This window comes from Emys orbicularis, chromosome 14 (assembly GCF_028017835.1).
Source record: "Emys orbicularis isolate rEmyOrb1 chromosome 14, rEmyOrb1.hap1, whole genome shotgun sequence".
In the NCBI taxonomy this organism is placed as follows: domain Eukaryota; kingdom Metazoa; phylum Chordata; order Testudines; family Emydidae; genus Emys; species Emys orbicularis.
This window is the reverse complement of record NC_088696.1, coordinates 32,505,439-32,649,617: the sequence shown is the minus strand read 5'-3', so window position 1 is coordinate 32,649,617 and position 144,179 is coordinate 32,505,439. Positions and strand designations below refer to the sequence as shown.

General features: G+C 43.8%; 2 protein-coding genes across 2 annotated transcripts; both read right to left on the bottom strand.

Annotated features, from left to right (window-relative positions):
• Positions 1 to 38,866: 38,866 nt before the first annotated feature.
• LPCAT2 (lysophosphatidylcholine acyltransferase 2) lies at positions 38,867 to 94,828 on the bottom strand. The gene is made up of 14 exons (XM_065416709.1): positions 94,721 to 94,828; positions 83,209 to 83,348; positions 81,922 to 82,139; positions 79,333 to 79,445; positions 75,431 to 75,491; positions 73,904 to 73,962; positions 65,447 to 65,481; positions 57,890 to 57,944; positions 53,141 to 53,223; positions 52,386 to 52,511; positions 50,144 to 50,297; positions 41,625 to 41,723; positions 39,900 to 40,041; positions 38,867 to 39,105 (listed from the first exon to the last, which is right to left on the bottom strand). The coding sequence occupies exons 1-14, from the start codon at positions 94,826 to 94,828 to the stop codon at positions 38,867 to 38,869; spliced, it is 1,632 nt and encodes a 543-aa protein (XP_065272781.1).
• On the bottom strand, positions 47,344 to 48,087 carry CAPNS2 (calpain small subunit 2). The gene has a single exon (XM_065416716.1). The coding sequence runs from the start codon at positions 48,085 to 48,087 to the stop codon at positions 47,344 to 47,346; it is 744 nt and encodes a 247-aa protein (XP_065272788.1).
• Positions 94,829 to 144,179: the final 49,351 nt, after the last annotated feature.

The window sequence follows — 144,179 nt, the reverse complement described above, 5'->3', positions numbered from 1 at the left end:
GGCACCCAGATATTCGTATTTCCTGCCTTCAGCCTGGCTGAACAAATCACACACACACAACTCCTTCCCCCCTCCTGGCACAACCCCCCAGACATATTGCTCATGCTTCCGATATACACACTGCCCCATGCAGTACCTTACTGCACAGGCGCCCTCTGGAAAGACTCCATCATCTGCACACACACACACACACACACTACAGAACTAGCCTTATAGAGCCTACATACACTCACACTGCCCTCTACGCACACACACTAGCTAGACAGACGGGGCATACTCACTCCATGCCAGTACAGCCTAGCCCCACACACCTCTCCATAGCCCGCACCCTGTGAATGCTCCATCCCGGGTGCACATACCACACACAAATTCCTGGGAACACACACACACACACACACACACACACACACACACACACACACACACACACACACACACACACACACACACACACACACACACAGAGCTAGAACCTATCCACACATGCTGCTGTAGAAACAATCTCCTCCTCTAGACATACATTCTCCAAAAACACTCAGAGCACGTGCACAACCCCTTCCCCCCTCAATTAGGAGCATCTGCATCTCGGGATTAAAAACAAACCCTGTTTCTAATCTAGCCATAAAGAAACTGCACTCCCAACCCCACCTTGCAGCGCCCTGAAGCAAATATGCGGGCAAACTCACCAGATGGCCCTGAGAAGGGCTCTGTCCCATGTCCTGGCAGCCGGGGGGCAGGGGGCAGTAATGAAGGAGGGATCTCTCTCTCTGGGGTCTACCACACTAGTCCTTCTTTCCTTTGGGACTGGAAATGCCTCGTGGAGCAGAAGCTGCGGGCAATCCACCAAGGAGCTTTTTAACCCCCTCTCTCCACGTGATTGAATTACTGTCCCTCTGGCTGGTCCCTTCCGGACAAACAAGATAAAATCTTGCTCGGAGCAGATGGGAACACCTTTTTTCCCCACAAAAGGGAATTGGAAGGGAGGAGGGGGATTGATCTTGGTTCTTATGAGATTGGGGGGGGGGAAGAATCCAGGAAGCCCCCACTTATTTTCAATATATGTGATAATTGTTCTTAGGTGGAAAGTGTGGGCAATCTGGTTAATGTAATATCTGCTGCACCCTCAAGGTAAGAAAGTCTCAATTGGATTTTTAAAAAGTTGCTTAATCTTGAATCTGTCTGCATCCTGTTATGCCTAATGGGGCCTGACAGCTGTTTGAGTTACAGGCAGGAGAAGGGAATACTAAGTGTGGTAAGAAACCTCAGTGGGGCAGAGCAAGATGGCAGGCAGTTAGTTGCATGTTACTCTGAGCTAGGGCATATCTTGGGGTGGGTTTTGTTTGTGTCAGGTGGTTGAATGCCTTTGGTTGCTTTTGAGTTGGCCTTAATTGTTCAATTGCCCTGAGATCTCTAATGTTTAAAAGTAGGCTGGGGCACTGGAGAAAACCCTCTTGCGTTGGCATAAAAGTAGTCTAGATTTAGCATTATGCTTCCAAATTTCCACTGAGGCAGCTGGGCTATCTGCTTGTGTGAAGCCCCACAATGTGTATTGTCAACAGGGTCTGAATCCATGGCCTAGCAACAGAGCACAGACGTCTCCCACTGGAGTTAAAGACAGGGCTTTGGAGCTGTGCTCCGGCTTCGCTCCAGCTCCAGGCAAAAACCTGCAGCTCCACTGCTCTGGAGCTGCTCCGCGCTCCAGCTCCAGGCTCCGCTCCAAAGCCCTGGTTAAAGAACTAACTCCATTAGCTGGAAGCAGTAGTAGGCTGTTATCCCTCATGTGGCCCAGCTGCTCGAAAAGAACGTGACAAACACTGTGTAAATGTAATGTTCTTGCCACCTAACAATTTAGGAAAATAAACTGGATACCTCCCAAATGATCATGACTTTGCCAGTAGTCAATGGATAATATCAAAAGGCTGACTGCAGCTAAAATTGTAATGGAGATGAAGCTTGTCTCTTGCACTCTAGAACCAAAACTTTTACAGATAAAAAGTAATTAATGTGAAGGAACGAAAGAAATAAGAATACCTTATGTATACATTGCCTTTCATCCCCAAAGATATTAAATTCCTTTACAAGTTTGATCTTATACAGACTATAAATGGAGCCACCTCTGGGATGGAAGGTGGCAGCTGTTTAAGTTGCACATATCAACCCTAGCCACCAATTTTAGGACAGGAAGGAAGAAGCATATTACATAAATTGAAACTTAATTACTAATAAAAATAGTGTTTAGTGTTCCAGAATAGAGCTAATGGCTGGGGAAAGATCAGTACAGATAGCAAGCTGGAAAGAGATTGAACAGGGGTGGGTGTGGGAAGGTTGAAGTCTTGAAGGGCAAAACCAATGTATTCCTTGAGGGTTCTGCTCAGGGAAGACCGTTTTAACTTAGGACCTAATGGAGGGTCCCCAAGAGATGCTGCATCAGTTTATGTCCTGGATGTCCTGACCACTCTAACCCCTTCCTACCTAGCACTAATTGCCTGTGGGGCTGTATTAGGTGGCTTCAGCCCTTCCTCACCTCAAAAATGAAGCAGGGGCTTTGGGATGTTTTGTGTCACTCTAATTCCCTGTCCAAAGAGACATTTAGATGCTGGGGTCCAATGTATCCCAGGGCTGAATCATTCATTGTCTGGCCATGCTGCAAGAAAGTCAGGAGGCAATAGTTGTGGGTTCATTAGGCCGACTTTATTCACTTAAAATATCTGGTAATATTTGGCAATAAATTGTACAGTGCAGGTCATCATCATTTTCTTAATCATTTCCACATAATCTCCAACCTGCCAGTCATCCTGCTGGTGAGACCCCATCGCCCTCCCCTTTTAAGAGGTTTAAGGGGCTAAAAAAGCAGGAGGAGGATTGGCTCCCTGTTGCATGAGACACAGGAATTGTAGTCCCCCTCTCACTCAGATCCCTTAAGGGATGCTTTCTTTTTACTTCCGTTTCCAATTCATTGTTTTCGATAACCGTATCTCTTCCATACCAAGTTCCTGCACTGGACATCCACCACAAGTTTTGCATCTTAACTTGTGACATTATAAGCTAACCCGCCTACTCCATCCTACCAGGTCCTGGAACTGCTATGGAAAAGGCAAAAAAAACCCCACCCCACCTCTGCCAGTGTGGTGGGGAGGGAACAATTCCTTCCTGCCCCCCCCCCAAGGAAAAAGGCAACTAGCATAATGCTCATAGTGTGTAAACAGGGAGTCCAGCCCTTTTACCCAGTTCATGGGTGGGTGTTGTCTGATCCCAATGAAAGAGGGCCTCTTCAGAGCTGCATGAATTATAAATATCGCCCATTCTCTTCTGGTCACCAAGAAGGGCAGTGCAGTGATCTCCTGACTGGGCCCCAACTGCTCCCGTCTTCCCATGTGTTGTAGGGGAGCCCTTATATGGGCAAAACCCCTCTCTTCCTCACTAGCCAGTCAAAAATCCACTGCTTGGCAGGTTGAGCACAATCTCAATGGCTTTCTGCTGTGGAGAGTTCATGGAACTGGGAAACAAGCGAGACAAGTAATACAGACCAGGATGAAGTCTTGTCTTCTGCTAGATCTAGGCTTCCTTGTATGGGTTGACCATCAGTCTGTCTTTGAGGGCTGTTGCAGTATTTCTCAGTAAGGAGATGATGAGCAACAATAATTGTTTTATAGAACGGTGATGGTGGGGACTAGGGTTGGTCCTATATACATTGACTCACTAGGCAAAAAAAGACATCTTGCACTGACTCTGTAAAGGAAGGATACCATGACAACAGTTTAGAAACCATACAACACTTCAAACCATGAAAAGATTACTTTACTTATGGTTTTGTAAATGGGCTACCAAGCAAACCCACTCCTGAACTGGCCAAGACACTGGAATTAACATTCCTGCTGTTCATTAAAAGGTGGTACTTGCTACAAGTAATCAAGTTGTCCATTACATGCTTCACTAGAAAGCTGACATCCCTAGCATTACAGTGTCCCTGTCATTGGGTTGTAGTGTCACTTCTGACTCAGTATGAAAACTAATGCCTACTTTATCATCAATTCCTACAGCAATTGAGTGTTCTCTGATTTTCTCTTCTCGAAGGATAACCAAGCCTACCCTCATTTGGTCTATGAAATCTGGTTGAAAATGTTTAGTCTTAGTTCTCATTTCAGGATGTCTACACAGCAATTAGACACCCATGGCGGGCCCATGCCAGCTGACTTGGGCTCGCGGGGTTCAGGCCGTGGGGCTGTTTCATTGCTGTGTAGACTTCTGGGCTCAGGCTGGAGCCTCTGCTCTAGGACCCTGTGAGGTGGGAGGTTCCCAAAGGTCAAGCTCCTGTACAAGCCCGAATGTCTACACAGCAATGGAACAGTCCCACAGCCTGAGCCCCGTGAGCCTGAGTCAGCTGGCCGCAGGTTTTTCTTTGTTGTGTAAACATACCCTTCATTGCATTGAGGTAGTTGGTAAGGCTGAGGGCCAGAAGGTGCTCAGAATTGCTCTGGACATACCTAGGCCAGGAGTTATAGAGTGGCTGTAAGCCCCTTCTTTTTCATCCCTCTCCCCTTTTATTTTAGTAGCACGTCTCTCTTGTGACGTGCCTGTTGGAGGAATTCTCGAAGAGTGTTTTAACTTGTTATTGCGTGTAAGAATTGTGGGAAAATATGGGTCTCATGGAGTTATGTGCGTGTCTCCAAATCAAGGTAGTCACAAGATACTTCATTAGTAGTAGTCGTTTACAGTAGTGTCTATATGCCCCAACCAAGATTGTACAGTGCCAAGCAAAATGGGGCCCTAAACACATAGTGAGAGAGCACCCCACAGATCTTACAGTCTAATAAATATGAAGACACTTTGAAATTTGGATGAGCTTGAGATTTAGAGGAAGCTTTTCAACATTAGGTTGCCTTTAGAGGGCTTGGCTGGTAAATGTGAATCTAACATGTTAGGAATTTAGGGGCTGTTACAGCTCCAGTTGAAGAGACTTTAAGCAACAACTAAGACAAGTCTCTCTTTGATACTTACGGTAAGGTGGAGCAAGTGTAAAATGTGGTTCATTTGACTTTCTGTGTAAAGAGTGAGAAAATAATGAGGCCCTAAGTGTATTGTGTACAACACTGAATATTAAACACACTCAAGGTCAGCTTTACCTGTAGAGACACAACGCCCATTGACTTTAACAAGACTCATGTTCAACATCCAAAGGCACAAATGGACCACCAAAGTACTCTCTTCCCAACTGGAAAAACAGCACCTGACTCATTAATTTCACTAAATCCAAAGCAAACAATGAAAACATCTGAATTATTCACTGGGGAGATTGCTATTTGTACTAATATTAATATTTGGGGTCAAATTATGTCCTCTGATGCAAATACAAAGCTCCCTTTATGGCCAGTGGGAATTAGATACCCATATCTGAAGAGAGGGAATAAACAGAAACTCCACTTGTCTAAATCCTACTTGTTGTCATCTTTGGCTTTGCTAAGGAAACCCAGGAATAAGTGATTTGTATTAAATAAACAAGCTGCCTCCTCAGTAAAGAATTCATGAGATCTATAGTTCATGCTATTACCTAGTATTTCTATTGTGGTACCACTTAGCAGCCATCCAGGTCAGGGACTTATGTGCTAGATGCTGTACATGCACAGGCACTGTACAAACAGTTGTAAAAAATTAGGTTCACTTTGGACATCTACAGATGATCTTTCAGTTTGTGTATGGCACATTCAGACCAGGTGTCTTCAGTGGATATATATTTATATCTATAATATAGATATATATAGGCCAGCATATGCTATAAGGGCCTGATCCAAAGCCCATTGACCTCATTGATCTTTGGATTAGGCTTTGTTTCCGGAAGAAAGAGGAAGAAAAGCCAATTAATATTGGAAGATTTTCCCAAGACATTAACCCACTGAGTAGACTCCTTTTTAAACCAAGGTGAAAATGCAGGTAAACTTTTTTTATTTATTTTAATATATATATAATTTGCAGTATTGGCAGAGGAGCTGGGGTAGAGCATCCTACCAGAAAATACTTCACTTCTCAGCATATGAAGGTTCCTTTGCCTTTTTTTATATATATATGTGTGTTTACCTCGTGTGTGTATTGACTCGGTTCCTTGGGCCCAAATTCTCTCTGATCCTACAGCAATTGGTCTATATAGGTACTTAGATTTATAAAATTACTTGGTACTAGGAAAGCTCCAGTTGCCCTGAGTGCAGCATTTACCCAACCACAGCACCAAGTAGCGAATTAGTGAATTAGCTTCCGAGCTAACATTGAGTAGTTTGGACAGTTGTAAGTAAATTGTTTTTGTTGAGCTGATTGTTTTAAAATTAAGCCTGCAAGCCCTGGAAGCATCAACAGCACCCAAGGAGACTCAGAGCCTATCTTCAAAGTTATGACAAGTCAGCCACTTGGCAGCTCTCGCAGTGACCTATATTTTAATATGGGCTATTGGATTATTTCTAAAGAGGCTTCTTAGCCATAAAAGAATTATGCTCATTGGCTGGTCTGTGGCAAAAATACAATTGAATTAAGGATTGAAATAATTTAGGATCCAGCTGGACAAGTTTTCCCTGCGGCTGAGCAGTAACAGATATATTAAGCTTTGGAAATTACACAGGAAAAGGTATAATTGATCCAAGGTAAACTCACTACTTTATATTGAATAAAGTAATGCTGATAAGCTGAAAGGTTGGAAACAAGGAACTGAATTGAAAAAAGAAAATGGAAAGTCTGGGTAAAACAAGTTTACTTTTAAATCCTAAATGCATTGGGTGCTGTACGCTTTCACAGCCAAAAGCAACAAGAGGTGCTGGGTACCTTATTTTTTGGGTGCCCAACTTGATACCCCTCCAAAGGGGCCAGATTTTCAGAGAGTAGGTGGCTCTGTACATTGTGAAAGTCAGTCCCCTTGAAGATGTGTCAAGTTGGGCACTTAGAATCATTAGTCACACTGGAACATCTTGTACACTCTGACAGTCCATTTCCTACATACTACTTTGTTAACCATTGTTGTTGTTAAAGGCAAGTGAACCCAAATATTAATGTCTAAAACAATTGCTAGCAAATAGTACTCGACTATATTAAACTCCATCCTTCAGACACACACAAATAGAACAGGTAATGAATACTGATATATAGAACAGCATCAGAGTGGGAACCTAAAGAACTGGGTCAAGGCAAGAAATAGTTTTTTAATTATTTCTGTTGTTTTAAAAATAAAACAGGACCAAAACTTGACTCAGAAATACCAACTTCAGATAATGCATGCAGACATATTTGACCCCCCTAGAATTATACAAGTGTGGATGAGGGTGGTGTTTGGCCATTAGTTCTCACTTTAAACAGTAATTCTTGATTCACTTTTCCAAAGGCAGCACAAATATTTTTGTGGGCTGTTTCCTTATTTCACAAGGAACCAAAAATGCATCAAGACCATGTTGGTGTTATCGCTATAGAGATAGTGATGGGTGTAGAGCTATCAAGTTGAGGGTTATATGTGCTTAACTTCAGACTGTATCAAAGTCTGGGGGGAGTGGAAGAAGAAGGGGAACAACATAACAAATCCTTAGAGGCACAGTGACCCTTTGTTCAGAATTCTCCTGACAAACATAGTCCTCTAGCTACGTATCTAATGGGGAAGATGAAATGGGCTGCCAGAAAGTGTGGCATTTATCTAGATCGTGTGTATCAATTAAGTGTCTGGAGATGTAATAATTGCAGTACTTCAGCTGCAGTTTTCTGAATTGGCCTGCTTTTTCTGGCAGAAGCATTGTCTTGAATGCCTGGAAGCGGATACACAGTAAATGTAACTTTCAGGTTGATGCTGTGCAAGGATTTGCAAAACTCTTTTGGGTTGCCCTAAAGCTCCACCTGCTGGTTACAGTTCAGTTCAGTTTGAGGGATAAAGAGGGAAGGTTGTAGTGTGAAGATAACAATATGTAGAAGAACTGATGCTACTGACCAAGGGCCCTGCTTGATGGTCCCAAAGGGGAACCTGCTACCTGTGTGTCTGTTCCTGTGTCCTGCTCTTTTATAAAATATTCTGGTCTGCAGTCATCCAAGAGGCTCAGTGATTTTCTATAGAACTTGAAACCACCTGCTTCGAGGTACTGTAGGCACAAGCAGCCATAACAATACTAAAAAAGTTAATTATTTAAACCATAGAGTTAAACAATTTAAAAACAGTGTTAAAAGAATGTTAAGGTTGCAAAGTCAAGCATTCAAAAGTTAGAAAATACCAGATATAAGGCTGTCCATGCACCCTTAGTTCAGCCCCATTGGGTGTTATAATAGTCTTGCTCAGCATCACATTAGAACTCTGTGTCAGAGCCAGGAATAGAATCCAACTCTCCTGGATCCCTGCCTTAAATATAAGAGAACCTCCTTTTTCTTGTTGGAACCTTCTGCCTCATTCACAGTCTGACCTGTCCACTGAATGTGGCAGTGACCCTATAAAACAAATAGTATGTGATCATGGAATTAAAGACATCAGAATGCACCAGGGGCGTGACTAAAGATAGGGTTATGAGGGCTTGTCCAATTGAAAAGAACTGTGAACCGCACCGACCGATTCACACACATCAGTATAAGAGCTGAGACTAGAACTCCTCCCATTCAGAGCTCTAGTTCTGTGCATGCTCAGTACTGCTGGCCATCTCCCATTATGTGCCAAGTACCGAATGATCATTCAGAATGAGTCACTTTCAGGAGATTTTCTGATCCCTTTATGCCATTGATACAGCATGCTCAATACCCCCAACACAGGGGCATTCTTTGCCGGGCTCATGGCAATGATTCTACATCACTTCTCCTTATCTTCTACCATAGAGGTGTCTCAAAGTCAGAGGGAAGGAGTGTGGCCATAGTGCACTGTGCTCTAGCTGTTTTCTGATGCCAATGGCCCATGCAGAACCCAACCTGCGTTGCTGGTCTCCAGCTCAGAGGACTTCTGCGGAAACTGATATGACCTAGTAGTATGAGAGAAGAACCCACTCCCTCCCCCATTAGACCTCCCTTTCCATTGTGTGGCACTACTAAAATGGAACCCAACCCAAACCACTTCTAGTCTTATTTTTACAAAACCAAAAGATGACACGGTTGACTTTGCAAATCCAGAACCAAAAACTGGCCTCCTTGGTCCAACCCTAATTGGTGACATCTTTTAGGGCCATTCCTAATGTGAAGTAGATCCAAACTGTGGATCTATAAGGTTCCATAGCCCAGAAATACTTGTACTGTAATTTCACCTGTTCAGTGCCCATTTCTTAGAAGTACGCTTAAGGAACACATTTTGAGACAGAACTGACCTCTCAGCCTTCAAATGGAATAATTGGTTTATTGACTGCTGGGAAAAATAAAACACACGATTTTCTAAAACTAGCACCAAACTCTCTGACCCCTCTCTGCCATGAGCAAACACACAGCATGTGAACTCAAGGAAATGGGAGTGAAAAAAAAACCACAGTAGGTTTTAAACACAATTTGGATTTTTTAAAAAATGGACTATGCCTTTGTTCATTTCAAACAAAGACTCAGCCAGTAGAGAAACATTCTCCCCTCACCCACCCCTGCTCTGACTGTTAACTTTTCATAGATAATTCTATTCAGGGTGTAGTGATTGCATCCCAGTAAAATATAAACATGTAAACACTGCCAGTAAGCTATGAAAAATCACCCTCTTGTTGCTCAACGAGCGGAGAGAATTTTTGATTGCTGTGTCATTTAGAATGTAGTAACCGTAATAGCCAATAGGTTTTAAACAGCAAATTACTTAATAGAACAGGGAGACTGATGACATTGTATCATCAAAACATAAACTGATTCCGTTGTATTTATTTATGGGATAATGATAATGGCAGAGGGTTAGTCAAGGCAACAAATTCCTGTTGAAGGATTAAACTCTGAAGTGAAGCCAGGGCATTGAATAACAGAAACCATACATCGTTTGGATACTCTATGAATGTATATGACAAAGCAGGGCAGAATCAAGCATCCCCAACATTAAAAATAGGTTTTTCTAGCTCCATGAAGGTTTGCAAGTTGCGCGATTGGCCCCTCGGACTATCCATTGATCTCACTCGTTTGGTGATGCTTAGGTATATTGTTCTTCAAGGCAGGGGTCAAAAATGAACAGCCGTTGAGAATGTTCCGTGAGGAAATAGACTGTGTCGATGAGGAAATAGACTGAGGTGATGACATGTACCATCGCTAAGGATTTCAGTATCATTGGGAGGTGATATCATTGTTTGTATTACAGGAACTCCTAGGATAAGCAGGGTTCCATTGGGCCAGGCACCGTACACACATGGAGGTCCAGCCTTGAAGACTTTACAATTTAGGCAGATAGGTCAGACAAAAGTAGGAGGGGAAACAGAGGTGCAGTGACTTGCTTAAGCTCACGCAGCAGCTCAGTGGTAGAGCCGGCACTAGGACCCCAGTCCTCTGAGTCCCAGGCCAGCACCCTATCCACCAGACTACACTGCCTCTCCAGGGTACCAGTCTGTCTTATTTTCCTGAGCTGTCATTAGCTAAACTCCTTGCCTTGGAATTGCTTAGAACTAATGGGATTGTTTTTGAATATTTGTGAGGAAGAGCAAACCCGCACGAACCACAAAATGTTCAGAAAGAAATGCCATAAGGGAGCCCTTTCAGAGCACTTTCCTTCTTGTCAGTTTCACCATTGTGAAGTGGAGTAAGGGGTGTGATCAGGGCCGGTGCAAGGAAGTTTCGCGCCCTAGGTGAAACTTCCACCTTGCACCCCCCACCCCAGCCCTGCGGCAGCTCCCCCCCCCCCCCCGCGGCAGCTCCCCTCCAGGGAGCCATGTGGCAGCTTCTCACCCCAGCTCACTTCTGCTCCGCCTCCTCCCCAAGCACGCCGCCCCCGCTCTAATTCTCCTCCCCTCCCAGCCTTGCGGCGCCAAACAGCTGATTGGCGCCACAAGCCTGGGAGGCAGGAGAAGTGGAGCAGCGACGGTGTGCTCGGGGAGAAGGCGTAGCAGAGGTGAGCTGGGGTGGGGAGCCCTGCGGCAGCTCCCCCCCCCCCCGCCCCCTGAGGCACCCCTGCGGCAGCTCCCCACCCCCCTGGCCCGAGGAGCCGTGCGGCAGCTCCCCACCCCAGCTCACCTCTGCTCCGTCTCCTCCCCGAGCACGCCACCCCTGCTCTAATTCTCCTCCCCTCCCAGGCTTGTGGCACCAAACAGCTGATTGGCGCCACAAGCCTGGGAGGCAGGAGAAGTGGAGCAGCGACGGTGTGCTCGGGGAGAAGGCGTAGCAGAGGTGAGCTGGGGTGGGGAGCCCTGCGGCAGCTCCCCCCCCCGCCCCCTGAGGCACCCCTGCGGCAGCTCCCCACCCCCCTGGCCCGAGGAGCCGTGCGGCAGCTCCCCACCCCAGCTCACCTCTGCTCCGTCTCCTCCCCGAGCACGCCACCCCTGCTCTAATTCTCCTCCCCTCCCAGGCTTGTGGCACCAAACAGCTGATTGGCGCTGCAAGCCTGGGAGGCGGGAGAAGTGGAGTGGCGCCCCCGCGCGCCCGGGGAGGGGGCGTAGGAACACTGTAAAAAAAATTTGGGGGCACCACTTTTTGGCGCCCCCAAATCTTGGCGCCCTAGGCAACCGCCTAGTTTGCCTAAATGGTAGCACTGGCCCTGGGTGAGATCAAGAACTTGTTACAGAAGCTAAAAAGCCCTCCTTGGTCATGCAGCCAAAGAAACTTACAACAAAAAACGGTCTCACACAGGATTGTATGGACACCCCCCACCATAAAAGCAGAGTGGGGGGAGAAAAACAAGTGGGGGGTGTCAGGCCAGGACAAGGTACTATGTGCCTTGTGCTATCATGGGAAATCACAGTATGTTAGTGCAGGAAAAGTAAGTGAATGCTGCTGAGTGACTTTTCTATTGGCAAGAACCCGCACCTCAGTGAGATATACTGTAAGTGTTTATATGGATATCTAAGCCTTAAGTAGACATCTGAAAATAGGGAAGATAGGTGGGTTTCATCTCCAACTGCAAGAAGCTGGGAATAATTGGCTGTACATTTTCATACGCCCCTTCCTACAGAACCTGCCATATTCAGAGTAGCACAGCACACACCATGTCTCTCCCATCAATAATTCAGATCCCGAGCTCTTCAACAATGACCTCACCTACTGCCAGTTACTGGGAGCAAGTTTCTCTCCAAATGAGATGACAGGGTGTGCTGAGTTAGGCTCCACACCTTAAGAGGGGCTGGACTGCCCTTTCTTGAGAAGGTCAGGAAGAGAGGGATTTTCTGATTGGAAGCCAGGACTAGGAGTCATAGGCGTGCACAGACAATTTCATTAGGGTGTGCACCCAGGGAGCCCTGCCCTAGCCCCGCCCCTGCCCTGCCCTAGTCCCGCCCCCATCCACTCCCTCCTACTTCCCGCCCCCTGACTTCCCCCCTCAGAACCCCCAACCCCCCCTGCTCCTTGTCCCCCCCAACTACTCCCTCCTGGGACCTCTGCCCCTAACTGCCCCCTAGGACTCCACCGCCTACCTAAGCCTCCCTGCTTCTTGTCCCCTGACTGCCCCCCTAGGACCCTACCCTCTACCTGTCCCCTGACTGCCCCGACCCTTATCCACACCCCCGCCCCCAGACAGACCCCCGGGACTCCCACGCCTATTCAACTGCTCCCTGCCTTCTGACAGGATCCCCAGAACTCCCGACCCATACAACCCCCCGCTCCCTGCCTCCCCAAACCCCTCTCCACATCCCTGCCTCTTGACAGCCCCCCCCAGAACTCCTGACTCCTCCAACCCCCCCCCCCCGCAGCTCCTTGTTCCCTGACCACCCCCTCCAGAGACCCCCCCAATAACTGCCCCCCCAGGACCCTCCTTGCTCCCTGTCCTCTGACTGCCCTGACCCCTATCCACCCCCCACCCCCTGAGAGACCCCGGGACTCCCATGCCCCCTCCAATCCCCCCTGCTCCGTGACTGCCCCCTCCAGAGACCCCCCGCCCCTAACCACCACCACCCCCGGGATCCCACCCCCTATCCAACCCACCCCGTCCCCTGACTGCCCCCACCCCTTATCCAACCCCCCTGGCCCCGGACCCCTTACCATGAGATGAGGCTCCGAGCCTCCCCGCAGAGCCAAACACTGCCCCGCGGGAGCATGCAGCCCCGGCCCCCAGAGCGCTGCGCGCGCAGCAACATGGCTCCAGGGGAGGGGGGAGTGTGTCTGACTCCTGGTGGAGCCCCAGCCCCCAGAGCGCTGCACGCGGTGGCATGGCTCCAGGGGAGCGGGGAGCATGTCTGCCTCCCCGCGGAGCCAAACGCTGCCCTGCGGGAGTGCGCAGCCCCGGCCCCCAGAGGAGGGAGGAAGGTGAGAGAGGGGCCAGCGGCTTGCTGCGCTCGGGGTGCTCCGGCCTGGCAGTGCGGACCCCACGGCTTGCCGCGCCGGGGAGTGGAACCATTTGCCCACACCTGCATTAGGGTGTGCCTGAGCACACCCGGCACACCCCGTGCACATGCCTATGCTAGGAGTGCTGGCAACCTAAGAACTGGCATGTTTTTTCTGTTATGGGCTGATGCTATTTGTTTGTAGTTTACACTGGTAAGTTGCTTGAAGTAATGTGGCTAGAGACTTTGCTGGTTTCTGTCCTTTTTGCTTTAACAAGACCCCTCTAATTAAACCTGAAATTATAGTGACATTTTTTGGAGGGGAAGCAGATATGTTTGCTTAACGTGGGCCTCCTGTGAGATGACTTTCTGCAGCTCCTCATTCCCTGGCTCTGACACATTCATGCCAAAATGATTTCTGAATGGCAAATCACCCAAAAGGAATGTTGCATGCTGACCCACATCAACGTATGTGAACTTCATTTAACAATGGGGGGAGGGATAGCTCAGTGGTTTGAGCATTGGCCTGCTAAACTTAAGGTTGTGAGTTCAATCCTTGAGGGGGGTCACTTAGGGATCTGGGGCAAAATCAGTACTTGGTCCTGCTAGTGAAGGCAGGGGGCTGGATTCAATGACCTTTCAGGGTCCCTTCCAGTTCTATGAGATAGGTATATCTCCATATATACATATACATATATATATATAAGTCTAGAAGAGTAAAATACAAGGCAAGCCAGATCAGTGCAGTTTACAACTTTTAAAGGAGAGGGAGCTGTTACATGAAAAAAACTCTACATTTTGCTGTGAAAGTCTCAAGTCTAGGCAAAATTAATGCTTGACCTGTAACTTCCAGCTGTAAAATTGCTGTGTTCTCATTCAGCCTCTGAACATGTAGATGGTAGGCCTTGCAGCATCTACTGCTACTAGTCAATGCCTTCATAGGCACTGATAAGTTGATAAAAATGATATAAGAATTTGATTTTTAATTTTTGTAATATCAACTGATAATAACAATGTTTGTTTTTAAGCATTTGTATCTATTTAAATTTTCACTTGTGCAAAATTATGAGTTTTAGGCTTTCTTTTTTCAATTTTTATCAACTTAAAATTTCACAGTTGTGAGAAATTATGCGGGAGGGATCTGCCAATTATTTAATGACCATAGACACCGAGATTCAAAAAGTTAGAGCTTTATAACCATAAAACACAAATTGTCAACATCACGTTAAAGTATACAAAGTAATCAGCCTTAAATCAAACTCTAATAAGTTCTCGCGAAGCATTCTTCTTTCTTTGTCTGTCTGCAAATTTTGATTATTAGCGATGGAAATATTTTTTCATTGATGTGTGTGTGTGTGTGAATGGTGAAATCGATGTTTACTGACATTTACAATAAAAATATCATTCTTCCAAACCTACATAAGAGGCACTTAATAATGTAACAGCAAAGCACTATTCCTCTATCTTGTGAACTGATTAATACATATTGACAAATATCACTCTAATATCATTCCTCTTCTCCCTTCTTTGCTTCTTTCCCTCCTCTTTTCCTTTTTCCAAATCTTTTACTTTTTCAAATGTGTCTCAGTCAACATCTAGTTGCTTCAGTTCCTTCTAATGATCAGTGCTGCAGACACACACACACAAAGAAGTTTGGGTCAAGTACCTACAGTAGATAGGGTCAGTATTCACAGTGAAAGAACTTATTGTAATGCATATGAGGACAGCAGTAGTTGTGGTTGGTAGGGAAACCCGATTCTATGTTTCTCTGGTGTTATAAAAACTCAACCTTAACATCACATGAATGCAGATTTCTAACTATTAGGCACCATTTTCCCTCATGTTAAAGCTTCCTCAGTTGATTTCCATACAATGTAATTGTCATCTGTTTCTAACCAGTGCACCTTCTCTGGATCTTATTTCTCAGCAAATATACTTGATAACTTAATTTCAAGAGCCTAGGAATTAAAGGGTCAAATTTCTATCCAGGGTAGATTATTATTTATTTGTATTGCAGTGGAGACTAGAGGCCCAAATTGGGGATTGGGGCCCTATTGTGATAGGCATGTAAGAGAAAAAGAGGCTGTGCCCCAAAGAGGTTATAATCTAAGTAACCGGAGATAACAAGTGATGGGGATTGAACCAAAATCCAAATCTTTAGAGGACTTTGGATCCAGATCTGAACTTGGCAGCTCTGGACTGTTTTTAAAATGCCAAATAAAGGCCTGGAAGGAGAGGCTTATAGTGTCAATGCTGATATTAACTTTAAGCTACCTTGCTGCAACTGATGGAGGATTTCTTCTCTCTTGTGTAATACTAGAGTCCCTGTTGGAGAAAAACTATCAGGGGGTAAAACTCAGCAAAAGCCAACAATGAGATTCAAACAAATTAACTTCCTTCTTAAAACACTGTTGCATTGAATATATTCAAAGTTCCTCTGGAACTGGTTACTTAATCAATTTAGTTTGCAGTCCCAGGTAATTAAACAGCATTTATTCTGCTCTCCACTGCAAGTTATGGATCTGTTATTATATCTGTTAAGGCAGATAATCTTTCCTGGTTTCCAGTGAAGAACTGAGCTCGCCCACATGTTTGTCATATTGTTAAATTTGGAGCCCTATATTTTTAAATATTGGTTATTTGTTTTCAAAGCAAGGACCATATTTGCTCACAATGCTCAGAAAACTGCTATTAACCCTGTACTAGTGATTCATCACTTCGTTAATCAAAGTATTGATGTTTGGGATATTTGGCATTTATATCCAACAATTCCGAAGTGTCATGCAATCAGAAGTCACTTTCTACTTTTGCTTAAATTTATATATAGTTTCTTATCCTACCCCATCTCTGTAATATCTGAGTGCCTTCCAGTACTGCATTAAGTGACATGACTACCATCTTTGTCTTTCATATTCTCCCCAAGGGGAGAACTGTGTGTGCAGTGTAGTGTTTTTGTTTTGGTAAGATTTTTTTTTTTACATGTGCACCCTACTATGTGTGTGTTAGAGGAGGCAGGTCAAAGAAATATGCCTTGCAGTTGGTGCAGAAGGTAATGAGGTTAGTACCTGTGCAAATTTGTTCCTTAAGTTTGCTTGAGCCCTTTGTCCTTTCTACCTTGGGTGGTACTACACCCAGCATGTGGCATGCTAATGTCTGTCACTTAAAACATCTCCAGACATTGAAACCAACAAAAATGCCTCATGTCTGAAACATTAGCATAGGCACATGTTCTGTATTACATAACTGGAAGACAAGTTAATTTTTTCTTTCACCAACAAAGATTGGATCCAGTTGAGTGGTACTTACCTTTAGCAAAGTGTTTTAATAATTGATCATTTATTTTTATTAAGGAAAAGCTGAACAAAACAAACAGAGGTGCTGAGCAGATATCTTCAGACTAGGAAATGGCCTCTGAGGCACAAAAACTGGATTTCCAAAGCTGCGGTTCAGCTTCAGCATTTTGGATGAGACACATCTTCAGTTCCCATATATTGCTAGTTGCAGCAATAACCCTACAACTCCATTCCATTCCAAAGTAAACACAAAATAAAATGGCACCAAGCAACAAACATACAAATCCTTAAAAGAACATACAGGTAGGATGAGACACGGCAGAATGAACCAACCGTCTTCAAGTGGACACACACCACCCAATCTTGTACTGAACTCCACTCACATACACATACCTTCTCCTAATTCACTCACCAGCATACATAACAGATTACTACTGCTGAGTCAGGACCCAATTGGGGATTGGGTCCTGATCCTGCATGCTTCCGGATTGACTTTAATGAGAATTTTGTGTATGCTAGCAATGAAAAAGCATGCTCTTAAAATAAGACTAAGCAATTATAAACAGTATGTGTAACACTGGAGCTAATAAGGCTGCACCGTCTTTTTTATGCCTTATTTTGGCAAGGTTTAGCCTATGACCAAATTCCTTTTTCAAGCCCTACTCTCCATCTCAGTTTGCCACTAGGACCAGCTGTCTCCTGCAGTGCAAGACAGAGATGCAGGAGGAAAATAGAGATTAGAATTGGGGGATGCAACTTATCCTTTATCATTTGGTGATGCTACTCTCAGTATAGTATTTGCATAACCAGCAAAGAGCTGTGACAAATGATGCATGACATGCCCTTCAAACAGTGATGGAAGTACCCTACAAACATAATCACTGACAGATCATGGGGGCCATAGAAGCAGCAGCTGAATTATTCCCTGCCAACCAGCCGCAGGTGGGTTCCTCTGAAATGTATCTGTTCCACTACTTGTAATTTATCACAATTAACATGCCAATACTGCCACAAACCAAATCTGTGTTTCCCCATTACACTGTACTCGGGCTAGCTGTGATTGGGTTCCAGGCAGAGCTCTCATAGAATCCTTGTAAACAAGCATGCCCTGTTTTCCCAGGATGTGTTTCATTAGGGCTTGGGATTAATATATGGAGATATACCTATCTCATAGAGCTGGAAGAGACCCTGAAAGGTCATCGAGTCCAGCCCCTTGCCTTCACTAGTGGGACCAAGTACTGATTTTGCCCCAGATCCCTAGGTGGCCCCCTCTAGGATTGAACTCATAACCCTGGGTTTAGCAGGCCAATGCTCAAACCACTGAGCTATCCCTCCCCCTTGAGCTCTTGGAGAGGGGTACAATCCCCTTTTTCCTACTGTTGGGAGGATGAATGGTTCCCACATCTAAAGGCAACAGACTAGGGCAGGTTCCAATATAGGTGTGCTCTCTTATGTAAAAAAAAAAAAAAAGGGGGTGGGGTGGGGGGGGGGAGTGTCTGGCTCATGGAGCTAGTAGAGTAGCTATTCAGAAGAGTGTTTGAAGTGGTAAGCCACTTAGCTACTCTATCAGTCAGAGTGGGGGCAGGGAAAGGCCTGCAAGAGGGTCTTATCCTGCATCAAACTACTGAATGTGCTGGGGAAAGGGGAGCAGACTGGGGCTCTTACATACTCCCCTCACTCCTGTGGAGAAAATAGGGAAGAGAGCACAGAGGAAGAAGATGATTGGGTCACTGGTGTGTGGCGTTTTGTGGTGTTTTAATATTTTTTTTTAAAACCTCCAATTTCCTGGCTTTCCTATAACACTCTAATCCTGTGGTGGGCAGGGGCATTCTGTTATCCCATTGCTATGGCAGTCTGGCACACCCTGACAGGGCTCTATAACCCCAGAAACCAATTTGGAGTGAGGCTGTAGTGTATTGGGTAGTATCTCTTTAAAGAGTTTGTGGCCGCCTTTTCTTCTAGTGTAGAGGCCACCAGAATAGCCATGTATATATCCGTTATGTTTGTATATAATTAGTAAACAGTTAGTTGGAATCCAACCCTGTCTGTATATTTCCTCATTGATTTAATGTTGTGTAAAGAGCAAAGACATGACAGAGAAAGTGGAAAGCGAACCCAAATGTTCTAAAATATATTTCAATACGGGACCTATGGCATGTCAAATATGGCAGGGAAACAAACTGTGATTGAGGAGTATTTTTGAGTTTAAAAGTACAAAGTTCAGTGAGCTATGATTTGTGGGGTACTTGTATACCTTAGTGAAGAGAACTCAGAGATATCACAAATGTTTATGATGCCAAAAGTTTCACTAATTTTAGCAAACGTTATTTGTCTGGAAACTTGTCCCTAAAGCCTGGTGTTTGTAATTCACAACTTGATATCCGTTCTCCTATTTTAAAAATAACTTCATCCAATCTGGGAGTGGAAACAACATCATGTGATTTAGATAGCCAACCCTGCAAAAGGAATAGTGAATGGAGAAAAGGTGCAGTGGACAGTTTGTGGGTATCTCATAGGCTGAATGTGTTTAGTTCAAAGTAGTCAGGAAAGTAGTCACATTCATGGATAATGAAAATCAGAACTGGCTGTTCAATGATTTACTGACTAAAATGGGGCCAAAATTGTAATTAATAGTTTGACTCGCTGTAGCAGGAGCACATAAGCAAGAAGCTGCCAGGGCAATATATGGCTTTATAGTAAAATAACATTAGCATCCCCCCACCCAAGGTTGAACACAGAGGGAACTGAATAGAATCTGTGTTGTTTGAAAGAATGCCTACCTATACTTACATGCCTTGCTAGCATGCAAGCTACAGTGCTGATAGCTAAGTCAACATTACTGTGCTATAAACAAGCTGCATTTCCTCTTGCACAAGTGAGACATTCAGTGCAGAGCGTACACACATCTTGTACTGGATGGCAAACTCCCCCTCCTCCCTCCGCCCCAGTAGTGATACTGACTGGACACCAGTTGGCACTAAGCAAGTGCAAATATCCATAAGCTGGAGATGTCTGTGGTATGTGGGCTCAGCTGCGTGATTACTGGGACATCGGCTTTGCTCCTCCACCAATGGTGTGAACACTGCTTGACTGTCCTTGCTCTCTTGGCTTGGCGAGTCTCGAGAGCAAATAGAAAGGAACACTTTAGAGCAGCGCTAGGCAACATCTTTTCTGTGTGATGGGGGGAGAACATATGGCTCTGTCCTCTCTCCTGTGGCACACAGCCTTTATTTGGCACACTTTAAATTTCAATTCCTGTGTCGCTTTTTCTGTGAGGCTCCAAAAAGGCGAGAGGGGGAATTGTGCCTGGTTTTTTTCAGGAGATCTATTCATAACTAATATCGGCCAACCCCTCAGGTTTTCCAGAAGGCTTGCTGCTGCTACCAAGGGCTGGGCCGGTATGGATTCTGTCTCCCCTTCCTCCTATGTTGCATTATTTTTGTACCACCCTCCCCCACCATGGTGATTACTCTTGAGAATGTGGGGGGAGGACCCTGGGTAAAACTGACTTTCAATGGGACCTAAGTGTCTAAAGTGGACCTATATGCCTAAGTAACTTAGATGCTTTAGAAAACTTTACCTCTTGTTTCTGTCTTGCCTGGAGCTAAGTTGGCTCTTTTGTTTAGGCCTGGTCTACACTACACCTTTAATTCGGATTTAGTGGCTTTAATTCGAATTAACTCTGGAACCGTCCACACAACGAAGCCATTTAATTCGAATTAAAGGGCCCTTTAATTCGATTTCTGTACTCCACCCCGACGAGCGGAGTAGCGCCAAAATCGAATTTGTCAATTCGAATTAGCGTTAGTGTGGCCGCAATTCGATGTTATTGGCCTCCAGGAGCTATCCCACAGTGCACCATTGTGACCGCTCTGGCCAGCAATCTGAACTCGCATGCACTGGCCAGGTGGACAGGAAAAGCCCCGGGAACATTTGAATTTCATTTCCTGTTTGCACAGCGTGGAGAGCACAGGTGACCACAGAGAGCTCATCAGCACAGGTAACCATGCAGGCTGATAATCGAAAAAGAGCACCAGCATGGACCGTACAGGAGGTACTGGATTTGATCTCTATATGGGGAGAGGATTCAGTGCTAGCTGAACTGCGTTCGAAAAGACGAAATGCCAAAACTTATGAAAAAATTTCCAAGGGCATGATGGAGAGAGGCCACAATAGGGACACAGATCAGTGCCGCGTGAAAGTCAAGGAGCTCAGACAAGCCTATCAAAAAGCAAAGGAGGCAAACGGTCGCTCCGGGTCAGAGCCGCGGACATGCCGCTTCTACGCTGAGCTAAATGCATTTCTAGGGGGGGCCGCCACCACTACCCCACCTCTGACTGTGGATTCCGAGCTGGGGATAATCTCATCAGGGACACCTGATGATTCCGCGGAAGGGGAAGAGGAGGAGGAGGAGGACGAGCTGGCAGAGAGCACCCAGCTCTCCGTTCTCCCCAACAGCCAGGAACTGTTTCTCACCCTGACTGAAGTACCCTCCCAAGCCTCCCAAGCCAGCACCCAAGACCATGACCCCATGGAAGGGACCTCAGGTGAGTTTACCTTTTAAAATATAAAACATGGTTTAAAAGCAAGCATTTTTAATGATTAATTTGCCCTGAGCACTTGGGATGCATTCGCAGCCAGTACAGCTACTGGAAAAGTCTGTTAACATGTCTGGGGATGGAGCGGAAATCCTCCAGGGACATCTCCATGAAGCTCTCCTGGAGGTACTCCAAAAGCCTTGCCACAAGGTTTCTGGGCAGTGCAGCCTTATTCCGTCCTCCATGGTAGGACACTTGACCACGCCATGCTAGTAGCAAGTAATCTGGTATCATTGCCTGACAGAGCCTGGCAGCATATGGTCCCGGTGTTTGCTGGCATTCAAGCAACATCCGTTCTTTATCTTGCTGTGTAATCCTCAGGAGAGTGATATCGCTTAGGGTAACCTGGTTGAAATAAGGGAATTTAATTAAGGGGACTGAGGTGGCCGTTCCTACTGGGCTGTTTGCCTGTGGCTGAAAAGAAATCCTTCCCTGCATTTAGCCAAGTGCAAGGGGGGGGGGGGGAGGATTGGCCCAGAGCTTTTCGCGTTTTGCTAGCAGGGATCTTCCCTGATACCAGCCAGGCGGTGGGGGGAGGGATAAAGCACTCATCCCAGAGAATTCATGGCGGGTGGGGGGGGGGGGGGTGTTAGTTTGGTTCCTGCAGGGATCTTCCCTGATACCAGCCACGCGGTGGGGGGAGGGATAAAGCACTCATCCCAGAGAATTCATGGCGGGTGGGGGGGGGGTGTTAGTTTGGTTCCTGCAGGGATCTTTCCTGATACCAGCCACGCGGTGGGGGGAGGGATAAAGCACTCATCCCAGAGAATTCATGGCGGGTGGGGGGGGGGGGGTGTTAGTTTGGTTCCTGCAGGGATCTTCCCTGATACCAGCCACGCGGTGGGGGGAGGGATAAAGCACTCATCCCAGAGAATTCATGGCGGGGGGGGGGGGGTGTTAGTTTGGTTCCTGCAGGGATCTTCCCTGATACCAGCCACGCGGTGGGGGGAGGGATAAAGCACTCATCCCAGAGAATTGGATGGGGGGGGGGGTGTTAACCTTCAGCAGCAGAAAACAAGCTAACAGGAAAACTGCAGCACAACGGGCTTTGCTTGGTATGTGGGAAAGCAGGGCGCAGAAGCCTAAAGACAGTGGCTTACCATGGCAGCATGCAAGGTGAATTCTGTTGCCCCGACCTGCGTCTGTGATCTCTAGCAGCAAAGCCACAGGCACTCAATATTAAGAGGCAAAATGCGACCTTGCACAGAAATCACATGTGCTATGTAATGTGAATAGTATACACCGTGAAAGAGTATAAGCATTGTTCTGAAAAATGTATCTTTTAAAAAAATTCTCTCCTTTTTTCACTCCCTCCAGCAGGTGCAAATGTTTCAAGCCTCCCTCCTCCTTCCCGAAGGCTATCCCAGATAAGGCGTCGTAAAAAAAAAACGAGAGAAGAGATGTTTTCCGAAATCATGCAATCCACCAGGAATGAAAGAGCTCATCTGAATGAGTGGAAGGAGACGGTTTGCAAGTATAGGAAAGAAGCCAGTGACCGTGAGGACAGGAGGGACCAACGTGAGGACATGAGGGACCAACGTGAGGACAGAAGGGACCAACGTGAGGAGAGGAGAGACGCTCGAGATGAGAGGTGGCGGCAGGAAGATCAGAGGAGTCGGGAAGCAACGCTGGGGCTGCTGCGTGAGCAAACAGACATGCTCCGGCGTCTGGTGGAGCTTCAGGAACGGCTGCTGGAGAACCGAGTGCCGCTACAGCCCCTGTATAACCCCCCTACCTCCTCACCATGTTCCATAGCCTCCACACCCAGACGTGTAAGAACACGGGGGGGGAGGCTCCGTACACCCTCCCATTCCACCCCAGTGGACAGCCCAAGCAAAAGGCTGCCATTTTTTTAACCTTTTTTTACTGGGCTTTTCCTTCCCGCAGATCCTCCTCCCAAACCCCACTCAGGTTCTGTGCCGCTACAGCCCCTGTATAACCCCCCTACCTCCTCACCATTTTCCATAGCCTCCACACCCAGATGTGTAAGAACACGGGGGGGGAGGCTCCGTACACCCTCCCATTCCACCCCAGTGGACAGCCCAAGCAAAAGGCTGCCATTTTCTTAACCTTTTTTTACTGGGCTTTTCCTTCCCGCTGATCCTCCTCCCAAACCCCACTCAGGTTCTCTCCCTCTTTTTATAATCAATTCATAAAGAATAAATGATTTTTAAACAATGGTGACTTTATTTCCTTTGAAAGCAAGCTGGGGGAAGGGGGAGGGTGGGTTCCTTACAGAGAATGAGTCAATAAAGGGGGCGGGTTTTCAGGAAGGATAAACAAACATAAATTTCACACTGTAGCCTGGCCAGTCATGAAACTGGTTTTCAAAGCTTCCCTAATGCGCAGCGCTTCATCGTGTGCTCTTCTAATCGCCCTGGTGTCTGGCTGCGAGTAATCAGCAGCCAGGCGATTTGCCTCAGCCTCCCACCCTGCCATAAAGGTCTCCCCCTTGCTCTCACAGAGATTGTGAAGCACACAGCAAGCAGTAATAACAATGGGGATATTGGTTTGGCTGAGGTCTGAGCGAGTCAATAAGGATCGCCAGCGACCTTTTAAACGGCCAAATGCACATTCTACCACCATTCTGCACTTGCTCAGCCTGTAGTTGAACAACTCCTGACTCCTGTCCAGGCTGCCTGTGTATGGCTTCATGAGCCATGGCATTAAGGGGTAGGCTGGGTCCCCAAGAATAACAATTGGCATTTCAACATCCCCCACGGTTATTTTCTGGTCCGGAAAGTAAGTCCCTTGCTGCAGCCGTTTAAACAGATTGGTGTTCCTGAAGACGCGAGCGTCATGAACCCTTCCCGGCCAGCCCACATGGATGTTGGTGAAACGTCCCTTGTGATCCACAAGTGCTTGCAGCACCATTGAGAAGTACCCCTTGCGGTTTATGTACTGGGTACCCTGGTGCTCCGGTGCCAAGATAGGAATATGGGTTCCATCTATTGCCCCACCACAGTTAGGGAATCCCATTGCAGCAAAGCCATCCACTATGACCTGCACATTTCCCAGAGTCACTACCTTTCGTAGCAGCACCTCCGTGATTGCTTTGGCTACTTGCATCACAGCAGCCCCCACAGTAGATTTGCCCACTCCAAATTGATTCCCGACTGACCGGTAGCTGTCTGGCGTTGCAAGCTTCCACAGGGCTATCGCCACTCGCTTCTCAACTGTGAGGGCTGCTCTCATCTTGGTATTCTGGCGCTTCAGGGCAGGGGAAAGCAAGTCACAAAGTTCCATGAAAGTGCCCTTACGCATGCGAAAGTTTCTCAGCCACTGGGAATCGTCCCACACCTGCAACACTATGCGGTCCCACCAGTCTGTGCTTGTTTCCCGGGCCCAGAATCGGCGTTCAAAGCCTATAACCTGGCCCATTAACATCATAATCTCCAAAGCACCGGGGCCCGCGGTCTCAGAGAATTCTGTGTCCGTGTCCATGTCCTCATCACGCTGGTCGCTGCGCTGCAATCGCCGCCTTCTCCTCCTCCTCGCCTCTTTTTTCTGGTCCTGTGTAAGCATAAACTCCACGAGAAAGCGCGAGGTGTTTATAATGTTCAAGACTGCGTTCTGGAGCACAACGGGATCCATGCTTGATGCAGAATGGAGTCTGCAGAGTTCACTCAGGAAAAAAGGCGCGAAATGGTTGTCTGCCGTTGCTTTCAGTGAGGGAGGGGGAGGCTGTACCCAGAACTACCTGCGACAATGTTTTTTGCCCCATCATGCACTGGGGTCTCAACCCAGAATTCCAAGGGGGGTGGAGACTGCGGGAACTATGGGATAGCTATGTAAAAGCTACCCACAATGCAACGCTCTGGAAATCGATGCTACTATGGTAGCTTGGACGCACACCACCGAATTAATGGTGCCTAGTGTGGCCGAATACATTCGAATTTACAAAATCGGTTTCCTAAATTCGAATTATATAAATTCGAATTAATCCTGTAGTGTAGACATACCCTTAGTGGCTGCATTACCTCAGCAGCATGCTGGCTTAGCAGCAGGTGGTTGCCCAGGAGAAAGTCCAAGGCAGTTCTTGCTTTGTTGGTGGCTCACCCCCACATGTAAATTGGTCCAGCAAAATTGGGGGACTGCAGAGCGACTGTGGCAGAGACTGCGAATAACTATATTTAAAAGAGAAATCACCCGGACAAACATCTAACCTTATGATTTAGCTTTGAAGGTTAGCTTCACCATAAAAGAGCCTAGAAGCTTTTGTCAAATGAAATCTGGAGTCCCTTGGCCATATGTTTTGCAGGCCCAAAGTCTGGATCTGGAGAGCCTGACCAACTTACATCATTAAACAACATGTATTATAACTCTATTGCCCTGCCTGTATTATATTTTGGGTAATTACATTCTGATTATCTAAACCGAAATCCCTTTTGTGGTTTCTTTCCTGCCTTTTTATTAAAATAAATCCAACAGCTTTACTTACCACATGCAGCCTGCTTTATACAAAGTGGAGTGGACCAAGGTCAGGTCAGTCATGCGTTCTTCCCAAATGAGTGGCCAATAAATAGCTCTCAGAGTAAATCAAATTCCTCAGTCTTTCCTCCTGTTTATATAAAACTTTCTGGAGAAAAAGTCCTTGAAAATCTTGAGCTGTTGTTGGACTACACCTAGATAGTTGTTTGATTTTTCTAATTCTGGAAGGTACTTAGCTACTATGGTAAGAATCCGAATAGAAGTAGATTAATAGATTCATAGATTCTAGGACTGGAAGGGACCTCGAGAGGTCATCGAGTCCAGTCCCCTGCCCGCATGGCAGGACCAAATACTGTCTAGACCATCCCTGATAGACATTTATCTAACCTACTCTTAAATATCTCCAGAGATGGAGATTCCACAACCTCCCTAGGCAATTTATTCCAGTGTTTAACCACCCTGACAGTTAGGAACTTTTTCCTAATGTCCAACCTAGACCTCCCTTGCTGCAGTTTAAGCCCATTGCTTCTTGTTCTATCCTTAGAGGCTAAGGTGAACAAGTTTTCTCCCTCCTCCTTATGACACCCTTTTAGATACCTGAAAACTGCTATCATGTCCCCTCTCAGTCTTCTCTTTTCCAAACTAAACAAACCCAATTCTTTCAGCCTTCCTTCATAGGTCATGTTCTCAAGACCTTTAATCATTCTTGTTGCTCTTCTCTGGACCCTTTCCAATTTCTCCACATCTTTCTTGAAATGCGGTGCCCAGAACTGGACACAATACTCCAGCTGAGGCCTAACCAAAGCAGAGTAGAGCGGAAGAATGACTTCTCGTGTCTTGCTCACAACACACCTGTTAATACATCCCAGAATCATGTTTGCTTTTTTTGCAACAGCATCACACTGTTGACTCATATTTAGCTTGTGGTCCACTATAACCCCTAGATCCCTTTCTGCCGTACTCCTTCCTAGACAGTCTCTTCCCATTCTGTATGTGTGAAACTGATTTTAGAATAGCTTCTAATCCAGGAATTAAATGGCAGTTTCAGTATCCTTAAAAAATGGTGTGGAACTGGGCAGCTAAATATCTCCCTTCAAAGATTATCTTCAGTGGAGCAGCCAGAGACATAACTGGGCTGGTCCTGATGAATGCGATGTACGTTCCACCCTTTAGTCCTGCAAGACCCTTGAGATTTGAAATGAACAAAGCCTTTGCTCCATTTGAGATGCCCTTCAGTGGATTTCTAATGAGCAACACGTAATAAAGTAATAGTAGCCTCATTCAATAATTGGGGCTATTTTCCCTCCTGCATAGCAAAATTAAACATTTCCAGGAAAATGGCATATAAATAGTAAGTGGCAGACCATTGGGCCAGGTGATTCTCAGACCCGCAATGTATTATCACATCCAAAATCTCCTCCTTTGTGCAAGGATGGTCAAGCTTTGTAGATTATTCCCTGGTCAAGTTATGTAAAAGCATTGACTGAAAAAAGATTTTTTCCCCTGAATTATTTATAGTTCTTGACATATATAAGGGGGTACAGAATTTTTCAAAGGTGTGGCTAATGATTTAAGACTCATGAGTAACTACTCCCTATTCTGTTTTTGTACCCTGAATGGCTCTGGATACCTACTAGGTTCTAGTCTTGGCTGATGGCTCAGACACTCTTTGTATGTTCTCAAGTATTACATGAGGTATGTATTTCTAAGGTGTTCATCATTGTAACATGGTATCTGGGCACCAAAAAAATCTGCTGCTCAGTCCTACAAGCCCTCTGGGGGCTATTCAGAAAAGCACTTAAGCATGTGATTATCTTTAAGCACGTGACTCAAGCATGTGTTTAATTGTAAGCATAGGACTAGACCCATTGTCTTAAATTAAGTGTTTTACTGGATCTAGGCCATAGTATTCAGCACCTTGCAGGATCGAGCTGTTAGCATCTATTAAACTGGATTTGTTGTTATGATCTTATGTTTGTCAGCAGTTTCTGTTTTATATATGGTCTGGAACATGCTATGCTGCTTTTCTAAATTGATAATGTAATTCACTAGGTTTTAAATTTTCTAACCAATATCTTTATCTGTAGTTAGTTCCATGGCAAATAGCATGCTTCTTCATGGTAAAGTTAAATGCTTCCCTTTTGATGTTGTGTGAAGTCTCCTCTTAGGTATCACATAACAATCATTGATTCTGGAGGATAAAAGAGTTGGCAGTTTCTCTGACCCAGGAAGGGGAGGGGTGAGTACATCTCGCTCATCCCATGGTCAGAAGAGCATTGGCAGGAAAATGCCTCAGCTAGTGAGGAGCAGTTTAAGGAAATAGTTTCAGAGACATGGAGGAGAACACTGCCTGGGATGGAACCAGAACTGGTTCTGGAATGGGAGGTGTGGCTCAGACCTTTGTGGAATGGAGATGGGACAATGATTGTTGAGGTTGGTAGAGTATTTTTTGCTTTTTAAAATGTCCCGGTTGAACTTTAATTTGGGCCAGGCAGTGAGGAAAAGCTGGTGTTCGGTATGGATAAGATTTGTATGATTTTTAAAGTCATGTTAAAGGTGTGCTTAGAACTTGGGATTGGACCCCTTTTACACATAAGTATAAAATAAGATAAAAGCTGCTATTCTACCTCTGCCTAGGCAAGCAGATCTGAGGCCTCCTCTGGGGCTTACATGAAATATCAACTTATAGGGCCCTTCAGAGAATGGATGGATTTATTTTTCTCCCCTGGGTTGCCACTTTTTGTACCAGCTGCAGTTTCCAGGTAGATTTAAGTTGTAGGCCCATGCAGAGTCCATTGTACAGTCTAGTTTGAGGAGACAAAGACATAGATTATAGTAGCAAAGTCTGCTTCTGAAAGAAATGGCCACACTCCACTGGGCAGATGGAGGGGGAGGCTTTCCTAGAAACCACTGCCATATGATCAATCAATCAATCAGCAGCTGGGAATCCCAAACCATCCCTAGATAGTGAACTTCAGCAACAAATGGCAGGAGCACACACTCAACAGAAAGGAAAGACGTCCTCCTCAGTGTATCTTCCATTTACTACTGCCAGCCAACCAGCATCACCTCAGACTCATCTGCATGGCGCTTCAGCCAGCTAACTCTAGCCTCTATTCTTGTCCATGTCTTGTTCTCACCTGTCCTTTGTGTATGACATTCAATAGCTCTATCTGTATCCAATGAGGATACATGTCATCAGCATAGTAAAAGCATCTCAGCCATTGCTTTCTTATCTCACGCATTGTTCCCTTGTGCTCCCTGTCTGAAGCCACCCTCCACCTGTTGTCTTATACTTGGATTGTAAGCTGTGTGGGGCAGGGGCTATCTATCTGTTACGTGTTTGTTCATTGTCTGGCACAATGGCCACTTTTGGAGATAGGATACAAGATTAGATGGCCCACTTATCTCATATGATACAGTAATGTTTGTGCTCACACCATGCCACTCTGAAAGGGTGCGTTTTGGCTGGCTTAATTTCTTAAATATATTTTAACCATACTATACAAACTAATAGCTTTTCCCCAAGAGGCTGACACACTTTGTAAGGAGAGAATGTGTTGTCCAGTTTACAGCAATAGCCCTTTCCCAGGTACAGTGGCGCACACTTCCACAGGACGTGCTTGTCCCCATGCTGTGGGAGAGATGTGTGCGTAAGAAATGAACCCGCTAGGAATAAACACTGTTTCCCCACTTCATCAATATTTGATCTACTGTTTATTTATCCACCCAAACTGGGACGAATGCATGCCAAGTTCTGCCTGTTGTTTGTTTTCCAGTTGAGATATTTCTCTTGGCAGGTTCTTCTGTGATATGGGCAGGAAAATATTAACAAACTTAGAAAACAATGGACTTAGAGTCCGAGTCTTTGAAGAAAGGTAGATGGATTCTGTATGGGAAAATAGTGAGGAGACCTGAGGAGAAAAGCCAGAAGGGTTTGACTGACATGAAATTATTTGAGTTCGGAAACCCCACCACAGGCTGAGAAATGAACTAACATGAGACTGATTTCACCCCAACCCCCCCCCCCCCCCCCCCAGTAGAAAGTCCACCACTGACTTCAGTGAAAATCAGATTGGACTCTATGGGCATGCGATACATTCCTTAGACACTTGCCTGCCAGAGCATGGAGCCTACATGAACTGTGCAGACTGTGGGGTGCAATATCTCAAAGATACTACAGTCACAGTGGACAGGATCAGTCTCTGATGAACTGGAAATGCCTAGCAGTGGCAAGCAAAGCAGAGACAGTTGCAGGTGAGAAGGGCAGGCATTTAAAAAGAGAAACACTGATCTCAAAGTAGCGTATAAGGCAAAACCATGCACCCTCTTGGCATAAACAATCTAATCTATTTGATCTGCTCTCTCCTTGCGCATTGTGGTTTTGATCTCATGCTGAACTTACCCCACGTTTAGAGGGATCAGAGTTAGATTATTTCTTTGAGTTTCAGAGAGACAACATGGTCTAGTGGGTAGGACACCGAACCAGGAGTCAGGAGATCTGGATTTTAATCCCAGCTCTGCCAATAACCTGCAGTGTGACCTCAGGCAAATATTTAGCCACTCTGTGCCTCTGTTTCTCTTCTCTCTCTTTGCCTTGTTTGTAAACTCCTCAGGGCAGGGAGAGTCTCTCACTGTGTGTTTATACAATGCCAGTCCAATGGCTTTTCAATCTCAGGTGGGGTTTCTAGGTCCTGCTGTAATAAAATTAACAGCATTAATTAAAAGTGTATCATGTTAATAGTTCAATTTCACTTCAGCTCTGTGCCCTGATCATTCCCTTCACAGGTTCATGCCTGGAGGGTCCTTTTAGGTCCACAAGTTAATCTTTCTATTAAGAAATGGTCCACACTGGAAAAGTTTAAGGATCCCTTTCCTACTTTTAAAGTGGAAAAGGCAAAGATGGGAAAAAACTAAGACTGACACTTACTTCTAAGGGGATTCTAGGATTGGATTAGGTTTGAGTTAGAACTAGTTCAAACCTATGTTCCGGTTGTATGGATGTAAGTGCTACAGCATCGCTCTACCCATCGCTATTTATATGTATTAAACATATTCATTTTCCTTTCTCATATATTTTCTGTTACAAAGGATTTAGCTACCAAGTTGTCAAAGAAATTTAATTCAAGAAAATCTTTCAAGATTGGCATGTTTACGTTCAAAGAGAAATGTGCATATCCTCAACACTTAGTCTATTTCTCCTTTGAATAGCTGCTCTATTTCATGGCTAGTTATCTCCAGTTTCAAAAAGGCTTCCTGCGTTGAAGCAAACATCTGCCCTAAAAGCTGTCAGCTGTGCTGAGTGATTCCTTTTAGTCTCCTACACTTTTTCCTGTTCACTTTCTTTTTTACACTTTAAGCAAACAGTTTGAATTTTCCTAAAATCTTTGATATCGGGAAGTATGAGCAGAAACGCAGTCCTACGTGCACTTGGCCTTATCTTTGTCTGCAAGGCTGTTGTTTACCTTTGGAAAGGAAATTGTTCTTCTTGAACAATTATAGTCTCGAAGCCCTTGCTTTAATCAGGGCTTTCTAATTTGCATCACTTTGCTTGTAGCGTATTGTCCGATGCTGAGGAAACATTCGGAGCGGTAATGTTCAGAAACAGCAGGGAAAGTTGTGGGGATTTTTTTTTAAAGAAAGCATTTAAAACAAAACAAAACAAAACTGACCTGATCTAATGTTAAATATTTAGGGCTCTTTTGTGCCACTAGAACACAGCTAATAGTAATAAGCTCTATGGCTTAAACTAATATCTAATTAAGGGTATGTCTGCATTGCACAGTTAACCTGGGCTTTTACCCGAGTTTTAGGCTTAACCTCGCTCCCGTCCACTCACAAAAACCTCTGACCCTAGGTTTGGAGATGCTTTAAGCCTAGGCTAGCTGGTCCAAGCGGTGTAGGTTAAATCAGAGCTTAAGTTTTGGCTGAACCCTGGTGACTTTGCAGTGAGGATATAGGCCAAATGACCTGAGTGCTGATAGTCCTCCAATGCCTTCCCACAGTTCCCCGCAAAGGATAGATAGGTTCTGCAATTGATACAATGCTAGGGTTCAGCACAAAGACCCCTGGATATGCCTCCAAACACATGCAGGTGTGTCTAGAAACAGTGAGGACACACTAATGGGGGTATGGCTTTGTTCACATCAAGGCTAGGCTAGATGAGTGCGAATCACCTGGATTAACTGTGCAATGTAGACACAGCCTTAGGGCAGTGGTTCCCAAACTTGTTCCGCCGCTTGTGCAGGGAAAGCCCCTGGGGGTCCGGGCAGGTTTGTTTACCTGCCACGTCCGCAAGTTTGGCCGATCGCAGCTCCCAGTGGCCGCGGTTCGCCGCTCCAGGCCAATGGGAACTGCTGGAAGCGGCAGCCAGTACATCCCTCATCCCATGCCGCTTCCAGCAGCTCCCATTGGCCTGGAGCGGTGAACCACGGCCACTGGGAGCTGCGATCGGCCAAACCTGTGGACGCGGCAGGTAAACAAACCGGCCCGGCCCGCCAGGGGCTTTCCCTGCCCAAGCGGCGGAACAAGTTTGGGAACCACTGCCTTAGGGTATGTTTCCACTGCATCAGGGAGGTGTGATTCCCAGGGCAGACAGACTCTGGCTAGCTCAGCTTGAGTTCCCATGCTAAAAATAGCAGCTCAGGAGACCCACTTGAGTCAAGCTCACCCAGCCCCCTGCGTTTGAGCTCAGGTAGCTGGTCCAAGCCGCTGCACACATTGCAATGTCCACATTGCTGTGTTTAGCGCACTGGCTGGAGTGGACCTAGTGTGAGCCAGTCTACTCACAGGGGGAATCACACCTCCCAGCTGCAGTGGAGACCAGGCTGAGACCTATGTGAAGGGCTGATTATCCCACATCTGCCCGCTGAGAGGTTCTGACACCTTCCTCTGAAGCATCTGGTATCAGCCACTGTCCGAGACAGGACATTAGACTAGATAGACCTTGGATCTGATCCAGTCTGGCAATTCCTAACAGTAACACGTTGTTGTGTCATACCAGGGACAGACACACAAATCCCTCCCCCTGCACCCCCTAGCCCCCACCCCAGAACAGCTAGTAACATGCTGCTGGCCTATACCATGATTACCAACTGCTTTAGTGCAAGGCTTCTGGATATCTAATGTGTGTGTCTTGAAGCTCCAGCTCCTGTGTCCATGTGATTGTGAAAATAATTAAGTTTCTAACCTCTTGATTGCAGAGAAGCTAGAAACTGTGAGCGCTAAAGGCACCAAGAACAATAAGACAAAGACCCCAAACTAATGTCTTTTCATTTTTAAGCCCATCTCATGACGTAGAGTGGGGTGATGCATGCTGTTTGAATCCTTGGGGTTTAAATACTCCTCTCTCAGCAACATCCCCACACCAGCCCAGACTCTCCCCATTCCTCTCCCTCCTCACTGCCCTGGGATGGGGAGTTTTACACCCACAAACTAGCTTACTTTTGCATATGGTGAATTGCATTTTGTGCTGAATTCTCAGTGAAAGCAGTATAGAATATCACCATTGGAGGGGACCTCATCTAGTCCAACCCCCTGCTCAAAGCAGGACCAATCCCCAACTAAATCCCCAAATGGCCCTTTCAAGGATTGAACTTACAACCCTGGGTTTAGCAGGCCAATGCTCAAACCACTGAGCTATCCCATGGTGCACCAGCTCAGCAACCCTCAGTAAATTACTTGTCTAGATGAACAGTTAGTGCATGGGAAGCTGGGATGATCAAAACCCCAGTGAGACAAACCTATTGACCCCACTTTATGCAAGCATCCTTATTCAGGAAGGTTGCTTAAGTGTGCGTTTAAGAGTTTTCCTGAATCAGGGCCTTCAAGAGAACAGTTAACAGCAGATTTGGGATATAAATAATTTCATTTTCATTTTAGTTCTGTAATGTTTGCATCCTTAAGGACAAATATCATCTGCCTAGAAATGGATAATATCTGTTATGGATAAAAATGGTAATTATAGGGATGTGTTATATGAACATTAGCCTTCAGGACGACTCTGAAATAACAATAATAGTAAAATTGCCACATAGTCATTTCTTCTAAAGCTGAGAAATAGCCTGCCTTGTACTGTAAGGGTTGCAGGATTGGGTCTGATGATGATTAAGGCTAATGATGGCTCAAAAACTTGTGTAAATACTAAAATGGCCAGTGCTTGTATATAAAATTCCAGGACTGGAATGAATAGGGCTGCCTTAACAGGATAACATACTCAAGCTCTGGTTACACAATATGGTGACATGATGATCTACATATGTTTGTTCAGATTAGAACAAAATAGCTCAATAAAAAAACCCTAAAACCTTTAAAAGATAAACCCCTCATTTTAACTTGATTTTACATTTCAAATAGGGGGCAGAGAGAAACATTATACAGATAGCCAAATAATTTAATATTCATTTGATTATCTGAACATTTCAGCCTTAATGTTATTTGAATATAGACTTAATGAGCTGAAAGTAACAGTCTGAAAAATTAAGGTAATAGGTATTTGGGGGTTTACCTTGAACCTTTGGGAAAAAAAACCCTAATACCCACATGAAATAATTTTTTTAAGCATAAAAAAATCCATGTATCACCTAAGTCTTATCAATCATGTTGCAGTGATTATGAAAGATTTAAAGCTAAATGGATGACATTATAAATCAAAATATCCGTGCTATTCACTCATTTGTATTGATTCTGTTTTGTGATACTTTATGATTAGCACTATCAATAATCATTTGCCAGTGCAATTTTTTCATGCTCTGCATTATTATCATGGTCAACAAAACACATGGTTGATGGCAATGGGATTAAATACATGCTTAAGCGCTTTGCTGAATTGGGGCCCTAAATGAGCCTTCTACGCTTTCTGCATTGTGGCGCTGAACGTACCACATCTTGAACTTTATCTGCATACTGTATTTGTATCAGATTAATTTTTTTGTTAGCATTTTGGCTTTATGAAATGTCAGAATCTGTCTTGTACTAATGAAATGGCCAAATTTCAACCAAGCTACGAACATAGCTACTAAGCCTATAAGATGTTTACCTTCCGCCTCTCTATGTATAGTAACCGCGTCTCTGCTATCTTAAGAGCTACTGACAAACTTCACCTCGTTGTTAATCAATCTAATAAATGTTATTTCATTGGAAAGGGTACTCTTACTCCTGGGATTTAAAATTAATTAATTAAATGTCATTAAAACCTGATACATCCTCTGATTACATGTGACTTCATCTTGTATGCTTGCCTGCACAGTTATGAATGCCAATTCCCACCAAGCCCTAGGATTTTAATTTTGAATGTTATGAATTTTCATTTTTACAGTCAAAAGCTGAACTAGTGGGGGGGTGGGGGGGGTTGAATGTGTGTTGGGGGAGAAGGGTTAGTTCCTGCAAGGGCAAAAACTCCACAGTGAAAACAAAACAAAGCACAATCCCGGAAATAGCTCAAGCCAGAAGGCAATAGTGAATCAGGACCTGGTTTGGCATCTGTGATGGATGCTAGGCAGCTGGCTATAGAGAAAGTATTAGATCTAACAGTTGCTTTGTCTGTGTTACTGACCTCACTGATCCTGTCCAGTTCTTTCTGGGTAGGGTTCCATCAGAGGTGTTGGGTAATTTCTGATCAGCCTGGAAGCCCTCTTGTATGGTCAGTCTAATCACCCTTGCTGTTGAATATCTCTGTGAAGAATCCTGGTTAAGGCTTGCTGGCATTCTTTTCTCTCTGTTTCCGTCTAAGCTGGCTTGACATCATCATGTTGCTTGGCTGACAGAGCACAGTGGATGCCTGACAACTGGATGAATCACTCCCCATAAGAAGTGAATAGGGTTCAAAATAATGTCCTTTTTACCACAAGATGAGTGTCTTATGTACCAGGGGTCCACTGCTGTTGAATTCTTACACTCACCCTGCGCTGAAATATAAATGTACCATCCTTCAATGCTAGATTGAGAACGGTTTCTTTTATTTTAGCCTGGCTTCTTAAAACTTTCCTTTCAGCGTCAGTTCCCCTCCGCCACTTAGTTAGACATAGTGCCTGGCTACTCCAAACTGCTCTTAGTTTGTCTTTTAAAATCACCCAGAAGCCCTGAGGATGCCTAGAAATTAATTTATTGGCTTCTTGCACACCAACCAGATGTGCATATATTGAGTTAGTGTCTCTCGTGCTCAATTAATTCTCTCCAGTGGATGGTGGAACCCGTGCTACATTCTGCAACCATTTGTGGCCTTTTCCGTGTAATGTATAGGGCTATCTTCCTTTTGAGCAGTGGTAGCCTCCCATTGTGTAACCCAGTTGTTACAGTGCTCTACAGTGTGGCGTTTCACTTATTGCACCCACTAAATTCAAGGAGTGTGCATAAGCAACTCTTCCCACATAAAGGTTCTGGAGAAAAAACTGTTTTGTCTACTACTAACACTCCCTCTCTTACTTTAGTTACCTGGAACAAAAGCATCCTCCTTCTATCCTGACACAAACCATGAACTACACTTTCAGTCCCGAAGAAGTGGGATGTAGCCCACGAAAGCTTATGCTCAAATAAATTTGTTAGTCTCTAAGGTGCCACAAGTACTCCTGTTCTTTTTGTGGATACAGACTAACACGGCTGCTACTCTGAAACCTGACATTTGATGTGTGAGTAAGGCAAAATCCCCTTTGCTAAGAAATTCATATTCATTTTGCCTCTAAGGGCTTGTTTAAATGAACACTTCCTGCATTGCAAGCTAGGGGGTGAATCTACCCTGCATTAGCCTCCTGAGCAGTAAGTGTCCATGCAGGACCTCCTGATGCATGTTAAAAGTTCCTAGAGCACACACTTGTACTGAGGTTTAAAACAGCAATACTTCAAAGTGCACTAGGGAACTTTTAAAGTACATCAGCAGGGTCCACACGGACACCTAGAGTGCAGCATGCTAGTACAGGGTAGGTTCACACCCAGTGATTGTCCATTTAGACAAGCCCTCAGCGACTGGGGTACTGTATAGCCATGCCAGGCTGAGGCAAAGGGTGGTAGGGAGGTGGCCCCAGCCAATAATCACACACATCAGTAACAAATTTTGAATTTGGTAGTTCCTAACTTTGTGGGGAAATCTGTTCGCTTAGCAAGAGGCGGCAACAAAAAAATCCCATGAATTGGCTGAAGAGGCAAGCCAAAAATCTATCACAGGCTGGGATCTGTATGTACACTTTCATACACAGCTTCTGAAAGTGAGGGATCAACTGACTACATGTATTAAGGTGTCTCAGAAATCATGGTGGTTAGATCCTTCTACTGGTATTTGCTGTTGTGGGGTCAGAGCGCACATTCCTAGAGTTCAACTTACACTCAGACATAATTTCTATTTATAAATTATGGTTCGAATCACTGATTCCTTTTACTTGCCTATGATGTGTCCTCATTTACAGGCTGTGGACAGACAAGCATCTCAGAGGCGCCACAAAAGAGATGACTGCAAAATTCTTTTTCCTTTGCGTGCGGTTCCTTTGTGCCAATGTTCCCTTTTACTAGGGGAGTCAGCAGGGAGAATTCTCTGCCATTGTATCTCCAGGAAAGCAGCGACCATACGATACTTCTCTAGCCTTGCAGTAAATGACAGCACCATCGTTCTCAGGGCTAAGAATGGCAACTTCAACTTACATTGTACCTTACACCATACGAAGACATTGCAAGGGATGACTTGCTGGAAAACCCCAGCAGCCCATGTAGCCAGTATGTCCTTTCTCCAATACTCACACATGTTCTTTAAAAAAAAATATTTATTTAAAGCATCTGGAACATGAGAAAGCCACAATATTACAGAAGATCACACATGAAAGCTAAAACATGTAAATATACCTTGAGACAGTAAAATCATTGATCAAAGGTCAGAAGCCACCATTGCAACTGGACCTCAAATAGCAGAAATAGGTCTCCTGCTGATGCTACACAATGCATTCCAGGCTTTTGAGGTAATATTCCTGAGCCTCTTACCCATCTTTCAGCAGGTATTCTCTAATTAAAACTAACCTGCCACTTCTCCCTTTGATGAATAGGGTATTTTATGCAAGTAACTCCTAGGAATGTTGAAAGCTAAGAATATAAATCCCTTACAGGTTAATGTGGGAAAAAGATGATGGACCAACATTTCAAAACTCTGGTCCAAAATTGCATAGTAGGGGACTGAGGCAAAGAATATTGCAGTCAACAGGAATCTTTCCACTGATCTCAAGTGGCCTTTGGATCATGCTCTCAGGGTGTATTAAGTGCAGATATGGTTTCTGAAAGCGTATTTTACAGTAGATTCTATTAGAACTATGGCTTGACATTATCCAGAACAAGGTCATGATCACTTGATGACTATTACATCAAAATTTTCCTCTAGTTTTCATATGGCATTAAATTAGTAAAAACTGTGTTTGTTTATATGCCTTTTTTTCCAATTAGTGTTCTAACCATTGAGGTCCTGTTTTCTGAGTTTTCCTATTCAAATAATGATCTGCTATCTTTGAACTCCAATTCATTTTTATTGTTACAAATACAACCCATTCCATCTTCAGTGGGCCTTTGTCCAAAGATGTTGCTATTAACATCAGTGAATCAACATGGCTTTGTTGAGAAATTTTGACTGTGGTTGACAACAGATTAAGGAAAGCCTCAAGACAGCCATGCACTAACTAAAATACCAACTTCCTAACACTTGTTCTCCTATGAATTCTAAATTTTCTATACTTTTGAAATTTCAGAAATGTTGAAGGGTGCCCGTAGACTAAAAAAAACGAAGTCTGATATTTAAATGTCCTATAGTGAGGGAGAGCAGCAAATCTTCTCCTCAGCCCCTATTGGGAAATTACTTTTCTTCAGTTGGCTACCCTAACAATGTCTGCTACCTTGTAAACACCTTGCTTGGAAGAGAGTAAACAATATTCACAGTCCTGTGAGACTGACACCAAAAAAAAATTGAGGCTATGGTATTCATTTAACTTAGATTCAGATTGTATTGTGCAATCTACCTAAGAGGGGACATTTTTACTTATAACACCGAGTGGCAGAATGCAATAAATTATTTATCCCTCCTCCCCCACAATTTTGACACACAGAGAAATACAAAAAAAGTAAAAACATTCTTAAAATCTTAACTTTTATCAATATTCAACAAGTACATTTTGATATAAAATAACCTCAATGAAATCTGCACAGTGTAAATGCAAAATTATCAGGCTGTTTATACTTAGTCATCCTTTTTGTCTGAAGTACTTGAGAGGTCTTCTTCATTGCTTTCAGGACCAACTTTATTTCTTGCGATTGGGGTCTTTTCTGAGAGTGATGTCTTACTCTGTGAGTATGTGTCTTCTGGTGTCTGATAATCATCTTCTTCGTCTGTCTGTAGATGGCACCTCTGTAGCTCTAGGTATGTAGTAAATAACTTGGCATATTCTGGATGCTTAAATGCAAAGTCCTTAAACTCATCTGAAATTAAAGACAGTAAAGACAGTGTGTTGAGCAGCAACGATGCAAAATATTCTACTGCATAATAAAACCAGCAATGAAGGAAGAAGAAAAGGGGTGGGGCAGATGGGAAGACAGAAAATCTACCAATTGTTGCGATTGTGTCAGGCGAAGTATGGAAGAAGTTAATCCATTGGCTGCTTGTGGGAATCTCTTGTAAGGCACTCATGGCGATGGAGATGGCATATAAAAACCAACAGAAATGATGTTATAAGATGTCTTACGTTACATCTACACTTAGAGCTGGGAGAGTGATTCCCAGCGTGAGGAGAAATACTTGCACTTGCTCCCACTGAGCTCAGGCACTAAAAATAGAATGTAGCCATGGCAGTGAGAGTGGTAGGACTGGCTAGCAGCCCTCAGTATGTGCCTAGGGTCTCTGGCACGGTAGTGCAAGTATGTCTCCTCGAATGGGAATCATAGAATCATAGAATATCAGGGTTGGAAGGGAGCTCAGGAGGTCATCTAGTCCAACCCCCTGCTCAAAGCAGGACCAATCCCTAAATAAATGACACCCCCAGCTCCAAGTGTAGACATACAATTAAGGAGAAATTAATACATCATCTTTGTCCATGTTCCCCAACCACATATTTTTCTCAACATTAACAATATCTGAGTGGTCTAGGCACCTGTTAGACTTTTTTTTGTGGGGAAAAGAGTTCTGAATCTGTAATAATCGGAGACTGAGATCTTAGAGTAGTAATATCAAAGCTCTGTTTTAGTATAAGTGTATTAGTTCTATGGAATATACTTACTATAGGCGATCTTCCCAGAATTATCTGTGTCTATTTCCTTAAAGAGTTGAGAAACATCAAGGTCAGGGACTCCGAGAGATGACCGGAGAATACAAGCAAACTCGTCTTCTGTTATGCTGCCGTCATCATCAACGTCAAAGAGCTGAAGTAGAAAGATTACAAAACTGTAATGTGAACACCCCTAGTATCAGTTTGCCTATGTGGTAGCACAGCAATTTCAATTCAAATTAACCTTTGAAAGCACCCAATAATGGTCTCTGCCATTCAAGATGTCTCAGCAGTTGCCACTGTGATTTGAAGACTGGAGTCCCAACAACTAATTTTTATTACAAATTAAAAAAAATAATGTTTTTTTCCAGAGAATGAGATGGGACATTTTTCAAGGAACTTTTCAAAAGAAAGACAACACTGAGATCAAAGGATGCATGATGGACAAATGCAATAATTGGATGTAAATATGCTGTACTGGAGAATATGCTCAGAAACTAGTAATGGAAAAATTTCACTAAATTAGCTTTTTCAAAAACACGGCCCATAGTTTGTTATAAACCGTTGTATTTAAAAGGGATGTGATAACCTCTAAAAAGTGTCCCACGTATATGTACTAAAAAGAACACCATCAGGCTTTTGTCTTCTTTTTCTGCAAGTTAAACTTTTATGACATGACTGAACTTGCTACTATTTTGGCTAGGATGAAAATCCATATTGTAATAACATGCATGATTTGTTGCCCACTACATATTTCATCCCATCCTTTCTAGCATGGCAGCGGCAGTGAGCAGCTGCACTAACCACTCACTAGTGTCAGAAATAAAGAGAACAATGGCTCCCATCCTGCAAAGAGCTCCCCAGGGGTGAACCCCTGCAATCGAGCAGAACCCATTGCAAGTGAAACCACGTTTGATAGCAGATAATGGAAGAAAAGTCATAGCTCCATTTCAGAGTAGAACGCTTCCCACTGAGGAGAGTAATGCTGTCCAAATTATCGGCTTCAAAGGAAATGCAACAGTTAATATACCATTGGTGGTGGCTATGGTTTGGAGGCCAGTCTTTCTGAGGATCTTCAGACACAAAACATCTCTGAGAAAGCACTGGAGCAGTGGTTGAACAGGCTGGATTGCTGGAATACTTAGCTATATAGAGCAGCAATAGGACACAATAATTTCCCATAAAAATATAGGCAACCTCTTGAGTAAGCACTGGTCTCTCTTATGAGAGTCCTATTCAGAGTAACTGTCCCTCACATCTCAAGACACTGCACGAGGAATACACAAAAGCAGAGCAGTGGAGGGATCTCAAAGTCTAAGTGTCCATGATTCAAAACAAGCTGGTAACTAATTTTTTATTTTACTAGCCTTGAGATGTCCATTGATGACTTTTTAAAAAAGAACAGCTAGACTAAACACTTGAGCCCCACCAGACTATTCTGATCTACAGATCACTCACAAAACGCCCCCACAGAAGTGTGTAACTGTTGCTGAATCATTTTTGGAGTTATCTTGCCAAGTTACATATTCCTTAGTGCTTTCACATGGCTTTTGAAGAACTTGTCTATGAAGCTGACATCTGCATTTTCTTCACTACAAATGTCAATTGGTTTAAGAGCATTACTCACATTCACATAACAAATTGAATCTATAAATTTGTATTATGATTTGAAAGAGAACAGAATTACAGTCAGCCCAGGTTTGTCAGGTTTACAGTGCTGTACTAAACTGAACTTACCTTAAATGCCATCTGAATAGTCTCTTCTGTGTTGGCAGGATTACAAAGAACAGACAAACCAATCACGTATTCTCGGAAGTCTATGGTGCCATCTCCATTCTGTAACCACAAAGACAGATGGCAAAAGTTAGAGTTAATAGCTTGGATCACTTGAAAGGTTCATCATATGAGAAATATAATCAAGCTATGCAATCTGTACTAATGCTTAATTTACTATTTAAAAAAAAAAATCAGGAAAAAAATCAGTACATTTGTACCATTTAAAAAATGACCAGTGAAAGCATTTCTACGGATGAACAATTGACTTCTGGTTGCAGTTTTGTAAGCACCAGTTCACAAAAGGATTAAAATCTTTACCTGCGTAAGAAGAGAGTTTTGGTTATTAGCTTTTGATCACCCCCAAAAGTACTTTTGGCTAAAAGGAATAGAACACAGAGATATGATGCAGCATACACATAGGCAAGAAGTTACCATGGGCTTTCTGTGGAGCAAGTATTACGTTCACAATACCTGTAAAAATACCTGGGACACTTCATGAGTCAAACTACAAGATACACCTCTACCCCGATATAACGCTGTCCTCGGGAGCCAAAAAATCTTACCGCGTTATAGGTGAAATCGCGTTATATCGAACTTGCTTTGATCCACCAGAGTGTGCAGCCCCGCCCCTCGGAGCACTGCTTTACCGTGTTATATCCGAATTTGTGTTATATCAGGTTGCGTTATATTGGGGTAGAGGTGTATTGCACTTTAATCATAATGGCCTGTATTGGAAGTAGGAAAACCAGATTGGATTAAGTAGAAAGATACTACAGTAAATTCATTCAGACCTAAACTGCAGTTCCTTTGATGGGACTGGCTATCAGGTTGAGGTGAAATTATTGGCGAGTCTATTTGCAGTGAGGGGAAGTGGCAAATACCTGCCGAAATACATGTGCGTATTTGAGTTGATTGTATTTATGTGATGACCTTAAAAGTTCTTTGTGGACTTGGGAGATATTCTGTCATGGGTAAGAAACAGTAACATTTGAAAGTTAGGTGACCAGACACAGAGCATCTACCTTGAGGTTAAGGTGACTGGTGATTCCTGGGCTGAAATATTCCCATGAGACATTCATCAAAAAATTTTGAACAGCGAAAAATTTGTAAAAACTGAATGCTGATGGTGCAGAATTCATGAGGAAAAAAAAAGGGAGGGCTACATTTCTGAATTAAAATATTCTTCCAGGAGGCAAAATAGTAGTGTCAAGATCCTCTCAAGTGGATCAATATGAAACATTTTACAGACAAATGAAGGAACAATAGTCTTGTGGGTAAACACACAGAGCAGAAGGGAGATCTGCATAGCTTTCTGGCTCTGCAACCAGCTTGTGCGGTCCTCTTGAACACAACACACTTAGCGTCTCTGTTCCTCAGTTCCCCCATTTGTATAATGGAATAATAATCTACCTAATGGAACAGTGCCAAGACTAAATTGTAGAGTGCCTTCAGATCCTTGGGATCTGCATACTGTGGATTTCCATTACTGAATGAGTGCTTCTGTACTTTAAATGGTCCTGGATTCAGATAGGTGGGTGAGAAAGTATTTTTACTCTTAAACAAACAAAAATGACCAATATACTTGGCAAGATTTAAAGCAATTGCTACCTAGATGCAAGTTTACTCAGCCTCTAAAGCCAATACACTGCCAGTTTACAGACACCCATGTTTTGTTTTCTATTGATAGGGTAAAGAATCTTTGTAAAAGCATTTAGAATATTGAATATCACCTACTGTTTAGAGACTTGCGGGTTTGCCAACAAGTTTCCTTATAAAATTCTTCACTGCTAATAAAATTACCAGCATCCTGTTAGACAGGTAGCATGGTATAATTTGATGTTTGTTGGCAATTTTCTAGTCAATCTCTGCACTTTAACCTCTGTGATTAACAGTTAGCTGGTACCTCAGTACAATTTTTTTTTTTTGTCCAATGGTTTCTGATGCCAGACATTTTAACACTATGGATCTTGTGACATCCAAATGTTAGCTATACAAGGTATCGTTGCTTTTTATTGTGTAGTTTTACAATCTGAATGCCCGGATTGTTAATTTATCATCAAAGGTCCAGCAAATGCTTGTATTGTACATAATTAGTTGAAGGTTTTTTGCTGATTCCACTAGAACTGTTTTCAGGAATTTACAATTCCATTGTACATGTGGCGTGGCATGAAGTACAGTTTTAGCTTGTGTATGGTTTTTTTTTTTTTTAAATGGTTTAAGATTGTCCTAGTGGTGCATAAAAATATGAATGCAAGAGTTGAGGGTGGGAAAGTAAGCTATGTTAAGTGAATATGGCCTTGGTTTAAAACAAAAACACACAGAATTTGAAAATCAGTTGGTTCATAATGGGGACTAATGCTTTCATTATTAATAAACGGAGCATGACAAAGTTAGAATGGTCAAATTATTTCCATCTAGGTGTCAAAACCAAGAATTAAATACAGTGCAATCAGAAGTACTTCATTCCAGAATTTTGGATATCTGGGTGTGATAACTGCACTTCAAGTTCATACTGTGACTTAATCATACTAACTCCTAGGATGCTGGCTACTTGCCAGATGGTTTGACACTTGATGAAAGGAGAGGTGGGAGGGGCAGGAGCAGAAACGGAGATGTTTGCATGGCTCCTGGCATGAGAGAGGATAGGAGGGAAAGGATGGGCACTGAATTAAAAATGCATCTAGAGAAACACTGACAGTAACAAGCAATGTCACTGCCGGTAAATTTGGCCTAACAGCCTCTCTGTTTTCACAGGAGATTGTGCTTTGCAGCACGATATGCAAGATTTAAACTCTGTAGCCAAAGCTGTTCTGAGAGGTGACTTGTGAACCAAAACCCCAATTCCCCAAATAGCAAAGGTAAGGGGTTTCCACGCGCAGCTACTTTTTCAATTTAAAATTTTGGTTTTCATTTCAGGTCTGTCACATTAACTCATTGCAACGGTCTGGTGAAATGTCCCCCCTTGATTCTCTCACCACCGGCATACACCACGTGGTGAAGCAGAAGCCACTGCCTCTGGTTATTATATAGCCCAAGTCATACACTAGGATAATAACGGCACTTACCAGGCTTCCGTGGGCTATCTACCTGCAATATGCCCAGCAGAGTTCAGGATGGCTATGACAGAGCATGGGATACACGGGCCTGGAAAGCACGAATGAAGCAGTGGCTGGCTAGTGTGACTTTGGGATCCTGCAGTGTGCTGAATGCCTGAATGCTGCTCCCCAGCTATACTTATTATTAATTGGGTATTTGGCATAGCAAATACATGTAGCTCATTTAAATATTTGTATGTTGCTAAACAAAAGCACAAGTTAAATATAACAATTTTACTGTGTATTCTGATTTTAAACCAGACTTCAGCATTGCATTGCCATTTTCAGTATGGGGTACTATATATTTAAGATGTATTTTCTGTTTTTGAGTCAGAGGTATAGGCTCAGTTAAGTACATTTATGGTGGCCTCGGTAGCAGTAAAGCTTGCCATATTGTAGGAAAAACACCCCCCCACACACACAATAAACGGTCTCTTTAGAGCTCCATAGGGAGAAAGACAGGGCATGGACACTGAATTACCTTTTTTCCAACTAGCAAAACCCCTTCCAAGGCCAGGTGGATGCACAGGAGTGATGTGGAAAAAGCCTGAGGTGTCACTGCCCAAGGGGCCCAACTTGCACTGTGCCTATAAAAGGTGTCATAACAGGGATAGTTTTCACGTCGACTTTTACCATTATTTCTAGTTTGATTTAGAAACCATATTTCCTAGAAGAACTGTTCATGCATGTCAAAGAAAATCATCACAATCACTTCTAGGTCTGCAACAGAGAGAGAGGAATTCCTACTGGACACAGCAGTAGGGACATGCTTTTACATGTCTCATTTTCATAATAGGAAACATCATGCAGGAGGTTGTTATTTTAATCCTTCCCTGCCAAACAATTACCTGTACCCACAGGTGAGATCTCACTAGCCTGAAAGACAGAGATTCTAAAGCAAACATTAATATAGCAACATTCACCAAGGTGTCAGTCTCTCTCTTTCACTCTCTCTTCTACTGGGATTATTACCCACCTAGCCAAAATGCTTATGTAGATAAAAGTATGCTTCTGTGATTTATTAATTTGTGGACGATGTGGAGGTGGATGTGGTTCAGGAGTTAGCCTATTTTGTCACAATTTGACTATTCTTTTATTTTTACTAAGTTCCTGTTATTTAGTCTGGTATCGGGCACCATAAGTGATTTAAACGATGGTTCGTACATTGTGGAAAGGTGATCAGATTTCAATGACAATGTGTACAGAGACTCGATGAACGTAGAAATGGAAATGGAAGCCATAATGATTTCAAAATACATCAGCCTATTGTTAATCAAATGCTATCCCCCTATTGTTTAGTTAGTTAGCTGCTGATGACACTTTCTTACCAGCGTGGTGTAGGAGGGGAATAGGCGGCTGGATATTTGTAACTAGACATGACTGCTTGACTCATCTTTTCACATTCCATTCAGCTCACTCACGCTCTCTCTCTCACACACACACACACACACACACACACACACACACACACACACACACACACACACACACACACACACACACACACACACACACGTTAATAGCAACTAGGCCCACGTAAAATAATTTTGCTTTAAAGCAGCCAAGGACACTCTGACCCGCAGGCGCACACCTTCTACAGTTCCTGCTGCTTCTTGCCTTTTAACGCCACGGCAAGCATCTCTGCCCTGACATGAATGGAACTACTGTAGTTGGAGACTGAGTCAAATTCATCCCTGAGGAAACTCCACTTCAATGGAGATAAGCCAAAGCTGAATTTGTCCGTCTGTCTAATAGGTGACCGCAGCAGTTCAGCGGCCCTCTCGATAGGCAATTCTGTATTTTAACACTACTCAGATTATTGCACTTTACAGTAAAAATATTTGTTAGAAGGCTGCAGGAATAAAAAGAGTATATACCAAGCACCAGGTCCCCAGGAAACATTTCAGCTGAAAACAATGAGACAGCAGAAGTAAGAAAGATGAGAGATTTAGTTTGTCTCTCAAAATCCACTGATTATTATAATAATTACAACTCCAATTTATTTTCCCCATTACAAATAATTCCTTACAAATTAGAAATCAATACACCTCTATTTACTAGCAATTTCCCTACAGGCAAGCACAGCTTCTGCCTCCAGCAAAATATGCACTGATAGATAACACATAAAAATCAAAACAGTCATCAAGAACAACCCCAATCTTAAGAAAAAATCAGAAATGTATTCTATATTATATGCACACATCCACCAGCCACCAACATGCTATACGAGACGAAAGCCTTAACAACTACTCTTCCCATCAACGTTCTCTCCTTTTTGAACCCAAATCTAGTTTTCTATTATAGGTACTCATATACATGTGCGTGCGCACACACCCAGAGTCTTGCACGGCTCAAGAAATGTTCCATTTGCTAGCGCCTCAGCAATCCAAACAACTGTAAAACGTACACAGTAGAAAAAACAAACATTTCACAATAAACTAAGGGTTTTTTAAGCATTAACGTATTGCGTGCTCTTTCATAGCAACAAAACAGTTGCTCTTGAACAAGGAGAAAGGCTCCAGTTAGTTAACACCAGTATAAACAAGAGCACACAGTTGGAGTGTATTCCATTCCAGTGTGCTCTCTCAGGAGTACATGGTCAGCTGCAGCCACTCTTGAATGTTCATGTTCACCAGGCCGTCTCCATCTTGGTCCAGGGATTTGAAGGCACGGAACATGCCATCCAGTCGCACCAAGCAGCTGATGAAGTTATTGAAATCCATGCTCCCATTTTCATCGGCGTATCTGCGAATGATCATCTGGTAGAGCTGTTCGTTCAGCTGGAACCCTGCAGCCTTGAAGGCATCTGGCAGCTGAGCACTCCCAAGAGATCCCGACTGGTCGGAGTAGTGTTCTTTGTACACGCACTGCCACTTCTTGATGTTGTTCCATAGGTATTTAAACTCCTCAAAGCCCAGCTTGCCGGTTGTGTCACTGTCCATGACTGACACCATGCTCCGGCATGTGTCCAGGCTGAAGCCCTCTGTCTTCAGGTTTTTATGTCTGGCCACCACCTTGTTCAGAATGTCCATCAACTCGGTGGCGCACACTTCCATGTCATCTCCGGCCAGCTGGACAAAGAGTCGGCGGAACTGACGGATCTCCTCGCTCTCGCCGGCTTCCACATTCATGAAGTGGCTGCGAGGAGTTGGGGGTGGCTCTGGGGTGTACTGAGCTGCTACCTCACTGATAATGTTGACGAGTCCTCCAACGAGTCCTCCAAGATTCCCTCTTCCTTGTCCACCTCCTGCTAAAAGACCTCCCAGGCCTCTTGCAAGGCCCCCTCCACCACTGCTCCCGCCACCAAGTAAGGCTTGAGCGAGAAACATGGTGAATGATTTACAGAGAATTAACCAGATGAGAGCTGAAAATCCTGCAGTCTCTGAGAGCAGTAATGGAGTCTGAGCTGGGTGTCGGCAAAATGCACATTATCTGTCTGAAGTATTAGTATTCCCCATGCCCAGGCATGTCTGATGCAGCCTTTGGTTGCCTGAATTCCATCAGCTCCCTGCAGCCACCCTCTGCTTTTGACAAGTTATAAAGTATTTCTCTCTCCGAACGCTTGCTTTTTATTTTACAGATCAGATTTGTTTTATCTGATTTGAAACCATTTTAGGGTAAAACTGAGGGGTTGAAAACCATACAGCAAAATTTTCAAAATGTCCTTGGTGGTCCTTTGAGCAACGCAACATTAGAAAGGACCACAGCCAAGGTTAGACTTCTAACTTAACTTCCCAAGGAGATCTGCTCAGTTTACCATGGTTGTATCTGTCCCTGCATTGTCCTCTCCAATGTCTTTACCTTTGTTGGAGTTCAGAAATTAAAGTAACTTGTTTGTCCAAATAGGTGCAGCGTGGCTAGCAACAATACAAGATTGCCTAACCAGCCATGCCAATGGGTCTCAACCTCCCACTTACGGTGATGGCCACAGCCTAACGGTCAGGATAGTTTAGTTTCATTTTTTGTCTGTAGCCTCTCTGCTAAGACTGAACAAGAATCAGGTCTGATGGGGTTCTATATCACGGGCCCCTGTCCACTCATTTTACTATCTGAGATTTTGATGGCCTTTTGGTGGCTACAAATTTGGGTGAGGCTCAAGTCAGCGACCTGGAGCTGAGAGTTCCCATAACTCATTTCCCTTCCTTCCCCAAAGAGCTGCGTTCTTGCGTGCAAGTTGAGTATTTTGAAATTAAATTAAAAAAAAAAAAGAAGGCAGGAAGAACAAGGTATTGATGAGACGCTTGAACCAGACTTACAAGAGCATTAGCAGTAAGCTTGCTATCCTGTCAAAGACCTGGGATTTTAAGCGTAACTGATTTCATTTGGGGCAAGTGGATAGAATTTTCAGTGAAAATAAAAATCTCAACTACTCTACTGCTCTGTAGGACCCTGCTACATGGAGCCATACCGTAATCTGGTAATCAGCACCACACTGTAAGCATGGAGAGTGATCCTCAAATGACAACAGTTTACTCAGCATACGGGAAAGTCCCAGCTTGGGGAAAAGTAGGGCCTTAGCCAATAGTTTCCTAGAGAGAGACACTATGGTCATTACTGAACAGTTGGGATTAAATATGGTCTATGGCGATGAAATGTGTAGATCAGGCACTTTCAATACAGTCAGCGTTTTAAACAGAAGAAGAAGAAGAAATTGGACCCTTCATTTTCCGCTGATGAATTCGTTCAGACCTGGAGAATCTCAAAACAAGTTTTGTCAGTGCTATATGGCACAATTCCTTGATAGGGAAGTTTACTAAAAGCAGGACCAGGAAAAACATTCAAAGTTTGTGAAACTCCCAAAATAAAACGTGAACAACAGATGCTTGAGTGCTTGCAGCCAGGGCCGGCTTTAGGATGTGCGGGGCCCGATTCGAAAGACCCACCGCCGAAATGCCGCCGAAGACAGCGGCAGCGACTGAGCTGCCGCCGAAGATAGCAGTGGCAATTTGGCGGCAGCTCAATCTGTTGCCGCTGTTTCCGGCGGCACTTCAGCGGAGGGTCCTTCCTCGGCAGCAGTTGTCTTCCGGGGTCTTACTTGCGGGGCCCCTCTTCCGGATGCTGCGGGGCCTGATTCACAGGAATCGGGGGAATCAGCCTAAAGCCGGCCCTGCTTGCAGCGTACCATGCTGATTGTACATAGCACACAGTGCATAAATGGCAACCTTTCAAAGTACAGCATGTTTCCACAAGCACGAAGTGCACTCGTATTACATGTACTGGGCTCCCTCAGTTACCTGCAGCCTTACAATCCTGTCAATAGGATTTTGGTTGGCAATTTACTCCTTTTGCGAGCTAGATTTATGCTTGCAAATATCTTTAGGGAAAATGATTCTTAAGACAATGTTACTAAGACACCTTATTTCAGTCAGTGCCATAAATCCTTACCCTATCGAAGAGTAGGAACAGCTCTTTGAGAACATCTGAGACAGGCAGCTTCAAGTGCTCGGCAAACTCCTCCATTCCAATTCTTCCCCCTTTGGAGGCATTTGCAATAGCAGCAAATGTATCCAGTTGATCTCGGATAGGATCCCATTTTAGACTATAAAAATCAGAGGAAGACATAATTAACTTCTGTGTAGCAGGGCTCAAGAGAGACGGAGTTTTAGTAGCAAGAGAGTGATTGCAGTTTCCACAGCAGAAAACTGGATAGCGTGGAGTATGTAGTACACTGAAAAGGTTGTGCTTTCAATGTGCGATATTTCATACTGAATCAGCATTTAAAAACCCCTGAAAACTATTTTTTTTTTTTTTAATAAAACTAATTCTGTGCTTAGGTATCTCAGCACTCACTGCACAGAAGATGAAAGTTTTCAGAAGCATAGGCAACATCTGGCAACAGAACTAAAGACAACATTTCACTGCCTTAAATTTGAATCCACCCAGCCGTCACTGTTTCATGTCACAGCATTAGCTCCCACATGGGAGAGGGCACCTTTTAGCTCTGCAACTAAGCCGCAGGCTGAGTAATGATACTGATGCACCCCAGAACGCATCTCATTGTCAGGAGAAGTGACAGCACCCTATCCCCAACACAGAGGAAGCATGGTCCCGTGATTTGGGTAGTAGGCGGCACTTGGGAGTTCAATTTCCGGCTCTGGTACAAATTTCCTGTGTGACTCTGGGGCAGTCACTTGGGCTCTCTGTGCCTCAGCATCCCAACTGTGAAATGGGGATAACAGTACTTCCCTATCTCACAGGGCTGCTGTGAGGATAAATACATTAAAGACTGTGAGGTGCTCAGATACTACTGTAGCAGAGGGCTATAAAACTACAATAGACAGATTCTTACTTCCTCACACAGGCGCATAGTCCAAGCCATAATTTAATCCCTGTGGGCCTTTTCCATCTCTAATTTCTAGAGAGACTATATTACTTTTCAAATCCTAAAATACATTATGCGAGATCAAATAATCAACCAGGCAATTTGTCCTCCGTTCATAGAATCATAGAACTGGAAGGGACCTCGAGAGGTCATCTAGTCCAGTCCTCTGCACTCATGGCAGGACTAAGTAATATCTAGACCAGGGGTCGGCAACGTTTGGCACGCGGCTCGCCAGGGTAAGCACCCTAGCGGTCCGGGCCAGTTTATTTACTTGCTGACGCGGCAGGTTCGACCAATCGCGGCCCCCACTGGCCGGGGTTTGCCATCCCTCGCCCGCGCCGCTTCCCGCCGCCCCCATTGGCCCGGGACGGCGAACCCTGGCCAGTGGGGGCCGCGATCGGTCGAACCTGCCGCGTCAGCAGGTAAATAAACTGGCCCGGCCCGCTAGGGTGCTTACCCTGGCGAGCCGCGTGCCAAACGTTGCTGACCCCTGATCTAGACCATCCCTGACAGGTGTTTGTCTAACCTGCTCTTAAAAATTTCCAATGATGGAGATTCCACAACCTCCCTAGGCAATTTATTCCAATGCTTAACCACCCTGAGAGTTAGGAAGTTTTTCCTAATGTCCAACCTAAACCTCCCTTGCTGCAATTTAAGCCCATTGTTTCTTGTCCTATCCTCAGAGGTTAAGAAGAACAATTCTTCTCCTTCCCCCTTGTAACAACCTTTTATGTACTTGAAAACTGTTATGTCCCCTCTCAGTCTTCTCTTCCCCTGACTAAACAAACCCAATTTTTTTTCAATCTTCCCTCATAGGTCATGTTTTCTAGACCTTTAATCATTTTTTGTTGCTCTTCTCTGGACTTTCTCCAATTTGTCCACATCCTTCCTGAAATGTGGCACCCAGAACTGGACACAGTATTCCAGTTGAAGCCTAATCGGTGCAGAGTAGAGCAGAAGAACTACTTCTCGTGTCTTGCTTACAACACTCCTGCTTATACATCCCAGAATGATGTTCGCTTTTTTGGCAACAGTGTTACATTTTAGCTTATATTAGCTTATTTAGCTTGTGGTCCACTATGACCCCCAGATCCCTTTCCGCAGTACTCCTTCCTAGGTAGTCATTTCCCATTTTGTATGTGTGCAACTGATTGTTCCTTCCTAAGTGGAGTACTTTGCATTTGTCCCTATTGAATTTCATCCTATTTACTTCAGACCAATATTACTGTTTCTGGAGAACACGACACAATGTCTTGTGCAGCTCTAAAGTCATTAAAGAACTCTGAATAGCAAAACCTCTCTCACTTCAGTTTCTTGCTGATTTTGGTAAACTCCACCAGCCCTGCTTCCATGGGCAAGGTCAGCTGTCCTGCTGAAATCATAAGTCTGCAGTCTTCAAAAGTATGGTCTGTAACTGGCACATTCAAAGCCCTGAAATGTAGTAGAAAGACAAACATCTTAACAAAGAGATTTTTGAATCTTACTCCCCCGCCCCCTCCCTCCAACCTTCCTCGGTGCTGGTCTCAAAGGTGATACATAAACAGCCAAGATGAGAATTTATCCTTGCACCACTTAAGCGGTTAGTATAGCTGCTGGGTCAAATTCTGTTCATAGTTATGCCAGTGCAAATCCACAGTCATTACACTGGAGTCAAGCCAATTGTTTGAGATTTACACTGTTGGAACAGAGCAGAATTAGGCCCGTTAACCACAGTAGAGAAAACTGAATCTGTGCACTTATGTCTTGTCAGGCAAATGATTACCCCCGCTTTACACCAATTAAATGCATTATAGTGGAGCACAGAACAATTAACTTATTACTAGTCAGTAATAATTAGCCAATTAGGAACTGTCTAGTTACAGAGGCTTTTACACCTTATACAATTAATTTAGAGATTCAAATACGAAACCTTGGACTCAGGTGAATCATGGCTTTGTCAATCACTCCCTGAAATATTTCAGATCCCTAAAACAGTTCAAAATATATTTGAACCAGTGCCCAGGATATATATAAACAGTTCTTGGTAAGTGCTTGAGAATTTTTTTTATATGGATACATACGTTGCCATGGTATTACGGACTCTGTTGGCAAAAAGAGTAGGATCCTTTTTCTCTTCCTCAGTAGGAACATGGACAGGTAGAAACTGAAAAATATAATTTATTTAGTAAATCTGCATATCCATTAACTTATTACTGATAACACATTTTATTACTGATAGGGTTTTGCATCATAAAGGGGAAAAATTATCAGTCAGGCAATTAAGTAATCAGCCACTAGAGGTCACCATAGCCTTAGAAATAGCTCAGGTTTTTTTTTGTTTTTTTTACACTTACCCGAACAAAACACTACACAGCGGATTATTTGTAGATTTGTTCCACGGCTGCTACACGTTGGTTTGGTCAGATCTGTTGTAGCTGCTTTAATATGAAATCCAAAACTAAAGGGGCAAATAGCCTAAATACACAGTTCTTCATAAAATTAGGGTTGAGCTCCAGTATTTAGGCCTCAGGGACTGTACACACACTTTTAAAACCCAATGCCCTAAATACCTAGGTACCTAGTACTACATTACAACTTAAATTCAGTCTATACTAAGGCTAATCTGTTGAAAACATATTGATGTTACAGCTAAATGGTAGAACTTTGAGGACTGGTATTCTATATCTTGTTGTTGGAAAAGGGCAGATGCCCCAACAATAGTGACATGGAGAAATAAATGATTGGAAATCTTTCCAATGGGAAAAAAACAAACAGATAAATGGTTTTATTTCAGGGTAAAGTCAATTTTATAATATCTGTTTGCTATTTTTGGAATTTGAACAAAATAAATACACAGATAAGATAATAAGAGGCTGACCAAACACAAATGAATCTTGCAAAGATCTTTTTTTTAAATATTTGTGTGGAGAGTTCATATTTGCCAATAATGATAAAACAAAAAGTTAAATTTGTCGAAACATCATTATATAACTATCCATTCTTCTGCTCTTTTTCTGTAACAACTGGAGATCAACAAGAGTTAGATAAAAATTGTGTTCTTTCTTAGGGTCAAGTTTTGTCTTCTGAGCCACAGCACTCAGAAATAGGTAATAAATAGTGAGACTGAGACTTAAGTTATTAGACATATTTGGGTGATAGAAAATTTCCAAAAGATGGGTTCTGGACCCCAAAATGGGAATTACTAGCAAAAGACCTGAAGTCAGTTGTATGCTGCTATTTGAAACAGTTGAGTCTTTATCCACTTTGGGGGCATAAATCCATTAAATTTATGAATATGATTTAACCAATTTGAAGCTGACTGTTTAAAGACTTACAACTAATTCAAAGATCCAAATGCAAAATCTGTTTCTTAGGGAAAACAGGTGGTGTGCAGATATCCCTGAAATAGCTTGTGTCCCCAAAATATTGAGTAGATTTATTATGAAATTATAAGAAGGGTTATTGCATTGGAGTAATTTACTAGAAAAGAAGCATTCTCAATTATATTCAACTTTCTAAATCAATGGGGCATCACCAAAAGCTGAGGACTTGGTAACTTAGTTTACAAAGTACATTTTGAATTATTAGCACATCATAATAAAGGTGCATAATTCTACTACCACAATAAAAGTCAGTCTTTATTCTGAGACATCAAATAAAGAGAAAAAATAACGAGTGAATTTGCATCAGAGTGAAAATAATGTCTTTCTTGTTATTAAAAAAAATCTATGTTTACTGTTAAGGATTTCAATAAATGCGGTGTTCACATCTGTGATTCTTTATAACATGTCGACAAAGGAGCACAATGAAAATGGGCTTGGCTTGTGTAAATATAGATGACTTCCGTATAAAACAAACAGGCAAAAGTTCATTTTCAAAGCAATGTGGTGGGAAAGGGATGCAGAACTCCTGTTTAATTCAGTGTGCTGTTTGCACACAGCCCTGTATATTAATTTAGTAATTTGCCATATAATGGTTTCTGTATCTGTTACTCATTTGTAATATATTGTATGTACTTTCTGTATAAACACAGCCCTAACAGTCACAGTTTTCTTTTGCAGTGTGGCGAGCCGTCTCCTTCCTGGTGCCTGTGTGCAGTATGCACTGGCTTACTGCCTGTCTTTTCAAGTGGCTGTAACAACCAACCACTTACTCCCAACTAAAAGAGTGCTCTCAAACGGCAGGTGGTCAAGTGGCAGAGGTCTGCGTTTCTGGCACTGAAGGTCCTAGAACTGATCCCTGAGGATCACTACGCACTCACTTTGTTCTGAGTCTGATACCCCACCCTGCCCATTATTAAGTTAACTCCTCCTCCTCCACGTGTCCTGAGTGAAACAGTGGTTAACTCTCTTGGGCTAGCGAAGCAAAGCACAGCACTGACATCCTCTGCAGTCAGTTATTCACACTATTCATAATCCCTGGCTGCAGGCACTTGAGTAGGATGAAGTCAAAACACATTTGAACAATCCAAAAATGTGAACCCTAGACATGATTAATCTACGTAAGCCTGCCCGTTTGTGTCTCAGGTCCTGGTATGAAAGAGCAAGCTTACACTTCACCAGCTGAGACTACACCTCTACCTCCTCCAAAGGCAATGGTGATGTTGTTTGAGACTCACTACATGGGACTTGCCCATAACCACACACACTCTGGAGAAGGACTTGATTTAAATTTTCCCATCCTGTGACTGGGGCTAGCACAACTACTTTCCAGCTGACGATGAATAAGTACTCTCTTCTAGTCAGAAATTCCTGAGCATTGCAGAGGGAAATTCCAGCCCTGCAAGATAAAAATCACTCAAGTAATGAAAATATCTCCCTGACCTATTTTTGGCCTGCTCCCTCCCTCCTATGCTATTCACCATGTATATCTTTTGCAATAAGTCTGCCTATCAGATTCTCAGCTTAACTGTTTCACGTCCAATATATACAATTCATTGGGATATGTTCATGATATGTTCTTAAAATACAACTGGTACATTGCTGTGCATCTCTGTACAGAAATATATAGAAGCTCATGGTGATGTCTAATTTATTTTAATTAATTTATTTATTCAATTTATTTCTCTCTGCTGGGGGAGATGTATATTAGTGAAATACTTCATGTCTAATTTTTATAATTTTAGAATTTGAGGGCAGATTTGTTTTATTACAGGTGCACTAGCATTAAATTCTGAGACAGCAAGAGTCCTTTTTTAAAAAAAATACACAGAACAGAACAGTGTTAACTATTTTCTTTCTCTACATGTCTAATAAAGACATTTATTCAAATGAGTTACAGGTATGCTGTATTTTCTTTTGCATTACACAGCAATTCATGCATATTAATACCAACAAGGAAACTTGCTAACACACATCAATTACTTGGAGACCCATGGCTAAGTCTTAAATTTTGAAAATAAATATGATGGCACTGTATTCCACCCAAATCAACTTTGTTCTTCTATTTAACAGGTATAATTTAGCTTATTACTATATCAGGAAGTACTAACAAATATTGTAAGTGCTGTGTAGAATCCTTTGCCAAAGTAATTTAGCTGTAGTGAGAGAGCCCCTCACTACTACACTTGGTTAGTAAGTCTTTGCTGGGAAGTGAGTGATCCATTTTTGTGTTCATCAAGATCTGAGACGTGCATGTATTTTTCTCTCTCTTATCAGATACACCTGTTTGTTTGTACTGTACACATTAATAAAGTTAAGAGTAAGCAATAAGATAACAGGTTCACTAGACAAGACACACTCTTTTTTGAGAATGAAAACACTCAGTTTAATCACTGAATTCCTTAAAAGTATTTAGCTCGGAGCTATAGGGAACTATTACTGTAAACATGTTACACAGATCACATGGCAACTGCCTTGTGATGTAACTCAGTATAGATCAGTGGTTCCCAAACTGGGGTTCCAGCTGAACTGTTCTCAGAAAAAAATTCTGTATTGGCGGACAGAGCCATCCCTAGGGATGTGGGAGCCATCTGTGGGGGCCGGCAGCCCGAGCCCCGTAACCATGACTTCCTGGCACAACAAGTTTAAGCTTTGTTGTAGTTGTACATTGTTTGCCTGGACTGCTCAAGACCCGAATGCTTGTGGGTGGAACTCTTTATTTGAGTTGGCTTCTTAAATACCTTCATGCCGTTTCACGTCTGATACTCCTTGATGAAACATGTAGGAGGCTTAATCGAAGTGATATGAACTACAAAAGTGAAATCTTGGAAGAGTGTTGCCGTTTTCATAATGTAATAAGATTTATAATGTAATGATAAATAATAATGTAATAATAACTAGTGTATAATAAGCGTGTCATAAAAAACCAAGTTATTTCCAAGATCACTGCTTCTATAATTTATGCTCAGGTAAGGGAGAAAATCCATGGAAATATTCATTTTTAGGAGGGGGTTCATGAGATTTGATATTTTAGTGAAAGGGGTTCATGAGCTGTTAAAGTTTGGGAACCACTGGTATAGACAGCATTCTACTGCCCTCCAGGGTGGGCGGTGGTGAGGGAGAACAAGTTACTTTGTAATTCAACCTGTTCAGTCTTTACAAGCACAGTGAGTCAAATGTTTGTGAACAATGGTATTTATTAGTGATTTTATAAGAAATACCCTTTTGACCACTTCCACATATGGGCTCTTGTCAAAAGACATGTCAACACGGGCAGCAGATTAAAAGCTGTATCCACCATGTTTCCCTGTAAGGTGAGCTAATCTATTAAGACACGAACTGCACTTATTGCCAAAAGACATTTCTTTTCTGTTAGATATTGATAAAAAATACAGGAACAGTGTGTTTATCAAAAAAATCCAAACTTAATAACGTTTCTCCAATTCTTACCTCAACTTCTACCCTCGTTAACGGCTGGCAAAAAGTCATCACACAAAGTTCTTTGCTAGGGAGGGGGGAAAAGATTTTTTTTTTTTTAAGTAACAATCTACTTTCAGCTGACTTGCAAATACCATTTGTTAACATTTTTTCAGTCTTTGTTATTTCTGACAATAATCTCTATACCCCCTGAGCTGAACCTTCTTGAGATGCTGCTTTAGGTTTTCTTCTTCATAGGGCTGGTTCCTGCTCCTATTAAAGTTAAAGGCATTTTAGCGGTATTTATGCTGCAAGCTCTTCAGAGCAGAGAACGTGTTACACTTTCTAGTGCCATATGCATTTACAGCACTACATGTGTAGTTATCACACACACATTCATCATGCTTTACATGAAGTCAAGAGAGTTCACATCTTGCTAGCAATTTTTTATTTTTATTTTTTTAAACAAGGCTGAAGATGCATTGGGGGACACGGCGAATGATGACTGGATGCCTTTCTGGAAGATATTCAAACCCAAGCTGTTTGGCTCATTACAGGAGTAACTGGTCTGTGTCATGCAGGAAGTCCGGTTAGATCTAACAGTTCCTTCTGCACTTAATCTATGAATTTATAAGAGGTGAAGTTTAGTGGTTTGGCAAACAGGAAATCCTGCGTTTTAGCCTTGCCTCTGGTTCTTACGCCCTGTATGAACTTAATCTCTGTGTGTTTGTTCTCCCATATGAAAATTGAGGCTAATACCTATTGGCCTCCCTCCCAGGATCAGAGGAAGGATTGGTTAAGCTTTTACAGGTATGTGGATTTTGCACGTTTCCAGTACCATCTAAATGCTAACTATTATTATAACAAGAAACCACCAGTGCTCTTTGGGTCTTGAATGCTTTAAAAGGCAGTATGAAGTTTTAACATGGGGGAAGTTGGGAAATGAGGTACGGTTAACCACTTCCACATTTGACTGCAAAAGTGTTCATTCTGTTAGCACTTTCAAGCTGAAAGAGAGAAGCATTTACTTGTAACCTTAAATAAAGGCAAATCCTACAGACAACTTCATTCTGTTTGGCAAGAATTTTCTGAGAAGGCCGGGGATAGAGAAGAGGTGGTGGAGTGGGAGGGCCAGCTGGACTTTTCCTCATGAATTTTAACAGATGACTTAAAATTATAAAACAGTTTTAGGCATTTGTCCCACAGGTTAAAAGAGTGACACAAAAGGAGTGAGTGAAAACAGAATGGGGGCAGACAGGTTTCAGGGAGGGGCCAAGAAGTGTTCTACCAAATGCATGCCAGTGCTGCAAGATGCAATCGATTAGCTCTTTTATTAGACCTTCCTGCACTATTTCCAGATTGCGAAACAAGGGAGACATTATTCAGGATATCCTGAAATTTCATTCAAGGGCCTACAGAGTCTAAATCACCCCTTCGCCTCTGCTCTCATTTCCTGCTACTCTTCCTCGTTCACCCCCACCCCTGCTTTTCCCCAGTCTTCTTCCCTTCATCCTCTCCTCTCAAAGTCTGCTTCAGCCCTTCAGCCATGTATCCCCCAGGCTTGATTCACCAGTGCTCATATCTACTCTGGCAAATCTTAAGTTCTTAGGTCACATCCTAGTAATCATAAGGGTTTACGCCAGCAAGAGAAGTGAGAGCAACTAACAGAGGAACCCAGTAAGGGAAGCAGAAGAAAGAGTCTAGCTTACATATAGCTAGACATTCTCCCATAGACTCTGGTTTACTAATTGGCCCCCATGGAGGGAGTTATTTTTTTTATGCTATTATCAGTCTAAAGAGGGTTTCCTTTCTAGTTAAAAACTGATGTCATATTTGAGTAAGGAGTGCAGCTTTAAAAGGTTTGATTACATTTTCAGTTATTCAAGTATTAAATCTAGGTTTTCAGTTTTATCTCTGTGCTTACACCCACCTATGCCATTTCACATTGTCCTTTTACACAAGAAAGTGTAATATCCTATTAAAACGAGGAGTCCGGTGGCACCCTAAAGACTAACAGATTTATTTGGGCATAAGCTTTCGTGGGTAAAAAACCCACTTCTTCAGATGCAGGGAGTGGAAATTACAGATGCAGGCATAAATATACTGACACATGAAAAGAAGGGAGTTACCTTACAAGTGGAAAACCAGTGTTAACAAGGCCAATTCAGTAAGGGTGGATGTGGTCCACTCCCAATAACTGATGAGGCCTGCATCTGTGATTTTCACTCCCTGCATCTGAAGAAGTGGGTTTTTTTACCCACGAAAGCTTATGCCCAAATAAATCTGTTAGTCTTTAGGGTGCCCCCGGACTCCTCATTGTTTTTGTGGATACAGACTAACACGGCTACCCCCTGATACTTAATATCCTATTAGTTTATCATCATGTTCCTTTTAAAACTCCCTCTCTCCAATATATTTGTATTAACATTTATACATAGTTCATTTACTTATGCTATTGTTAAATAAGTTCTGGGATCTTCCATGTGTATTGTGTAATTGTGTGCCCAGATATGCAATTCTGGCAGATCCCGTTAGCACACATTTGTTTCCAGCATTTTCTTTTAAATGTATTTAGAAAATTCTTTTCTAGCATCATCCCTTCCTAGGACACGTGAAATAATTGGCTTAAGAAATGGCTTGATGGATATGGTCTAATTACAAGGATCTAGTATAATTTTGTACAGAACAAATGCTCTGGAACAAAGGAAAAGCACACAGTTTACGTCTACGTTAGTCAAACTGAATGGGGAGGAAGATTTTGAGGATTCAGTTCTTGAAGTCCCTTTGCAGACTGCCTGTTTACAATATCCCACTCTTCTCACCTATTTCTCTGATAAATTTGACCCATACTTTTCATTAATCTTAACATTTCTAGTGTGCCCATGTCTGTGATATCCAAGCTGTCACTTTTCAAATGCAACTTCTTTCTTAAGGCAAGAAAAATAGGGCTGAGCCCTAAATCAGGAGCCAGGAAGAGGAAAAGATAACATATGTAGTTGGGAGTCACATGAATGGAAAAGTGGTTCAGAAATTGAGTCTCAAGTGATCTGCATGAAAGTGAAGACCGTTGTTCTTGTAAAATGTCTGTTTTATTGTGCTTGAATATGCTTCTTAAGTTTATGGGCAAGAAAAGGCAGTTTCTTGAGTGACTCAAGACACTTGAGGTAATACACACCCATCCACAGTATTATTATTTTTATTACCATAGCATCTAAGTAATAAACTAAGATACTAAAAAAATAGCTCTATGCAATAATAGCTCATGTAATAATCACACACATTCAAAGCCTATTAAAAAAATCTACATTCCATCCTTCCACCAGCAAATCCAGTATGCGATATATGAACAAAAACAAGGATTTTCCCAGGACCAACTCACACTGTAGGCAGTGGTTGTTTGGGACTACTGAAATTAAAAAAAAAAAAAAAAAAAATCAGGCCACTTGCTTAGGAGTGCTTATAGGCACCTATTTTTGAAAATCTTAGCTGCTATTAAGAAAATTCTACTTTCTCTACTTGACTTTCAAAAAAGAAATCTTTCTTACCATGTATTAATTTCAAAAGGGGGAACTATGCAAAAATGAGGGGGTTAGTTAAACAGAAGTTAAAAGGTACAGTGACTAAAGTGAAATCCCTGCAAGCTGCATGGGTGCTTTTTAAAGACACCATAATAGAGGCCCAACTTCAATGTATACCCCAAATTAAGAAACACAGTAAAAGAACTAAAAAAGAGCCACTGTGGCTTAACAACCATGTAAAAGAAGCAGTGAGAGATAAAAAGACTTCCTTTAAAAAGTGGAAGTCAAATCCTAGTGAGGCAAATAGAAAGGAGCATAAACACTGCCAAATTAAGTGCAAGAATGTAATAAGAAAAGCCAAAGAGGAGTTTGAAGAACAGCTAGCCAAAAACTCCAAAGGTAATAACAAAATGTTTTTTAAGTACATCAGAAGCAGGAAGCCTGCTAAACAACCAGTGGGGCCCCTTGATGATCGAGATACAAAAGGAGCGCTTAAAGACGATAAAGTCATTGCGGAGAAACTAAATGGATTCTTTGCTTCAGTCTTCACGGCTGAGGATGTTAGGGAGATTCCCAAACCTGAGCTGGCTTTTGTAGGTGACAAATCTGAGGAACTGTCACGGATTGAAGTGTCACAAGAGGAGGTTTTGGAATTAATTGATAAACTTAACATTAACAAGTCACTGGGACCAGATGGCATTCACCCAAGAGTTCTGAAAGAACTCAAATGTGAAGTTGCGGAACTGTTAACTAAGGTTTGTAACCTGTCCTTTAAATCAGCTTCTGTACCCAATGACTGGAAGTTAGCTAATGTAACGCCAATATTTAAAAAGGGCTCTAGAGGTGATCCTGGCAATTACAGACCGGTAAGTCTAACGTCTGTACCGGGCAAATTAGTCGAAACAATAGTTAAGAATAAAATTGTCCGACACATAGGAAAACAAACTCTTGAGCAATAGTCAACATGGTTTCTGTAAAGGGAAATTCTAATCTATTAGAATTCTTTGAAGGGGTCAACAAACATGTGGACAAGGGGGATCCAGTGGACATAGTGTACTTAGATTTCCAGAAAGCCTTTGACAAGGTCCCTCACCAAAGGCTCTTACGTAAATTAAGCTGTCATGGGATAAAAGGGAAGGTCCTTTCATGGATTGAGAACTGGTTAAAGGACAGGGAACAAAGGGTAGGAATTAATGGTAAATTCTCAGAATGGAGAGGGGTAACTAGTGGTGTTCCCCAAGGGTCAGTCCTAGGACCAATCCTATTCAATTTATTCATAAATGATCTGGAGAAAGGGGTAAACAGTGAGGTGGCAAAGTTTGCAGATGATACTAAACTACTCAAGATAGTTAAGACCAAAGCAGATTGTGAAGAACTTCAAAAAGATCTCACAAAACTAAGTGATTGGGCAGCAAAATGGCAAATGAAATTTAATGTGGATAAATGTAAAGTAATGCACATTGGAAAAAATAACCCCAACTATACATACAACATGATGGGGGCTAATTTAGCTACAACGAGTCAGGAAAAAGATCTTGGCGTCATCGTGGATAGTTCTCTAAAGATGTCCACGCAGTGTGCAGAGGCGGTCAAAAAAGCAAACAGGATGTTAGGAATCATTAAAAAGGGGATAGAGAATAAGACTGAGAATATATTATTGCCCTTATATAAATCGATGGTACGCCCTCATCTCGAATACTGCGTACAGATGTGGTCTCCTCATCTCAAAAAAGATATATTGGCACTAGAAAAGGTTCAGAAAAGGGCAACTAAAATGATTAAGGGTTTGGAACGGGTCCCATATGAGGAGAGATTAAAGAGGCTAGGACTCTTCAGCTTGGAAAAGAGGAGACTAAGGGGGGATATGATAGAGGTATATAAAATCATGAGTGATGTGGAGAAAGTGGATAAGGAAAAGTTATTTACTTATTCCTATAATACAAGAACTAGGGGTCATCAAATGAAATTAATAGGCAGCAGGTTTAAAACAAATAAAAGGAAGTTCTTCTTCACGCAGCGCACAGTCAACTTGTGGAACTCCTTACCTGAGGAGGTTGTGAAGGCTAGGACTATAACAGAGTTTAAAAGAGAACTGGATAAATTCATGGTGGTTAAGTCCATTAATGGCTATTAGCCAGGACGGGTAAGGAATGGTGTCCCTAGCCTCTGTCTGTCAGAGGGTGGAGATGGATGGCAGGAGAGAGATCACTTGATCATTGCCTGTTAGTTCACTCCCTCTGGGGCACCTGGCATTGGCCACTGTCGGTAGACAGGATACTGGGCTAGGTGGACCTTTGGTCTGACCTGGTACAGCCGTTCTTATGTACAAGTTGTCTGAATAGAATTTTATAGAACAAGTGTCCAGGGTGGACAAAATATTAGAGGAAATTCCTTTATTAGCAACGAGAAGAACTAGACCATCAACTGGTAAGACTACATCAAACATGTAAATACTGGAATCGACCAATGAACTGAGGACATCATGAAAAAAATGCTCCTAAAACATACTTAAGAATAGTTCTCCTTGGTTATTTCATGTAAATATATTTGAACTGAAAAAAAATTCTATACTACATTGGAATTTTTATGCATTTTCATTTCAGTACTACTATAATAAAAATTCTGCAAAACGATACACAATGTTTCTACTGAGGTTTTATAAATAAAATATATGGCGTCAAATATTTAAGCTTTAATATGCTCAGTTGCATGAGCACAATTTGGAATCACTTATTAGAAAGCCACCTTCGTTAAGCTATTGCCCTTTGTTGGTCTCTGAGGGTCTCCCTTGAAGAGTTTTCACTGACTATTAGTATCTGAAATGGAAAATCTCTCTTCATTGGAATCTCCCAAAGCTAAAGGCATTCTTGTTTCATTGTGCAAGATGAAAAGTACTGTAAGAGTCTGTATATAGAAAGACTGTCTCTCTGTATCTGATGAAGGAGAGGAAGAGATGTTTGCTTTGTCCTGGCCTCTTTTTATCTACTGTATCTTGGGCTGAAACTTCAAGTCAGATAGAGAAATGAGTATGCTGGAGGTTAAAATGACACTAAAGAAAGATAAAAATCAAGCAAATTGCTGATGCCTGCGATTTTTCAGTAGTGACAGTCCAAAAGAAAAAGGAAACAAAAACGTTAAGAATTTCACTTCCATGTCTGCTTCACTGTATGTGAAAAAAGCAAAAGCCAGGAGAAGACTAACCAAATCAACTTTTGACAATATGCACAGTTATTTAACTGCAACATTTGCCTCTTCTAGAACAGTTATTATTCTGGTGTTACTAGCAACCAGAAAATCCAGAACTGAACTTTTTTACTATCTGTGGGAACCATCCTGATCTAGCTACAATGCAAAAGTCTGTAAGCAGTCAAGCCTTAGAATATTCCTTGGACACTCTACTGCAGGGGCAGAAGCTTTGCATTTATAAAATTTAATGCTAGAATAACTGGAAAGAATTATTTGGGAATGTTACGAATGCAATGCACCTGCAGCTCCACATACAATAGGGCTCGGTTTTCTTGCACTTTTACCCTTTGCACACCAGTTTAAAACTCTTGACTTCACTGGAGTTACTCTGGATTGATACCAATATAAGCAAGGGGATCCTCAGGGTGATATAACTGGGAAATGACAGATCCTTACAGGACAGAAAAATAAAACAAGTACAAAACTTGCTGCCATAATAATACCTAGCTCTTATATAGTGCTTTTTATCAGTAGATCTCAAAGCTCTTTACAAAGGAAGTTAGTATCATTATCCCCTTTTTAATAGATGGGGAGACTGAGGCATACAGAGATGACATTATTTGCCCAAGGCCATCCAGCAAACCAGTGGCAGGGTCAGGAACAGACCCAGGTGTCTTGAATAGCAGTTTAGTGCTCTATCTACTAAGAGATTAAACATTGGAGCATGTCACATAATGTCAGTATGACCCCCAACTACATTCCATCAGAAGAACAAATCAAGAAATGTGTTCCTATGGATTTAACAGGGCTGGTTTGGTCATTGCCAGTGTATTTATTAATGGGAGAAGTTCCTGTATGTTGTTTTTAATAGGGTTAGAAAACTTACAATGAATAGCCTTGCCATGTCCAGGTCACAGTATCCTAAAGAAAAACAGAAATTTATGACAAGTCAAACAAGAGGGGAGAACAGACATGATACAACAGAAAATTATAAGCATACAATTGGGTGAAGCAGAGGATGTTTTACTGTCCTATAAAAAATGTTAATGTGTCTGGAATCCATAGCCTTATAAATATTTTCACCAGCAGCTGCATTTCCATAGTATGGATAATGAAACAGAGAAAAGATTAAACCCATGCATTAGTTTGCTCGGGCAGTTTTGTACTGACTGATGTTTTACATCACCTAGATTCTTACTGAGTTCCCATTAAAAGACTTCACTGGGAGTGGACACTAGCCCTATAAAAGGCACTAATTATAATCTACTCCTTGTCTTCCAGGAAGAACAGCTTTACAGTGTGGTTTGGTAGTTCTGCTTGAGATTGCAGCACTAGTCGTGCCACAACATCGTGCTAGGGTACACATGGTCTTACCTATTTCCTTCTTTAAAAAGTGATGCCTTCCATTTATGCAAAACCAATCCTTTTTTTTCCTGCTTCACTCCAGTGTTTTAAAGTTAACCTACAAAGGATACCAAAAGGGAGAGGGAGGGAGTTGAGGGGCTTGTGCTACTTTAGGGCCTGAAAGGATGGGTTGGTTTGTTTGGTTTAATTAAGAAACAAATTCTGCTTGTTTTTCCATCACAGAAATGTTAGGAATGTGAAGTCTGATCTTCTGTGGTTTTGTTGGAGGACCAGTGGGAAGCACTAAGCTCTTATCTCCCTGAAGGAAGGGACAAGAATGTGGAATGTTCAACAAATGTTTCATTTATTCAGAAATATTAGTCACTGAGGTCAAATGGTTGTTATTTTAACAGTCTGATGAAGATTATCTTCTCCCACTTAACAGTGCTACTTTTACTCCTTTAGCACGTGTGATCTCATCACTTACACAAAACTCTCCAGTCATCAAAGAGTCTTCCAGCCTAGACTGGAAATTGAAGCTAGACAAATTCAGACTGGACATAAGGCGTAAATTTTTGACAGGGCGGGTAATTAACCATCAGAACAATTTACCAAGGGTTGGGGTGGACTTTCCATCACTGACATTTTTTAAATCAAGATTGGATGTTTTCTAAAAGATCTACTCTAGGAATTATTTGGGGAAGTTCTATGGCCTGCGTTATATAGGAGATCACACTAGATAATCAGTATGGTCCCGTCTGGCCTTGGAATCTATGAATCTAGACAGCATCTGAATTTCTAGTGTAGAAACATATAGAAAATTAAAAAACAAAAACAAAAAACCCCAAAGTATCTTTCAGGCCTTCTTTACACACCACAAAGAAGCTAAAAGAAGGCACGAGCCTGTATTTTTTCCCTTTTCCCAATCATCTTGTATAGAATCACACCGGGGATAATCACAGCTTAGTTGAAATGATTTGTTTAAATTGTTGTTGCAGGCTGTTCCTATCTTCCTACGATCACATCTGTACTGAGCATGATTAGAAAGAAAAGGAGCCCGAAACAGAAACAAAATGTGGTGCACATTTACCCTAGTTCTTATAAACAGAGGATGACTATACCGTAGATTAAAATTTACCAAAACCATGCTCTGAAGTGTCCCTAGCCTTCCCATACATAAGGACACAGATTTACCCTATTAATATTTTATGGACAAGATTGCCAATTTATACCTTATTCTCAACACAGTGAATATACTGACCGCCTCATTAAACTGCTTTTTATACTTTTAGCTTCCTCCTCCAACTTCCGTACAATGACTGTTCTCTTTAAGGTCATTTCCTCTTTATAAATGATCTGGTGGTTTTTTAAGTTTTAAAACTCTCTATCTAGTATTAATCTTTTGATTAGTTACTTCCATCCATAGATGTCAAAGTGCTTTACAAAAGAGTGTAAACATCATTATCCCCATGTTACAGGTGGACAGGCTAAGGCAAGGCAAGATGTAGTTACATTCAGCATACCAGTGGCGAAGGCAGGAATAGAATCCAGGTCTCTGACTTGCTGGCCATTCCCCAACCACTACTAGCCCGTGCTGCCTCCCTTTATTGACATTGACATCAGCACTGTTCTAACTCCAGCTGACCGTACTGCTGTCTCAAATTCTTTAGGAGAAATACAAGTTAATACAATTCTAGCCTGACAGGTTGTATGAGACTAGTCACTCCGTCAAGAACCAAGACAGGTCTCTTTTACCTGCAAGAGGCTTGAAAAGGTTTGCTACAGAAAACGGGGAAGCTGCAGCAAAAGGAACCATCCATGACTCAGATCTCATGATAGTCTCGATCCAAAGAAGGAAGGTCTCTCCCCTCCCCCCCCACCAATACCCTCCTCACTGCCTGCCCCCTCCTGCCTATTGCCCTTAGAATAATCAGACTCAGCCTGGGATGTGAAAAGTCAGGCTGGGTTCTTTTTGCCTCTTCCACCCTCATCAATTAATAAAGATTCTACAACTGGAATGCAGCTGAGTTCCACTGGTGCTGCATGAAGAAGACCAGACCTGCTCAATCTCTTACAGCTGTATTGGCTCCACAGGAATAGAAAGGTGTTTGTTGCCAAAGTTCACTGTTCCAGTATTAAGCAAGGGGCTAACAAAAGTGTCCCACAAGTAAACCGTCAAAGGGAGCATTTATATTATAGATGGAGGCAACATTTTTACATCACTTGATCAAAACCACTTATGTATTTAAAGCATTCTCCAGTAAAATATCCGCAACCATCACCTTATGGTATCACAGAGTTTCATGTACACCTCTACCCCGATATAACGCAGTCCTCGGGAGACAAAAATCCCTACCGTGTTATAGCTGAAACCCCGTTATATCGGGGTAGCGGCGGCAGGGCTCCAGCGGTGATTTAAAGGGCCTGGGGCTCCCCGTAGCAGCCGGAGCCCTAGGCCCTTTAAAGCGCCGCCCGAGCCCCGCTGCCCTAGCCCCAGGATTACTGCGCTATATGCTAACCCGTGTTATATTGGGTCGCGTTATATCAGGGTAGAGGTGTATTTGAAATAAGACTTTGTCTACCTCTGTATGCCAGAGAAGTTACTATAGAAAATACGCTTGTAAGAAGGTACAAACTGATTCAAAATAACAAGGTCTGACTATATGTTCAATTGGGTTATGGCCTTTTTGCCTGTTTTTTCCCTTTTGAAACTGTTTGCCAAAGCTTGTTGTGATAAAATACTGGAATCTTAACAGAAGAGGGGAACACCAGCAGAATTTTTGATGTACTCTGGGGAAATCTGAGATTCAAGAGGCAGACGCCCTGGCTTGGCAGGAAACTTCCAACTTCCGCTATAATCAAACTACTTTTGCTTACTGTTTTACTTCAGCTACATCTAAAACTAAATAGCCCCACTAGCAGGGTTTTCACAGCCAGAGTAGCAGCAGTCCAATTTTGATGCTAAAAAGACCTGGCTTCTTACATTAGCTCTCAAATGCTACATAAGTGATTCCCATTCCTGGGTCTCTGAAGGAGGATTCTGCTTTGAAACACTGTGGGAATGAATTGGGTACCTGATCAATTGTGTATGGAACAATACGACTAGAGGAATCAAGGAACACAAACATATTTGGACAGCCTTGTGAACAGATATGGCAATTTCCTGCAATATCCTGGAGAAACATGATAGGATGAAGTTAAACCTTACTGAATCAAGTTTAAGAATATGAGTATTTCATTGTATTACAAATGCAAACACTGATGTAGTATTTTGGGATTGTATGTAACGTCTCTGGGGGGAGACAGGATTCATGTAAAGCATGGGAAATGTTAGGGGCTTTAAAGGACTATTTGAAACAATTTGAACTTTTAAAGTTAAGTGAGTTTCCAGGAAATCTCTAGGAGGAAATATACATGCAAATGTGCCCCCTTCAGTTATGCAAGAACTCAGCCTTTTGAAGCTTCGCCCTGAGGAGGACACCCATGGACTACAAATTACCTATTCCCAGATCAAAGACCCAAACTGCACACAGCAATTCATGGGGTGCTTGTTTTGAGCTAACAGCGGCTATGAACTTATGACCACAGCAAACCCTTTGGTGAGGTCTGAAAGACTGTTTACCTGCCAGAGCCCTTGCTGGAGCGGAGGTGATCTCTGGTAAGCGTATTAGCAGGGGTGTAGGTTCTTTTATTGTTTTCAAGATACTTTCTCTGTAATACTTTCACCTTAAAGGTGCTTGCTTAGGAAGAGCTGGGTGGTAACTTAACTGTGGGCAATTATGCTGCTTATAGCCTCTGAGGAAGGAAGGCAGTGCAGGCCTGCTGAGGCAATCTGCCTTGCTGGGGAATTCACAGTGTAGGCAGGGATCTGTGCAGCCTGGAAATACCCAGGACAGGAATGAGAGAGATGCGTGTCTCTGCCCAAGAGATGATGGTTGTGGAGCGGGAATCCTGAGAATGGGTGCTCTTGCTGGACCATGAAGGGAGAATACAGATGCAGGTGCCCTGAACTGTGACAAGTCTCACTAAATAGGTAAAGAAAATATAACTTCATATGTCCCAGCTATCAACCCACTCAATGTTGGTCCAACACACTGAGCTGTATTTATAGATGTTTCACACAAAAGCTACTGCAAAGAAAGTTTGGATATGCTGCACGCTACCATAACTGATCAAGATTCTGATGCCTACTGCAATCTACACATCCTTAAATTCAGAACTAAAACCATGCATTGCATATGCTGCATTATCAAAACTATTGCAAGGATAAGCAGATTTTCAAGATTACTGCTGCTTATCATGAAAAATGATAAAAATGCCTTTTAAATGTGTGACAAGACAAAAAAATTCATATGAATAATCAACCATAGTTTTTCTTCATTACTATACCTTGCAACACCTATTTTATCAACCTATTTTCCAGAGACAGATTCTAGACAAACAAACAAAAAGATGTACTCTACAGGTTTTAAACTGTTAAATTATTATTATGATTTTTACTGTGGGCCCCGAATCGTAGCCCAGCAGCCACCTGTGCAAGGTGCTGTACAAACACAAGGGGGGAAAAAGATAGACCCTACCCCGAGGAGTTTACAAGCTAAGTAATAACTTATTGCTAACTTGTGAAAGCAAAAACTTGCCACCTGCTTTATACTATGTTATTTCATTCTTTACATTCATCTAAGTATCCCCCCTATTAAATGCAGGAACTTATAGAAGACACTGCTAATAATGAGTTGACATTATCCAAGAAAAAGTTAGCAATTTTTAAGAAAGACTTTTATGTGATGTCTTATAAGCATTCAATTGACTTTTTTTACTGTCAACTTCCACAACAGAAATGTTGGCATGCTACTTGTGTGGTACTTTCTCTAGTGGGGAAAACAATTTCTGTAATCTTCCCTGTGCGCAGTAACTTCTGTCTCCCACCTGGAATTTCTCCCCCTTCCTGCTGCAACATTTAATTGTGCACCCTTCCTTTCCTCCAAACAAAGCTACCAAAAATGATTTTCCAATCTTATTATTCTTAATAATAAAAAAAAATATTGTGAACTACACTGAGCCTTTTCCCCTTAACTTAATTTGAACCTACACACTATGTTGCAATGGGCATGTAAAGAAACGTTTGCAACTTCCCTGTGGAAGTCAGCTGAAGGACATCTTTCTAAATCCTGTTGCAGTAGTAAAATTACATTCATGTCTAGCATTGTAATCATATGCTTCACTATTTAATTGCATGGGAAGAAGGATTAGAAAGAGAAAGTGCAGGGAAGATAGTTCATCTAATGCTCTCTCCCAATGCAGGTGTGGTTCCCATTGTGGTAAATGGGAGAAACAGCATCAGAGGAGAGTACTGACATCTAAGGGCAAGTCTACACCATAGTGCTAAACTGGCACAGCTACACCGCTGTAGCGTGTCTGGTGAAGATGCGCTATGCCGACAGAAGAGCGCTCTCCCCTCAGAATAATTACTCCACCTCGGCAGGAAGCGGAGGCTATGTCGGCAGGAGAACGTCTCCCGCCAACATAGTGCCAGCATATATAGCGCAAAACTTGTGTCACTCGGGGAGGGGCTTTTTCACGCCCCTGAGCGACGCAAGTTAGATCGACTTAAGCGGTAGTGTAGACCTGCCCTAAAAGAGACAGGACACATGTGATCCCACTCCCCGGCCCCCGCCTCAAAATGTTTGATGCTTCTGGTGGTGGTGGTGGTGGTGAGAGGGGGAGGGGAGGCACACAGGCAGCAGGAAAACAACAAGAATGTACTAGCCTACACCTCTGAAAGTTAGGTGGATTGCAGCAGTCATAAATTAAGCCTCCGGGAAGAAGAGCGCATAACCCACACCACAAATACAAGCACATGAATTGCAGCTTAATTAATTATAATAAAGAGCATTAAATGTCTGCCTTGGGGCCTTTTGAGTTTACTCAGGGAGAAGAATTGCTCTAACAGCTACAAAAACTTGGAAAGATCGGGTGGAGGAGAGTAGAAGTAAAACTGAATCAAAAGTCCCCAAATTCCCATATGCTAAATGCTTGCAGCTGCCTGCTTGTAAGGAATGAAAGTTACTTTAATTTTCAATTAGTTGTGAGAGGTGATGAGAAAAATGTATTTCATTATATGTTTATTTAAGACTGGGGTGATATCCTGGCCCTACTAAAGTCCATGGCAAAACTTTCATTGATTTTAATAGGGCCAGGATTTTACCCAAGTCCAATATAGGCCCACTGAAGTCAACTGGAACCTTTCCAGTGATTTCAGTAAACTTTGGATCAGGATCTAATTGTATTCAGGAGGCCAAGACTTCAGTCAGCTTACTTCCAATCTGATGTAAAACATTTAGCTTTGTAAATATTAAAGGACTTTGTTCTTCCTTCAGTACTCACTCCTGTTGACTTTTGCCACCTTGCCATTGGGGTCTGATGCAGCCACTGCACTGGTGGCATTCTTTTATATGGGACAATTCAGAGGAGGAGGGGGGGAAATGAAAGGGTGGGTGTTTTTTTTTTTATTAAAACACAGACGTAGGAGTGAAGAGACCAGAATTCCATTCCCAGCTCTGCTACTCACCCCCTCCGGGACCTTGGACAAATTGTCTCAGTTTCTTCATCTGTAAACTAGGGGTAACATTTACCCTACCTTCCTCACACATGCGTTGTGAAGGGAAATTCATTAATATATGTACGTTACTTGAGTTTCTTGGATGCAGTGCAAACTATTATTCTTATGTACATGTGAAAGCAGTGGCAGTGCGTTTTGCAGAGGAAGTAGTTGTTAATGGGAATTACATACATGCATCGGGGGTTAAAAATATTCCTCAAGTTTATCTGCCATGTAAGTATTTCAGCAGGATGGAACCAGATGTGCAATCAAGGACAATTCTTAAAATTCCATGCACTCCTAATAAAAAAGTGTTGCTGAGAGGCATTGTGGCCTTCTAGTAATTATCTTATTAAACTATTTCAAAGGTTGTTTCTCTTAATGGATCACATTTGTTTTCTTAAGGGCCCCACAACGTTACTGTGAAAGATACATAACCAGAAGTTGGCATGCAGCTTTACAGAACACCAATAAAACATGGTTTCTGTCTCAAAGCTAATCAAGTTATGACATATTACAATTAATTTAACTAGTGTGAAACAACAAAAAGGAAAGCAGAGTTTATTATTCTAAATTATTTAATTATGCCGGCGGCATAACATAACTACACTGGAGGAGGACATAAGCATTTCTTATGGTAAATGTATTTGTATTTGATTTCCAATTGGATATATACTAGAATATGGAAAGTGTATTAAAGACAACTGGGTTGTTGTTTTCAATTTTTTACAAGACATTGCAAAACCAAATACTAATACTGAAGCACTAAACAGGAATTTTCCAAAGCACATGCTACACAGGTTGCTTCAATATTAGGAAGAATGCAGTAAGCTCATTTGGATTAGGAAAATTTGTGTAGAAGTATGACAAGCCAAGACAAAGCACTCCCCAAACAATACGAGCAGACTTAGTTTGAGGGAATTGCTTCCATGTTGCTTGCTGTCAATCAAAGGGAACCCGTTGTACTGTTACAAATTTGCTTTTCACACCTAGTAAACAAAATATAGCAAGAGTGCTCTTAAAGTAGCATTTAATTTCTTAAGCGCTTTCTATTGTATTACAACGGTAGGCCCTCAATCTTCAGTGTAATCTTGGTGCAGCCATGAGTAGAAGTCTAAGCAACCTTTCTTCCCCCACAATCCTAGGATAGCTCCTCCCAGTCTGGCCACACCAAGAAGGAAGAGGAAAGATGCAGTAGAGCCAGCTACGCTAGCTTTGCATCACTAGAGGATTTCCCTGTGTCAGGGGAATTCTCAGCCAACCCTTTAAGGCAAAGCAGCTGGGGCCTCTAGGAATGCATTTAAACTTGACAATGGACTGCCTAGTACCCGGGTGTCTTAAGAAGAATGTTTTGATTTCTAGCTTTCTAAGTTGCCAAAAGGAGAATGTTCTACTTACCAGTTTGTTTGGATATCGGAGCAGCACCGGTTGCACGGGAACTCCTGGAATAAAGGCTCCTGTAACCACAAATCACTTTTTAATATACAAACATACCACTTAAGAATTTTAAGTGATTAAGACAAAGGAGGACTGGAGGACAAATAAAACGTAAAGGGGAAATTTAAAAAAAAAAGTTATCCCTTGACAGTTATTTTTTAAAAGCATGACTAGTGATTCCAGATAAAGGAGACCCTCCCTTCTACCTGGCTGAACTCTAGAACAGAGTTTTAGGTCAGAGAGAAGTGATTCCCTTGGATTTGTGGATTATTTTAAACTAATTTTCACCCATCTGAATGAATGTCAGTTGTCAAGGGACATAGTCAGTGTTGTTGCAGTCGTGTTGGTCCCAGGACATTAGAGAGACAAGGTGGGTGACGTAGTAAAAGATATTAACTCACCCACCTTGTCTCTCCAGTCACCAAGGGAATAATATTGGCTACATGTTCACATGACCATTGGGGAGAATGACAGCCAAGATAGTCAGGTAATGCTTATGGTCCTTATTTAGTCACATAGGTGCCTATACTAGCATTATGTGACTTTGGAATAGGGGGCTGCTTTTTCAACAACATAACATGGGAAACCATCATAGCTTTGGTGAGCAAGCAACAGCAGAGACCACTTTCTACTAGACAGTGCCATAATAGAACATCGATTCTGTGCAGCCAATAATCTGCTCTGCTAATCCTGCTAAATACGAACCAGAGTAGATTTCATAAATCAGCTGCATGACAAAGAATGTTTCTATTTTTTTCCCCCCATCAGTACCTGAACAAATATACACTGAAGCACTGAGATTACTCCAGTTAGTTGCTCAGCTCTAAATTTTAAAAATTACAAAACTACCAAAATAAATGCAATTATTAATTATCCTGCAGGAACCAATAAAATTCAGAGTTGTTTATGCATTTGTAGCATTAATAAGTATATTAAATATTAGGGGTTAACTAAAACAAATGCATCTCAAATTACAGGTACATTGTCAGGTCCAATCTCTTAAAAGTAGGTTTTGTGAAAATGGGTTTCCACTGTTTGTTTTTAATTTCAATGAAGATGCTTTATATAAAACTAATAGACATTCCTGTAAAGGATTTGCAACACAACTATTGAACCATTGCTATAAAGCATGAAAAGACCTAGTAAAATTGTCTAGAAACTGCCCAGAAACTAAGTGCAACTAACTAATCTATTATCATTCTACAAGCTGCCACAAATTGAAAAAGCAAACTCACAGCAAATGGTATAAAGTAGTAGAGGTTTTAAAAACTACTGCAGTTTTAATAATCTAAGGTGTTACTAGTAGCAAAGGTGAAGAAAAGTTGCTTTTTAGAAGTGCTTGACTTGACAGTACCCTTACAGACTGTGAATAAACAAAAGAAACCCACTGGACCAAATTAATATTTTTACAGACTGACTGAAGTGACTTTGCAAATCATGCCAGTCCATGATTTTCTAACAAAATACATGCAACACAATATCTCTCACCTTGTTTAAAGGTGATCAGACAGGATCGATTTGTACAGGTGCCTTCTGGGAAAATCAGTACCTTGGATTAAAAAAAAGGTATATTTATTTATATACATATACATTATACTTTTGCCTTAACAACTTATACATGCCTGAAGGTGTGACTTCTTATTCAAGTTCTCTGAACTGTCTATGAGCCCTGATACTGCATCACAAGTTTATCACATTGTCAGCAAGGAAATGAAAGAACGCCTGTGATTGACAGCGATTTTATTCCTCTGGATTTGAAAACAAATGCTTTGTAAGAGAGGGAACTTTGGGGAAGGCCTTTGTCAAGCATGAAGTAGGGCACAAAAGGCCTCCAATGTTTCCCTTGCAGTATATAGTGTTGGAAATAATGAGTGATTGTTTCTTTCTCTGCCAGGAGCTCCTTATAGATCTGTAAGCTGTATGAACACTGAGTCTGGGTTGACATCAAGTGCATAAGAGGCACTCAAGCACTTACCAACACAGATGCTACCAACATGAGCTTAGATGCCAACTGTGAGGATATGATCACGGATCAAGGGGCAGCAGCAAAACACAGACTTAGAGGTGGGGGCATTTGTGATGTGATGACTTCTGAAAGCATTACGTACTACTGAATGGCTTCGGTGTCTGGAAGAATCAGACACACTGGATACCCAGGAGGTCTTAGAATCATCTTCTGAAGCAATTGGATTAGAAGGAGATACAGTATGGCACAGTGCAGCCAACCCTTCAAGGAACATAGAGCACACTAGCAGCTGTGTCTTTTCGGGGCACTCTAGCAACACCTATTGGAATTCTGAACTCTCTTGGCAAGAACATGCGACTCCTGAACAGTGTTACTGTAGCAAAAATTACAAAGAGATGCTCCTACTTCACTCCCTCCTAGTTCACAGGGCATGGCTAGGGGAAAAGAAGGCATGCCCAAGGCATCCCTGTGCTCCAGTGATATTCTGCTTGGGGGCATAGGCAGGTAGGTGTAAGTTAGAGCAACCCTGAGGCTGCTCTAATTTATGTCAGAGGGGTAGCTCCAAGGATAGAGGAAGCACAAAGGTGGTAAACACATGACCATTCCTGTACCAACCATAGTACAATCAGAACAAAAAAAATTGCTACCTAGGTACCTGGGCACGAAAACTGATACTTAAAGGACATAGGGCTGGTGCCCAGAGAGAGGAATTTTCATATTCCTACCTCCAGAATCAAGTAGACAAATGCAGCCAGTTCTCTCTAGACCGAACCACTCTTTGAGAACCTAAAAGAAACATGTGATGGGAGCAGCAGCATGTGCTCTTGGCTAGCACATGCCACCTAACTCAGCAGACACGCTGAGGACAGACAAAGCATCCTAACCAGATCATGCCTCCTTTGTGCGGAGGAGTACAGGAGAAGCAATAGCTGGGCCCCTTTGTTGCTAACAGGAGTGTTCTTCTGTTGATGTGCACTGTTCTAAAGGAAGGGGCCCCTGGATCCCTCTGCTTTCTCCTCCACTGCACCCACGTTACAGGGGCAGCATTTGGCCCTAGATATTTTAGAATATGTTGTGAAAATATGTTTACGGTCAGGTTCCTCCAAAAAAGAGGAAGGATAACACACAGGACTGGGAGTCAGAAAGCACGGGCTACATTCCCAGCTTGGCTGCTGACTCACTCCACAACCTTGGATTGGTCACTTAGCTATGCCTCAGCTTCCTTATTGGTAAACTGGGAATCCACAAATCTACTCTACTTTATGCCACAAGCCTAAACAGCCCCCAACACCTCTGGGGATTGGGATAGCACAAAACTGTCGTAAAGCCACCTCTGTGTCTGCCCCGTCTTCAGCAGAGCTCTGGTGCACCTGGTCTAGATTCCATCCAACCACGCATTTCTGCCAGGAAAATGAACTGCACTGGTTCAATCACACCTCCATTTCTAAGCACAGCATTACTCAAAAGCTTTCCTAGAAGTGACCTGGGTGTCTGAGTAAAATGCCTGCGTGGCAGAGTTCCAGACCTGTGACAAATGGAAAAACAACAAAGGCGGCTGTAAGAATGCATAGGGCAAATTTGAATGTGCACTTGTGAGTCAAATTAAAGAAGCCTAAATCCTAACTAAAGAACTTGGAGCAAGCTGCTTGTGGAATGAAAATGATGCATGGTATTTAAATAATCCCATCCCAGGGAGAAAATGACATGTGTTTTGGTTTTTGTTTCCTGGAAATGGGGCTCTATGGCTGCTGTCTGTCCCGACCACCCCCTTATCATTAGGGCTTTGCATTCCGGTTCAACAGAAAACACAAATATCTTGCTATTGGCATCTCTGACTTTTCACCAGCTTTTTATTTTTGCTTCAGGAAGCCAGCTGTGGAACAAAAACAAACTGATAGCCAGTTTCCTCATGATGTTTCAATCATCCAGGAAGGGACCTGCTCTGAGAAAAATAGATCTCATGATATTTCAGCCACTGAACTCATTCTCTCAGTCACTGAAAACAAAAACAAACACAAGCACAAGCACACGCACGAGATCAGGTACAGATTTCTACCTTGGATGCTCCTCTGCCTTTAAGAGCTCCACACACAGTAGAAGAGGTGCCATTCCACTGCGTGGGATAGGAGAGATGCAGGATTTGGTCAGATTGTCATGGGGAGTTCAGTTGTGTGGGGCTCCCTGGGCACTGTCAGTCAGGGGGTTTTATGACAGGGCAGCAGTGGGCTGAGGTCAGAACTAGAGGATCAGCTTCTACAGGGATCCTTTAGGCTTTGCTCTTCCAAGAAGAATGGGGTGTGCGAAGGTTCCAGGGCCCATCCCAGCCCTTGGCCTGGCACAGTAATTGTAGAGCTGCTCCCCCCAACGCTACTCTCTCCACGGAGGTCCCCAGCATCCAGCTACTCCAGCTGGAAAGATGATGTAGTCCTAGAAGCAGAGAAACAGCGTGGTGCTGAAAAGTTACCACAAGCGAGTAGGTATGCGGAGCTGATATCCATTACTCTCATGCTGAACTCGAACACAGATGGTAAAGTGGCTTCCAAAATACAGGTGAAGCTAAATGCATACTAAGTTTCAAGCGACCTGGTCAACAGGCTCAAGGCCCCAATCTTCGGGGTCAAGAGTTTTAAACTGGTGTGCAAAGGGTGAAAGTGGAAGAAAACCGAGCCCTATTGTATGTGGAGCTGCAGGTGCATTGCATTCGTAACATTCCCAAATAATTCTTTCCAGTTATTCTAGCATTAAATTTTATAAATGCAAAGCTTCTGCCCCTGCAGTAGAGTGTCCAAGGAATATTCTAAGGCTTGACTGCTTACGGACTTTTGCATTGTAGCTAGATCAGGATGGTTCCCACAGATAGTAAAAAAGTTCAGTTCTGGATTTTCTGGTTGCTAGTAACACCAGAATAATAACTGTTCTAGAAGAGGCAAATGTTGCAGTTAAATAACTGTGCATATTGTCAAAAGTTGATTTGGTTAGTCTTCTCCTGGCTTTTGCTTTTTTCACATACAGTGAAGCAGACATGGAAGTGAAATTCTTAACGTTTTTGTTTCCTTTTTCTTTTGGACTGTCACTACTGAAAAGTCACAGGCATCAGCAATTTGCTTGATTTTTATCTTTCTTTACTGTCATTTTAACCGCGGGGAGGGGGGGGGGGGGAAAGCATCCCTTTGAGTGGTCTTGACACATTTTTTACAAGTTGTTAATACATTTGGGTTCTGAATTGATTCCTCAGTCACTCAAGAGTAATTATGCTGGAATCCCCTTTCCTTTTCTAAAAGCCTTTTATAAAACCCCAAAGGGTTGATGATGTCTCCTTTGGTTTCAAAGTTACAGCTACAGGCCAGTGCCCAACTGAATGGGATTTTTAAGCCTTACGTTTCACAATTTAAAAGGAAAGCTGACACTTTACAGCCTATTTTACCTGTGGCCACTGGCCTCCTGATGTTGCTCGTTTAGTTATCTCATTGATTGTATTCCTTCGAGAATCTGGGTCTAGACGTGATACCAGTACAGGCTGGAGGGATCTGAGAATTGCTGTGAAAGAGAGATTCAAGTTATCAGTATTATTCATGGCTCACTAATACCTAGAAGATCCAAATGAAATCAAGTGTCACTGTCCTAGGCATTGAATAAGCGCATAGTAAGAAACAGACCCTGCCTTGATCAGCTTCCAGTCTAAATAGAAAAGACAGGCCAAGAATGGGAAAAACAAGATATTACTGCCCCTAATACAGAGAAATTACGTGATTTGCACCCAAGTTCATACAATCTGTGGCAGAGTCAGAAACTGAATGCAGATCTCCTAAGTCCCAGTCCTGCCTTCACCATGAGACCATCTTCCCTGCCCTGTGCTCCCAAAACTACATAGCAAATATCAGTAAGTCTTTCATGCTAGTCTAGTGTTTTTAGGTTACTTTTCCTAGTTGCCTACTAGGAGTTTGGCTTCGAGTTATATTGCTTATGAACAATGTTGTAAACTTCAGGCTGGCCACCATACAAAATAAAGGACGTGAGATTAGTAAAAGGGCTACAGCATGTACATGGCCTCAGTAATAATAAAAGTGTGCAAAAATAACAGGAGTACTTGTGGCACCTTAGAGACTAACAAATTTATTAGAGCATAAGCTTTCGTGGGCTACAACCCACTTCTTCGGATGCATATAGAGTGAAACATATATTGAGGAGATATATATACACACATACAGAGAGCATGAACAGGTGGGAGTTGTCTTACCAAGTCTGAGAGGCCAATTAAGTAAGAGAAAAAAAACTTTTGAAGTGATAATCAAGATAGCCCAGTACAGACAGTTTGATAAGAAGCAAGTGTGAGAATACTTACAAGGGGAGATAGATTCAATGTTTGTAATAGCTCAGCCATTCCCAATCCCTATTTAGCCCTGAGTTGATTGTGTCTAGTTTGCATATCAATTCCAGCTCAGCAGTCTCTCGTTGGAGTCTGTTTTTGAAGTTTTTCTGTTTTAAGATAGCCACCCGCAGGTCTGTCAAAGAATGGCCAGACAGGTTAAAGTGTTCTCCCACTGGTTTTTGAGTATTATGATTCCTGATGTCAGATTTGTGTCCATTAATTCTTTTGCGTAGAGACTGTCCGGTTTGGCCAATGTACATGGCAGAGGGGCATTGCTGGCACATGATGGCATATATCACATTGGTAGATGTGCAGGTGAACGAGCCCCTGATGGTATGGCTGATGTGATTAGGCCCTATGATGGTGTCACTTGAATAGATATGTGGACAGAGTTGGCATCGGGCTTTGTTACAAGGATAGGTTCCTGGGTCAGTGTTTTTGTTCAGTGATGTGTGGTTGCTGGTGCGTATATGGTGAGTAAGTACTCCTGTTATTTTTGCGGATACAGACTAACACGGCTGCTACTCTGAAACCTGAAATAAAAGTGTGGGTCTTCTTTTTTCTTGAGTTGATTGGGAGGAAAAGGAGGAGGAGAGATCCGACAATGGGAAAAATCAAGCATATATTCTAATCTATAGAATGGTTTCCTTTTTGCATAACTCCTTCTTCACAGATCAGTGACACACACAAAGCACAAATGCTCAGCGAGTTCAAACATAGAAAGCAGTGTCAAGAATGCGCCATTTTCTGAATTTCCTTGATATGGGTCTGTTCTGCATTTTCTTTACATAACTCCCCACCCCCAAGACCCTGAGTAATTTGTATGTTCATTTGAAAATTCAGCACTTTGAGGGCTTGATGAGTCCATTCCATCCATCCATGTCAAGTAGAGAAGCCTTTCCACAACTTTCCCCATTCCTGGAAACGACTGGCAGATCTGCACAGGGATCGTCAATTCCACTGCTTCCTTCAAGTCTCCTCTGAGCGGTAACATGCAGAGATCTGCTGTGGAGCTAGTCACGGTCACAGGCCAGGGGTGTATCTAAGCCTTCAGCGTGGGCTCACTAAATCCAGTTCTGCGGCAAGAAGGTCTCCTTGTGGCAAAAGTCACCCCAAAGTCACGTGAACCACGTTCCTTTGGTTTCTTTGTGTTACTCCTGAAGCCCCTTTGTCTTCCTACCTCCTTCCACACAAGAGTCTGAAATTTCTGGGAAGCTCCCAACCTTTCCCCATTCCATCCAGGTTGCCCAAAGCCAAACACTGTCAACAGGAGAATCTTCTGGCTAATGATTTACAGGATGATTGTCAAGGGTCACTTGAGTCATGTACACAAAGGAAGACAATGGAGCTAGAAATTATGGCAGGACAGTGTTAGGGAGGGAAAGACAGTGGAAATATAGGTCAGCTTTTCAAAGATATTTAGGCACCTAAAGATGCAGATAGGTGCATGGTGGGATTTTCAGAAGTGCCTAAGCAAGTTAGGAGCCTCTCCCCCATTGAGATCTGAAAATCCCACTAGGCGCCTACCTACATTTGTAAGTGCCTAAATATCTTTGAAAATCTGGCCCTCAGTCACTTTTTAAAATAGGACTTTGGCTCTTAAGTCACTATGGTGCTTTGGAAAATTTTACCCCTTATACTTACTGCCAAATACGGGGGCCGACAGGTTCTCTAACCTGGATACGATCGACGGCAATCCAGCTATGATACAAACAATTCCATCAAAGAAGCTTGAGTGAGGAGCTACAACAAGGATTGGGGCTTCCAAGGGACCTGCTACTTTCCCCTTCACTTCAACTTGGAAGCCCATCAAGAAGAACATAACACGACCTAAGCACTGGAGGGCACACTGGGTCACTCTCCTTTAAAAAGAAAACAAAACAAATAGCATGTGTAAGTGAATCAACTCCATTACATGCCCCAGTCACCATTTCTTTCCCAGTTTAGAATAAAGAGCATGCAAGTTATGCATGACATGGAAACCTTATAACTACTGGACTCATGCACCCGCTATGTGGGAAATCAGACCCTACTGCCCCTTTTTTATGTTAAAAAACATAGGGATTCCACTTTGAATCAAAATTAGCCAGTCAAATAACATCAATCCTATTTTTTGAAATGATCAGTTTTAATAAAGAAACCCTGATTAAGATGGAAAGTGATCATGTTCCTTTAAAGGGGAACTTTAACTCTCAGCTACTCCCCGGTTTTGCTATAACCCACTTCCTGTTTTTATCCACGCCTGGTATCATGTGGCTACAGAGAGGGAAGAATCTGGAATGCACCCAAGATACTGAAAGGTCCAAAGCTGAGTGATCAAAACCCAGAATCCCTGCTTATAACCGATATAGCTGTGGAACAGCCCTTTGATGACATCACACCTCGGAGAAGAGATGTGTGAGCTACCACAGGTGTTTTTGTTGTCATGCATAATAATATTGAGCAATCTGGGCACTTTGCCTATTATATAACATCAGCAATATACAGGGATGTATTTTCTTGTTCCCATCATCCTCGGGCAGAATTCCAAAGGTGTTTTACTTCCTTTGTTAATGAGTACCCCACTCCATGGCCCAAATATTCCTTTCTGGCACCACCTCTAAGGAAAGGCCTGGCTTGCAAAGTGTCTGTCTTTAATATCTAAACTAGCTCCCAAGGTCTCTGCTACAATGAGCTCAGCAAACTACATAGCCCACCACATAGAAGATTTTCTGATATTTGCATGAGGTAGCAGAAACCTTATTTCTGTTTTACGATCACTCAGAGAAAATGCACCAAAATGCTGTTGATCATAAAGCAGACACATTCTCCACAGCATGTATTTGCAATATTTCTTTGATCATGTAAATAATAAGGAAACAATTTATTAACGTTTGGAGCTTTTAAAATATATCACTAAAATTTACCTAAAGTTTGACAATTGCTTTTTACCTCTTCCATCCCATGAGCGGCACGGACCCTCTTCCAGAATGGCAGAAAGTTGCAATTGCTGCAAATGGCCATGACAGCAGCAAAATTAATGCAATGCATATGGCACGAAATGGAAGCAGGATAATCCCCAATAGGACAATCTGGGAGGGGGAAAAAAAGGAAGAAAATGCACCAACAGAAATCACTTTGACAACCAATTTGCTCTGGTTACATAATGTGGACTTTAAAGTATTTATGTCACTGCTACATGATTAAATACGAAAAGTATTATGTGATTCTAACACAACTACAGATGTTTATATAAAAGGAGGGGGAAGTTATTTTTTCTTTTACAAATGGTGCTTGGGAAAATTCTATAGTTAGAACTGGAATTTCTGAATCTTTAAGTAAAGGATCTTACAAGACTGATTGATTGGCACAGGGGATTGGAAATTTATTTATTTAGCAGGGGCATAGTCGTCTAGCCAAGCGATGGCATCTTCAGTGGCATGATGCAGTTCTTCTAGGCCACTGCTGAACCTAGTCAGCAGGCATTCCTCGACAATGTGCGTCATCATCTGTGTCGCGCTGCAGCTGCACAAAGGGCTGCCACGAAGGCCCCAGCAATACTGGTTGGCTGCACAGAGACCTTGCCCGGTCCAGAACCTGTTCAACAGGGACCATCGGCGACGGGGCAGGTCAAAACCAGGCAGGCAAATTGTGGGGTCGGCGATGAGGGACTGGTTGGGGATTATACCAGATATCCATTCCTCTCGTCAGTGTTTCCACCCTAATGTCCTGGCATGGCAGATTGGAAATGGTAATGGTCGCCACCAGGTGACCGGTTCACATAGAGTCCAGATAGCTAGTAACCAAACATCATTACCAGCTGATATCTGCTTGATGTTTTCTCTGTCCTGGTCCTAGGGAACATATCCACAACACAGCCTACTGTAACTAGCACTAATGTTGGTGTAGCCTCAGCAGAGACACCAAGATGGAAACAGGCTAAGTCCCCCCTGCATTAGTAGCTTGAGCTTCAGTGGCACTCAAGCATCTACATATGCGCACACACCCTGATGAGCTAGCTACCTCGAGCATGAAGCCCCAGTTACCTCGAGCTAGACATTTGCGGGTGTGGTTGGGAACTGAATTAGGGGTAACACTCAGGTTGTGCCCTGAGCTATAAATGTAGTGAAGCCATACCTAAATTGCCTGTTCACCCCTAAAGACAATCTCTACAACTTATGTTCACACATAGTTTGAGTATTGCATGTCATTACTGCTGCCCAGGCAATGTCAGTTCTATGGACAATAAAGGTCTTCAGTCCCCAGTCACTGAGAATTATTCACAAGCACTGGAGTCACTTAGAAGTATTAAAACATACAGGCTTGACGAAGACAACACAATCAATCAATATTTGACTTCCTACCTCCTGACTGCTTTGAAATGTGCGTCTTTGAATCCTCAAAACACACAGAGATAGAGCCTCAACTTTATTTTTCATAAATTTAGAAAAACTTCGGTTTAGACAGGCAAAAACTGAAATGCACTCTGAGTTGTTGAAGGGAAAAGGACGCAGCTTCCCTATTCCTTGGTTACTGCCAAAAACAGACTCAATATTTACACCTAGTGTAATACACACAAAGCAGTCTTGCCACAATCAAACTATTCCTCTTCGACTCAGTTCCTAAAGCTCTCTCAAACATGCTGGGTAGGTACATCATAGACTAGGGGCGGGCAACTTTTTGGCCTGAGGGCCACATCGGGTTTCTGAAATTGTATGGAGGGCCGGTTAGGGAAGGCTGTGCTGCCCCAAACAGCCAGGTATGGCCTGGCCCCCGCTCCCTATCCAACCCCCCCTGCTTCTCGCCCCCTGGGACTCCTGCCCCATCTACCCCTCCCTGTCCCCTGACTGCCCCCCGACTGTCTCCCGCTGCCCCATCCAACCTCTCCTCTCCTTCCTGACCGCCCCCGGAACCCCTGCCCCTGACTGCCCCCCGGCCTCCCCATCCAACCCCCCCCCCCTCCTTCCTGACCGCCCCCCGGGACTCCTGCCCCCATTCAACCCCCCTGTTCCCTGCCCTCTGACCGCCCCAACCCCTATCCACACCCCCACACCCTGACCACCACCCCAAACTCCCCTGCCCTCTATCCAACCCCTCCCTGCCCCCTTACTGCGCTGCCTGGAGCACCGGTGGCTGGCGGCGCTACAGCTGCGCTGCCCAGAGCACCGGATCAGGCCAGGCTCTGCAGCTGCGCTGCCGGGCAAGAGCTCGCAGCCCCGCTGTCCGGAGCGAGCGAGCTGAGGCTGCAGGGACAGCAGGGGAGGGGCTGGGGGCTAGCCTCCCCGGCCAGGAGCTCAGGGGCCGGGCAGGAGGGTCCCACGGGCCGTAGTTTGCCCACCTCTGTCAGAGACACATGTCTCAGGAAATGCAGACTGGCTAATCCAGCTATTCAGTAAAGTTTATAAAACCACAAATCATGCTAATATTAATGCAAATATTTGACAGAGTATTAAACTTTAGCATGATGTAACCATATCCTGCTTTATTCTACAATACTGCTTCTGTATATAACAGGATACATGCACAAACCATATTCATCCAAAGGCATGACTGGATGTCATGAAGCCTCTCAACATAACTAATCACAATCAAAGAGCTTAATGTGTTGTATTTAATTTGAAATCTTGAAATAATTTTGCAATGTTTTTCAAGCAGGTCAAAAACAACAGAAAGTATAAACAGAAGAATTAGTTTTGGGAAACCCCATTTTGAAAGTTATATCTGAAGGATCATTACATCCACAGCCATTTAACAATGAATTTCCAAAACCAGACAGGTACATTGCAGCAAGAAGTGTATCGTACAAAAAACAAGCAAGTTGTGTTAAGTATTTTATTGCCATATCAGATGATTAGCTCTTACTAGCAATCATGCAAGCTTTACCATTTTTTTTAAACCTGCAACTAAATAGCAGCATTCCTCCCTCAAAGACAGCACTTCTAAGCTGATCTTTACAAGTGACTACTCCCTGTTCAATAAAAGCAAGGCCAAACAGCTGCCCCATCAGGAAATAACTTCTGGAAAGCAATTTCTGATTCATACAGCTGAATGATCATTACCAAACTATATTCACTGTCTTGATTCTTACGTCTCCCCTTTAAATTAACTAATGTTTGTAATTCACATTGGAGATTAAAAGCATTTCTAAGTATTATTCATCCTATTCTTCAATATACTCCATTGGCTCCAATGTTCCTTTTGTCTGTCTCTCTCTCATCTCTTTCAGCGTTCCTTCAATCTTGTCATGACATCCTACGGTTCCAAAAATAATTGGATCATCTCCATCCAAAAGTAAATTTGTCCTTATTTATCTTCTAAGTATTAATATTATAAACACTGAATTTTATCTGCCACTTTGTTGCCCAGTCACCCCCTTTAGTGAGAGCCCTTTGTAACTCTTCACAGTTAGCTCTGAACTTAACTATCTTGAATAATTTTGTAATGTCTGCAAATTTTGCCAACTCACAGTTCACCCCTTTTTCCAGATCATTTCTGAAGATGTTGAACAGCACTGGTCCCAAATACAGATCCTGGGAGGATCCAGGGGGACCCTGCTATTTACTGCTCTCCACTGTGAAAACTGACCGCTTGTTCCTAGCCTTTGTTTCCTATCTTTTAATCTGTTATTGATCCATGAGAAGACCTTCCCTCTTATCCCATGGCTGCCTACTTTGTTTAAGAGACTTTGGTGAGGGACCTTGTCAAAGGCTTTCTGAAAATTTAAGTACACTATATTCACTGGATCCCCCTTGTGCACATGTTTGTTGGAACCCTCAAAGAATTCTAATAGATTGGTGAGGCATGTTTTCTCTTTACAAAAGCCATGTTGACTCTTCCTCAACATATCTTGTTTATCTATGTGTCTGATAGTTTTGTTCTTTACTGTAGTTTCAACCAGTTTGCCTGGTACTGAAGTTAGGCTTACGGGACTGTAATTGCCAGGATCGCCTCTGGGGCCTTTTTTAAAAATAGGCATATACACGATTGGAACTCTTCTATATTTACAAATCGTTTTATTCATACATTTAGCACAGTCACAAACACCCCAACTTGGTAATGTACAGGGCCGGCTCCAGGGTTTTTGCCGCCCCAAGTGGCGGGAAGGGAAAAAAAAAAAAAGCTGCGATCGCGATCGGTGGCAGATCCACCGCGCCGCTTTCTTCTTCGGTGGCAATTTGGCAGCAGGTTCTTCCCTTCGAGAGGGACCGAGGGACCCGCCGCCGAACAGCCCAACGTGCCACCCCTTCCCCTTGGCCGCCCCAAGCACCTGCTTGCTGAGCTGGTGCCCGGAGCCGGCCCTGGTAATGTAGATAGCGATACTACAGAATGTACATCTGCGCATCCATATACTCACACCATCCCTTGTAGAATAACCTGAAATATTAGCTATTATCTTCCTCATTACCATCACCTTCTCCTTCAGCACAAGTGCCCATTATTTTGGCACCTCCCAAGGACTACATCTCCTCCCTACTGCCCCTAGACTGTGATACAACGTTTATAATATGTTACGCTGTCACCACTATGTTTGATGCATATTTAGTAGGGGATTTTCCCCTTTTCTTTATTTGTATTTTTTAACCTTACTAATGTCAGACTGTCTTTTTTTTCCTATAGGTTAGTATATCAATTACTTCAACTTATTATATACGTTAGTTTGTTACCATGACCCCTTTTAGGTATCTGCGGCTGTAAGTTGTGTACCTGTTATATACGTCAATTTATTGTCAGGATACTCTTGTGGTTGGATCACATGCCTGTGGTCAGAACTTCCCCTTAAACACTCGATTTTTAGCTTCCCAATACTGGTGTTTCCGTTGGCCGTTTATCTGTTCAAAGTTCATAGACCTCAAGTCTTATGCTAACAGCATACAGGCCTGTAGGTTCCTTACATATAATGCAAAGCAGAATATAATGCAAAACAGTGCATATAATAAAGGCAAGCTAGCCCACTGGGCTACAGGCATTATATTAACTGCCCTCCAATCACCTGGTACAGAGACTGATTTAAGTGACAGGTTACATACCACAGTTAGTAGTTCTGCAATTTCATATCTGAGTTCCTTCAGAACTCCTGAGTGAATACCATTTGGTTCTGGAGATTTACTACTGTTTAATTTATCAATTTATTCCAAAACCACCTCTATAGATACCTCAATCTGGGACAGTTTCTCAGATTTGTCACCTAAAAAGAATGGCTCAGGTGTGGGGTTCTCCCTCACATCCTCTGCAGTGAAGATCAATGCAAATAATTCAGTTAGCTTCTCTACAACAGCTGTGTCTGCCTTGAATGCTCCGTTAGGACCTCAATCATCCAGTGGCCCGACTGATTTTTCGACAGGTTTACGGCTTATGATGTACTTAAAAAAACCTGCTGTTTTCTGTGTCCTTGGCTAGTGGAACTTAAAATTCTTTCTTGGTCTGCCTTATTATACTTTTACACTTACATTGCCAGAGTTTATCCTCCTTTCTATTTTCCTTCCTGGGGTTTGACTTCCAATTTTTAAAGGATGTCTTTTTGCTTCTAGCATTCTGCTGTTTAGACATGGTGGCATTTTTTTAGTCTTCTTATTGCTTTGGGGGGTGGGCATACATTTAGTTTGAGGCTCTATTATGGTGTTTTTAAATAGTCTCCATGCAGTTTGCAGGCATTTCACTCTTGTGACTGTTTCTTTCAATTTTTGTTTAACTAGCTTCATTATTGTGTAGTTCCCCTTTTTGAAGTTAAATGCTGCTGTGGTGGGTTTCTTTGGCATTTTTCCCTCTACAAGCCTGTTAAATTTAATTACATTATGGCCACTATTACCTAGCAGTTCAGCTATATTCACTTCTGGTTCAGATCCCCCATTATGATTGCGTTTTCTGCATTTGTAGCCTCTCTAAGCTCCCTGAGCATTTCACAGTCACCATCCTGGTCAGATGGTCGGTAGTATATTCCTACTGCTATACTCTTACTGTTCAAGCACAACATTTCTATCCATAGGGATTCTATGGTGCAGTTTGATTCATTTAAGATTTTTACTTTGACTGTATGCTTTCTTTCACACATAGTGCCATTCCCCCACCATTATGACCTACTGTGTCATTCCTATATATTTTGTACTCTGGTATTAACAAGTTCCATTGATTATCATTTCACCACATTTCCATGATGCATATTCCATGATGTTGCACTTCATGTGCAGATTATAAACAAAAGACGCAAAAGGAGAAGATCATGTACTGTATTTCTTGATCCAGTATTGAGAAGCTAGTAGGAAGTCTCTGGTTCAACAAATTCTGCACACAGGAGCTGATTTTATTAGATTCACAATGATCGACACCGAATAAAGGAGGGAATTATCAGTCCCCTAGGCCAAAATTTTCAAAATTAGCCATTGAATGAGGATCTCTTTTGTCAGCTCCTGCACATTCCCTTTCCTGCCCCGCTCTCATTGGAGCCTCTTCTCTTCTAGCTGTGCACCCTTTTGGGCGTGATTTCTCTGCTCACCAGGCTTCTTTAAAACAATGACTTACAATTCTCCCTTTCCATACCTGCCTGGTCTCCATCCATGCAATCTCATACTTCGGCCTACCTTTCTGCCACCTCCTGGATGTCGCAACACCAGCTTACCCTTAACAAGATCAAAACTGAACTCTTTAGACTTCCTCCCAAACCCAGTGCTCCACCCCAGTATCTGACACTGTTGACAATGCCCCAATCCTCCCTGACACTCTGTCAATCTTGGGGTCATCGTTGGCTCCTCCCTCTCCTACATCTAACACATCTAGGCTTTATGCCAACGATGCCCTTTCCTCTTTTATAACATTTCCAAAATCCAGCCTTTTTTCTCTCTCCACACAGCTAGGCTCACATCATCTCCCATCTCCCTCTTCCTCCTCTCTGGCTTCTCTGACAAGAACATTGCCCCCATCCCCGCTAATCCATTAAGAAATACAGTTGCTAAGATCATGTTCCTTACCCTTTGCTCTGATTACGTCATCCTTTTCTCTGAATCCCTCCACTGGTTCCACATTTTTCAGTGCATCAAATTCAAGCTTCCTGTCCTCATCTTCCAGGCTCTTCACAATTCTGTCCCTCTCCAACATATCTACTCTAGTCTCTTATGTTTCCCTCATACCTCCATTTGTTTATTTCTCCCATGAGTGTTTCTGCTTTCTTCCATGATGCCCTTTATGCATATGTAACCCATTGGTCAGTATGTCCTCCTCTGTGCCCAGTCCACACAAGATGAGTCTGTTACAACTCCCAGCTAGAGAGTCTGTTTCTTGAACTCAAGATGCAGAGACTCAAGCTTTTAGCCCTAGAGATCTCCAGTTCAATCCCTCAGGTTAGCCAAGATGGCGGCCATTACACATAAAACATGCATTCTGAATTAATCTATAAGGTTACTAGCCTCTCCTCAATACATACTTTTGGTGTTAGGCCCATGAAAATCAGCCAGCCTGTGAATGATAGGTAATGCAGCAGTCAGTGATAGCAGATTTATTTATTTTAAAAGACAACCATTCTGATGAACTAACTCCAGACTGGAAATAGCAGGCCCCCATCAAGCTTGTGAAATCCATGTAAATCCATGTGATCTTATTTCTAAATACCCTACTCCTTCCTTCACTTTGGTTAATCACACTTGCTTGTTTACATCTGTTTCAAACTTGATTGCAAGTTCTCTGAGGCAAAGGCTGCATCTTCCTGTGCAGTTTTTACAGCTCCTAGCACAATCTTTTTAAAATCTTAATTGCAGCCTTTGGTGACAACCACCACATGAATGATAACCCATGTCTTCTGCTTGACTTGATGGGCTATTCTGATACAACACCCCTCTATTGGTACAGGCAGTATAATACACACACATTTTAAATGGAGAGCTATTGAGCTATAAACTCCAAATTAACACAACAAAGATACTGCAATCTTTTTTCCTGATCACCTATAGCACACACATTTAATATTAGAGGGACATGTCATAAATTGACGTACAGAGATGATTAAGGACTGAGACGAATTTAGGTCTGCTAATCCCACCTTCTTACAGCTCCTGAGCAGGTAAACCTGCCCCTAGCAGGTATGACTGGTTATATTGTGGGATGCAAGGTAAACATCCATTGTTTGTTTCAATAGATTTGTATTACTTTTTTCAGATGGTTCCAAACCCAAGTAATCCTATGTGACGAGAAAACCATTTCCACATCTTCTAAAGAGACCCTTTCTCTTCTAAACAGCTGCACTGTGAGGTTAAAAAAACATTTTTATTTAAAAGTAAGTTGCTATATTGCCGTATATAAAGCCAGAGGTCTTTTAAAGTTGACTACACTTTTCACCGTGTCTGACATTATTTACCTTTTGCATTGCACTCAGCTCCAACAATGAAAACAGACTAATCAGTTTCCCTTCCCAGTTTCCATGTATTAGCACATTGGTGCAGCCTTTGGGTTTACAGCAGAATATACCTATCCAGAAAACGCGTCATGAAAATGTTTATTTTTATATTAAGTTTTGTTAAAGAGTAAAAAAATATTCAAAGCCACAAAGGCCCCCCTAGATTTGGGAACTGAACTATTTGACTAAGCCTCTAATGTAGGACAGGGTGATACCACATCTCACTGAAGACTAGAAAGGAATTAAAGAAAAGCATTTGTTTTTATGCAGAAGTTCGAACATGAACATTCGCTGCTGTCTAATGTCCACAAGAAAGATTCAGCTAGCAAAATGTGAGTGAAAAGCAGGCTCTTTAGTTCCCACTGGCCTCCTGTCTCTGTAAAGCCTTGACCTGCAAGATGCACCTCACAGGCAGAACCTGGCACTCATGGAGAACCCCAATGGCCTCAAGGGGGCTGTGAATGGGTGCCAGGCTCACCACACAGTGCATCTTGCAGCACTGGGGCCTGAAACTGTACCATTGTGTAATCTCCCTCCACCCTCCTGTAGCTTTACAGGAACATACTTCAACTGCTGAACAAGTGGAGATTATTGTAGAGATCTGGAGTAATGGACCATGGTTTCAAATTGTAGGCTTCTGAAAACAAGTTTCTGTATTCTATAACCAGATCTGCTAGTATGGAAACCTACACCTTTGGGGAATTGCAGTCACACTAAAGTCAATGGCACAATTGAGAGGTGTGGGGTCCATGCTTGCAGATCCTGGTGTGTTTGTATTTAAGAAACATTTCAGTCCACCATTAAAGCTGAACAGAGTAAATACTGATCATAAATTGTTATGCAAGTGTCTTACCTTTCCTCCACCTCACCTACCTTCAATGTGAGTTATTTAAAATGTAGAGTATAGATATATAGAACTATTTAGAATTCCATTACACACTAATCCCAGATATTTAATAAAGTATCAGCAGAAAGTGGAAGATGATTAGGCCACCCTGTGTTGTGTTGATTGTCCTTACTGAGACAATGTCGGGTCAAATTTGGCTCAAAGTTTAGATTTTTATAATATAAGATCTTTAAAATCATAAATCCATAATGGTTTCCACGTATTTTTTAATTCCAAAAGGTGAAAGAGAAAAAAAAGTCTGTCATCCAATCCCCTGCAGCATTTGCATCCACTACCGCAGAATCTAGTTCAATTGAGCCTGCAAGTAAAATCTGTTAACAATAGGGTGACCAGACAGCAAATGTGAAAAATTGGGACCGGGGTTGGGGGGTAATAGGAGCCTATATAAGAAAAAGACCCAAAAATTGGGACTGTCCCTATAAAATCAGGACATCTGGTCACCCTAGTTAACGATAATGTGAAACTGGCTACCCTCTTTGCATTTTCCAAGCTAACAGATAAGTAAGAGTGAACATTTTTTTTAAAAAGTATATGTTTTAAATTATTTAATTTTAATTTGAAAAGAAAAGAATTTTTAAAGTGCTTAACATGAGTCCTTTTAAAATCAATATTATAATAATTCAGCTTTTTATACTGCCATTTCAAAGTGAGACAAGTATTAGCCACATTGTACAGATTAATAACCCAAGGAACAGGGTTTAAAAGTTCACTTATGAGAAAAATAATGTTTTAAGCTATTTTCTTTCCTACTTTATAAACAACCATAGCCCTCATACTGCAAATATTTATGCAAGGGTGTAACTTTACTCACACAAGTTGTAATTTTGACGTCAGTGGGACTACTCATTTACATACAGATATTTCACCTGCTTGTTTGCAGGATTGGGTCATTAGATTATTAAAATGAGATCATCTTAAACAGGGACTTTTATGCTGATTTCTTTTACATTTCCCCTAAGCTTTGATAATAAAAAAGACTAGTCATTTTCCCTTTTATTGCTATTCAGTTTCACTTTCAAGGTGACATGAACCAGAAGAATGAGGAAATGATTGGGAAGGAAATGTTTCCACTGGAAAAAATTTCTACTGCTGTTAAATTTTATAAAATGCTCCCCCACCCCAGCCAAATCTAAAATCCCAGTGCTGCAACTGGATCTAACTGTAGTATTAGAGCCAACTCATGGACCAGTTTTGACCTGATGGTGCCAGAGTGCTAACATCAAAAGTAATTGCACCTCAGCAGTTCTATTCCTTTAATTCAGTGGTTCTCAAACTTTTATACTTTCACATAGCAAGCCCCTGAGTGCAGCCCCCCCCCTAAATTAAAACTATGTTTTAATATATTTAACACCATTATAAATGCTGGAGGCAAAGTGGGGTTTGGGGTAGAGGCTGACAGCTCACGACTCCCTGAGGGGTCCAGACCCCCAGTTTGAGAACCCTTGCTCTATTTGGTCAATTGGACCAAACAGCCACAGTAAACTGAAAGGTTAACTCTTTAAAAAAAAAAAAAAAAAAAAGTAACATCTCCAGTGCAATGGGAGATACTTTTTAAGGGGGCGCGGGGGGGGGGGGGGAAATCAACATTTACCAAGGCATAGTATTGGTGATAGTGCCTCTCTTTAACATGGGAAATAGCCATGTAGATTTTGACAAGCTGGGGGAGGGCGCTGGGATTTGTTTGTTGGTATAAGCGGCCCCTACTTTAACCACACAGTCGGAGCACCCTGTACTCTTCCAGCGGCAATGTGCCCACGCACAGAAAGGGAAGTCTAGTGCCCATGCAATTTAGCTGGGTCGTTGCAACCCCGCACGCTGACAGGAGGGAAAAGACAAACATTGTCCAGCTCGTGCACACCCGCAGGGGCCGTCGGGCTGCTTCCCTGCAGATCCCCGAGGGAGGGTGGCTGGAGGGAGACGGTTTGCTCCTGGCGCGCCGGCTGCAGGCTAATCGCCGCCCTGGATTTACTGCAGCCTTGGCGGAAGGGCTGCACGGGAATAAACAGCCTCATTCCCTTGGCTTTGACCGAGCCGCAGCCTGGGTGGGAAGCCGAGCACCACGCCCAGCAGCCGGGCCCAGACCCTTCCCCGCGCCCCGGCACCTTCATTCCCACGCACGTGCCCCGTGTGCACCGGCGAGGATGCCGCTGCCCCGTTAATCCCGCCGCCGGCCTTACCCGGGCTTTGTCGCGGGCGCTCAGGCGCCCCTCGTGCACGAAGGGGTTGCGGACGCTGGGCGGGTAGAGGGACTGCTGCCTGGGCAGGGGCAAGAGCCGCTGCGCCATGGCCCCGCGCCGAGCCGCTCCGCCGGCCGCTGTGCAGAGTCACCGCAACCGAGCCCGGCGCCGGGCTGCTCCACCTCCTGCCGCCACCTGCGCATGAGCCGGCCGGGGCCCGGGGGAGGCCGGCCTGAGGGGAGCGCGCTCGAGGGATTCCCCCGCAGGCAGGAGACGCCCACGGCCGGGTCTCTGCTCCCGGCCTTTCAGCGTGTGGGCGCGTGTCCCGGGGGGTCCTGCGGGGCAGCCCCCTGCCCTGGCTCCAGCCAGAGCCCCCAGAAGGGCTGGGAAGGGAGGGGGGGGATTTAATGGCAGCCTGGGCTGGCCCCCTGGTGTAAACAGGTCTCTGAGGGAACTGCCCCCAGAGCACAGTCAACCCCAGGGCCCTTGTGGCCCTCAGCTTTGGGGGCTGGGAAGGGAACCATCCCAGGAACAGAAGAGCCCCTGTTCCTCCTGCAGGAGCTGTGGCCAAAGCCAAAGTAGGAGGCTGGAGGACCCCCGACACTTCCCATCTCCTTGGACTCAGTAGTGCAGTGGTTCTCAAACTTTTGTACTGGTGACCCCTTTCATACAGCAAGCCTCTGAGTGCGACCCCCCCCCCATACATTAAAACCACTTTTATATTTAACACTATTTTAAATGTTGGAGGCAAAGCGGGGTTTGACCCCCCCCCCCCAAGTAATAACCTCATGACCCCCTGAGGGGTCCCAACCCCCAGTTTGAGAACCTCTGGGCTAGTGGGTTCTTACCAGCACCCCAAACCATGAACAGCAGGCCCCTTGCAGCCTTCTCAGAGGCAGCACACAGAAAGCCTCACTAACCTTACATCTATTTGTGGTGCGTATTTGGCCTCCATCACTGTAGTATCTACAGGACTCACAATCTTTACTGTATCTCTCCTCACAACGACCCTGGGAGGCAGGGAACTACTATTGCCCCCATTTCACAAATGGGGAACTGAGGCATACAGAAACTAAATGACTTGCCCAAGGCGTCTGCTTGGAGGTTGCATCTCTTGTTATCATGATGATTTGCTTTGTGGTAGGGCCTGCTGGGAGCCCCAGTCATGGTCCAGGATTCCATTGTGCTGGGCGCTCTACAAACACAGACCAAAAGACTGTCGCTGCTCCATGGAGATTTTATTTTCCCCTTTCCTTTGTGGTGGTACAAAACCAAAAATCTCTCAAATGCACAGCCCAATCAATCATAGAGGAGCAAGCCAGGTCTGGGTCAGTCGGGTCTGTCTTTCTCTCTTTAATATGTGTAAAGTTTACTTCAATAATGTCAGTTTCATCCTTTTATATCATGTTGCCACCATTTCTGATTAGTATTTGACAGGGATTAACAATGAGACAGCCCCAGGTTTGTATGTAGAAGCAGGGGTAAACGTGGACCTAAAATAGATGGCATATCCTGTAAAGAGGTCCTCATCCTAATGCCCTGAAACCTTTATGCTGCAATGATCTACCACTAGGTGGAGACAGGACAACTTATTGCCAGAAAGATAAAGTCAGGGGATCAGGTGGCATAATTAGTGAAGAGGAGTTAATTTTAGGTAGGGAGCCCTATAAGGCTATTCATTCTCCATCTCCCTTTCGGAGGTGAAGGCTGCTGGAACTTCCTCTGTCGTCAAACCTGAATGAAACCTTTTTTTGCGACCAGGGGCTGCTAACAGGGAGTTTCGCAAGGGAGTTCTCCAGGTGAAGGAGGAGCTAATACAGCATCTGTGGGGTAAGTGACTGTCTGTAGTGTGTGTTTGTGGGTTACTTGCTGTGTGCTGAGCTTGTGTTTGTTTGGTTGTTTGTTTGAGGGACCGTGTGCTCTGGCTGGCAGTTGGGGGCAGGTTTGAAAGCTCGAAGCCTCTGGTAATTGGCTGAGCCTTAATCAGTGGGCGGGGCATTCACTCAGGCCAGGGCTTTATAAAGCCGTGCACAAGCGACCAGGGGCTGCTAACAGGGAGTTTCGCAAGGGAGTTTAGAAGGGGAGTGGGAAGGGAGTGGGAGTCCCTCGCCAGCCGTAACCCCATCCCCGTGGCCCCCCCAAAACCTATAAACCAAACCACATTCCAAAACTCCCTTCTGTAAACCACCCTTTCACTAACTAGGATACAATGCAGGCAGAAGCCCAGCAGCAGAGTGGGGGCTATCCAGTTTATTGCACCGACTGTTGCATGTATGATTACCTGCCCTGTGGGCGGGTGGCGTATGTGTGCAGTCGGTGCAAGGAGCTCCTGGCCCTCAGAGACCATGTACGGACTTTGGAGGCCAGGGTGGCGGAACTGGAGGAGCTGAGAGAGGCAGAGAGGTATGTTGATGAGGCTTTCCGGGACACTGTAGAATTGTCCCTCCTCCGCTTAGACAGCACCTGTGCTGTTAAGGAGGAAGAAGGGCCCAGGGAAGTAGAGCAGTCAATGGGAGCAGAGGGAAACTTTCCCATAGTTGGGACCCTCCTTCCAGATGGTTCTGGGGTTGCCTCTCGCACTGAGGTTGCCTCTCCGGGGGAGGGAACTCCAGTTTCTAGGAAAAGGCAGGTGTTAGTAATGGGAGATTCGATTATTAGAAATGTAGATAGCTGGGTCTGTGATGACCGGGAGAACCGTATGGTGACTTGCCTGCCTGGTGCGAAGGTTGCGGATCTCTCGAGGCATCTAGATAGACTTATGTGTAGTGCTGGGGAGGAACCGGTGGTCGTGGTACATGTAGGTACCAATGACATAGGGAAGGGTAGGAGAGATGTCCTGGAAGCCAAATTTAGGCTGCTAGGGAAGAGACTGAAATCCAGGACCTCTATGGTGGCATTTTCAGAAATGCTCCCAGTTCCACGCACAGGGCCAGGTAGGCAGGCAGAGCTTCAGAGTCTCAATGCGTGGATGAGACGATGGTGTAGAGAGGAGGGGTTCACGTTCATTAGGAACTGGGGAAACTTCTGGGATGGGAGGAGCCTATACAGGAGAGATGGGCTCCACCTAAACCAAAGTGGAACCAGACTGCTGGCACTAAACATTAAAAAGGTTGTAGAGCAGTTTTTAAACTAGGAGATGGGGGAAAGCCGACTGCTGCAGAGGAGCGTGTGGATCGGACACAGACTTCTCTTAGGGGAGAGTCTGATGATAGAGAATCTCCAGGTTATAGTCAGGAGCAGAGGACTGAAAAGTATAATGTAAGGGCCGGATAAGATGATAAACAGTCACATAAAAAAGAATCTGGCACATCAGAAAAAGGCAGGCTAATAAACAGGGACAAGTTTTTAAAGTGCTTGTACACAAATGCCAGAAGTCTAAATAATAAGATGGGTGAACTAGAGTGCCTTGTGATAAAGGAGGATATAGATATAATAGGCATCACAGAAACCTGGTGGACTGAGAGCAATCAATGGGACACAATCATTCCGGGGTACAAAATATATCGGAAGGACAGAACAGGCCGTGCAGGGGGAGGAGTGGCACTATATGTTAAAGAAAGTGTAGATTCAAATGAAGTAAAAATCTTAAGCGAATCAACAGGTTCCATAGAGTCTCTATGGATAGAAATTTCATGCTCTAGTAAAAATATAACATTAGGGATCTATTATCGACCACCTGACCAGGACAGTAATAGTGATGATGAAATGCTAAGGGAAATTAGAGAGGCTATCAAAATTAAGAACCCAATAATAGTGGGGGATTTCAATTATCCCCATATTGACTGGGAACATTTCACTTCAGGACGAAATGCAGAGATAAAATTTCTCGATACTTTAAATGACTGCTTCATGGAGCAGCTGGTACGGGAACCCACAAGGGGAGAAGCGACTCTAGATTTAATCCTGAGTGGAGCGCAGGAGCTGGTCCAAGAGGTAACTATAGCGGGACCGCTTGGAAATAGTGACCATAATACAATAGCATTCAACATCTCTGTGGTGGGAAGAACACCTCAACTGCCCAACACTGTGGCCTTTAATTTCAAAAGGGGGAACTATACAAAAATGAGGGGGTTAGTTAGACAAAAGTTAAAAGGTACAGTGACTAAAGTGAAATCCCTGCAAGTTGCGTGGGCCCTTTTTAAAGACACCATAATAGAGACTCAACTTCAATGTACACCCCAAATTAAGAAAAACAGTAAAAGAACTAAAAAAGAGGAACCGTGGCTTAACCATGTAAAAGAAGCAGTGAGAGATAAAAAGACTTCCTTTAAAAAGTGGAAGTCAAATCCTAGTGAGGCAAATAGAAAGGAGCACAAACGCTGCCAACTTAAGTGCAAGAGTGTAATAAGAAAAGCCAAAGAGGAGTTTGAAGAACGGCTAGCCAAAAACTCCAAAGGTAATAACAAAAAGTTTTTTAAGTACATCAGAAGCAGGAAGCCTGCTAAACAACCAGTGGGGCCCCTTGACGATGAAAATACAAAAGGAGCACTTAAAGATGATAAAGTCATTGCGGAGAAACTAAATGGATTCTTTGCTTCAGTCTTCACGGCTGAGGATGTTAGGGAGATTCCCAAACCTGAGCTGGCTTTTGTAGGTGACAAATCTGAGGAACTGTCACAGATTGAAGTATCACTAGAGGAGGTTTTGGAATTAATTGATAAACTCAACATTAACAAGTCACCAAGACCAGATGGCATTCACCCAAGAGTTCTGAAAGAACTCAAATGTGAAGTTGCGGAACTATTAACTAAGGTTTGTAACCTGTCCTTTAAATCGGCTTCGGTACCCAATGACTGGAAGTTAGCTAATGTAACGCCAATATTTAAAAAGGGCTCTAGGGGTGATCCCGGCAATTACAGACCGGTAAGTCTAACGTCGGTACCGGGCAAATTAATTGAAACAATAGTAAAGAACAAAATTGTCAGACACATAGAAAAACATAAACTGTTGAGCAATAGTCAACATGGTTTCTGTAAAGGGAAATCGTGTCTTACTAATCTATTAGAGTTCTTTGAAGGGGTCAACAAACATGTGGACAAGGTGGACATAGTGTACTTAGATTTCCAGAAAGCCTTTGACAAGGTCCCTCACCAAAGGCTCTTACGTAAATTAAGCTGTCATGGGATAAAAGGGAAGGTCCTTTCATGGATTGAGAACTGGTTAAAGGACAGGGAACAAAGGGTAGGAATTAATGGTAAATTCTCAGAATGGAGAGGGGTAACTAGTGGTGTTCCCCAAGGGTCAGTCCTAGGACCAATCCTATTCAATTTATTCATAAATGATCTGGAGAAAGGGGTAAACAGTGAGGTGGCAAAGTTTGCAGATGATACTAAACTACTCAAGATAGTTAAGACCAAAGCAGATTGTGAAGAACTTCAAAAAGATCTCACAAAACTAAGTGATTGGGCAGCAAAATGGCAAATGAAATTTAATGTGGATAAATGTAAAGTAATGCACATAGGAAAAAATAACCCCAACTATACATACAACATGATGGGGGCTAATTTAGCTACAACGAGTCAGGAAAAAGATCTTGGCGTCATCGTGGATAGTTCTCTAAAGATGTCCACGCAGTGTGCAGAGGCGGTCAAAAAAGCAAACAGGATGTTAGGAATCATTAAAAAGGGGATAGAGAATAAGACTGAGAATATATTATTGCCCTTATATAAATCCATGGTACGCCCACATCTCGAATACTGTGTACAGATGTGGTCTCCTCACCTCAAAAAACATATTCTAGCACTAGAAAAGGTTCAGAAAAGAGCAACTAAACTGATTAAGGGTTTAGAGAGGATCCCATATGAGGAAAGATTAAAGAGGCTAGGACTCTTCAGCTTGGAAAAGAGAAGACTAAGGGGGGACATGATAGAGGTATATAAAATCATGAGTGATGTTGAGAAAGTGGATAAGGAAAAGTTATTTACTTATTCCCATAATACAAGAACTAGGGGTCACCAAATGAAATTAATAGGCAGCAGGTTTAAAACAAATAAAAGGAAGTTCTTCTTCACGCAGCGCACAGTCAACTTGTGGAACTCCTTACCTGAGGAGGTTGTGAAGGCTAGGACTATAACAATGTTTAAAAGGGGACTGGATAAATGCATGGTGGCTAAGTCCATAAATGGCTATTAGCCAGGATGGGTAAGAATGGTGTCCCTAGCCTCTGTTCGTCAGAGGATGGAGATGGATGGCAGGAGAGAGATCACTTGATCATTGCCTGTTAGGTTCACTCCCTCTGGGGCACCTGGCATTGGCCACTGTCGGTAGACAGATACTGGGCTAGATGGACCTTTGGTCTGACCCAGTACGGCCTTTCTTATGTTCTTATGTTGAAAATATTTTGCGCTCAGCAAAAATTGTTAGGACTCGGCAAACATTTTTCTGTGTCGGCAAAAATTTTCAGCCCGCTTCCTCCGGGTTGACCTGATAGCCGAAAGGGGACTTGGAAAATATTTGGGGCTCGGCAAAATTTTTAGGACTCGGCATTAATTTTTCTGTGTCGGCAAAAATTTTCAGCCCACTTCCTCCGGGTTGACATGGGGGCCGAAAGGGGACTTGGACGATATTTGGGGATCGGCAAAATTTTTAGGACTTGGCATTAATTTTTTTGTGTTGGCAAAAAATTTTCAGCCCACTTCCTCCGGGTTGACCTGATAGCCGAAAGGGGACTTGGAAAATATTTGGGGCTCGGCAAAATTTTTAGGACTCGGCATTAATTTTTCTGTGTCGGCAAAAATTTTCAGCCCACTTCCTCCGGGTTGACATGGGGGCCGAAAGGGGACTTGGACGATATTTGGGGATCGGCAATATTTTTAGGACTCGGCATTAATTTTTTTGCGTTGGCAAAAAATTTCCAGCCCGCCTCGTCCGGGTTGACATGGGGGCCAAGCGTGGACTTGGAAATTATTTTGGACTCGGCAAAATTTTTAGGACTCGGCAAAATTTTTCTGTGTCGGCAAAAATTTTCAGCCCACTTCATCCGGGTTGACATGGGGGCCGAGCGGGGACTTGGAAATTATTTTGGACTCGGGAAAATTTTTAGGACTCGGCATTAATTTTTCTGTGTCAGCAAAAATTTTCAGCCCGCTTCCTCCGGGTTGACCTGATAGCCGAAAGGGGACTTGGAAAATATTTGGGGCTCGGCAAAATTTTTAGGACTCGGCATTAATTTTCCTCTGTCGGCAAAAATTTTCAGCCCGCTTCCTCCGGGTTGATATGGGGGCCGAACGGGGACTTGGAAATTATTTTGGACTCGGCAATATTTTTAGGACTTGGCAAAATTTTTCTGTGTCGGCAAAAATTTTCAGCCTGCTTCCTCCAGGTTGACCTGATAGCCGAAAGGGGACTTGGAAAATATTTGGGGCTCAGCAAAATTTTTAGGACTCGGCATTAATTTTTCTGTGTCCGCAAAAATTTTCAGCCCGCTTCCTCCGGGTTGACCTGATAGACGAAAGGGGACTTGGACAATATTTGGGGCTCGGCAAAATTTTTAGGACTCGGTATTAATTTTTTTGTGTTGGCAAAAAATGTTCAGCCCGCTTCCTCCGGGTTGACCTGATAGCCGAAAGGGGACTTGGAAAATATTTGGGGCCTGGCAAAATTTTTAGGACTCGGCATTACTTTTTCTGTGTCGGCAAAAATTTTCAGCCCGCTTCATCCGGGTTGACATGAGGGCCAAGAAGGAACTTGGAAATTATTTTGGACTCGGCAACATTTTTAGGACTCGGCAAAATTTTTCTGTATCGGCAAAAATTTTCAGCCCACTTCCTCCGGGTTGACCTGGGGGCCGGTCGGGCACTTGGACATTATTTTGGACTCGGCAAAATTTTTCTGTGTCGGCAAAAATTTTCAGCCCGCTTCATCCGGGTTGACCTGGGGGCCGGGCGGGGACTTGGAAATTATTTAGGACTCGGCAAAATTTTTACTCCTCGGCAAAATTTTTCACCCCGCTTCATCCGGGTTGACCTGGGGGGCCGAGCTGGGACTTGGAAATTATTTTGGACTCGGCAAAATTTTTACGACTCGGCAAAAATTTTCTGTGTTGGCCAAAAATTTTCAGCCCGCTTCCTCCGGGTTGACCTGGGGGCCGAGCGGGGACTTGGAAATCATTTTGGACTCGGCAAAATTTTTAGGACTAGGCAAAATTTTTCTGTGTCGGCAAAAATTTTCAGCCCGCTTCATCCGGGTTGACCTGGGGGCCGAGCGGGGACTTGGAAATTATTTTGGACTCGGCAATATTTTTAGGACTCGGCAAAATTTTTCTGTGTTGGCAAAAAATTTTCAGCCCACTTCCTCCGGGTTGACCTGGGGGCCGGGCGGGGACTTGGAAATTATTTTGGACTCGGCAAATATTTTAGGACTCGGCAAAATTTTTCTGTGTCGGCAAAAATTTTCAGCCCGCTTCATCCGGGTTGACCTGGGGGCCGGGCGGGGACTTGGAAATTATTTTGGACTCGGCAAAATTTTTCTGTGTCGTCAAAAATTTTCAGCCCGCTTCATCCGTGTTGACCTGGGGGCCAAGCGGGGACTTGGAAATTATTTGGACTTGGCAAAATTTTTCTGTGTTGGCAAAAAATTTTCAGCCCGCTTCATCCGGGTTGACCTGGGGGCCGGGCGGGGACTTGGAAATTATTTTGGACTCGGCAAAATTTTTCTGTGTCGGCAAAAATTTTCAGCCCGCTTCATCCGTGTTGAACTGGGGGCCGAGCGGCGACTTGGAAATTATTTGGACTCGGCAAAATTTTTAGGACTCGGCGAAATTTTTCTGTGTCGGCAAAAATTTTCAGCCCGCTTCATCCGGGTTGACCTGGGGGCCGGGCGGGGACTTGGAAATTATTTAGGACTCGGCAAAATTTTTCTGTGTCGGCAAAAATTTTCACCCCGCTTCATCTGGGTTGACCTGGGGGGCCGAGCTGGGACTTGGAAATTATTTTGGACTCGGCAAAATTTTTACGACTCGGCAAAAATTTTCTGTGTTGGCTAAAATTTTCAGCCCGCTTCATCCGGGTTGACCTGCGGGCCGAGCGGGGACTTGGAAATTATTTTGGACTCGGCAAAATTTTAACGACTCGGCAAAATTTTTCTGTATCGGCAAAAATTTTCACCCCGCTTCATCCGGGTTGACCTGGGGGCCGAGCTGGGACTTGGAAATTATTTTGGACTCGGCAAAATTTTTACGCCTCGGCAAAATTTTTCTGTGTTGGCAAAAATTTTAAGCCCACCTTCTCCGGGTTGACCTGATAGCCGAAAGGGGACTTGGAAAATATTTAGGGTCGGCAAAATTTTTAGGACTCGGCATTAATTTTTTTGTGTTGGCAAAAAATTTTCAGCCCGCTTCCTCCGGGTTGACCTGGGGGCTGAACGGGGACTTGGAAATTATTTTGGACTCGGCAATATTTTTACGACTCGGCAAAAATTTTCTGTGTTGGCAAAAAATTTTCAGCCCACTTCCTCCGGGTTGACCTGGGGGCCGGGCGGGGACTTGGAAATCATTTTGGACTCGGCAAAATTTTTAGGACTTAGCAAAATTTTTCTGTGTCGGCAAAAATTTTCAGCCCGCTTCATCCGGGTTGACCTGGGGGCCGAGCGGGGACTTGGAAATTATTTTGGACTCGGCAAAATTTTTACGACTCGGCAAAATTTTTCTGTGTCGGCAAAAATTTTCAGCCCGCTTCCTCCGGGTTGACCTGGGGGCCGAGCGGGGACTTGGAAATTATTTTGGACTCGGCAAAATTTTTACTCCTCGGCAAAATTTTTCTGTGTTGGCAAAAATTTTAAGCCCACCTTCTCCGAGTTGACCTGATAGCCGAAAGGGGACTTGGAAAATATTTGGGGTCGGCAAAATTTTTACGACTCGGCAAAAATTTTCTGTGTTGGCAAAAAATTTTCAGCCCACTTCCTCTGGGTTGACCTGGGGGCCGGGCGGGGACCTGGAAATTATTTTGGACTCGGCAAAATTTTTCTGTGTCGGCAAAAATTTTCAGCCCGTTTCATCCGTGTTGACCTGGGGGCCGAGCGGCGACTTGGAAATTATTTTGGACTCGGCAATATTTTTACGACTCGGCAAAAATTTTCTGTGTTCGTAAAAAATTTTCAGCCCACTTCATCCGGGTTGACCTGGGGGCCGGGCGGGGACTTGGAAATTATTTTGGATTCGGCAAAATTTTTCTGTGTCGGCAAAAATTTTCAGCCCGCTTCATCCGGGTTAACCTGGGGACGAGCGGGGACTTGGAAATTATTTTGGACTCGGCAATTTTTTAGGACTCGGCAAAATTTTTCTGTATCGGCAAAAATTTTCAGCCCGCTTCATCCGGGTTGACCTGGGGGCCGAGTGGGGACTTGTAAATTATTTTGGACTCGGCAAAATTTTTAGGACTCGGCAAAATTTTTCTCTGTTGGCAAAAAATTTTCAGCCCGCTTCCTCCGGGTTGACCTGGGGGCCGGGCGGGGACTTGGAAATTATTTAGGACTCGGCAAAATTTTTCTCTGTCGGCAAAAATTTTCAGCCCGCTTCATCCGCGTTGACCTGAGGGCCGGGCGGGGACTTGGAAATTATTTTGGACTCGGCAAAATTTTTACGACTCGGCAAAAATTTTCTGTGTTGGCTAAAATTTTCAGCCCGCTTCATCCGGGTTGACCTGCGGGCCGAGCGGGGACTTGGAAATTATTTTGGACTCGGCAAAATTTTTACGCCTCGGCAAAATTTTTCTGTGTTGGCAAAAATTTTAAGCCCACCTTCTCCGTGTTGACCTGATAGCCGAAAGGGGACTTGGAAAATATTTGGACTCGGCAATATTTTTACGACTCGGCAAAAATTTTCTGTGTTGGCAAAAAAATTTCAGCCCACTTCCTCTGGGTTGACCTGGGGGCCGGGCGGGGACTTGGAAATTATTTTGGACTCGGCAAAATTTTTCTGTGTCGGCAAAAATTTTCAGCCCGTTTCATCCGTGTTGACCTGGGGGCCGAGCGGCGACTTGGAAATTATTTTGGACTCGGCAAAATTTTTAGGACTCGGCAAAATTTTTCTGTGTCGGCAAAAATTTTCACCCCGCTTCATCCGGGTTGACCTGGGGGCCGAGCGGGGACTTGGAAATTATTTTGGACTCGGCAAAATTTTTACGACTCGGCAAAATTTTTCTGTGTCGGCAAAAATTTTCACCCCGCTTCCTCCGGGTTGACCTGGGGGCCGGGCGGGGACTTGGAAATTATTTTGGACTCGGCAAAATTTTTACTCCTCGGCAAAATTTTTCTGTGTTGGCAAAAATTTTAAGCCCACCTTCTCCGAGTTGACCTGATAGCCGAAAGGGGACTTGGAAAATATTTGGGGTCGGCAAAATTTTTAGGACTCGGCATTAATTTTTTTGTGTTGGCAAAAAATTTTCAGCCCGCTTCCTCCGGGTTCACCTGGGGGCCGAGCGGGGACTTGGAAATTATTTTGGACTCGGCAAAATTTTTAGGACTTGGCAAAATTTTTCTGTGTCGGCAAAAATTTTCAGCCCGCTTCATCCGGGTTGACCTGGGGGCCGAGCGGGGACCTGGAAATTATTTTGGACTCGGCAAAATTTTTCTGTGTCGGCAAAAATTTTCAGCCCGCTTCATCCGGGTTGACCTAGGGGCCGAGCGGGGACTTGTAAATTATTTTGGACTCGGCAATATTTTTACGACTCGGCAAAAATTTTCTGTGTTCGTAAAAAATTTTCAGCCCACTTCATCCGGGTTGACCTGGGGGCCGGGCGGGGACTTGGAAATTATTTTGGATTCGGCAAAATTTTTCTGTGTCGGCAAAAATTTTCAGCCCGCTTCATCCGGGTTAACCTGGGGACGAGCGGGGACTTGGAAATTATTTTGGACTCGGCAAATTTTTTAGGACTCGGCAAAATTTTTCTGTATCGGCAAAAATTTTCAGCCCGCTTCATCCGGGTTGACCTAGGGGCCGAGCGGGGACCTGGAAATTATTTTGGACTCGGCAAAATTTTTCTGTGTCGGCAAATATTTTAAGCCCGCTTCATCCGGGTTGACCTAGGGGCCGAGCGGGGACTTGTAAATTATTTTGGACTCGGCAAAATTTTTAGGACTCGGCAAAATTTTTCTCTGTTGGCAAAAAATTTTCAGCCCGCTTCCTCCGGGTTGACCTGGGGGCCGGGCGGGGACTTGGAAATTATTTAGGACTCGGCAAAATTTTTCTCTGTCGGCAAAAATTTTCAGCCCGCTTCATCCGCGTTGACCTGAGGGCCGGGCGGGGACTTGGAAATTATTTTGGACTCGGCAAAATTTTTACGACTCGGCAAAAATTTTCTGTGTTGGCTAAAATTTTCAGCCCGCTTCATCCGGGTTGACCTGCGGGCCGAGCGGGGACTTGGAAATTATTTTGGACTCGGCAAAATTTTTACGCCTCGGCAAAATTTTTCTGTGTTGGCAAAAATTTTAAGCCCACCTTCTCCGTGTTGACCTGATAGCCGAAAGGGGACTTGGAAAATATTTGGACTCGGCAATATTTTTACGACTCGGCAAAAATTTTCTGTGTTGGCAAAAAATTTTCAGCCCACTTCCTCTGGGTTGACCTGGGGGCCGGGCGGGGACTTGGAAATTATTTTGGACTCGGCAAAATTTTTCTGTGTCGGCAAAAATTTTCAGCCCGTTTCATCCGTGTTGACCTGGGGGCCGAGCGGCGACTTGGAAATTATTTTGGACTCGGCAAAATTTTTAGGACTCGGCAAAATTTTTCTGTGTCGGCAAAAATTTTCAGCCCGCTTCATCCGGGTTGACCTGGGGGCCGAGCGGGGACTTGGAAATTATTTTGGACTCGGCAAAATTTTTCTGTGTCGGCAAAAATTTTCACCCCGCTTCATCCGGGTTGACCTGGGGGCCGAGCGGGGACTTGGAAATTATTTTGGACTCGGCAAAATTTTTACGACTCGGCAAAATTTTTCTGTGTCGGCAAAAATTTTCACCCCGCTTCCTCCGGGTTGACCTGGGGGCCGGGCGGGGACTTGGAAATTATTTTGGACTCGGCAAAATTTTTACTCCTCGGCAAAATTTTTCTGTGTTGGCAAAAATTTTAAGCCCACCTTCTCCGAGTTGACCTGATAGCCGAGCGGGGACTTGGAAATTATTTTGGACTCGGCAAAATTTTTAGGACTTGGCAAAATTTTTCTGTGTCGGCAAAAATTTTCAGCCCGCTTCATCCGGGTTGACCTGGGGGCCGAGCGGGGACCTGGAAATTATTTTGGACTCGGCAAAATTTTTCTGTGTCGGCAAAAATTTTCAGCCCGCTTCGTCCGGGTTGACCTAGGGGCCGAGCGGGGACTTGTAAATTATTTTGGACTCGGCAATATTTTTACGACTCGGCAAAAATTTTCTGTGTTCGTAAAAAATTTTCAGCCCACTTCATCCGGGTTGACCTGGGGGCCGGGCGGGGACTTGGAAATTATTTTGGATTCGGCAAAATTTTTCTGTGTCGGCAAAAATTTTCAGCCCGCTTCATCCGGGTTAACCTGGGGACGAGCGGGGACTTGGAAATTATTTTGGACTCGGCAAATTTTTTAGGACTCGGCAAAATTTTTCTGTATCGGCAAAAATTTTCAGCCCACTTCCTCTGGGTTGACCTGGGGGCCGGGCGGGGACTTGGAAATTATTTTGGACTCGGCAAAATATTTCTGTGTCGGCAAAAATTTTCTGCCCGCTTCATCCGGGTTGACCTGGGGGCCGAGCGGGGACTTGGAAATTATTTTGGACTCGGCAAATTTTTTAGGACTCGGCAAAATTTTTCTGTGTCGGCAAAAATTTTCAGCCCGCTTCATCCGGGTTGACCTGGGGGCCGAGCTGGGACTTGGAAATTATTTTGGACTCGGCAAAATTTTTACTCCTCGGCAAAATTCTTCTGTGTTGGCAAAAATTTTAAGCCCACCTTCTCCGGGTTGACCTGATAGCCGAAAGGGGACTTGGAAAATATTTGGGGTCGTCAAAATTTTTAGGACTTGGCATTAATTTTTTTGTGTTGGCAAAAAATTTTCAGCCCGCTTCCTCCGGGTTGACCTGGGGGCCGAACGGGGACTTGGAAATTATTTTGGACTCGGCAAAATTTTTCTGTGTTGGCAAAAATTTTCAGCCCGCTTCATCCGTGTTGACCTGGGGGCCGAGTGGCGACTTGGAAATTATTTTGGACTCGGCAAAATTTTTAGGACTCGGCAAAAATTTTCTGTGTTGGCCAAAAATTTTAGCCCGCTTCCTCCGGGTTGACCTGGGGGCCGAGCGGGGACTTGGAAATTATTTTGGACTCAGCAAAATTTTTAGGACTTGGCAAAATTTTTCTGTGTCGGCAAAAATTTTCAGCCCGCTTCCTCCGGGTTGACCTGGGGGCCGAACGGGGACTTGGAAATTATTTTGGACTCGGCAATATTTTTACGACTCGGCAAAAATTTTCTGTGTTGGCAAAAAAATTTCAGCCCACTTCCTCCGGGTTGACCTGGGGGCCGGGCGGGGACTTGGAAATTATTTTGGACTCGGCAAAATTTTTCTGTGTCGGCAAAAATTTTCTGCCCGCTTCATCCGGGTTGACCTGGGGGCCGAGCGGGGACTTGGAAATTATTTTGGACTCAGCAAATTTTTTAGGACTCGGCAAAATTTTTCTGTGTCGGCAAAAATTTTCAGCCCGCTTCATCCGGGTTGACCTGGGGGCCGAGCGGGGACTTGGAAATTATTTTGGATTCGGCAATATTTTTACGACTCGGCAAAAATTTTCTGTGTTGGCAAAAAAATTTCAGCCCACTTCGTCCGGGTTGACCTGGGGGCCGGGCGGGGACTTGGAAATTATTTTGGAATCGGCAAAATTTTTCTGTGTTGGCAAAAATTTTCAGCCCGCTTCATCCGTGTTGACCTGGGGGCCGAGTGGCGACTTGGAAATTATTTTGGACTCGGCAAAATTTTTAGGACTTGGCAAAAATTTTCTGTGTTGGCCAAAAATTTTAGCCCGCTTCGTCCGGGTTGACCTGGGGGCCGAGCGGGGACTTGGAAATTATTTTGGACTCGGCAAAATTTTTAGGACTTGGCAAAATTTTTCTGTGTCGGCAAAAATTTTCAGCCCGCTTCATCCGGGTTGACCTGGGGGCCGAGCGGGGACTTGGAAATTATTTTGGACTCGGCCAAATTTTTTTGTGTCGGCAAAAATTTTCAGCCCGCTTCATCCGGGTTGACCTGCGGGCCGAGCGGACACTTGGAAATTATTTTGGACTCGGCAAAATTTTTACGACTTGGCAAAATTTTTCTGTGTCGGCAAAAATTTTCACCCCGCTTCATCCGGGTTGACCTGGGGGCCGAGCTGGGACTTGGAAATTATTTTGGACTCGGCAAAATTTTTACTCCTCGGCAAAATTTTTCTGTGTTGGCAAAAATTTTAAGCCCACCTTCTCCGGGTTGACCTGATAGCCGAAAGGGGACTTGGAAAATATTTGGGGTCGTCAAAATTTTTAGGACTTGGCATTAATTTTTTTGTGTTGGCAAAAAATTTTCAGCCCGCTTCCTCCGGGTTGACCTGGGGGCCGAACGGGGACTTGGAAATTATTTTGGACTCGGCAATATTTTTACGACTCGGCAAAAATTTTCTGTGTTGGCAAAAAAATTTCAGCCCACTTCCTCCGGGTTGACCTGGGGGCCGGGCGGGGACTTGGAAATTATTTTGGACTCGGCAAAATTTTTCTGTGTTGGCAAAAATTTTCAGCCCGCTTCATCCGTGTTGACCTGGGGGCCGAGTGGCGACTTGGAAATTATTTTGGACTCGGCAAAATTTTTAGGACTCGGCAAAAATTTTCTGTGTTGGCCAAAAATTTTAGCCCGCTTCCTCCGGGTTGACCTGGGGGCCGAGCGGGGACTTGGAAATTATTTTGGACTCAGCAAAATTTTTAGGACTTGGCAAAATTTTTCTGTGTCGGCAAAAATTTTCAGCCCGCTTCCTCCGGGTTGACCTGGGGGCCGAACGGGGACTTGGAAATTATTTTGGACTCGGCAATATTTTTACGACTCGGCAAAAATTTTCTGTGTTGGCAAAAAAATTTCAGCCCACTTCCTCCGGGTTGACCTGGGGGCCGGGCGGGGACTTGGAAATTATTTTGGACTCGGCAAAATTTTTCTGTGTCGGCAAAAATTTTCTGCCCGCTTCATCCGGGTTGACCTGGGGGCCGAGCGGGGACTTGGAAATTATTTTGGACTCAGCAAATTTTTTAGGACTCGGCAAAATTTTTCTGTGTCGGCAAAAATTTTCAGCCCGCTTCATCCGGGTTGACCTGGGGGCCGAGCGGGGACTTGGAAATTATTTTGGATTCGGCAATATTTTTACGACTCGGCAAAAATTTTCTGTGTTGGCAAAAAAATTTCAGCCCACTTCCTCCGGGTTGACCTGGGGGCCGGGCGGGGACTTGGAAATTATTTTGGAATCGGCAAAATCTTTCAGTGTTGGCAAAAATTTTCAGCCCGCTTCATCCGTGTTGACCTGGGGGCCGAGTGGCGACTTGGAAATTATTTTGGACTCGGCAAAATTTTTAGGACTTGGCAAAAATTTTCTGTGTTGGCCAAAAATTTTAGCCCACTTCCTCCGGGTTGACCTGGGGGCCGAGCGGGGACTTGGAAATTATTTTGGACTCGGCAAAATTTTTAGGACTTGGCAAAATTTTTCTGTGTCGGCAAAAATTTTCAGCCCGCTTCATCCGGGTTGACCTGGGGGCCGAGCGGGGACTTGGAAATTATTTTGGACTCGGCAAAATTTTTCTGTGTCGGCAAAAATTTTCAGCCCGCTTCATCCGGGTTGACCTGGGGGCCGAGCGGGGACTTGTAAATTATTTTGGACTCGGCAATATTTTTACGACTCGGCAAAAATTTTCTGTGTTCGTAAAAAATTTTCAGCCCACTTCCTCCGGGTTGACCTGGGGGCCGGGCGGGGACTTGGAAATTATTTTGGACTCGGCAAAATTTTTCTGTGTCGGCAAAAATTTTCTGCCCGCTTCATCCGGGTTGACCTGGGGGCCGAGCGGGGACTTGGAAATTATTTTGGACTCGGCAAAATTTTTACGACTCGGCAAAAATTTTCTGTGTTGGCTAAAATTTTTAGCCCTCTTCTTCCGGGTTAACCTGCGGGCCGAGCGGGGACTTGGAAATTATTTTGGACTCGGCAAAATTTTTACGACTCGGCAAAATTTTTCTGTGTTGGCAAAAATTTTAAACCCACCTTCTCCGGGTTGACCTGATAGCCGTGCGTGGACTTGGAAATTATTTTGGACTCGGCAAAATTTTTCTGTGTCGGCAAAAATTTTCAGCCCGCTTCATCCGTGTTGACCTGGGGGCCGAGCGGCGACTTGTAAATTATTTTGGACTCGGCAAAATTTTTAGGACACGGCAAAATTTTTCTGTGTCGGCAAAAATTTTCAGCCCGCTTCATCCGGGTTGACCTGGGGGCCGGGCAGGGACTTGGAAATTATTTAGGACTCGGCAAAAATTTCTGTGTCGGCAAAAATTTTCAGCCCGCTTCATCCGGGTTGACCTGGGGGCCGAGCGGGGACTTGGAAATTATTTTGGACTCTGCAATATTTTTACGACTCGGCAAAATTTTTCTGTGTCGGCAAAAATTTTCACCCCGCTTCATCCGGGTTGACCTGGGGGGCCGAGCTGGGACTTGGAAATTATTTTGGACTCGGCAAAATTTTTACGACTCGGCAAAATTTTTCTGTGTTGGCAAAAAATTTTCAGCCCGCTTCCTCTGGGTTGACCTGGGGGCCGGGCGGGGACTTGGAAATTATTTAGGACTCGGCAAAATTTTTCTGTGTCGGCAAAAATTTTCAGCCCGCTTCATCCGGGTTGACCTGGGGGCCGAGCGGGGACTTGTAAATTATTTTGGACTCGGCAAAATTTTTAGGACACGGCAAAATTTTTCTGTGTCGGCAAAAATTTTCAGCCCGCTTCATCCGGGTTGACCTGGGGGCCGGGCAGGGACTTGGAAATTATTTAGGACTCGGCAAAATTTTTCTGTGTTCGCAAAAAATTTTCAGCCCACTTCCTCCGGGTTGACCTGGGGGCCGGGCGGGGACTTGGAAATTATTTTGGGCTCGGCAAAAATTTCTGTGTCGGCAAAAATTTTCAGCCCGCTTCATCCGGGTTGACCTGGGGGCCGAGCGGGGACTTGGAAATTATTTTGGACTCGGCAAAATTTTTACGACTCGGCAAAATTTTTCTGTGTCGGCAAAAATTTTCAGCCCGCTTCCTCCGGGTTAACCTGGGGGCCGGGCGGTGACTTGGAAATTATTTAGGACTCGGCAAAATTTTTCTGTGTCGTCAAAAATTTTCACCCCGCTTCATCCGGGTTGACCTGGGGGGCCGAGCTGGGACTTGGAAATTATTTTGGACTCGGCAAAATTTTTACGACTCGGCAAAATTTTTCTGTATTGGCTAAAATTTTCAGCCCGCTTCATCTGGGTTGACCTGGGGGCCGGGCGGGGACTTGGAAATTATTTTGTACTCGGCAAAATTTTTACGACTCGGCAAAATTTTTCTGTGTCGGCAAAAATTTTCAGCCCGCTTCATCCGGGTTGACCTGGGGGCCGGGCGGGGACTTGGAAATTATTTTGGACTCGGCAATATTTTTACCACTCGGCAAAAATTTTCTGTGTTGGCAAAATATTTTCAGCCCGCTTCATCCGGGTTGACCTGGGGGCCGAGCGGGGACTTGTAAATTATTTTGGACTCGGCAAAATTTTTAGGACTCGGCAAAATTTTTCTGTGTCGGCAAAAATTTTCACCCCGCTTCATCCGGGTTGACCTGGGGGGCCGAGCTGGGACTTGGAAATTATTTTGGACTCGGCAAAATTTTTACGACTCGGCAAAATTTTTCTGTGTTGGCAAAAAATTTTCAGCCCGCTTCCTCTGGGTTGACCTGGGGGCCGGGCGGGGACTTGGAAATTATTTAGGACTCGGCAAAATTTTTCTGTGTCGGCAAAAATTTTCAGCCCGCTTCATCCGGGTTGACCTGGGGGCCGGGCGGGGACTTGGAAATTATTTAGGACTCGGCAAAATTTTTCTGTGTCGGCAAAAATTTTCAGCCCGCTTCATCCGGGTTGACCTGGGGGCCGAGCGGGGACTTGTAAATTATTTTGGACTCGGCAAAATTTTTAGGACACGGCAAAATTTTTCTGTGTCGGCAAAAATTTTCAGCCCGCTTCATCCGGGTTGACCTGGGGGCCGGGCAGGGACTTGGAAATTATTTAGGACTCGGCAAAATTTTTCTGTGTTCGCAAAAAATTTTCAGCCCACTTCCTCCGGGTTGACCTGGGGGCCGGGCGGGGACTTGGAAATTATTTTGGGCTCGGCAAAAATTTCTGTGTCGGCAAAAATTTTCAGCCCGCTTCATCCGGGTTGACCTGGGGGCCGAGCGGGGACTTGGAAATTATTTTGGACTCGGCAAAATTTTTACGACTCGGCAAAATTTTTCTGTGTCGGCAAAAATTTTCAGCCCGCTTCCTCCGGGTTAACCTGGGGGCCGGGCGGTGACTTGGAAATTATTTAGGACTCGGCAAAATTTTTCTGTGTCGTCAAAAATTTTCACCCCGCTTCATCCGGGTTGACCTGGGGGGCCGAGCTGGGACTTGGAAATTATTTTGGACTCGGCAAAATTTTTACGACTCGGCAAAATTTTTCTGTATTGGCTAAAATTTTCAGCCCGCTTCATCTGGGTTGACCTGGGGGCCGGGCGGGGACTTGGAAATTATTTTGTACTCGGCAAAATTTTTACGACTCGGCAAAATTTTTCTGTGTCGGCAAAAATTTTCAGCCCGCTTCATCCGGGTTGACCTGGGGGCCGGGCGGGGACTTGGAAATTATTTTGGACTCGGCAATATTTTTACCACTCGGCAAAAATTTTCTGTGTTGGCAAAATATTTTCAGCCCGCTTCATCCGGGTTGACCTGGGGGCCGGGCGGGGACTTGGAAATTATTTTGGACTCGGCAAAATTTTTCCGTGTCGGCAACAATTTTCAGCCCGCTTCATCCGTGTTGACCTGGGGGCCGAGCGGGGACTTGGAAATTATTTTGGACTCGGCAAAATTTTTACGACTCGGTAAAAATTTTCTGTGTTGGCCAAAAATTTTCAGCCCGCTTCTCTCCGGGTTGACCTGGTGGCCGAGCGGGGACTTGGAAATTATTTTGGACTCGGCAAAATTTTTAGGACTCGGCAAAATTTTTCTGTGTCGGCAAAAATTTTCAGCCCGCCTCCTCCGGGTTGACCTGGGGGCCGAGCGGGGACTTGGAAATTATTTTGGACTCGGCAATATCTTCAGGACTCGGCAAAATTTTTCTGTGTTGGCTAAAATTTTCAGCCCGCTTCATCCGGGTTGACCTGGGGGCCGAGCGGGGACTTGTAAATTATTTTGGACTCGGCAATATTTTTACGACTCGGCAAAAATTTTCTGTGTTCGTAAAAAATTTTCAGCCCGCTTCATCCGCGTTGACCTGGGGGCCGGGCGGGGACTTGGAAATTATTTTGGACTCGGCAAAATTTTTCTGTGTCGGCAAAAATTTTCAGCCCGCTTCATCCGGGTTGACCTGGGGGCCGAGCGGGGACTTGTAAATTATTTTGGACTCGGCAAAATTTTTAGGACTCGGCAACATTTTTCTGTGTCGGCAAAAATTTTCAGCCCGCTTCATCCGGGTTGACCTGGGGGCCGGGCAGGGACTTGGAAATTATTTAGGACTCGGCAAAATTTTTCTGTGTTGGCAAATAATTTTCAGCCCACTTCCTCCGGGTTGACCTGGTGGCCTTGCGGGGACTTGGAAATTATTTTGGACTCGGCAAAATTTTTAGGACTCGGCAAAAATTTTCTGTGTTGGCCAAAAATTTTCAGCCCGCTTCCTCCGGGTTGACCTGGTGGCCGAGCGGGGACTTGGAAATTATTTTGGACTTGGCAAAATTTTTCTGTGTCGGCAAAAATTTTTAGCCCGCTTCATCCGGGTTGACCTGGGGGCCGAGCGGGGACTTGGAAATTATTTTGGACTCGGCAAATTTTTTAGGACTCGGCAAAATTTTTCTGTGTCGGCAAAAATTTTCAGCCCGCTTCATCCGGGTTGACCTGGGGGCCGAGCGGGGACTTGTAAATTATTTTGGACTCGGCAAAATTTTTAGGACTCGGCAAAAGTTTCTGTGTCGTCAAAAATTTTCAGCCCGCTTCATCCGGGTTGACCTGGGGTCCGGGCAGGGACTTGGAAATTATTTAGGACTCGGCAAAATTTTTCTGTGTTAGCAAAAAATTTTCAGCCCACTTCCTCCGGGTTGACCTGGGGGCCGGGCGGGGCCTTGGAAATTATTTTGGACTCGGCAACATTTTTACGACTCGGCAAAATTTTTCTGTGTCGGCAAAAATTTTCACCCCGCTTCATCCGGGTTGACCTGGGGGCCGAGTGGGGACTTGGAAATTATTTTGGACTCGGCAAAATTTTTACGCCTCGGCAAAATTTTTCTGTGTTGGCAAAAATTTTAAGCCCACCTTCTCCGGGTTGACCTGATAGCCGAAAGGGGACTTGGAAAATATTTGGGGTCGGCAAAATTTTTAGGACTCGACTTTAATTTTTTTGTGTTGGCAAAAAATATTCAGCCCGCTTCCTCCGGGTTGACCTGGGGGCCGAACGGGGACCTGGAAATTATTTTGGACTCGGCAATATTTTTACGACTCGTCAAAAATTTTCTGCGTTGGCAAAAAATTTTCAGCCCACTTCCTCCGGGTTGACCTGGGGGCCGAGCTGGGACTTGGAAATTATTTTGGACTCGGCAAAATTTTTCTGTGTCGGCAAAAATTTTCAGCCCGCTTCATCCGCGTTGACCTGGGGGCCGAGCGGCGACTTGGAAATTATTTTGGACTCGGCAAAATTTTTAGGACTCGGCAAAATTTTTCTGTGTCGGCAAAAATTTTCAGCCCGCTTCCTCCGGGTTGACCTGGTGGCCGAGCGGGGACTTGGAAATTATTTTGGACTCGACAAAATTTTTACGACTCGGCAAAATTTTTCTGTGTCGGCAAAAATTTTCACCCCGCTTCATCCGGGTTGACCTGGGGGCCGAGCGGGGACTTGGAAATTATTTTGGACTCGGCAAAATTTTTACGCCTCGGCAAAATTTTTCTGTGTTGGCAAAAATTTTAAGCCCACCTTCTCCGGGTTGACCTGATAGCCGAAAGGGGACTTGGAAAATATTTGGGGTCGGCAAAATTTTTAGGACTCGGCATTAATTTTTCTGTGTCAGCAAAAATTTTCAGCCCGCTTCCTCCGGGTTGACCTGATAGCCGAAAGGGGACTTGGAAATTATTTTGGACTCGGCAATATTTTTAGGACTCGGCAAAAATTTTGCTCTGTCGGCAAAAATTTTTAGCCCGCTTCCTCCGGGTTGACCTGATAGCCGAAAGGGGAGTTGGAAAATATTTGGGACTCGGCAAAATTTCTAGGACTCGGCAAAATTTTTCTGTTTCGGCAAAAATTTTCAGCCCGCTTCATCCGGGTTGACCTGGGGGCCGAGCTGGGACTTGGAAATTATTTTGGACTCGGCACAATTTTTACGACTCGGCAAAAATTTTCTGTGTTGGCAAAAAATTTTCAGCCCACTTCCTCCGGGTTGACCTGGGGGCCGGGCGGGGACTTGGAAAATATTTGGGGCTCGGCAAAATTTTTAGGACTCGGCATTAATTTTTCTGTGTCAGCAAAAATTTTCAGCCCGCTTCCTCCGGGTTGACCTGATAGCCGAAAGGGGACTTGGAAAATATTTGGGGCTCGGCAAAATTTTTAGGACTCGGCATTAATTTTTCTGTGTCGGCAAAAATTTTCAGCCCACTTCCTCCTGGTTCACCTGGTGGCTGAATAGGGACTTGGAAATTATTTTGGACTCGGCAATATTTTTAGGACTCGGCAAAAATTTTGCTCTGTCGGCAAAAATTTTCAGCCCACTTCCTCCGGGTTGACCTGGGGGCCGGGCGGGGACTTGGAAATTATTTTGGACTCGGCAAAATTGTTACGACTCGGCAAAAATTTTCTGTGTCAGCAAAAATTTTCAGCCCGCTTCCTCCGGGTTGACCTGATAGCCGAAAGGGGACTTGGAATATATTTGGGGCTCGGCAAAATTTGTAGGACTCGGCATTAATTTTTCTGTGTTGGCAAAAAAATTTCAGCCCACTTCCTCCGGGTTGACCTGATAGCCGAAAGGGGAATTGGACAATATTTGGGGCTCGGCAAAAGTTTTAGGACTCGGCATTAATTTTTCTGTGTTGGCAAAAAAATTTCAGCCCGCTTCATCCGGGTTGACCTGATAGCCGAAAGGGGAATTGGACAATATTTGGGGCTCGGCAAAATTTTTAGGACTCGGCATTAATTTTTCTGTGTCGGCAAAAATTTTCAGCCCACTTCCTCCTGGTTGACCTGGTGGCTGAATAGGGACTTGGAAATTATTTTGGACTCGGCAATATTTTTAGGACTCGGCAAAAATTTTGCTCTGTCGGCAAAAATTTTCAGCCCACTTCCTCCGGGTTGACCTGGGGGCCGGGCGGGGACTTGGAAATTATTTTGGACTCGGCAAAATTGTTACGACTCGGCAAAAATTTTCTGTGTCAGCAAAAATTTTCAGCCCGCTTCCTCCGGGTTGACCTGATAGCCGAAAGGGGACTTGGAATATATTTGGGGCTCGGCAAAATTTGTAGGACTCGGCATTAATTTTTCTGTGTTGGCAAAAAAATTTCAGCCCACTTCCTCCGGGTTGACCTGATAGCCGAAAGGGGAATTGGACAATATTTGGGGCTCGGCAAAAGTTTTAGGACTCGGCATTAATTTTTCTGTGTTGGCAAAAAAATTTCAGCCCGCTTCATCCGGGTTGACCTGATAGCCGAAAGGGGAATTGGACAATATTTGTGGCTCGGCAAAATTTTTAGGACTCGGCATTAATTTTTCTGTGTCGGCAAAAATTCTCAGCCCGCTTCCTCCGGGTTGACCTGATAGCCGAAAGGGGAATTGGACAATATTTGGGGCTCGGCAAAATTTTTAGGACTCAGCATTAATTTTTCTGTGTTGGCAAAAAAATTTCAGCCCACTTTCTCCGGGTTGACCTGATAGCCGAAAGGGGACTTGGAAAATATTTGTGGCTCGGCAAAATTTTAAGGACTCGGCATTAATTTTTCTGTGTCAGCAAAAATTTTCAGCCCGCTTCATCCGGGTTGACATGGGGGCCGAGCGGGGACTTGGAAATTATTTTGGACTCGGCAAAATTTTTAGGACTCGGCATTAATTTTTCTGTGTCGGCAAAAATTTTCAGCCCGCTTCATCCTGGTTGACATGGGGGCCGAGCGGGGACTCGGCAAAATTTTTAGGACTCGGCAAAATTTTTCTGTGTCGGCAAAAATTTTCAGCCCGCTTCATCCGGGTTGACCTGATAGCCGAAAGGGGAATTGGACAATATTTGTGGCTCGGCAAAATTTTTAGGACTCGGCATTAATTTTTCTGTGTCAGCAAAAAAATTTCAGCCCACTTTCTCCGGGTTGACCTGATAGCCGAAAGGGGACTTGGAAAATATTTGGGGACTGGCAAAATTTTTAGGACTCGGCATTAATTTTTCCGTATCGGCAAAAATTTTCAGCCCGCTTCATGCGGGTTGACATGGGGGCCGAGCGAGGACTCGGCAAAATTTTTAGGACTCGGCAAAATTTTTCTGTGTCGGCAAAAATTTTCAGCCCGCTTCATCCGGGTTGACCTGGGGGCCGAGCGGGGACTTGGAAATTATTTTGGACTCGGCATAATTTTTCTGTTTCGGCAAAAATTTTCAGCCCGCTTCCTCCGGGTTGACCTGCGGGCCGAGCGGGGACTTGGAAATTATTTTGGACTCGGAAAAATTTTTACGACTCAGCAAAAATTTTCTGTGTTGGCAAAAAATTTTCAGCCCGCTTCCTCCGGGTTGACCTGGGGGCCGAGCGGGGACTCGGCAAAATTTTTAGGACTCGGCAAAATTTTTCTGTGTCGGCAAAAATTTTCAGCCCGCTTCATCCGGGTTGACCTGGGGGCCGAGCGGGGACTTGGAAATTATTTTGGACTCGGCAAAATTGTTACGACTCGGCAAAAATTTTCTGTGTTGGCAAAAAATTTTCAGCCTGCCCCGTCCGGGTTGACTTGGGGGCCGAAAGGGGACTTGGAAAATATTTGGGGCTCGGCAAAATTTTTAGGTCTCGGCAAAATTTTTCTGTGTCGGCAAAAATTTTCAGCCCGCTTCATCCGGGTTGACCTGGGGTCCGAGCTTGGACTTGGAAATTATTTTGGACTCGGCAAAATTTTTACGACTCGGCAAAATTTTTCTGTGTTGGCAAAAAATTTTCAGCCCACTTCCTCCGGGTTGACCTGGGGGCCGGGCGGGGACTTGGAAATTATTTTGGACTCGGCAAAATTGTTACGACTCGGCAAAAATTTTCTGTGTTGGCAAAAAATTTTCAGCCCGCCTCATCCGGGTTGACTTGGGGGCCGAAAAGGGGACTTGGAAAATATTTGGGGCTCGGCAAAATTTTTAGGACTCGGCATTAATTTTTCTGTGTCAGCAAAAATTTTCAGCCCGCTTCCTCCGGGTTGACCTGATAGCCGAAAGGGGACTTGGAAAATATTTGGGGCTCGGCAAAATTTTTAGGACTCGGCATTAATTTTTCTGTGTCGGCAAAAATTTTCAGCCCACTTCCTCCTGGTTGACCTGGTGGCTGAATAGGGACTTGGAAATTATTTTGGACTCGGCAATATTTTTAGGACTCGGCAAAAATTTTGCTCTGTCGGCAAAAATTGTTAGCCCGCTTCCTCCGGGTTGACCTGATAGCCGAAAGGGGAGTTGGAAAATATTTGGGGCTCGGCAAAATTTTTAATACTCGGCATTAATTTTTCTGTGTCAGCAAAAATTTTCAGCCCGCTTCCTCCGGGTTGACCTGGTGGCTGAATAGGGACTTGGAAATTATTTTGGACTCGGCAATATTTTTAGGACTCGGCAAAGTTTTGCTCTGTCGGGAAAAAATTTTCAGCCCGCTTCCTCCGGGTTGACCTGGGGGCCGGGCGGGGACTTGGAAATTATTTTGGACTCGGCAAAATTTTTAGGACTCGGCAAAATTTTTCAGCCCGCTTCATCCGGGTTGACCTGGGGGCCGGGCGGGGACTTGGAAATTATTTTGGACTCGGCAATATTTTTAGGACTCGGCAATAATTTTTCTGTGTCAGCAAAAATTTTCAGCCCGCTTCCTCCGGGTTGACCTGGTGGCTGAATAGGGACTTGGAAATTATTTTGGACTCGGCAATATTTTTAGGACTCGGCAAAAATTTTGCTCTGTCGGCAAAAAATTTTCAGCCCACTTCCTCCGGGTTGACCTGGGGGCTTGGCGGGGACTTGGAAATTATTTTGTACTCGGCATAATTTTTCTGTTTCGGCAAAAATTTTCAGCCCGCTTCATCCGGGTTGACCTGCGGGCCGAGCGGGGACTTGGAAATTATTTTGGACTCGGCAAAAATTTTCTGTGTTGGCAAAAAATTTTCAGCCCACTTCCTCCGGGTTGACCTGGGGGCCGGGCGGGGACTTGGAAATTATTTTGGACTCGGCAAAATTGTTACGACTCGGCAAAAATTTTCTGTGTTGGCAAAAAAATTTCAGCCCGCCTCATCCGGGTTGACTTGGGGGCCGAAAAGGGGACTTGGAAAATATTTGGGGCTCGGCAAAATTTTTAGGACTCGGCATTAATTTTTCTGTGTCAGCAAAAATTTTCAGCCCGCTTCCTCCGGGTTGACCTGATAGCCGAAAGGGGACTTGGAAAATATTTGGGGCTCGGCAAAATTTTTAGGACTCGGCATTAATTTTTCTGTGTCGGCAAAAATTTTCAGCCCACTTCCTCCTGGTTGACCTGGTGGCTGAATAGGGACTTGGAAATTATTTTGGACTCGGCAATATTTTTAGGACTCGGCAAAAATTTTGCTCTGTCGGCAAAAATTTTTAGCCCGCTTCCTCCGGGTTGACCTGATAGCCGAAAGGGGAGTTGGAAATTATTTTGGGCTCGGCAATATTTTTAGGACTCGGCAATAATTTTTCTGTGTCAGCAAAAATTTTCAGCCCGCTTCCTCCGGGTTGACCTGGTGGCTGAATAGGGACTTGGAAATTATTTTGGACTCGGCAATATTTTTAGGACTCGGCAAAGTTTTGCTCTGTCGGGAAAAAATTTTCAGCCCGCTTCCTCCGGGTTGACCTGGGGGCCGGGCGGGGACTTGGAAATTATTTTGGACTCGGCAAAATTTTTAGGACTCGGCAAAATTTTTCAGCCCGCTTCATCCGGGTTGACCTGGGGGCCGGGCGGGGACTTGGAAATTATTTTGGACTCGGCAATATTTTTAGGACTCGGCAATAATTTTTCTGTGTCAGCAAAAATTTTCAGCCCGCTTCCTCCGGGTTGACCTGGTGGCTGAATAGGGACTTGGAAATTATTTTGGACTCGGCAATATTTTTAGGACTCGGCAAAAATTTTGCTCTGTCGGCAAAAAATTTTCAGCCCACTTCCTCCGGGTTGACCTGGGGGCTTGGCGGGGACTTGGAAATTATTTTGTACTCGGCATAATTTTTCTGTTTCGGCAAAAATTTTCAGCCCGCTTCATCCGGGTTGACCTGCGGGCCGAGCGGGGACTTGGAAATTATTTTGGACTCGGCAAAATTTTTACGACTCAGCAAAAATTTTCTGTGTTGGCAAAAAATTTTCAGCCCGCTTCCTCCGGGTTGACCTGGGGGCCGAGCGGGGACTTGGAAATCATTTTGGACTCGGCAAAATTTTTAGGACTTGGCAAAATTTTTCTGTGTCGGCAAAAATTTTCAGCCCGCTTCCTCCGGGTTGGTTGACCTGATAACTGTAAGGGGACTTGGACAATATTTGTGGCTCGGCAAAATTTTTAGGACTCGGCATTAATTTTTCTGTGTCAGCAAAAATTTTCAGCCCTCTCCCTCCGGGTTGACCTGATAGCCGAAAGGGGACTTGGAAAATATTTGGGGACTGGCAAAATTTTTAGGACTCGGCATTAATTTTTCCGTATCGGCAAAAATTTTCAGCCCGCTTCATGCGGGTTGACATGGGGGCCGAGCGGGGACTCGGCAAAATTTTTAGGACTCGGCAAAATTTTTCTGTGTCGGCAAAAATTTTCAGCCCGCTTCATCCGGGTTGACCTGGGGGCCGAGCGGGGACTTGGAAATTATTTTGGATTCGGCAAAAATTTTCTGTGTTGGCAAAAAATTTTCAGCCCGCTTCCTCCGGGTTGACCTGGGGGCCGGGCGGGGACTTGGAAATTATTTTGGACTCGGCAAAATTGTTACGACTCGGCAAAAATTTTCTGTGTTGGCAAAAAATTTTCAGCCTGCCCCGTCCGGGTTGACTTGGGGGCCGAAACGGGACTTGGAAAATATTTCGGGCTCGGCAAAATTTTTAGGTCTCGGCAAAATTTTTCTGTGTCGGCAAAAATTTTCAGCCCGCTTCATCCGGGTTGACCTGGGGTCCGAGCTTGGACTTGGAAATTATTTTGGACTCGGAAAAATTTTTACGACTCGGCAAAAATTTTCTGTGTTGGCAAAAAATTTTCAGCCCACTTCCTCCGGGTTGACCTGGGGGCCGGGCGGGGACTTGGAAATTATTTTGGACTCGGCAAAATTGTTACGACTCGGCAAAAATTTTCTGTGTTGGCAAAAACATTTCAGCCCGCCTCATCCGGGTTGACTTGGGGGCCGAAAAGGGGACTTGGAAAATATTTGGGGCTCGGCAAAATTTTTAGGACTCGGCATTAATTTTTCTGTGTCAGCAAAAATTTTCAGCCCGCTTCCTCCGGGTTGACCTGATAGCCGAAAGGGGACTTGGAAAATATTTGGGGCTCGGCAAAATTTTTAGGACTCGGCATTAATTTTTCTGTGTCGGCAAAAATTTTCAGCCCACTTCCTCCTGGTTGACCTGGTGGCTGAATAGGGACTTGGAAATTATTTTGGACTCGGCAATATTTTTAGGACTCGGCAAAAATTTTGCTCTGTCGGCAAAAATTTTTAGCCCGCTTCCTCCGGGTTGACCTGATAGCCGAAAGGGGAGTTGGAAAATATTTGGGGCTCGGCAAAATTTTTAATACTCGGCATTAATTTTTCTGTGTCAGCAAAAATTTTCAGCCCGCTTCCTCCGGGTTGACCTGGTGGCTGAATAGGGACTTGGAAATTATTTTGGACTCGGCAATATTTTTAGGACTCGGCAAAGTTTTGCTCTGTCGGGAAAAAATTTTCAGCCCGCTTCCTCCGGGTTGACCTGGGGGCCGGGCGGGGACTTGGAAATTATTTTGTACTCGGCATAATTTTTCTGTGTTGGCAAAAAATTTTCAGCCCGCTTCCTCCGGGTTGACCTGGTGGCTGAATAGGGACTTGGAAATTATTTTGGACTCGGCAATATTTTTAGGACTCGGCAAAAATTTTGCTCTGTCGGGAAAAAATTTTCAGCCCACTTCCTCCGGGTTGACCTGGGGGACGGGCGGGGACTTGGAAATTATTTTGGACTCGGCAAAATTTTTAGGACTCGGCAAAATTTTTCAGCCCGCTTCATCCGGGTTGACCTGGGGGCCGGGCGGGGACTTGGAAATTATTTTGGACTCGGCAATATTTTTAGGACTCGGCAATAATTTTTCTGTGTCAGCAAAAATTTTCAGCCCGCTTCCTCCGGGTTGACCTGGTGGCTGAATAGGGACTTGGAAATTATTTTGGACTCGGCAATATTTTTAGGACTCGGCAACAATTTTGCTCTGTCGGCAAAAAATTTTCAGCCCACTTCCTCCGGGTTGACCTGGGGGCTTGGCGGGGACTTGGAAATTATTTTGTACTCGGCATAATTTTTCTGTGTTGGCAAAAAATTTTCAGCCCGCTTCCTCCGGGTTGACCTGCGGGCCGAGCGGGGACTTGGAAATCATTTTGGACTCGGCAAAATTTTTAGGACTCGGCAAAATTTTTCTGTGTCGGCAAAAATTTTCAGCCCGCTTCCTCCGGGTTGGTTGACCTGATAACTGTAAGGGGACTTGGACAATATTTGGGGCTCGGCAAAATTTTTAGGACTCGGCATTAATTTTTCTGTGTCAGCAAAAATTTTCAGCCCTCTTCCTGCGGGTTGACCTGATAGCCGAAAGGGGACTTGGAAAATATTTGGGGACTGGCAAAATTTTTAGGACTCGGCATTAATTTTTCCGTGTCGGCAAAAATTTTCAGCCCGCTTCATGCGGGTTGACATGGGGGCCGAGCGGGAACTTGGAAATTATTTTCGACTCGGTAAAATTTTTATGACTCGGCAAAATTTTTCTGTGTTGGCAAAAATTTTCAGCCCGCTTCCTCCGGGTTGAGCTGGGGGCCGAACGGGGACTTCGAAATTATTTTTGACTCGAAAATATTTTTAGGACTCGGCAACAATTTTTCTCTGTTGGCAAAAATTTTCAGCCCGCTTCCTCCGGGTTGACCTGATGGCCGAAAGGGGACTTGGAAAATATTTTGGACTCGGCAAAATTTTTACGACTCGGCAAAAATTTTCTGTGTTGGCAAAAAAAATTTCAGCCCACTTCCTCCGGGTTGACCTGGGGGCCGGGCGCGGACTTAGAAATTATTTTGGACTTGGCAAAATTTTTCTGTGTCGGCAAAAATTTTCAGCCCGCTTCATCCGTGTTGACGTGGGGGCCGAGCGGCGACTTGGAAATTATTTTGGACTCGGCAAAATTTTTAGGACTCGGCAAAATTTTTCTGTGTCGGCAAAAATTTTCAGCCCGCTTCCTCCGGGTTGACCTGCGGGCCGAGCGGGGACTTGGAAATCATTTTGGACTCGGCAAAATTTTTAGGACTTGGCAAAATTTTTCTGTGTCGGCAAAAATTTTCAGCCCGCTTCCTCCGGGTTGGTTGACCTGATAACTGTAAGGGGACTTGGACAATATTTGTGGCTCGGCAATATTTTTAGGACTCGGCATTAATTTTTCTGTGTCAGCAAAAATTTTCAGCCCTCTTCCTCCGGGTTGACCTGATAGCCGAAAGGGGACTTGGACAATATTTGTGGCTCGGCAAAATTTTTAGGACTCGGCATTAATTTTTCCGTGTCGGCAAAAATTTTCAGCCCGCTTCATGCGGGTTGACATGGGGGCCGAGCGGGAACTTGGAAATTATTTTCGACTCGGTAAAATTTTTATGACTCGGCATAATTTTTCTGTGTCGGCAAAAATTTTCAGCCCGCTTCATCCTGGTTGACATGGGGGCTGAGCGGGGACTCGGCAAAATTTTTAGGACTCGGCAAAATTTTTCTGTGTCGGCAAAAATTTTCAGCCCGCTTCATCCGGGTTGACCTGGGGGCCGAGCGGGGACTTGGAAATTATTTTGGACTCGGCAAAATTGTTACGACTCGGCAAAAATTTTCTGTGTTGGCAAAAAATTTTCAGCCCGCCTCGTCCGGGTTGACTTGGGGGCCGAAAGGGGACTTGGAAAATATTTGGGGCTCGGCAAAATTTTTAGGTCTCGGCAAAAATTTTCTGTGTCGGCAAAAATTTTCAGCCCGCTTCATCCGGGTTGACCTGGGGTCCGAGCATGGACTTGGAAATTATTTTGGACTCGGCAAAATTTTTACGACTCGGCAAAAATTTTCTGTGTTGGCAAAAAATTTTCAGCCCACTTCCTCCGGGTTGACCTGGGTGCCGGGCGGGGACTTGGAAATTATTTTGGACTCGGCAAAATTGTTACGACTCGGCAAAAATTTTCTGTGTTGGCAAAAAATTTTCAGCCCGCCTCGTCCGGGTTGACTTGGGGGCCGAAAGGGGACTTGGAAAATATTTGGGGCTCGGCAAAATTTTTAGGACTCGGCATTAATTTTTCTGTGTCAGCAAAAATTTTCAGCCCGCTTCCTCCGGGTTGACCTGATAGCCGAAAGGGGACTTGGAAAATATTTGGGGCTCGGCAAAATTTTTAGGACTCGGCATTAATTTTTCTGTGTCGGCAAAAATTTTCAGCCCACTTCCTCCTGGTTGACCTGGTGGCTGAATAGGGACTTGGAAATTATTTTGGACTCGGCAATATTTTTAGGACTCGGCAAAAATTTTGCTCTGTCGGCAAAAATTTTTAGCCCGCTTCCTCCGGGTTGACCTGATAGCCGAAAGGGGAGTTGGAAAATATTTGGGGCTCGGCAAAATTTTTAATACTCGGCATTAATTTTTCTGTGTCAGCAAAAATTTTCAGCCCGCTTCCTCCGGGTTGACCTGGTGGCTGAATAGGGACTTGGAAATTATTTAGGACTCGGCAATATTTTTAGGACTCGGCAAAAATTTTGCTCTGTCGGGAAAAAATTTTCAGCCCACTTCCTCCGGGTTGACCTGGGGGCCGGGCGGGGACTTGGAAATTATTTTGGACTCGGCAAAATTTTTAGGACTCGGCAAAATTTTTCAGCCCGCTTCATCCGGGTTGACCTGGGGGCCGGGCGGGGACTTGGAAATTATTTTGGACTCGGCAATATTTTTAGGACTCGGCAATAATTTTTCTGTGTCAGCAAAAATTTTCAGCCCGCTTCCTCCGGGTTGACCTGGTGGCTGAATAGGGACTTGGAAATTATTTTGGACTCGGCAATATTTTTAGGACTCGGCAAAAATTTTGCTCTGGCGGCAAAAAATTTTCAGCCCACTTCCTCCGGGTTGACCTGGGGGCTTGGCGGGGACTTGGAAATTATTTTGTACTCGGCATAATTTTTCTGTTTCGGCAAAAATTTTCAGCCCGCTTCATCCGGGTTGACCTGCGGGCCGAGCGGGGACTTGGAAATTATTTTGGACTCGGCAAAATTTTTACGACTCAGCAAAAATTTTCTGTGTTGGCAAAAAATTTTCAGCCCGCTTCCTCCGGGTTGACCTGGGGGCCGAGCGGGGACTTGGAAATCATTTTGGACTCGGCAAAATTTTTAGGACTTGGCAATATTTTTCTGTGTCGGCAAAAATTTTCAGCCCGCTTCCTCCGGGTTGGTTGACCTGATAACTGTAAGGGGACTTGGACAATATTTGTGGCTCGGCAAAATTTTTAGGACTCGGCATTAATTTTTCTGTGTCAGCAAAAATTTTCAGCCCTCTTCCTCCGGGTTGACCTGATAGCCGAAAGGGGACTTGGAAAATATTTGGGGACTGGCAAAATTTTTAGGACTCGGCATTAATTTTTCCGTGTCGGCAAAAATTTTCAGCCCGCTTCATGCGGGTTGACATGGGGGCCGAGCGGGAACTTGGAAATTATTTTCGACTCGGTAAAATTTTTAGGACTCGGCAATATTTTTCTGTGTCGGCAAAAATTTTCAGCCCGCTTCATCCGGGTTGACCTGGGGGCCGGGCGGGGACTTGGAAATTATTTTGGACTTGGCAAAATTTTTAGGACTCGGCAAAATTTTTCTGTGTTTGCAAAAATTTTCAGCCCGCTTCCTCCGGGTTGATCTGGGGGCCGAACGGGGCTTCGAAATTATTTTTGACTCGAAAATATTTTTAGGACTCGGCAACAATTTTTCTCTGTTGGCAAAAATTTTCAGCCCGCTTCCTCCGGGTTGACCTGATGGCCGAAAGGGGACTTGGAAAATATTTTGGACTCGGCAAAATTTTTACGACTCGGCAAAAATTTTCTGTGTTGGCAAAAAATTTTCAGCCCACTTCCTCCGGGTTGACCTGGGGGCCGGGCGGGGACTTGGAAATTATTTTGGACTCGGCAAAATTTTTAGGACTCGGCAAAATTTTTCAGCCCGCTTCATCCGGGTTGACCTGGGGGCCGGGCGGGGACTTGGAAATTATTTTGGACTCGGCAATATTTTTAGGACTCGGCAATAATTTTTCTGTGTCAGCAAAAATTTTCAGCCCGCTTCCTCCGGGTTGACCTGGTGGCTGAATAGGGACTTGGAAATTATTTTGGACTCGGCAATATTTTTAGGACTCGGCAAAAATTTTGCTCTGGCGGCAAAAAATTTTCAGCCCACTTCCTCCGGGTTGACCTGGGGGCTTGGCGGGGACTTGGAAATTATTTTGTACTCGGCATAATTTTTCTGTTTCGGCAAAAATTTTCAGCCCGCTTCATCCGGGTTGACCTGCGGGCCGAGCGGGGACTTGGAAATTATTTTGGACTCGGCAAAATTTTTACGACTCAGCAAAAATTTTCTGTGTTGGCAAAAAATTTTCAGCCCGCTTCCTCCGGGTTGACCTGGGGGCCGAGCGGGGACTTGGAAATCATTTTGGACTCGGCAAAATTTTTAGGACTTGGCAATATTTTTCTGTGTCGGCAAAAATTTTCAGCCCGCTTCCTCCGGGTTGGTTGACCTGATAACTGTAAGGGGACTTGGACAATATTTGTGGCTCGGCAAAATTTTTAGGACTCGGCATTAATTTTTCTGTGTCAGCAAAAATTTTCAGCCCTCTTCCTCCGGGTTGACCTGATAGCCGAAAGGGGACTTGGAAAATATTTGGGGACTGGCAAAATTTTTAGGACTCGGCATTAATTTTTCCGTGTCGGCAAAAATTTTCAGCCCGCTTCATGCGGGTTGACATGGGGGCCGAGCGGGAACTTGGAAATTATTTTCGACTCGGTAAAATTTTTAGGACTCGGCAATATTTTTCTGTGTCGGCAAAAATTTTCAGCCCGCTTCATCCGGGTTGACCTGGGGGCCGGGCGGGGACTTGGAAATTATTTTGGACTTGGCAAAATTTTTAGGACTCGGCAAAATTTTTCTGTGTTTGCAAAAATTTTCAGCCCGCTTCCTCCGGGTTGATCTGGGGGCCGAACGGGGCTTCGAAATTATTTTTGACTCGAAAATATTTTTAGGACTCGGCAACAATTTTTCTCTGTTGGCAAATATTTTCAGCCCGCTTCCTCCGGGTTGACCTGATGGCCGAAAGGGGACTTGGAAAATATTTTGGACTCGGCAAAATTTTTACGACTCGGCAAAAATTTTCTGTGTTGGCAAAAAATTTTCAGCCCACTTCCTCCGGGTTGACCTGGGGGCCGGGCGGGGACTTAGAAATTATTTTGGACTTGGCAAAATTTTTCTGTGTCGGCAAAAATTTTCAGCCCGCTTCATCCGGGTTGACCTGGGGGCCGGGCGGGGACTTGGAAATTATTTTGGACTCGGCAAAATTTTTAGGACTCGGCAATATTTTTCTGTGTCGGCAAAAATTTTCAGCCCGCTTCATCCGGGTTGACCTGATAGCCGAAAGGGGACTTGGAAAATATTTGGGGCCTGGCAAAATTTTTAGGACTCGGCAAAAATTTTCTGTGTTGGCAAAAAATTTTCAGTCCACTTCCTCCGGGTTGACCTGGGGGCCGGGCGGGGACTTGGATATTATTTAGGACTCGGCAAAATTTTTCTGTGTCGGCAAAAATTTTCAGCCCGCTTCATCCGGGTTGACCTGGGGGCCGAGCTGGGACTTGGAAATTATTTTGGACTCGGCAAAATTTTTTAGCCCGCTTCATCCGGGTTGAGCTGGTGTCCGAGCGGGGACTTGGAATATATTTGGGGCTCGGCAAAAATTTTTAGAAGTCGGCAAAATGTTTTGTACCTGGCAAAAAATTTTCAGGCCGCTTCCTTCGAGTTCGCCTGGTGGCCAAGCGGGGACTTGGAAAATATTTTGGACTTGGCAAAAAATTTTCAGACTCGGCACAAATATTTTCGACTCAACAAAAATTATTAGGACTCGGCAAAAATTTTTCAGACTGGGTGAAATATTTTCAGCTCGCTTCCTCTGGGTGGACCTGGTGACCGAGCGGGGACTTGGAATATATTTGGGGGTCGGCAAATATGTTTAGGACTCGTCACAAATGTTTTGGACTTGGCAAAAATTTTTCAGCCTGCTTCCTTTGTGTTGACCTGGTGGTCGAGTGGGGACTTGGAAAATATTTTGGACTCGGCAAAAATTTTTAGGACTCGGCATTAATTTTTCTTTGTTGGCAAAAATTTTTCAGCCCGCTTCCTCCGGGTTGACCTGGTGGCCGAACGGGGACTTGGAAATTTTTTCCGAATTGGCAAATATTATTCGGAATCGTCAAAAATTTTTCTGTGTCTGCAAAAATTTTTCAGCCCGCTTCCTCCAGGTTTACCTGGTGGTGAAGCGGGAACTTCGAAAATTTTTCAGACTCGGCAATAATTATTCGGACTCAGCAAAAATTTTTCAGCCCGCTTCCTCCGGGTTGACCTGGTGGGCGAGCAGGGACTTGGAAAATTTTTCGGACTTGGCAACAATTTTTCGGACTTGGCAAAAAAAATTCAGACTGGGTGAAATATTTTCAGCTCGCTTCCTCTGGGTTGACCTGGTGGCCGAGCAGGGACTTGGAATATATTTGGGGCTCGGCAAATATGTTTAGGATTCGGCAAAATGTTTTGGACCTGGCAATAAATTTTCAGGCCTCTTCCTTCGGGTTCACCTGGTGGCCGAGCGAGGACTTGGAAAATATTTTGGACTCAGCAACAAGTTTTCAGCCCGCTTCGTCTGGGTTGACGTGGTGGCCGAGCGGGGACTTGGATAACTTTTCCGACTTGGCAAAAATTATTTGGACTCGGCAAAAATTTTTTTGTGTGGTCAATAATTTTTCAGCCTGCTTCCTCCGGGTTGACCTGGTGGCCGAGCGGGGACTTGGAAAATTTTTCGGACTCAGCAAAAATTATTCGGACTTGGCAAAAAATTTTCAGCCCACTTCCTCCGGGTTGATCAGGTCGCCGAGCGGGGACATGTAAAATTTTTTGGACTTGGCAAAAAATTTGCAGCGCACATCCTCCGGGTTGATCTGGTGGCCAAGCGGGGAACTTGGAAACTTCTTCAGTCTTGGCAAAAAAATTTCTGAGTCGGCAAAAAATTTTCCGCCTGCTTCCTGCGGGTTGACCAGGTGGCCGAGTGGGGACTTGGAAAATGTTTCGTATTCGGCAAAAAATTTTCGGACTCGGCAAAATATTTGCCTCCAGTCCTCGTTGCGCTCCTCCTTTCCGGAGCCAGTAGCATATGCTTGTCTCAAAAATTAAGCCATGCATGTCTAAGTACACATGGCCGGTACAGTGAAACTGCGAATGGCTCATTAAATCAGTTATGGTTCCCTTGGTCACTCTATCCCTTACTTGGATAACTGTGGTAATCCTAGAGCTATTACATGCCGACGAGTGCTGACCTCCGGGGATGCATGCATTTATCAGACCAAAACCAACCCGGGGTTGCCCGGCCACTTTGGTGACTCTAGATAACCTCGGGCTGATCGCACGCCCCCGTGGTGGCAAAGATGCATTCGAATGTCTGCCCTATCAACTTTCAATGGTACTTCCTGTGCCTATCATGGTGACCATGAGTAACGGGGAATCAGGGTTCGATTGCAGAGAGGGAGCCTGAGAAACGGCTACTACATCCAAGGAAGGCAGCAGGCGCGCAAATTACCCACTCGCGACCCGGGGTGGTAGTGACGAAAAATAACAATACAGGACTCTTTCGAGGCCCTGTAATTGGAATGAGTACACTGAGTGTCCTGGGGGTCCAAAGCGTTTCCTTTGAAAAAATTAGAGTGTTCAAAGCAGGCTGGTTGCCAGAATACTTCAGCTAGGAATAATGGAATAGGACTCTGGTTCTATTTTGATGGTTTTTGGAACTTGGGCCATGATTAAGAGGGACGGCTGGGGGCATTCGTATTGTGCCGCTAGAGGTGCAATTCTTGGACCGGCGCAAGACGGACCAAAGCGAAAGCATTTGCCAAGAATGTTTTCATTAATGAAGAATGAAAGTCGGAGGTTCGAAGACGATCAGATACTGTCATAGTTCCGACTATAAACGATGCCAACTTGCGATCCGGTGATGTTATTCCCATGACCCTCCGGGCAGCTTACGGGAAACCAAAGTCTTTGGGTTCCGGGGGGAGTATGTTTGCAAAGCTGAAACTTAAAGGAATTGATGGAAGGGCACCTCCGGGAGTGGAGCCTGCGGCTTAATTTGACTCAACAAGGGAAACCTCACCCGGCCCGGACACGGAAAGGATTGACAGATAGATAGCTCTTTCTCAATTCTGTGGGTGGTGGTGCATGGCCGTTCTTCGTTGGTGGAGAGATTTGTCTGGCTTCCACCGGGCCGCCGAGAGCGGGTTCGGGCCCCGGTGAAAAAAAATTTCCGGGCCCCCCAGCAAGGGCGGACCGGCTAAACCGGGCCGACGAGAGGGGGGGAAGACAGGGAAGCCAGGCCCGGAATTTATTCGGGCCCCCCAACAAGGGCAGACTGGCTAAACAGGGCCTACGGGGGGGGGGGGGAGGAGGAAGCCGGGCCCCAGTAATTTGTCCTGGTCTTCCATAGAGAATACAAACACCCCAACTGGTCTTAAATGAGCTTTGTGTAGAGATTAAGTCTCTGCCTAATTCTCCTTCTGTAACCCCTGCCCCCACTTACAATAAAGGACACTTAGGTACTAAATCTCTCACTCACGTTCCTCCCATTTGGGATGATGCCAAGACTCAAGCTTCTAGGCCTAGAGCCACAGTGCCCTGAATTCAAAAGTGACCTTCTCTGCCAATCCTTGATCTTTTAAAGCCCTGACTCCATGGGTCATGGCTAGAACTAGTTGGAAACTGGAATTTCCCATAGAATAGTAATGTCAAAAAATGTGGTTCGGAAGCATTGAAAGGTTTTGTTTCAGTAACGGATAGCAGGACAAGAGTGAATGTTCATCCTGGATATTCCATTTTATAATTAAATAAACTGAGATGAGGAGAAGAAATCTGGGGTTATAGTTTTAGCAGCTGAGCTAACATAAATTAGGAGCTCCAAGCTTAATGCAGGGGACACAGAATTGCCATCCAGTTGACGGTTAGACCTTGCTTCACATGGCCAACTATTCTGAGCCTCAGCTTCTCTAGCCTGTACAGTGTGATCTTCATGCAGGAAGCAGCAAAGTAGAATCTGAGTAAACATAATGTTCCTGTTTGCAACAGCTCAGGTGTGATCTCTCTTGTTTATTCTCTCTAACCTTCCACCTCTTGAGCACAGCCAGGTTTTTTGTGTAGTGCTTTGGTGATATGGATATTTTAAATCATTGAGAGTTGCAGGTGCTCAGCATCTCCAAAAATCAGGCCCTCTTTTTCTATATTAAATTCATTTCCAGTTGCTATTTGAGTTCAGATTTAGGTATATATAAAGCATGTGGTGGTGGTACTCATGATAAATGGTGCTTATCAAGCATCTTTGACCATCTCACCTGCACTCTGCCCACTAATCCTCACCCACAGAGACTACTTCTAACTCCAGGGAGCGTCAGTGGCTTACATGAGCTGGAGATCTGGCCAGGAGCTTTATCCCATTGGATAGAGGAAAATCCTAGCTTTCTAATTCGTTCACTTCTTGTGCTGCTTCAAAGATCCCAAGTTATTGAGTCTTACAGTCATGATGTTCTTATGTATAGAAAATCTATTTTAGGCAATTTCACACAATTTTTAAAATATTGATTATATTTTTTTCTCCCCTCCACGATCGGTACAATTGGATTTATGCCATTGAGGGAGCCTCGCTTTGCAGAGAGAGAGAAGCACATAATGCAAATAAAATGTTTTAACATTCTGAAAGAGTTTTTCTGTAAAATATGTAGCATACCAGAATACATGACGAGGTGGTGAGGTGAAATTTTTTTACTGGCATTCATTTGTAATCCAGCCATTGTTCCGGAATTCATGTCAGTGGGGTATATTGTAACCTCTTCGGCGCAGAGACCATCTATTTGTTCTGTGTTTGTGCAGCCCCTAGGACAATAGTCCTGGTCCATGACTGGAGCGCCTATGTGCTACCACAATACAAATGACTACTACTGATAATAATAATATCACCACAATGAATTTTATGTCTATCTAGTGTTTTTTTTATTGTACATCACCAAAATCCACAGATAAACATACAGTATTATATATGTACAATTTAAGGGTAGTTTATTCTTATTACTATAAAATATTGATCTAGCACATAAGAGTATTCTGAGCACTTTGCAGGGATGTAGGAAGATAGATTATTGCCCAGAAGAGCTTACAATCTAAGATTCTGATCCTGCAGTTAAATCTGCTGATGTTAAACCCCTGCGTCCAGTACAGCTGCAGTCTGTACATACAACCCATGCGGAACATGCCGGCAGGTTGTGCCATGTTTTGCAGAATATATCCTGTAGAGGGCAAATTATAATAATGCCATTTTTGCAGAATATATCCTGTAGAGGGTAGATTTTCCTTTGGTGTAAATTGTCATAACTTCATTGACGTCAGTGGTGCTATGACAAATTATACCACATTAACATCTTCCCCTTAGTACTCATTTTGGGAAGAAATAACTCTCCTTTCTTTGCATTAGCTAGAATGTGTTCCTATATATCTTCATACCATAATGATGGGAAATAAAAAACCAGAAACTCATTTTAATGTTTATTTCCAAAAAGTATGGAATGGAAGAAAATACATATTCCAAACGATGAGACTAAATACATGCACTCACACATTTTTGAAATCTGCTGTCAGTCATTTCTCCTCTGTACCACAAGCTAACAGATGGTGCTCCTTATAGGTTTTCGCTGATTAATTATCCTGATTAGCCCCAGTGTCTTATCTTTATAGAACACACTCACAAGGCACTTCTGACATATAAATTGAAAACCCACTTTATGTTTGAAGCAGATTCCCACTTGCTTTTGAAAAACGAGCCCCATCTGGTGGTCACAATGCTCTACCACAACAAAACTCAGCACTGTTCAGTAAGTGATCCCCACAGCCCTGTCTCAAGGCGGGCTACAATAACCCTGCACAAATAATGCCATAAGAGATTACTAAATCTGATGGGCCTGACTCTCCTCTTGCTCGCACTGGTGTAAATTAGAAGCAGTTCAGATGAAGCCAATACTGTTCTACTGGTGTAAAACTGGTGTGAGAAAAGAATCACACTCTATATGTAAATTACCAGTTGTTAGGTAGCCAAAACACAGACTGAGAAAGGAAAATCAGTAGCACAAGCTGTGGTCCATAATAATAAAGGATCATTTTTAATGGCAGATCTAGAAACAGAAAGGGGTCACATTATAGAAGGATAATAAAACATACTAGGAGTGATCAGTTTCTAGAGATATCTATTTAACTATTGTGACAAAGTTCCTCCTCTATCTTGGTGGGTCCTGCGCTTATTGGCAGATTTTCTTGCCTCAGAGATTCACCATGTGGGTTGGGGAACAGCCCAGAGACCTTCCCCTCTGGAAGAACCCACAGTCCAGGTCAATTGGGAGGTTTGGGGGGAACCCGGGCCCGCCCTCTACTCCGGGTTCCAGCCCAGGGCCCTGTGGACTGCAGCTGTCTATAGTGCCTCCTGTAACAGCTGCATGACAGCTACAACTCCCTGGGCTACTTCCCCATGGCCTCCTCCAAACACCTTCCTTATTCTCACCACAGGACCTTCCTCCTAGTGTCTGATAACACTTGTGCTCCTCAGTCCTCCAGCAGCACTCACTCTCAGCTCCTTGCGCCTCTTGCTCCCAGCTCCTCACACTCGCACCACAAACTGAAGTGAGCTCCTTTTAAAACCCAGGTGCCCTGATTAGCCTGCCTTAATTGATTCTAGCAGCTTCTTCTTTATTGGCTCCAGGTGTCCTAATTAGCTTGCCTGCCTTAACTGGTTCTAGCAGGTTCCTGATTACTCTAGTGCAGCCCCTGCTCTGGTCACTCAGGGAACAGAAAACTACTCATCCAGTGACCAGTATATTTGCCCTCTACTAGACTCCTGTACCCCACTGGTCTGGGTCTGTCACACTATGAAACAAACATAAAACAAATTTTATATGTAATACTCAAAGGGCCAGATACTCTGGTGTAACTCAGCATAGCTCCAGTGACTTTATTTTATCTGGTACACACTTTGTACCAGATCCTCAGCCTATTAAAGTACAACATAAGAGCGGCAATACTGGGTCAGACCAAAGGTCCATCTAGCCCAGTATCCTGTCTTCCGATAGTGGCCAACGCCAGGTGCCCCAGAGGGAATGAATAGAACAGGTAATCATCAAGTGATCCATTCCCTGTCACCCATTCCCAGCTTCTGGCAAACAGAGGCTAGGGACACCATCCCTGCCCATCCTGGCTAATAGCCATTGATGGAGCTATCCTCCATGAACTTATCTAGTTCTTTTTTGAACCCTGTTATAGTCTTGGCCTTCACAAAATCCTCTGGCAAGGAGTTCCACAGTTTGATTGTGCATTGTGTGAAAAAATAATTACTTTTATTTGTTTTAAACCTGCTGCCTATTAATTTCATTTCGTGCCCCCTAGTTCTTGTGTTATGAGAAGGAGTAAGTAACACTTCCTTATTTACTTTCTCCACAACAATCATGATTTTATAGACATCAATCATATCCCCCCTTAGTCATCTCTTTTTCAAGCTAAAAAGTCCCAGTCTTATTAATCTCTCCTCATATGGCAGCCGTTCCATACCTCTAATCATTTTTGTTGCCCTTTTCTGAATCTTTTCCAATTCCAATATATCTTTTTTGAGATGGGGCAACCACATCTGCATGCAGTATTCAAGATGTGGGCGTACCATGGATTTATATAGGGGCAATATGATAAGACAGAAATTATTATCTATCCCTTTCTTAATGATTCCCAACATTCGGATCACTTTTTTGACTGCCACTGCACTTTGAGTGGATGTTTTCAGAGAACTATCCACAATGACTCCAAGATCTCTTTCTTGAGTGGTAACAGCTAATTTAGACTCCATCATTTTATATGTATAGTTGGGATTATGTTTTCCAATGTGCATTACTTTCCATTTATCAACAGTGAATTTCATCTGCCATTTTGTTGCCCAGTCACCTAGTTTTGAGAGATCCTTTTGTAGCTCTCTGCAGTCTGCCTGGGACTTAACTATCTTGAGTAGTTTTGTATCATCTGCAAATTTTGCCACCTCACTGTTTACTCCTTTTTCCAGATCATTTATGAATATGTTGAATAGTACAGACCCCTTGGGGACACCACTATTTACCTCTCTCCATTCTGAAAACTGACCATTTATTCCTACCCTTTGTTTCCTATCTTTTAACCAGTTACCAATCAATGAGAGCACCTTCCCTCTTATCCCATGACAGCTTACTTTGCTTAAGAGCCTTTGGTGAGGGACCTTGTCAAAGGCTTTCTGAAAATCTAAGTACATTATATCCACTGGATCCCGCTTGTCCACATGCTTGTTGACCCCCTCAAAGAATTCTAGTAGATTAGTGAGGCATGATTTCTCTTTACAAAAACCATGTTGACTCTTCCCCAACAAATTATGTTCATCTATGTGTCTGACGATTTTGTTCTTTACTATAGTTTCAACTGGTTTGCCTGGTACTGAAGTCAGAGTAGATTTTTTTTTTCATCTTTTAAACAAAATCCCTCCTCAGTAAGAAACCAAGTCTGCAAAATCTTAGCCCCAAAACTGAAAGTTTCAGAAAGTTTGTGACTTAGAACATGGATGCAAGCAACTGGTAGTCCTGTCATTGCTCCTGAAAACAAACAAACAAACACACACACACACACACTTTGGCTCTGGTCCAAACTTAGGCCTGGTCCACACTAACCCCCCACTTCGAACTAAGGTACGCAAATTCAGCTACAATTCGAAGTACCTTAGTCCGAACTTACCGCGGGTCCAGATGCGGCAGGCAGGCTCCCCCGTCGATGCCGCGTACTCCTCTCGCCGAGCTGGAGTACCGGCGTCGACGGCGAGCACTTCCGGGATCGATCCCAGAAGATCGATTGCCTGCCGCCGAACCAGGAAGTAAGTGTAGACCTACCCTTATTTAATGCCTGGAGATTTCCTTTCTTGTTAAACAACAACACAACAAATCTAAACCTAAGCTTTCTCCAGAGCTTGGCTATTCCTAGAATATTTTCAGACAAATTCCCATTCCTGTCTCCATCCCTTGTTCTTCTGCCTTACTGAGACTTTCAAAGCTCTTATATCCTGGGTGGAAGTAAACAGGCATCACATTTGCTGGCTGCCAGGATGAGTTAGCAAAATAACTTGAAATCTGTGAACAAAGCTCTAGCAGTTGATAAGAGGGGTATAAGTAACTATACACAGCCTCCTGGATTCTGGGGCCACCAGGATCTAGTCCAGTCCATAGCGTAAGCTAGAGTAGCCTGACAGTTGGACTGTCCATTGCTTTAATGGGTCATTCAGGCATCCAAGAATAGCTGGAGTATAATGGCAGTAAAGTGATACTTTGTTCCCATGGACATGCACCCTACAACAGGGAGGAGACTCCCCCTATGCTGAGATAATTCCCAGGTAGCCATTTAATCTGACTTCCCCCACACTTTGCACCACTTGAGTGGAATAAAGCAGGAAAAAACAAGCACCGAGAATCAGGTCCCTTAGGTTTACAAGTCGTGTATCAGAAGTGCAGCACAGGGTCTCCACAAAACACTTAAACATGTGCTTAGCTTGCATGTGATTAGTCCCATGAAAGTCAATGGGATTTAAAGAGAAGCATTTGCTTAAATCCTTCACTGGATCAGGGCCTATATGGCTACCTAGATACACTGAACAGTTAGCTAAATGATGTTCAATTAGATGTGGCTTGCTGATTCTAACTGAAGGTAAAGTCAGTATTGACTTAGGGCCTGATTCAGCAGGTGCTGCCCATGTCACACATACTCTCATTTACATCAAGGAGTTCCCTGCCAGAGAACTGGACACTTTGATGGGAACTTCTTATACACCTCTACCCCAATATAACGCGACCCGATATAACATGAATTCGGATATAACGCGGTAAAGCAGTGCTCCGGGGGGGGGGGGGGGGGGGGCAGGGCTGCGCACTCCGGCTAATCAAAGCAAATTCGATATAACGCGGTTTCACCTATAACGCGGTAAGATTTTTTGGCTCCCGAGGACAGCGTTATATTGAGGTATAGGTGTATGTGTATGTTTCCTTGGTCAGAGGAAGTCCAAACTGGTGATGGAGGATTATGTATCCAACTCCCAGGGCTCTTGTAGTGTCATCTTCCATGATCACTAAGTTCACTTTAAAACAAAAGAAAAAAGTAGATTTACAAGAAAAAGAGAGAATCAGTGAATTGCATGTGTATGAAATATAAAATCTTGCTGTTTTTTTTCCCTTTGAACTAAACCCAGGAGGAACAGTAAAGTTTACCCTATTTAAAACATTAATTAGGGAGCTGACAGTACATAGAGATAAAAAAGAAGTCTTAGAGAACTCTCCAGGGACTCAAAAAACCCAGTTTTGTCTACATGAGGCAAAATAATTTTAATTAGAAAAAACTGAATTGAAGTGAACTGATATGAGCAACAAAAAGAGAATTTATCCCACAATGTATTCATGGAGCATAATTGAATGTTCATTAGCTAAGAGTTATTTACTGACTGTTAATGAGCAGAAATGAATATGTATTATTTCTTATTAAGCTGGAAATGTATGGAACTAATTGTATTTAAATATAGTAGCTATAAAACTGTGTTTATTAAATTTCACAACTAAGCACAGTAAAGGCACGTAGGTGAATTTGTATTCTTTACTGTAATATAATTTTAAATATTTACTAAGCTAAGTGGTAATAATACACTGCTTGTGATAATGAGTGGGTATTACATTATGCTAGCAGGACTTAGCAAAACCTTCATTTGGATAGGATTTATGCTTTGTTTATTCTGAATCAGGGGAGGCAACATAACCCAATGCAGCACAGTAAAAACAGCAGGATTACTGTAGAAGGCTGTTATATTTTTTGTTCCTCACAATATAAGTCCTCTGTTATTTATGATCAAATAATATTTAGGGCTGTATTGCTACCGTGACTTGGTGGAAATGTCACAAAGGAGTGTTTAGGTGAGATTTAATTGTAAAGCTATAGAAGCATTATGGCAGGCAGGATTATTATTATTATTAATAGTAGAAATAGTAATACTGATTTGTATTGACATAGGCCCGGATCTTTGAAGGTATCTAGACATTGTTCTGCTCAGAATTGCAAGACCTAAGTCTCATTTTCAAAGGTGAGCCCTTAAGAATATTGAATGTCTTATTGAATGTCAATGGAATTTATGCTCCTAAGTGCATAAGACTCTAGACTCCTAAGTCACTTAGGCCTTGCAATGCTGAGCAGAGCAATGCCTAAATACTTTTAACAATCTGGGCCATAGTGACTAGAAGCCCCAACTGCCATCAGCACTTTATGGTAGGCGATCCCCATACATAGTTAAGAGACTATTCCTACCCTGAAGAGCTGACAGTTAACATAGAGAAGACAGCAGAGGGTGAGAGAAAGCTAGTAAGCGTCGGTAGTCATTTTATCTTAGGAGGGTGCATGGTGAGGTGGGTAGAAGCTCAGGGAAAACAAGCGGGGAGGAAAAGGGGGAGGTGTGGGAAAGTAGCGGGAAGGAGCAGTGGAGAAGGAAGATGAGGTGGGGAGTAGCGTGGGACCAGGGAAAAAGAGGGTGGAGAAGGGACCAGTGGCTAAGTGAGAAGAGGGGTGAGAGAATGGAAAACGAGGGAGATGAAAAGGAAGAGGTGAACGGTGAGTGGGTCTGAGTCTGACAGGGACAGTAGAGGGGTGGAGAATGCAGCCTGGGAAAGGCAGGAGGTAGAACATGTAATAAGTCGCTGTGCCTAGCTCAATAAAGAGTCATGATGGCATCACAGTCTGTACAGAGGGTAGAATACTCAGGGCTCTCTGTCTTCTGCTAAAGCTGCTAAGGAATGAGAGACCTGGGACTGCCCATGGAGGAAATCTGGGCACAGAAGTGGGCAAAATGGAAGGATGATTGTCTAGTGGACGGCTGGCACACAATGGGGACAGTGAACATGATGTACCGGGGCCCCAGATTTCTCTGGATGGGCCTCCTTAGGGCCAGCTAGTGCCATTATAGGTCTATATTGTATGCAGTACTGAGTCACACAACTCGGGGAATGGAGCATTGGGAAGTTTAAATTGCTTTTTTAAGAAAACTCCCAATTGGCTCAGTTCCTCATGTTTGTAGTTTCCTTTTTTATGCTTAGCATTTGTCTCTTTCACATAAAATTGTTACAGTCTGTTAATAAGAACAGTGCCTCTGGCTCCCTTAACCTTACGTTTAGTGAAATTACTATATGGACACCATATCATCACATTTTCAGTATTATCTATTAGCAAAAATCACGTGTGTCCCTTTTCCTAGAAGACTGAATTTTTTTTCTCTTTTCACAAGGGGGCGATAAACCTCTACTCATTATTAAGGCACAGTACTACTCCATCCCACTACTAGTTCAGGAGTGTTACATTTACTGGTGCGGTGTCCAGGCTAGTTTTAAATGTCTCTAACGACATGGCTCCCTTTGGGAGGCTATCCCACAGCCTAATAGTGTTTCAGTTTTTATTTATTTGAAGTAGCACCCATTAAGTGTGTTTCTTACAGTCGGGACATTTCCCTGGTTGTCTGAATTTTCCATTTCTTAATTTCAGCCCTTTGCTTCAAGTTACCACGTCTCCTTCTGTAGACCCTCTCCTTTAATAGCAATAATACCGCATCTACAGACCAGGGGCACATTCGGAGGCTGCCTTATCTTGATCTGCATAATAATGATGGAAAGCAGAAACTGCTGCTGCTATTTGGAAGATTTAGCATCTCTGGTTTCTCTTCCAATATAATCATTTCCCCCCTTGTATTAAGAAGCTTATGAGCCTTTTATTTTCTTTTATTTTAATGATTGTTGTGATTTCCTTTTTCTTTGTGAGGTCTGATTTTCTTTCTCCTATATTAAGAACAGTGAATTATTTGCTGTGAAGAATTTCACCAGCTCTAGCCAGAGCATCCTAAAGGAAAAGAGGAAAAGAAGAAGAACCCCTGATTTAGAAAATTCAATACTTTTGTGTCTCTGTTAATGCTACATGAGCTCATTCCAGGTGCTGGATCTGAAGGACCTGGGCCTATTTCAGCTTGTAATGGCAATCACTGTTAAAGTAAATGCTTAATAAAATGTATGGCATGATATGGCCCCTGAAGAATGGTTTTACTGGTTCTCCTAAATGAAAATATTTATTATTAGATATAATATACTTCTGTATATTTTTTTCTAATGCATAGAAAATCCTCATGCAGGACCACGGACCCCGTTCAGCTAAGCACAAGGCATGTGCTTAGGTTTAATGCAGAGGGCTGGGTCAAGAGGTGCCTCAAACCACCTTTGTGTCTTCTCTTTCAAGAACTTGCAGCTTTCTGCTGCCAGGGCTCTTCCATAAGCTAGGGCAGACTTCATTGCCAAAGTGCCCTGGTGCCTGCAGCAGCAGAGACTTGCTAGGCTGCAGGACTATCCCGGCCACATCTTCTGCGGCCAATAATCCACCCACTCCCTGCTCTCCCCCATTCCCAACAAACAATTCCCTCTGTACTAAGGGTTTCTGCAGGGGCAACACAGAGCTGACAGGGCTGTCCCCACCTTGGCATATAGATGGCCCTGCACTGGCACTATTCATTGGGGGAGCAGTAAAGCCACATGGAATCTGACCCTTTGCCGAGTGGCGCTTGTGAGGAACACAGGATTGAACCTCCTGGTCCAAACCCTGATCTGGGTGTATCTGAGATCAGAATCTGCCCCATCCTTTCCATAATTGCTGGACAGAAGGTACAGCTATTTAGCTTTGCTGTGTTTTACAGGCTCAAACACCAAGAGAAGTTTTAATGTCTGTATCTTTAGGTAAAATCTTCAGAAACCCTTTCCTGCCGTAGTCAATGGTTTCTGAGACAAGAATTCAGGTCTTAACTCCCAGTACACCCTAGTTATTTCTCCCAGGAGATTCAGGCATTGTGGCTGGTTTTGTTAAGTTCAAAACAGTATCACAAAAATGTGTGGCATCACTTATGTGGGTTTTACATCAGCTTCACGCCAGAAAACCTCAGAGTTTTCTGTGTTCCATTAACTTCTTATACCCTCCTTGGCACAAGTAGCCACAGTTCTGCTGTGCACCCACGAGTATGCAACACTAAATAGGGTAAAGTCAACTGTAAATGGGACGTGCCTCACTTTAATCCATAACTCATGCGTATTCAGTTAAGGAAAACAAACCCTTCTTACCACAACTATGTGCCCTCCAAAACTCCATCCATATGTAAAACGATCCTCAAAAGTCACATTTTGTCTTATTACTTAAAATTGCAAGCACACTGTAGTATCAGCAGAGCTTGTATGTAGAAGATGATCCAGGGTTGTTGGGTTATTTTTACAATGTACCAGGCCATCCATTAAAAGCCAAGAGAAAATGTTGACTATGAAAAGAAATAATAAATCCTGCATTCCCTGTACCCACAGAACTCCCAGGTAAGGCTGTCTGAAAATTTTCAGTCAAAACTGTTTTTTGATGGAAAATTGGGCTTTTGACAAAACAACTTTTTTCCTGAAGTGTATGATTTC

Bases quoted from the DNA above. Each gene is read 5' to 3' on its own strand.
- CAPNS2 (XM_065416716.1), bottom strand. From the start codon at position 48,087: ATGTTTCTCGCTCAAGCCTTACTTGGTGGCGGGAGCAGTGGTGGAGGG.
- LPCAT2 (XM_065416709.1), bottom strand. From the start codon at position 94,828: ATGGCGCAGCGGCTCTTGCCCCTGCCCAGGCAGCAGTCCCTCTACCCG. The intron at 83,349-94,720 runs GTAAGGCCGGCG...TCCCCCTCCCAG, and splicing joins GCGCCCGCGACAAAGCCCGG to ATTGTCCTATTGGGGATTAT. The intron at 65,482-73,903 runs GTAAGTAGAACA...GTTTTTCTTTAG, and splicing joins TCCGATATCCAAACAAACTG to GATACTGTGACCTGGACATG.